A 116,625-nucleotide genomic window follows, 5' to 3' on the forward strand; every position below is an offset into this window, starting at 1 on the left:
TCCCCTTTCCATTTCTATAACCTTTGTCAGAGGCTGAGGTTTGGCCAGGAGCTGGCATCTCAGGTATAGTTGAGCTCTGATCCTCTTTGAGGGATCCAGCAAAGAGAGATGCTTGGGGAGAAACTAAGAAGCTACTAGAGGCATTGCTCTGAAGCACACGCTGTGAAACTCTAATAAACAGGGACACAAACAGGGAAACTCTGTGACCAGACACTTAGCAAGGTCACTGATGGACAACTGTCCTTTAAAACTAGGCCAATCCCATTATACCTCCTCATTCATTATCTTCTCATGCTTCCTGAGTGTTCAGGTCAGCCTGACTTACAAAAATAAATGCATTCAACTGTGCCTTTGATACCACATATTCAGGAAGGAGAGAAGAAGTGTCATAAAAATCCTCATGCTAATTAATGACAACAGTCTGAATGACTGAACCTCAACAGCCAGTCCAGATCAGGAGCTCGGGTAAGGGATGAATCTGACAGAAAACTGTGAATAATCTACATATTTGAACTGGAACTGACTTCAGTGGGAGTCTGGCCCAAGGAAGAGCTGGATTTGGCCCAAGCAATTTAAATAATTCAAGACAGCTTGGTCAGTTTCTCAACTTTTAGCTAGACAATCTCTTTAGATTCATCAAAAAGCCTCTCTCAGCCTACTGAAAGGCCTGGTATTGGGAAACAGAATGGCAAAAAAACATTTTTGGGATGTCCTCTTATCAAAATGATCAGTGATTGTGATTCGGATCAGCAAATCTCTAGATTTGCAAATCTCTAGACACTAGAAGGAGTGTCCATCCTTGTTTAGACAACACCCTGAGCCACTTGCTCTTGTAGCTGGCACTGCTTTGAGCCAGCTGAACTAGGTGATCTCCAAGGATCTCCAACCTTAATTTTTCTGCAATTCTATGAATCTAGTGTTACAAGAAAGCTCTAGCACACTATTAGTAATTTTTTTAATGTTATTCATGAATTTTAAAAGATGATGACTACACCATTTCAGAGCCTGTTCCAGGCTTCAGTACTTGTGCGACTGTGTGACTTCAGGAATTTCTGGAGAACCACTGAGTTAGATGATGCAGGGTACATGATGTACCTGCTCAAACAGGTTGGACAGGACCATCCTTTACGGTTGGACTAGATGATCTTCAAGGTCCTTTCCAACCTAGATGATTCTGTGATTCTGTGAAACTTCAGTGGCATGAAAGAACAGGCCAAGTGTACAGGATAATAAATACTAGTTTTGCATAACCATTTTTAATTTAACTAACATGGCCATATATAAAGCATGTGGTTTAAAGAATATGGTCACATTTAAAGGCCTTTCTCAGGCTTGCCTGGCTTCATCTCTTCTGTGTACTTTTTTAGTGGTAAGAAGCAGATGATGATGATGATGATGATGATGAAGATAATAAGAATAAGAATAAGAAGAATAATAATTTCCCTGCTGCTTATTGACTTGACTCACTGTCCTTTCACAAAAATAAGACAAGCAGTGATAAAAATTATTTTGTTCATACAGAGATGACATTATACCTTCTGACCCAAAGACACCACCCCTAAACAATTGTCCTGATTTTATAAATGTTCCTTAATGTTTTCACATGTGTAATTCCCCAATTTCCGTTGCAGTGCCAATGTGCTGGATATTCAGTCTGTGAGATCAAAGACTTGAGACCGTCAGGAGTTGTGTGACAAATGAGAGAGTGTTAAAACTGTTTACATGACTTCAAACTGAACTTGATAAGTTATTTAAATATGTAAACATGAAAAGGAAGACCAAAGATAATTTTTGAAAGTCCCTCTATTGGTTGGGAACAAGAACACAATTTTTTAAAGGTCCAAGTCTGCAAAAGGATGTTCACATGTAAAGTGTAATTTAAGTACCTAAGTCCAAAACTTATGGCCTCATCATCTGCTACTTGTTTGAAGAAACTCCGACAGAGTTTCCTGACAAGGAGGTGTTAAGGTACATACTGTACAGTAGATTTAGTCAGTTCTTTCGGAATAACTGAACTATCCCAGGACTAGAGAAAGACAGCAAACATTATTCCTCACAGAGTTAACAGGGGCAAAGTGATTCCATTGAGGAAAAAAATGGATTTCCTGCCTAAAGAGTGAATGCTGAATCCTTTTGGTTACTTTATAAAGGAATAACTACCTCATCAAATTTGCCTAAGGACCAGTGTGAAAGTATAAGCACTCGGCTAGAAGAGATGAGACACCATTTCCTAACCCCAGGATTATTTTAACAGCTGCTTCTTTTAACATTAAAATCATGATGCCCACCCCTTGGCTTTTGGCTGGGTGAGCCAAGGCAAGGCTCATCTGCCTGTGTGAGGGGAAGGGCACATGCCATCAATCTTCCTGTATCACTGGACTGCTGTTGTGCCTGGGGCACGATGGGACTTTGCACCCAGGCCCAGAATAAGTGCCCAGCTCATACACAGTAGACCCGACTCTTCCCAGAAGCATCGTTCTTTGACATGCATGGAATAAATCAGCAGTCCTTGTTTTGAGGGCTTATTTATGACAATGTTAACACACATATTTTTATTGGCTTTCCAGTTAATTATTTATTGGTTTTCTATTTAGTTCCTGAGAGGGTGAAGTTGTTTATTTTCTCATGGCTTAGTGTCACTGAGAAGCTGCTATTGTTGAAAACCTTATTAAAAATATTTTCATATCTTTCTGTCTTTGTTTATAACAATACTAATTGTAGAAGTTAATAAGACAATACCTACTCAATGTTAAGGGCTGCTTTTTATTGTTGCTTTTTAAGCAACCACATTTAATCAATCCACATTTAATATCCAGTCTCTATGGTCCTGATCTCAGTAGGCAGAGAGAGTGAGAAACACCTGCCTTGGAGAACTCAGGTCTTTCACATTATTTACAGACTTACACAGACTTGGTAATGAGCAGTTGTAACAGTGGGGAAGCTGGGGGTTTTTTTGGTAATTGTTGGTGAGGTTGTATAAAGAAAGGAGTAAGGGCTTATTATCAGTGAGCATTCACAAGGCAGGCTGCTGAGAAATGTGTGTGGGTTGGGGATTTTTTGTTTGTTTTTAAGAAGAAGCGGATATAAAGTTCAAATATTAATTTCCAGCCTAATCCATGCCTGGCAGAGAGGTTTCAGGCTCCTGTCTTGGCTTATTGCCCTGCTAGATGAAAATTCACAATTGCTCCTGTTCCCAGGAGAAGCAGGGAAAGCCACCCTACGCAATCCCCTGGTATGGTGGTGCTGCTGTCCTGCACGGCACCAAGTGTGGCAGCTTCGGAACGAGGAGCTCTTGGGAGAGGGGTCCTTGGAGGTGGCACATTAAATCCTGTTAACTCTGCTTCTTGAGGAGCAGAGCGAGCTAAGCTCTCCCGTCCTGCTACATTTTAGACCAGTAATTGTATGCTGCAGGTGGGAGGGATGCTTTTGTAATCATGTGAGAACCCAACAGTAGGAAGGGAGAATGTGATAAAGAATAATCCTCTGCTAAGGAGCTTGCAATGTAAATACAAGCACATTGTTTCAGGATTTAAAAAGATTAGTGCAATGTAACATGGACACTGGGCTGGCTAACTCTGGCTTTCCCAGCTCACCCTTCCTAGCCATCACCTCACTTAAATGACCATGCATGGAGGAGAGGCACCACAATTTTCTTTAATTCTCTGACAGGTCTGTGCACTGCAGTCCTTGTATTATTGGCTGCAGTTATCTCAGCAGGTCCAGCACAGACTGAGAAATGCATGTCTTTTCCCTCCAACAGCACTGAGAGAGATTTTCAGTAGGCAAATGGCTTCCCCAAACCAAAATGTTCAGAATGAATTCCTGAAAACTAGTCAGTCTCTATGCTTAGCTGATACCCAATGACTTGGAGTTTCCTGCTTTTTGGAGAACTCAGCTTCTTCAGACTCCCTCTGGGTCACAACAGACCACTGCAGATCCTGTGCCCTCCTCATTCTCAATGAGACTCCTCAGCTTCATGGCCTCCTTGATGACTAATTTCAGTACTGGCAGAGCAGATGTCTCACTGTGGTTTGGTACCTGAAAATAGACTATCATTCTGCAATTATACACACACACTCCCTCTGCCAAGTTGCTGAGAGAGAATTTTTCCATAACATCACATTTTTCCAGCTTATGCCTTTCTCATCATCCATTAAGGCAGAACAGCATATTCACACAAAAGTCTTTCAGTCTTTTATTACTTTATCAACCAAAACTGATGAACAGTATTAAAAATTGTTACACTCAGGTTACTCCATAGTGACTCCATGTCTATCACAGTAAAAGTACATATACCTGCTTTTATAAATAGATCACATCAGTCTGTTGACTACAGAAACTGTCCTGTTTATGGAGTGGCTCTGCTTAGGTAAGAGCTTCTGTCCCTCGCACTATCCAAGAAACTATTCTTATGTGAAGCATCAAGTACCATTTCTATGTGAAGCATAAAAGTTTTCTTTTCAGGTTGTGAAAATGAGAATATTTATTTGTTCAGTTACATTTACAACTCTGCGGAAAAAATAAAATCTTGCAAGTCACTCTGCCATCTCTCATCTCAATGTACAAGTACATGCTATTATTTTGTATCTTTTTATATGAAGCAGTTATAGGTTATGTTTTCTGGATTGATAGGTTCATCTTGTTAAGTTCTTGTTCAAGTCTTTCCAACATTTTTTTTCCCAGATACTGGGCTTTCAGAGTTTGTTTGCTCTGTAACAGGTGGAGTCAGTGCTCTGTAGTTAGCTCCTCATTAGTTATAGTTGGAGTGACTACCCAGGAAAATACAGCAATTTTTAATAATAGTGCTTCAGTCAAAAGAATGGCTAGATTCACTACTTTATGAGGTTTTGTAACTTAATTACCAGCATGTGTATCAGCAGCGCTTGAATGTCAGTTCACATCCTCAAGCAGGTGAGCAAGTCCTAGGAAAAAGCCTCTCTGAGATCACGTCCCCACTTGAGGTTCAGTGCAAATTAGTATTGCAGTCAAGACATATTCTCCATGAGAACAGCAGTGCAATGAAGCTTGTCCAGCCCATTAATTTCAGTGTATTTGTCTGTGTCAGACAACAAGGCAGTAATTATGACCTAATAAATAATTACTAAATGACTAAGTACTTTCATACACAGCAATGCATGCATATCTAGCAATATAGCAATTTATGCAAAAATTAATACAGTGGATTACTTAGATATATATAAAATAAATTACTAAGTACTAAAAGGTAACAACAGAGATTAGGGTCCATTCTTCCATGAACATAATGGAGATGTTATATTTAGTTTCATGTAAAAGGCTCATGTTGGACTTCCTGGTGTAAAAGTCAAAAGGTAATTGCAGAGTAGCACTGTGTGCATGTTTGTATAATTACTTGAAATCAAGGACCTGTAAAGAACACAGTTACTTCCAGCTTTGTACTGCCTTAATTTTCAGTGCTGTTTGAAGAGGACAGGTACAACATGTAAACATTTTAATAGCCACTTCAATATCACAAGAAGGGGTGCCCAATATTATTATTGCAATGGGGCTTACAGTTGCTTGACAGCACATAGCAGATATATCTTCTTTCATTTCATTGTTTCATTTACTGAAACAAGAGTTTTATGAGAATTTGATATTGTTGTCATTGACCTTTCCTCATGAAAATATTTACTACAACAGTCACTATCACTATTCCTGTCAGTGGCACCTCTGTATAAGGAAAAATAGATCTTTTATTTATGTTCTTTATATACTGATCTTTTTTTCCTGTTATATTTTGAATTAATAAAAGGCTTTTAAAAATCATCAGTAAACCATGTCTGTGAAATGTACCATCTGGGAGCAGAAACAGACCTGGAATGCAGATGAGTTTTAAAAGAGGGAAAAAAGGAAAGCATTTTACAAAACAAACCAAACAAACAAAAAAGATGTTTTTTCATTCTACCACATCAAATATGAAAACAGCAGGCCTGGGGCAAGGGTAACTACTTTCCATTAAATGACAGAAAGGAGGGAGAACTAGAGAAGACGCTACACTAGTGAAAGACAAATAGCCACCTCCCTGTCACAGAAACGTCATTTTCAGATTACTTGCCATACTGCATCTGTGTTTTGTTCTAAATTTGTTGTGGAGTTTGTGTCAGCAAAATTTTTCCACTAAGATACTTCTTTAAGGCAACATTATCTAGGGACTTGAATCACTTCAAAAGCAGTAAGACGTTTTTCAACAAATGGTTTACAGGCTACAATAAGAGTGGGTTTGAAATTACACTTATGGCTTAAGGTGATCTAATGGTTTCCTACCACTGAGATGGGAAGCTCTCCTTTCCCTTCCCTGCCTCCCAAGCTGCATCTCTCAGTCTGCACCCCCCAGTCTCAGCTGCATACTCCCAACCCCAGGCCACACCAGGGTGGGGTTCCATGCCTGCTGGCCACACAGAGGACCAGAGATCTCATTTGGCTCAGCAGAGGGTCCAGTGAGCACCAGAAGTGGCAGGAGAAGGGGAACAAGCAGTGCTCACTTGGAAGCAGTGGCAGTGGGAGTCGGTCCTCCTCCCATTTCAGCCTGGAGTGAACTGTTGGACTGACACAGCTATTCATACTGTGTAACTTAGACTCAGCGTTATGATGCAGGAAATACTTAACCCTGTTGTGATTCAAGGCTCAGATGAAAACAAGCAAGCCATCTGATTTAGAAAGAAATAAATCACTTTAATTTCAGGCTATGAACTGTGGCGCTGATGGGAACATTCTCTGTTTCTGCATTTATGATGATTCTTTTGCATCACTATAAAAGAAATGTTGGGCAATCAACATGACAATATATGGCAGGCAACAAAAATAATCTTGGAACACAGAAGGACTATAGGGAAAAATGGCCTCACATGAAACTGGCTATTACATCCTGGATTTCTGTCCAATTCTACAGCATCCAAGACACCCCTTAAGAGAGTCCACACTTAATGCTTTATCATAACCTAGTCCTATTACACTCTGAGAGCTCTGAAAATGCTCTTCACCCCTGTGTGTTCAGCAATTACTGCTATCACTAAAAGGCAGTCATCCCTGACATGAAACACTGAGGCCATTTTGTGCCATAAAAACAAGCATCTGCTGAGTGGCTGGAAGGGATAGTAAAGGTTTGCTGTCACGGAATAGTTCAACACAGTGCAGTTAGCCTAGGAATGATTGTAATGAAAAGCAACTGATTTACCTGGTGGAAAATTATTAAAAACTTTTGTGCTTACCATCAGCCTTACAAATGCTGTCAGGTACTGTCATGAGGAGAGTGCCTTTAAATAGCTCATGAGATTTCCTGTGTTGGTGGCTATTTCCCATGTTTCAGAAGGATCTTTCTCAGAAGCATCATGTGAATCATTAGCTATTCAAGGTGTATCTTGATAAAAGGGTCATTTCCCATGCAGTAAGTATTTATCTAGGAAATGTAGTCATTTGTTCTTCTTTGTGCTCATGCAATTCCTCTATAATACAAAAGTGTGTACAATCAAAAGATTTACCAACTACATCAACAGCTAAAAAGTCAGAAAAATTGATGCATAACCTGACAGTTTAGACATTTGTTTTGCTGATTAAGGATACCAATTAAACTCGGACACCAGAGTGAAAAGAGTAGGCGTATTTTACTAGTGATAACCAAATAATGTAACAGAGTAATACAGAAAACATGCAGTAAGAAGAAGCAGAGCAGTGCACTTAAAGCAACAAACAGGAAAATACATGCTAATGCATCAAATCATTACTACACGAGAGAGAGAGAATAGCAATTAAGAGAAATACATCACCACTTGCATATATTATCATCATCACCCAGATCCACAGTCGCTGGGCAGCCCCGGTTACAGCGAGGATTTGGAGAGCCTGTCCCAGCAAGTGGGAAATCCTACGCAGTGCATCCACCCATAGGTGAGGCATCCAAAGTCGCTGTGAGCGGGTCCAGCCTTATATACCAGAGATTGACAAGCCAGAATAGCTGGCACCTTCGTTTTGAGCGGAAAATTTCTGGTTTCATTCTCCTGTTGGATTCCACCCAAAGCTTGGCCAGGGCTCGGGGGGGGAACCAAGGGAGTTTCTAACAAGGTCAAATACTTGGGTTCTCAGCCTTGGACAAGACTGCGAAAGGAAAGTTGAATACATTCTCTCCTCACTACTATATTTTTTCTTTCACTAGCGAGTTTACATATTTTATTAATGACTACATGCTAAGTTAGCAGCTTCAGCTTGGGGCCTGTTGTTCAGACTGCAGTATTTCAATGCTTTAGCACTTTTTACACCAGCATAAATGGGTTGCTATAACTTAGTACAATACCTACTAGCACAATGGTTATCAGTTATAAAATATACAGGCTTCATCTATAGGTCAATTCTGGCTTGGGCCTGTTGTCCAAGCCTTAGCACTTCAACATTCTAAAGTTGGGTCTCTTCACACCCCTCACTTAAAAAAATTAGGTTGTAGAATCATAGAAAAATTCAGGCTGGAAGGGACCATGGGAGATCATCTAGTCCAATCTCTTGCTCAAAACAGGTATACCTCCAAAGTTAACTCCAGAGACTTCTCTAGTTGTTTTAAATTTCACCACAGATGGAGATTCCCCAGCTTTTCTGGGCACCTCTTCCAGTAGTGTACAATCCTGGGGAAAAACCTTTTTCCTTGTTTCCTAACAGAATTTCCCTTACTGCAATATGTGTCCATGGCTGCTTCATGGTCTCCCACTGAGCATCTCCAAGAGGTTGGCCCCGTCTTCCCCATAGCCTCCCTCTAGGTAGGGAAAAAAGCATTTCGGTTTCTCTAGATCCCCATTTAGGTTTCTCTTCTTCAGGCTGAACAAGCCCAGTTTCCTCAGCCTTTCTTCATATCTCATGTCCTTGAGCCCCTTGGCCCTCCTCTGGATTCTCTCCAGTTTACTGCTTTCTTTTGTGCTGGTGTGCTCTGAAATTGGACACAGATTAGATGTGGCCCCACTGGTACTGAGAAGGAAATAACTACTTCCCCCTACTTGCTAGCTACTCTTCTGCTAATGCAGACCAGTAAATAGTTCAGTGTGTATCTTATTTCTTTCAAATCATCTGAATTGGAGATTTCCTGTTTGTGTTGAAGGCTGGTATTTCAGGCTTCTTTATACTGCCATGAAGACTGCAGAAATGGTGTGAATTGGTTTTGTTTTATGTTGACATTAAGGGAAGCTGGATTCTCAGGAGAACATCAGACCCTGCAGTTTGTGCATTAAACATCTCAGATATAACTATTGGAGCTGACACCAAGAAACATCTGCTGCTGTAGACCTTGTAAAAGGGAAAAACAAAAAACACCTTGGAAGGAAAGTGAAGTTCTATATGTGGTTTGAAAGTTGTCGTTCAGCTACTGGGCATACCATTTGATCCAAAACTATATTCTCCCCTAGGATGCTGGCCAGTCAAGCTGTTCCATGCAGTGTGTGTCTGGATCCTGACACAAACCCCCTTTCTGGGAAACCAAAGAGCATAATGAGTCCCTAACTGTTAAAATTTCTCTTCACTCATTCTTTGGCCCATAAGTGATGTTTTCTTTACTGGGAACTGCATCAAAATGCCAGTACTCACCAGTAAGAATGGATTAACAAATGGAAAGCGTAACATGAGGCTTGGTCTTCAGCCCATCATAACAAAAGCTCTTCTCATCAATACAATGTCCCTTTTTCCTACATCAGAAGTGAACCATCTCATTTTTTACACAGGCAGGTTTAGTACCTCTTACAAAGATTTTGGAGCCTCAAAGGCAGTAATAATGTAGTTTCACAGTGACTCATGATGTAGATCAATACTGGAGCATCTGTTCAACTGAGGCACAACAGGATTAATCCTTGTCCTCCTCTTACCTACCAGTACACCACCTTTTCCATGCTCTAGCATACCTGCAAATTTTCATGATGAGGTGGCTTTCCATAGTAGTCATAGCTCTACCCTGGGGCTGTATTCATCCTGTCTTGCTGAAGAGTCCCAGGATAATGATGTATTAAAGGCAGGGAAACATGTCTGAAGTCATGTCTATGGTCCCAGTCCAGAACCTTGATCACCACAAAATAACTATTCCCCCAACTTGACAGGTAACCTCAGTACAGTTTATCTGTGTTAAATGTACACTTTCTTCATTCAGGATAGATTGCTACTAAGTTTCCTTAGCAAATTTTTTTACTTTCAGTTTAACATTTTTCTTCTTATTTATTACAAAACATGAACTAAAGTACCACAGAAGTCCTAGTACACCAGAAATGCACAGTAAATTATCTCTCTGCTTAAATGGTGTTAGTAATTACAATGCAATACGTAAAAAGAAAATGCAGGGGTTTTATGTGTATGCTACCCAATTATAAGAGCAGTTAATCAACTTGAGAGATTAAACATAAGGCATTTACAAATTAAACAGTGTATGTGGAAGGGAAAAATCACCAAGTGCAGTACTTGCTGTTATTTCTGTACTGAACCATTTCTAAGTTTAACTTGTCTGTGTTTGGGTCAGTAATCAAAGCAAACATTAAAACACTCGACAGCTAAATTATCCAATAAACCAACATGAATTCAGCCTTTTGCTCACCTACAGGAGTTTGTGATTAAGACAGACCCCTTAACAGTTTCTTCCTGGAATAGCCCTGGAAGTCTTCATTTAGACATCAGTTTTCTAGGAAACTTTAGCAATCTTAGGTTAAAGATAACGGGCAAAAGTGAGAATGCTCTTGTAAAAAAGTATGTGATTGTTTATAATTTTATTCTTTCCTGGATGGCTTCAGATTAAAGCACTGCAGTCTTGATAATGAAACATAGCTTTATGAGGTGAATTAATCTCAGCTGCACCATCTGAAAGTACAGTAGCTGTAGTTAAGGCCTGGTTTGCTTTGCATAGCCATAAAAACAGTACAAAGCTGATGTAAGATATTATTCATAGGCAGTGGCAGAGTCAAAGGCACAGAGTGAACTCTGAACATGTGAACTCATCAGGTTTTGTGGTATTGAGTTCATCTTTTCACTACTACTACTGTGAAGGGTACCTTACCTATGCCCATTTGTTCATATGACTGTGCTCTGCGTCTTGGTGTCCTCTTTAGCCTTTCATTTCAACTTAACACCCATAGGGCTATGTAAGTTCCATTTAAGCAGTGATTTTCTTCATTTTCAGAAAGATTGAAAGCTTTTTCATGGTGACACCTATTTGGCATGTATGAGATTAGATATGGTCAAAGATATTCTGGTAGATGATATCTTCCTGTTGCCTTTCGCTTTGCCTCATTTTGGCAAGAACTTCTGGTTACCTGGAGGATGTACAAGGTGGCTGTAACAATGAAGACAGTGAATTTTGGAACAAATTTAGAAGAGACTTGGCAAATTCACCATAATTTTGCATAATTTTACCAAGACAGGACAGCTTCCCAAAGGTGTAAGTCAACCATATCTTTTCTCAATGGAACAAACATGGAAAGATTGAATCCAAATTTGTGACTGGTGCTTTGCTATAGCATCTGCACTCCTGTTACCTCTCCTAGCCTCTGCCTTTTAGTAGGAGGCTCTTTTTCAGAAACTTTCCATTTCCGTGCCCACCTTCGTGCTTTGGCGGTGCCTTCCGTTCTGGGTTTTTTTAAGCTATAACATCAATAACTTGATACTACTTTTTTTTCAATGGAGAGAAATTATCGTAACAAAGGCGTTGAACCCTACAAATGTATTGTTTCCAAATTATCAGTCTCACTTCAGTGCCAGGTAACATTATGGAGGTCATTCTGGGAGTTATTGAAAAACATTTGAGAGACAGTGCCGTCATTGGTTGTAGCCAACCCGGTTCACAAGGGGAAAGCCCTGTTTAACCAAGAACAAACTCTGTGGACTTCCCGCAGGCTCACCTGCAACATCTCCCACCAATAAGCAGTTGTTTGGTTGATGGTCAAGGATTACGTGGGCCCTTCTTTCCCATCCCCCACCACCGTCCCTCGTGAAGAGGTGCCATCTCTTCTGTACTGAGCCCCGAGGGAGAGGGGAGAAGAGGGCCTGGCTTCCATCGAGCTCCTGCCTTCCCCCAATGCGAAGGGACATCCCCAGCAGCTGTCCTGCCTTCCCCAGATGGGAAGGGACACTCACCACTTCAGTTCAAGGCAACTGAATTCTCCAAAGAATAAATTGGTAGTTTGCAAGAGATGATGACTTCTTACAACAAACAATTATCTTTTAAAAGTGTATCTCTGATCAAGCTCAAAATACATTGGTATCATATGTCTTTCAGCACATTTTTTGCCTGTGTATCTGCCTGATAATTCCTTCATGTCCTCTACCCTCCCACCCCCAAAATATTAATCAACTATATTGGACATGTGCCTCCTGAGCTACTTTGAATATTGGGGAAGGCAGGACAGCTTATGTTCAAAGACCCACAGAAGCACAAAGGTTGGGAGAGACACTTGGAGGTCTCCAGTCCAAGCTCCTGCTCAGAGCAGCCCCACTTGCATCCCGTTGCTCGGGTCTTTGTTCAGCCGTGTTTGGATGCTCTCAAGCACGGAGCCTCCACAGCCCCTCGGGGCCTCTGTGCCATGTCTGAGCAGCTTTATGGTGACAGTCTTCCCTTTATCTATCTGGGATTTCTCCCAGGCCTAGTGCCACTCGCTCAGCTGTAGTCACCAGTCAGGTCCACCCCTGAGCCTTCCTTCTCTTCTTGATGCAGACCAGAGGACACTCCCTTTGCCTGCCCTTGTACGTCCCTCACCATCTCAAGGGCTTTGGCCTGGGCCCACAACAAATCTTTCCTGGACTGTGGAGACCAAGAGGGGACAGAGGAGCCCAGATGATGTTGCCAAAGTGTCAAATAAGAGAGGAGGCATTTTTATTGGGTTTTTTGGTGGTTGTTTCACTGTTTGGGGTTTTTTTAATGGTGTATTGCCCAGTCTTGAAAAGAACACCTAATAAAGTAGCTAGAAGGGACCTTAAGGGTGAAGTCCAGCAATTCCTCCTGGCAGAACTGCAGTCTTCTGCTTTTCCAAAGCAACAGCTGTCTTTCTCTAATGTCTTTGCACGATCTGTTGCTACTCTTTGTGCACTGCCATGGAGTGCCTGGCTTCATCTTCAAGAAGCTCTCAGTCTTCTAAGACTTCAGACACCCAGAGGAGAGAGAGAGATGCAAGGAACGCCTTTGCTCAGGGTGGAGCTTCTCAGCCTGGAAGCGTAATTCAGCCTTCCTAGGCTTCTCCTGGGACAGGGAGGTAAAGGGAAATGCAAGGGCTGGCATGTTGCTGGTTTGGTCTTTCACAGAATCATCTAGGTTGGAAAAGACCTTGAAGATCATCTAGTCCAACCATTAACGTAACACCGACCGTTCTCAACTCCACCATATCCCTCAGCGCTACGTCAACCCGACTCTTAAACACCTCCAGGGATGGGGTCTCCACCACTACCCCGGGCAGCCCATTCCAATGCCTAACAACCCTTTCTGTAAAGAAATACTTCCTAATATCCAGTCTAAACCTTCCCTGGAGCAACTTGAGGCCGTTCCCTCTTGTCCTATCACTTATTACTTGGTTAAAGAGACTCATCCCCAGCTCTCTGCAACCTCCCGCCAGGTAGTTGTAGAGGGTGATGAGGTCTCCCCTCAGCCTCCTCCTCTCCAGACTAAACAACCCCAGTTCCCTCAGCTGCTCCTCATACGACATGTGCTCCAGACCCTGCACCAGCTTCGTTGCCCTTCTCTGGACACGCTTGAGTAATTCAATGTCCTTTTTGTAGTGAGTGGCGCAAAACTGAACACAGTAACCGAGGTATGGCCTCACCAGTGCCGAGTACAGGGGTAAGATCCCTTCCCTGTCCCTGCTGACCACGCTATTGCTGATACAAGCCAGGATACCATTGGCCTTCTTGGCCACCTGGGCACACTGCTGTCTTATGTTCAGCCGGCTGTCAATCCACACCCCCAGGTCCCTCTCTGACTGGCAGCTCTCCAGCCACTCCTCCCCAAGCCTGTAGTGCTGCTGGGGGTTGTTGTGGCCAAAGTGCAGAACCTGGCATTTGGCCTTATTGAAATTCATACGGTTGGCCTTAGCCCAGCGATCCAGCCTGTCCAGATCTCTCCTCTCTGTAGACCCTCCCTACCCTCGAGCAGATCAACACTCCCATCCAACTTGGTATCATCTGCAAATTTACCCCTTGTCTAGATCACCAACAAACATGTTAAACAGGACTGGCCCCAAAACCTGGCATTTGGCCTTATTGAAGCTCATGCAGTTGGCCTTAGCCCATCGCTCCAGCCTGTCCAGATCTCTCTGCAGAGCCTCCCTACCCTCGAGCAGATCAACACTCCCACCCAACTTAGTGTCATCTGCAAATTTGCCCCTCGTCTAGATCATCAATAAAGCTGTTAAACAGGACTGGCCCCAAAACCGAGCCCTGGGGGACACCACTCGTGACCGGCCGCCAACCGGATTTAACTCCGTTCACCACAACTCTTTGGGCCCGGCCATCCAGACAGTTTTTAACCAGCAAAGCATGTGCCCATCCAAGCCATGAGCAGCCAGTTTCGCCAGGAGAATGCTGTAGGAAACGGTGTCAAAGGCCTTACTAAAGTCAAGGTAGAAAACATCCACAGCCTTTCCCTCATCCAATAAGCAGGTCACCCTGTCATAGAAGGAGATCAGGTTGGTCAAGCAGGACCTGCCTTTCATAAACCCGTGCTGACTGGGCCTGATCATCTGGTTGTCCCGCATGTGTTGTGTGATGGTACTCAGGATGAGCTGCTCCATCAGCTTCCTGGGCACCAAAGTCAAGCTGACAGGCCTGCAATTTCCCTGATCATCCTTCTGACCTTTCTTACATATGGGCGTCACGTTGGCCAGTTTCCAATCTGTCGGGACCTCCCCGGTCGGCCAGGACTGCTGGTAAATGGTGGAAAGCGGCTTGGCGAGCACCCCAGCCAGCTCCTTCAGCACCCTCGGGTGTATCCCATCTGGTCCCATAGACTTGTGTGTGTCTATGTGATGCAGTAGGTCACTGACTATCTCCTCCTGGATTGTGGGGGGGTTGTTCACCCAGTCTCTGTCTTCTGGCTGAGGAGGCTGGATTCCATCAGTACAACTAGTCTTGTTATTAAAGAGTGAGGCAAAGAAGGCATTAAGCACCTCAGCCTTTTCCTCATCACTTGTTACCATGTTTCCTCCTGCATCTAGCAGGGGATGGAGGCTCTCCCTGGTCTTTCTTTTGCTACTGACATACTTATAGAAACATTTCTTGTTGTCCTTGATTGCTGAAGCCAGAGTAATTTCCAGCTGGGCTTTAGACCTCCTGATTTCCACCCTGCATAGCCTCACAGCATCTTTGTAATCACTGTGAGTGGCTAGCCCCTTCTTCGAAAAGCGGTAAACTCTCCTTTTCTCCCTGAGTTGCAGCCAAAGCTCCCTGTTTAGCCAGGATGGGCTTCTCTGTTGCCAGTTTCTCTTACAGCACCTGGGGACTGCCTGCTCCTGAGCCATTAAGACTTCCTTCTTGAAGATTCTGCCATGAATCAGCTGGAAATGCAATGATAGTCAATTAAGAACGGAAACACTTGAGTATTATTTAAAGTTCAGATTTTTTAAGCTATTTTTTAGATCTTGTTTATTGTTTCCTTTTTTTTTTAGAACACATTAAAACTTCAAACGCCTTAACAAATCTCATCTGTAGTGAAATCCACTTTTTTTTTTTCTGTTTTCATCCAACCACAAGGAATGTAGGGTAATTTCTTGTCTCCTTTAAGTGTTTATAAAAGAAATCATATGACTCTGAAAATTTAGCGGAACAGAATTTTTTTGTCGTCCAAATGTCCAGCATATGCATCATGTTTCATGACAGAGAAAGTATTTCATATTAAGTCATTTCACATTTTAATTAAGGTATTTTTTAGAAATACTTTTTAAAAAGCTTTTTCGTCTTTTCAGAAAGCGTGTTTATGGTGGTGTCCAAAATAATAATTCAAATAGCTTTTCTTCTTTTCTCTTTTATAACTCATGGCTTCAAACTGATGTCTTAAAGCTTACTCAAACTTTGAAATAGGAGAAACACAACTGGTTCCTTCTATTTCAAGAAAAAGCTAGAAGAAGTCTTGGTAAAAAAACGGAAACAAACTTTAAGGAAGTCTTAAAGTCTGGCACTATCAGAAGATGGGAAATGCAGCAGTGAAATGAAATGTGAACTTGTGCTTAAATTCAAAATCCAACCTCTTAAATTTCATCAGGCTTTGAAAATTTCAGAAAAAAAGAACAAAATGTTCATGATTTTTTCTCTCCATTTTGGGGCAATTGGAAAGCAGATCTCTTTCTGGCAGAGCAGAGACTTCATTGACCAGACCCAGCTGTGCTGTGTTTCATGGCCCTCAGCCCTGCTGTGCATTGGTGGAGGCAGGAATGCTCACAGCCCCACGGCCACTGGGCAGCCCCCAGGGCCAGCTGGGAGATCTGCCCACCTGTGGGAAAGGTCCAGTACCGTGCCCCATATCATTCGTTTGATACAGGCAGCACAAGCCCTAGGAGAGAGAGGAAAAGGTTGCTAAGTCTGTGGGTTCCTGTGTGAGGTTTCCTCCTCCTCTAGTGTTGCAAGATTCAGGTCTCTACTGACCCAGGTCAGATCTAAAATCTTAGAAGCAGCTAATGAAAGTGGTACTCAGGTAGCAACACCAGCATTTCACCCTTTTTTGATAACAGCCATCTGTCCCAGTGAGGCATTTGGGAAATATATTCCCAGTGCAGTGCCTGCTCACTTGAGTTACACTATTTTCTTTCTACCACACAATTTGAGATTTGCTTTTACAAATTTTTCACAGTGTACATTAAATTTCTTATTTCTTAACCTTTTCCAGTGCTTCTCCAAATATTGATCTGTACTGAGCAAATATTTTCTTTCTCCTAACAGATACTGTTAGAAGGACTTTTACCCTGTTGGCAGAATTTTAGTCTTGCAATCAGTCATACATTGAAATTTTTCTTTCAGAAAACAGGAATATTTTGCCTAAAATTGTGGGGCAAGGCATTTTATGTACAAAAATAACTCCAGTCCCAGGCTAATGGTTATAAGGCTCTAAAGAATATGACATTAATTTTCTCAAGACAATTTAAACCAAATGCAATTCATATCAAACAGCAACATACCTTCTCAGCTAACACAGACACCAGACATCAGTGGTGTCATTTTCTTACCACAAACTGCTAATTAAAAAAAAATAAAATCTATGTAATGCTCCCTTGTTAAGAACAAACAGTTCATTTAAATATGATTCATAGCTTTCATGACAAGTTTGAGAATATGAAAATTTAATTTCTGTGTGGGAGGAAGAAGTGTGCTTTTTTTCCTTGCCTAATTACAACTTTCCTCATTTTAGAAAAGGGGCCTCTGAACCACGGTGGAACTTCTTCCTGTGGCCTCCCAGATGACCAACTGTGGTGACAGTGGGAACACGTGTTCACTTCCCAGGTGTTACTGTGGCTGCAGAGCACCTGAGCACAGTAGCTTCTTCAGAGAGCCTCTACTTCTCCAGTACAGACTGTTTCTGCCACTGAAGTGTTATACTGCTCCTTCCACCATTGTATACCCCAGCTGCACCAGCTGAGGTGGGCCATGGTGTACAAGGACACAGCAAATGCTGGTCGGTTTGCTTTGACTCCTGGGTGTGCAATTCTGTGTTAGCCTACTATGGGTGTCAGCGCTCCTCAGCAGCGTCCATGGTCCTAACTCCATGTCTCTTATAGGGGGTAGTCTAGAGTGCTTTCCCAGCTGATTGCAAGAAAACTATTCTGCCCTTTGTGGGGATGGGAGTGGAAAGTGAGCTGTTAGGAAAAGGCTCGAGGGGCTGCAGATGTCCTTCTGCATTCATATATGTTGTTCTCTCCCCACAGAGCAAGGAGAGGGGAAGCCAGCCCAGGCCCAAGCAGATCCCAGGGTATGACCACCAGGCACAAAAATCTGCTAATTCAGGTCAGAGGCTGCTCCATATAGGAACCCACTTTAACTGTGCAGAGAAGATTCAGGCTAAGACACAGCCACAAGCTAAATAAAACATATTTTCCCTTTCCCTGTCACAATGGTGAAAACTAATTTTAAAATTATGTGCTCATTATGAGCCTGACAAAGAGCTCATTGGGCATCTTGCTAATTATTCCAATAGCCTTGGGTGGGGTCTTGGACATTTTGGTTAACTTTTTCTGCCAATGGGGTCAGCTGCTTCCTCTGTGATGATGTGTGTGCACATGGGACAGAGACAGCATTGGGAAAGCATTGGCACTTATGGCTTCTCTGCCTCTCCTGGAATTCAGTAATGCCTCAGAAGACTATTTTCAAGCCACAGGGAACCACAGAGGGTAAGCCCTTGTGGATATTATAATTAGGAGTAAACTAATGAGAGCATTTGGACAAAGAGGGAGGCAGAGTAAACAACCACAGGTAAACTGCTCAAATCCACAAACTTGGCATACAGCACTTGGCTCCCAATTCTCCTCTGCTCCTGCCATTCCCCTAGCCCAGGGGCTGATACCATGAGGAAGCAAGACACTGGGTCACTATAAGAGGAGGCTGTGAGACAAGGACGTAGAGAGGTAAGAACAACAGGCAGAGCAACCATAGCTGCTGGAGAGAATGTAAATCCTCCCCGCTTTGTGGCTGCTAGCGGGTCAACACACTGGGGGAAGCAGTCTCTACTTCAGCGTCTGAATATCCCAATTCCTTTCCAACAGTTAAACACCAAACATAAAGTTCCTCCCCATTCAACTATCCATAAAGGCCTAGCAGCTCTGTTGCAAATATTATTCTGTGATTAAAATGGGACTCCTGGAATATGTAAGGGCCCCTTGCCCAAAAGGGTGTTTCAGGACCAAGCCCTAGTTTACTAGGAGAAAATTAGAATAACGTCAGAGCTATTATCTCCCTGGGACACATGCTTGAACCCATTTATCTGCTAAGTTTCTTTCTGCTTTCCAACTAAAGACAGCAGGACATGCACATCCCCAGAGGGAGGGGGCGGAGGGAATAAAAGAGGTTATTGTCACAGAGGCAGTAACCTGTAAAATCTGCAAAGCTGCTTTCATCTTTTCCCTTTTCTGTCCAATGTTTCAGAAACTTAGCTCTGCTGTTGGTGTTTTCCATTAGGCTTACTGTCAAAATAAAAATAAAAAAGGAAGATAGTGGCTAAAAGAGAGAGAGAGAGGGAGAAGGGATCAACCATCTTTATTTTATAATTTCAAAAAGGATTATGTTAAATTCCTTTTTTTTGCTTCCCCAGTTTGCTAACGCTTACATTTAATCTCACTTTGATACTTACCAGCATCTGCTTCAGTATAATCTGTCTCCTTCTCTTATTCTCCCATTTTGACTAAAATGTGGCATAACCATTAGATCCAGCTCTTAAAGGTACAGAGTCATATTTTGCTTTTCCCTCAGTTATGCTGGCAATGGTGAGCGTTATGAGAGGAAACAGAGGGACCTTTTAGAATGAAAATGAAAATTTTGGAACACTCCAGTTGTCTGGTTGTGTTGTGTTAATATAATGATCAAAAAGTTATACGGGTCACAAAAGGAGGTTACTTAGTATGTAACCTAAATTACCTTAATAGTGATAGACTCTACATTCAGAGATTATTGGGGCATAGAAGTGGTCTCAAGAGGACTGTGTCTGGACATTTTGTCCCGCTCTTTTTTCAGGTGCTGTTTGGTTCCTAAACAACCTGCTAGCACACACTAGGCACGTTTGTTGCTATCACTATAGTTGTACCTACCTGTTTTCAGATAAAATTTGCCAAGCATGCTTTTCGTATCCAACCACCCTGCACCCCTTTGTTAAGCACAAGGCATGAGATCTGTCCTGGAGGGGAACAAGCTCCAGGCCAGTGAGGTCAAGCAGTTCCCAGCTGCACCAGCCTGACCAGTGAAATGTCCAGGAAGACAGACCAGTTAGGAGCCCAGAGTTGTAATGAAGCTACAGGATTGAATGAAGCCATGCTGGATGGAGCAGCAAAGCCTGTCCTCATCCCCCAACATGGAGGACAGGCTTCCCCTGGTGTCTAGGAGGGATGGGGATGTTCATGGCCCTGTAAAGCCCCTTGGTAAATCAGCTCCTGTAATAATCAGTGGAAACATCAGGCTGGGAATGCCCAGTATCCTGAGGCTATAAAGCTCCTGAGTCATGTTGTGACTAAATCCTCAGAACATTGTGCTAAAATGGATTTTCAGGGGTTTTTTTCTCATCTCCAGCCATGCTCTGCAGTTTGGCTCAAACCTTTGCTTCCATGCCACAACTGCATATGCATTTGTCAGGATGTTACCTCTTCTCCCTTTTACTGTCTGCCCTGCAGCACTGCACCAAGGGGTTATTCCTCATCTCGCAATACACCTCTGTGTGCTCTCCTGACCACCTTATTTCTGCATGAGAGCATCGTAAGAGCTTTCCAGCTTCTGCTGCATCAGTTAATCCCATCATAACAGTAGCATTGCATAGCTGTCCTACTGTGGGCTCCTACAAGTGGGGACCTAGTACAAACAGTGGGATGGATCTGGTGTGGTTTTGCCTAGCTCCCATCATACCTTCCTCTGACTCTGCTGATGACACCTAGCCTCTGCAGCTGTAGGCCAGATACATTTCTCTTTTCTGCACTCTGGATAGCGGTACCAATGCACTTTCTTGATGCTGAGTTCTTCCCAGCAGATCCACATTATTAGAGAGATAAATTCTGCTTGATGGAACCTAGTATCTGAAGCCTGGTTTAAAGACAAGATCTCACAGCCATGTGAACACAGATGTATGAAAGAGAGTCAGATAGATAAGCATCTTGTTTTGCATTAGTCATCTGCATGTTTCTCCAAAGAGGATATTCATAAAACCTGTATCTGTAGATAAAAACCTACCACTGCTTTCTGTGGAGCCTGACATAATGATGTGGCTCCAAGAGAAGCCAAACTGGTAGCATTTCTTCAACTGTCTTCATAATCCTTTTCGGCTTTGTGAGCTCAACTAAAAGAAGTACTAAATCCAAGTAATTCTTGGTTTGGATTTTAGTACCCAAACTTCACTTAGAGGTTTATTGAGTCTAGTTCTGCTTATCATATCTTCTGTAACAGAGACACAAGTAATGGTGAGTGGAAGCAAGACTTCCTGTCCTGCAAAAGTTTTTCTATTGTCAACAAAGTTCTGTCTCTGTTAAGACAAATACAACACCTTTCAGAGAAGGTTCAGCTTCACTCCTTTTGTTAAAGTGGTTTCACTTTGTGTAAGCAATTACTTTTTAAAAAGAGTGAGGAAGGCATTAACTAGGGTTATAACATTCTCGTGGGATATGGAAGAGCCAAGTTGGGATACCTGCTTCAGTTAATATTGGTTTACTTGAAGGAAATGAAGTTCTTACAATGGAGGAGCCTGAAGGACTCTCTCCTCATGTAGTCAATAGACTCTTGTCTATAGGCTATACTCATGTAGTCAATAGGCTCTTGTCTCAGATGTGGAAGTTACAAGGACTTGAATCCAAGTTTTCCATACCTTGTAGCAATGTGCAGTAAGATTTCATTCATCCACTGATGACTGGATGCTCTCTAAAGTTTGACCAACTGATCCATCTGGGGTTTAGAAACCTCCTAGAATTTGCACACACATTTTCCCGTACCTTGGAAAATTTCAATTTCATTTAACTGATATTTTCCAAGAAGAAACAGACTCATCATACAGTTACTTACCACCTCTAGATTACCTGAACCTCATTGATTTTACAGTTTAGAAAAGGGAGACAGTATTTTTTCCCTCTCTTCTGCAGTATGGCTATCACTATGTGTAAACCCTTCTCTTGTTTTAGCCACAGGTGATGTACAAGAAATGGGGTCGGTGTGGCCTCCATTACAGTTTTTGCTTCTGTGTACAAAAACAGTTGGGAACAACTGTAATGGTTCAAGTCCAGCTGAACTAAAGCAATTTAGCAATGGGGATTTGTTAAGCTTACAGATAGGAGATAGGTTTCTCAGTGTGTCAAGTACTATTAGTTCACTGGAGGTTTGGTGCAAGTCTGGAGCTAATTAGACTGTTCTCTGGGTCTCCTGGCACATGACAGCACGGCTCAGGATGCAAGGAGCAGCTGATACAGTTTCTGATGAGTAACAAGTGCAAACATCAGAGTGATAAGGTCTCTGCAGTGCAAGTGATTCCATACTACCATGCTTCGCAGGTATGAAAGACAGCTTTCCCTCTCACTAGGGAGCGGCTCTAAGCAGTATGCTCTCTCCCTCTGTTATGACCCGGACTGGGAGCCCAGGGAGTCGTAAAGGTCCTGTGATCCCCTCCAGTCAAATTAAGGTGAAACGACACCAAATGACTGGTTAAAATATTTTACTTGCAGTAGAAACAACTTAAACTTGGAAAAGGATAATAAGCAATGTGGTCTCTTATAAATCGATAAGAAAGAAAAGAAAGGAAAGAAAAGAAAAACAAAAGAGAGAGATTCAACGAAATCCAGACACTACCCCTGGATCCAGTGTTGTCTCAGGTCTGGTAATCTTGGGTGGTGGGTGCACGCCCAGCAAAATTTTCTGTCATCTTTTAAACTCATCTTATCAGCTGATTAGCATACTAGATGAGGAGAGGCAGGTACTCCATGAATTCATTTCCATGAGAGATGAGGAAAAAGGTGAAGCATGGGTTCTGCGCATGCGTTGAGGGGGAATGGGGTGCACCAAGCCCTTTGTCCAATTCAGTCGATAGTGGTGCTCACCCCGCTGCCTTTACTTCTGCCCCAGTTCCCACAGATTTTTGCTGACTTTCTGCTTCTTGAACAACCATCAGGCTTCTGGGGCAGAAATGCTCACCTGGTATCAGTCCTTATCACCTCTTCAATGGCAGTGCAAGGCCTGCATGGTGTCAGGCTTACACAATAGAGCCACAAAGTATCCGGCTTACACAGTGGAGCCAGTGATTAGCGGTCCTTGTGCTTGATGAGAAACATTTGGTTCCACTCAGTCCACATTTCCCCACTTTGAGGTTTATCCAAGGAGTTTGTCAATACAACTGCAAGGGAGTGGGGACATGCATCCTTCGATACACTCTGCGCTTCCTTGGGTGGCATTCCTTAGACTAATCACAAAGGCCACAGCTTGTCCTGAGGTTTTCTGTGTCAAAGCATGTTTGAGGTATTACTTCCTTCAGTTCCTTACACTATCCATATACATATACACACACACACGCATATACGTATAGTTCTTCAAGGGAAAAAAAGAGGTGAGAATTTGCTGGTTTTTCCATTACATGTGCTTTCAAGCTTTTGTGCCAAGCTGAGGAAGGAAGAAAGTAAGAGTCCTTCACTGAGAAACCAGCCCACACCCTTCTTAGCAATGAGAAAGGTAATTTGGTTGTGTTGTCACCTGTGCACTGTGCCGTACACAATCAAGAAATCTTGGCAGATAATAAGAATGCTATGCTATTAATTTTGGTGGTTTGTGGGTGCTAGGCACAAGAGAGGCAGCCTGTTCTGGAAGGGATCAGAGAAATGTAGCAGGCAGCAGCACCACAAGCTAGATTTTCCCTCGAGGCAACGTGTCTGACACAATTGGCAGCTCATTTCTCCTGCCCTTGGATGTGAGCTGCTTCTGAATGACTCCCTTGTGCTAGGACTGGTACTGAGCTAAATGTGGGCCTGGTGCCAATGATTACAATTCCCATTAGCTGGAATATACATTAACTTCAGAGGTTGTGGACCTCTCCAGCAAGGGAACAGCCTGCTGTATGCATCTGTTATTTTTCTGGAGGAGAAGGAACTCTGTTGTGCACCTATTATTCACTCACACAATCTGTTTGTTTGGTTTTCTTTTGTTTTTCAGGAAACTGGCACTACTGAAAATAGTTTTATAAAGGCCCTGGGCCAGTTTCATCACTACACTGTAGAGTTTTAAGTTGTCAAGCAACATGAGATTGGGCGGCTGCAGCCTGCTGGGGATGAGGACATGCCCCAGCAACAGGCAGCTCCTCGAGCCCAGCAGGATGGCTGAGAAGTTTGCAGCTACCTCTGCCCCATCATGTATGTACACACAAAGCGAGAGGACACCCTGAGAGCCTGAGCAGAGAGAGAGGGATCGCAGCTGGGAAGAAAGTCTCTTGAAAGCTGCAATGGTTTAAAACAGCTGTGAGAGCTGTTTTGAATCCAGGGCGTTACCTGTGGTTTACACTCACCTTTGCTCCTTTATCCTTGAATGAATCTGCCATCCTGGACAGATTTTAGCTATAAACATGAGTTGTTAAATCAATGAGCTGTCTCTCCTCCTGAAGCCTAAGATACAGTCTAGGGCTTTAAGATGCTATTTACTTTATAGTTGTTTATCAAGAAAAATCTTGGTTCACAAGGGGGGAAAGTGTGTCTTGAACAATCATCCAACACTTCATGTGTTTAGGGTATTGATTGCTACTCTAGTCTGTGCAGCTGAGGAGATTTAATTGGTTCTGACCTCCTTTTCCTCTCCAACCTCTGTGTTATTTTCTGTGCTGTCAGTAAAACTGTGTCTCAGCTCTTATCATTATGATCAAGTTGCTGTTTCACAAAAAGCTGAGAAAAGGCCTAGAGAAGTGAGGAGCCGGTATCTGCTGCTGTTTTTGTGTGTGCTCACACCCTTCCATCACTGAAATAGGTGTCTTGATTTTTAAGTTGGAGGAGCTGGTCATTTTTTTGCCCCCTAAGACTGCTGAACAAATATGTGTGCTAAATATCTCTGTTGGTTAGGTCATTCAGGAATGAATCAGGATGTGACCTGTTTGAATAAAATAAAGTGAAAATTCCTTTCTCTCTTCCTTTGTCTTTGTGGCTCACTACAATCAGAGGCACAGTGTGGTGGATTGATAGAACACCTAAAGCACCCCAGGGCCTCAGCAGAGGTGAAGGCTCATGTGCGCTTAGTATGGCACAGACAGTCTCTGGCCAAAAGATTTTAGTCTAAAGAGATAAACAGATGAGGAATAAGGGCAGCATTGTCTTCCCTTTTCTGTACACAGGGAACCAAGGCAGAGAAAAGTCAATGTGGTTTACTCAAAGTTTGCCTTTTGCCTGAAGCCTGCATCACACAGAGAAAGAAACAGAAGGGTCCCTGAATTCCCCTTGAAGACCTTTGCCACAAAGTTGTTCTCATATTTGAAAACTTTGCTGCTTCAGAAAATGATTAATTGCTTCTCTGGAGATCTGACAGCCAAGCATACTGGTAGCATGGAAAAGTAACTCTTGCATCTGTGAAGATCTGCACGTTCTCAGTGGATCTAAGGTGTCAGGCACACGTCAGACCTCCCATTTTTTGAGAATGTTTTGACTCCCTGCATTCTCCCTATCTGCAAACTGGTTTAAGGGGCTTATTTAGACAACTAGAAGCTAGCAAGATTTTATTTTGCAACAGAAATACATTTGCTTTGTGAGTTCTTAATGTAAAAAAGCTTGATGGGGTGGGGAATACTCATTTGCAGAGGGGAATGTTCAGTCTACAGACTAGGATATCTTAAGGTTCAGACTTTGCTTTGCAGGTCACCGGTTGCATCTCTCATTCCTTTGCCCACACAGCTGCTCAAGGAGAAAGGAAAACCTGGACTGCTCTACTGCTTCCATCTGGAGGTAATGGGTTGAGTTTTCCTCTTATCTCACTTGTGTTTTAAATCACCCACATGCCCCAGAGGAACCCCACCACTGCTACACTGGAGTAAACAAGTGGGAATGTCAGTCTGTTAACTGGTAGAAGCAGTAGGTGGAAGAAGTTTTCAGAGCAGGAACAACTGGGATCTAACGTTCATGTTGTACCTCCCATTGACTCAAGTTTTATCTCAGGCCTTTTAAAAAAGAGCCCAGGTCTGTTCAGTTCCTGTGCCTGTATGCTAATGCCATAACCTCACCTGCATCTGGCTCTCATTCTTAATCCCACCCCTCTTCTGTCATCCTCTTTGTATGATCCAGCCTCATCCCACTCCCGTTTGATTCTTTATGTAATGCCACTGCATTACACCCCACCTCTAATACTATCACCACATAATCCATCTTTACTGTGTCTCTAATCTCTTAGTTTTATAATTATTAGCCAGAGCCTTTGCCTCTCTCTTTACCCCAGGACAATTTCCTTCCACAATTACAACAAACTGATGAATCTAGGGTTATACTCTAAACTAAAACATAAAATCTGTAGAAACGTCTGGTCTGGCTGGTTTTGGTAATGACTTGTGGTAATGAGCTTATGTTTATCATTTGGTGTTTCTCTCTGCTCCAGAGATGGCATCAGTTATTTTTAGATTTGTATTGTCAAGCTCTTATATTTTTTGTGTTTGGATTTAACTTTTCATGGCTACGTTTACTAAAGAGACCTTTTTTTCTCCTGTTCTGAGGATTTAGTCATAAAACTCCCCCTTTGAATGTTCACTGCTGTCATTATTGACTTTCTAGTCTGAAAGGCAGGAAATTCTCTGCATAGTTGACCTTCCTTTATGATATTAGCAGTGATTTGTGACAGAAAAATCTTGTCTACTTCATTTCAGACCTTGTCCTACAGTAGCACTGCTAACAGCATTTTCTGCTGCTTAACTGCAAGTCATGGCCTTGGTGTTTGCATTGGCTTTGTGCCACTGTAGCTTACAGTGGCAGCCAACAGGTTGCAAAAAAGCAGAACTGATGGAATCTTTGAAAAGTTTAATTTTCCAAAAGGGTTATGCTGCATTACCCAGCAAGAACTACATGCTTATTAGCTGGTATAAATCAGCACAGATTCTCTAAGGTAGGTGTAGTTCTGGTGATTTACATCAGCAACTGCCCCAGCAGCCTCAAGGGAAAACATCAGTCTGTATTTTATAAGGTGCAACAAGAGAAAGAAGTCAGACTCCCATCCATGACTTTCCATGCTAGCTTCTGCTGACTCCTCTGTGGGTTGGTGTGAGTAGCACCACCTTGACTGATGCTTGAGGAACTGAAAAAAAAACAACCTTGCATATTGTCTTGAAAATTTTGGAAAAAAAATTGGCATCCTTAATTTTTGTGTGGTGCAATACACTTTTGATCAAAGCAACCTTACTAGCACATCAGTTTTATGAAGTCTTGATTTAGGAGAGACCCTGGCTCAGCATTGCTAGACTTAACTGTAAGCATGCTTAACTTCACTCTGAGCTGTATTCACAGCCCCAGTTTCAGTATCTGGGCTATCTGTACAGTGCCCAGGGACCTGATGTCTGAGAATGATTCACATAATCCAGGCTGAAACACAGAGACTATCTAAGCTAGTCAAGAGGAAATACCAAGAAGAAAGGGGCATATTAAATTTTGTGTCTCTTTGGAGCTTAAAGCTAGTGGGAGTTATTTGTCTCTGCTCAGGTTTTCACTGTAAATATGAATCCTCTCCTGATTTTTTATATCTAAAACAGGAAAGGGATCTCTTCTTAGTTAATTAGTTGGTGTACTCAACTAGGATCCAAGAACCTGGATTCAAATACATCTTCTTCCTGAGGCAACTTGAACTTTCATCTATTATATGAACCTGGTAAATAATGAAATATTAATGGAATGTATCCTGCTTCCAAATAAAAAAGATGGGTAGGTAGTAAGACCTGCATCTCATGTGTGAGTGCTGCGATCATGGTGAAAGAGTCATCCTCACATTCTTTCTCTGGGCTACAACCAATATTTAATTACCTCCAGCAGATAGTAACAGAATCAGCAGTAGAGCTGAAAATCTCCATCCCAGAAGATACTGTAGTTCAGGTCTTAGAGTCATCTCTTGTGATATGTATTCACATCTCAGACAGAGAAAGGATCTAAGCCAGGACACCTTATAAAGCAGGCAACTTCCCAAAAAATCAAGTTACAGAGTAAAATGTGTGCTCCATCTGCTTCCTGATTATGTGGAAAAAACCTGAAATGTGCAACATGGGACTTGAGAAGGGGCATTTGCAGTCATATATTTTTGTAAATATTAAGACAAGTCTCAATATTTTGTTTGAAATATGAAATAGGATGTGAGCGGCTCAATGTTTTCAAGGTAGATACAGTGATACAAGCTTAAGGAGCCTCACAAGGGAAGCTTAAGCACACAAGGAATTCCGATATCTGCAATGCTTCATGGGCAGAATTTAAATTTTGGTTATTTAAATGTAGATCTGTAAAGTGTCAGCTCAGCATCTAAGTGCTTTTGTGAATGTGAGCTCAGGCAGCTAGATCAAGGTAGCAAGGGAGCTCTGGGGCAGAAGCACAACTGAAAGGTGCCTGAAAGTCCCTTCCAGCTTACAACTCCATTGCACTGTATGGCTAGGTAAGGTCCATCCTGGCTGCTGTTGCTCTGAGTGTCTGAGATTCTGCCATCTAAACTGTTGCTGCAGGAAGCTGCAATCTCAGTTGAGGTCAACTCAAGCAAGAGTCATCATGGATAATGAGGTTCAAATGCCAGTAGTCCGGTTTTGATAGACTACTTCTTCTGGGAGCTTGTGTACAGCTATTTTTTTTTTCTCTTTTTTATCTTTGTGCTCCTAGTTATAAGGGTACTTCTTGCCTCTTGTGGAAGTTACTTGATCTTATTGGTTGATGACACTGGTGCTCTATGAGCTGCTGCAGTGCCAGATCAGGGCCTTATATTTGGGGCAGAGGAATGGATCAGCTTTTGGTTTCTAGTCCCAGCTCTACCATCAATTCATTCAGTGAGTGAGTCACTTTGTGAGTATGTCTCCATTTATCCATCCCTCTGGTGGGAAGGGGACCAATGTCTGTGTCATGCATCAATATTGTTCCACTGCACTGGCACAATAGCAGGCAGATGCTGCATGGCCTATGGAGCAGGGCAGGGCTCTGACCGCAGAGCAGAGATTCTGGTTCAGAGGAACTTCCTCCCCACACACACTCTGTGTTCAAATTGAACAAGGGCAAATCTAAAAAATACATCTGTTTGATAGAAGATTTGCAAGGGACACTCACAGTGACTGAGGCGTCAGGGCAGACTGGAACCCTACCTTGTGTTTGGCAGAAGCTCATCAAAGCCAAAGCTGGACTGACATCATGAGCTGGTATTCTCCAGTGAAAAAGAGATTATTTTTCTTGGAAGATTGACAGGTTGTTGATCTTGAATCACTTGTTGCCTTGTTTCCCCTTCTCTTTTTAGACCAGTTACTTCACACAGTGAGCTACTAAAGAGGACATAGAGGCACCTCACCTGAAGCACTGGTCACTCCAGAGCATCCCCTGGGAAATACAGGGTTTCTACACTCCCAGCCTGTTGAAGTTGTCCTTTCACCATGACAGCATATGTGATGGGAAGGAAGGACAGCTTTGGAGTACCACTACCAGCTCTCTGCTCTCACTGTCCATGGGCTGCAAAAAGGCAGCTGGCAGCCTCCCTGTTCAGTCTTCACCCACTCCTTTCCTCCTTGCCCTATTTCCATATGTCTTAAAAAGACTGTGTGGGAGAAGCAAGGTGTACAGACACTCACTGACAGCAACAGGATGGAGGAATCAAATGGAAAAGCTGCTCCCTTGGTAACTCATCATATCGCTGAGAGTTGCGTAAATGTCCATTTTGACCTCAAACAGCCTGCAGTCAGTCACAACTTTCCTGTGCCTGTTTCACAGATACCAGGGGCACTGGAGGACTTGCAGATTGAACACCTAAATTTATGAGAATTTGCAAAACATAAATATTCACCTCAACATAACTGTGACAGTGTCTAGCACTACACTGATTTAAGACATGAATACTGACCAGCTGGCAGACCAGCTCTCAGCCTCCTGGCTTCAGCACCATGGTACCGACTCCTACCAGATGCATCTTCAGGATGAATTCTTCACCATAAAGCTCCTCTGCCTGATACTTCCAAAGCAATCTAGGAGCATTTAATATTTATAAATAGTGAGGATTTCTACCCTGCTTCAGCATTCATTATAGTTGCAGTGATTCAAACCTCTAGCAAAGGCAGAAACTGCCTTGAGCTGAAACAGAGCAACTATCTAATAAAATATAGTCATGAGATGAATAGAAGCTGTATAGTTGAAGTGCCCTGAGCATGCTTGAAAGATTTATTTCCTGGCTTCATCTGGAGGGCTTTTTAATAGGGAGGATATGACTCTCTGTATATATACATCCATACAGGACAGAAAAAGATCTCCAGTTTTAAGGGAGAAAAGGGGCATTTACAGTTCTTGATGAGATGCCACAGGGAAAGCATTCTTTATTTTACATGGACCTGTTATATTTACAGCTGCATTTCCTGTAATAAAACACATGTGAGTGCATCATTCACAGTCTTAAATTCAAATTTGCCCTACAGTTGTGGTACATGAAGGCAGTCAAAGCTGGAATGTCTGAAGACTGCACTCTGGGGCCTTGAAGCACAGATAGGGAGAGTTTGTACTTGAGCTCAGATAAGGAAAAGGCTGCTAAGAGAGGATTCTGTAACCAGACTCAGATCAAGAAGAAATAAATAATAATTTAAAAATCACATTTAATGTAGCTTCAGAGCAACATCAGGGTCTGAAACAGGAGAGATCAGTAATCATTTCATGCCCTCTTATCCCTTTGATCTGTATGCCAGTCTTATCACACATCTCTTCTGTCTCAGCTGCTGCTCTTCTGTTGCCCCTAGGGTGCTTGCTCCAGAGGCTGGAGGTGGAGGGGAAGATTAGGGAATGAAATTCCTGGGATTCTTCTCCTCTCCCTTTCTAGGCTGGATATATAAAGCAGTGAGAATGAGCAGAGGAAGTGTCCTGTTGCTGGCAGCCTGGAGGCAGAGCCATCCTGTAGCAAACTTTCTGCAAAATAGTTCCCATTCTGGTTTAGAGGAAGACAGACCCTGTCTGGCCTTCTTCATCCTCTCTTATCAGCTGCTATTTCTCTAGATGCAAACAATGAAATGATACAGCACCGCAGAAGAGCTTCCATCACTGAAAATGTGTTCCTCTGTTACCCCACAGGATTTAAAGTTTTCTCATAATTTTCTTTTATTTTTCAAGCCTGTAAACACACATCCTAAGTGCTGCTTCTCCCTTGCCTACCTCACTTTGAAACATCTTGTTCACAGACCCTGCTGACATTAAGATTGTCATGCCAGGGTAGCTAGGCTGATGAAGTTAAGTTAATGAAACCATCTATACCCACTGTGTTCGCTTGCTAGAGGGCTTTCACTAAGGTGGTTTACTAAATTAAAGTGTACTTCCTCAAGCCCTCCCTACTGGTTGAAGTCTTTCCAGTAGGAGTTATACCACAATGTTTTTTCCTCAGCAGTTGACAGATCATTACTCCCTTCCTATGGTGCAACTTGCACCTTCTTGATGTAAATCATCTTGATGCACATCCTCTCAGAATTGACCATGCTGATGTCTGGATACACCTCCTCCAGAGAGCAACTCATCCTGTCCTAAGTGACTTATCTGAGCTAAGTAGGAATAATCATCCTCTTGTGGCATCTCTCCTTCTCTCTTCTCCTCTCTAGGGAATGTAAAACTAGTTTACTCCAGCTCCATAATTTCCAGACAGATATATGTGAGTGACCTCACTCCTAGCTTTAACCTTTCTTTCAGACCCATCTCTAATGTTACAGTAACAAGAAGAGTATATAGCAAGAGAGTTAGTTAGCCACCCTCTGCTTGAATTATACATTTTTTCATCTCCTTGGAATGTAAAATACTGTCTTACATTCATGTGCTGTTCATGTGGGAGTAACCTGAGGCAGTCTGAGCAAAGGAAAATCTGTACATGTAGGAAAAGGAGTAGAGTTGCCTTAAGCAAGACAACCTTATTTGACCCTCCGCCTTCCTTTACAGCTGGTGTTACTTGAAGCTGGGACAGAAAAGAATGAGGGGACTGAGGCTAAGGCCAGACTTTGGCATGAGGCAGACAGGACCTGAAGAGGTTTTCTCCATGCCTTCCTGCCAGTGCCCATTAATCCTGAGCCACAGTGTCCTCTGTCATTCCAACTCTTGGTCCTTCCCCTTAATTCTTCTATTTATACCTTCTGAGCTGGAGTCTCCTTTCTTATGTGCCAGTTTTACACCAGTGTAAATTCATGGATGTCTTTGGATTTGTTCCTGGCTTACAGTCACCTTTAAAAGAAGAAAATGAGACAGATTACTTCTAGGCACCAAACAGAGTGTGCCCTCTCCTTTGATTCTGCTAAATACTGCTTGTGTTCCTATTTTTCTTCGGTCTGTTCCAACACACAGCAACCTGCTGTTATTCCAGTGCTGTATTCCCACAAAGAATCCCCTGATGCTGCTGCTGATGCTGTGCCAGAGACAGTACATACCTGCAGCTTCCTCTGCGCTGGATCACTCTGCATGGGATAATCATTTACAGTGTTGTCTTCTCTGGGGATAAACATTTCCAGTTGGGGATAAACATTTCAAGCGTTGTCTTCTCTGGGGCTGGTATCAATGAGAAGATGTCTTATCAGTAACCTTTTTTTTCAGCATCACCTCTCCACATCCAGCCTGGCTATTGTAGATTGTCCTTAGAATTGCTCTGTACCCTTGAAGAGAGCCAGTTAAGTATTTGGGCCTTCCTGTTCTCTGCACTGGCCAAATGGAGGAAAAAGCCAGGTCTTGAGTTGCAGAACTGAAGTCTAAGCACAGCATTATATGTTCTTAATAAAGGAGTGATTATATGAATCACAGTAGCAAAATGTTCTTGCAGAGCACATGCCCCACTCCCTAACGTAAGCGTCCAAGGGCAGCTGTACATCATTCCAGAGGAGCCTTTCGCCTTAGACATGGGTTAGTGTATAGCCCACTAAGTTACAGAGGAGTAGCTACAGAGCTAGGATTCCAGAGTGTGCTTTAATGAAGTTACTTGTGGCTGTTTATTGGACAAAAATAAATTCCAACTGGCCCATATAACAAACGAAACTCAACTACAAAAATGTAATGATATTTATTCTCACAGCTGCCAGCAAACTCACATGCACCATGAGTCATTCCAGATGTGGATAAAAACAAAGTCTGTCTGTGAAAGTAAGTTTCCTGATCCCGAGGAGACTTGGTTTGGGAGAGGAGCTGCACACTGACTTCAGCTGTACTCAGGAGAACAGACAGGTTCTCCTTCAAAGGGGGAGGGGGAGAGGAAAAGCTATTTATTTATTCCTAAAAAGAAAGGAGGTAGGAAATTTAAAAGCTACTATAGAGCTAGACGTACATATTTTAAAGAGAAGGATGCTTTGGAAGACGCTGCTGCTGCTGCTGTTCTATTACAGTGCTCATGCCACTATGACCCACAGATGGAGCAGAGGTAAGATTTAAACATGAAAATCTATTTAAGAGAAAATTTTGAGTTTGTAGATTTGCTCTGAAATTACATTCCTTTATACATATCTATACATATATATAAAATGCATCCCTCCCAACTCTGGAATTCTTTTTCTCCATTAAACAGGTCAACTAAATAATCACATAGACAAATAGAAATATACACATGCATAAGCTCATAAAGGTAAAATGATATATGTATTCTATTATAATACAAATATATAAAAAATATCACAAGAACCAAACCTACATTTTTCTCACTTTTTCCTTTCTCTCTCCTTCTCCTTTTTCTCCTGCATTAACAAAAATTGTTCAGTCATGAAACCTTAAAGCAAAAGCCTTTGCAGGCACAGGTGGTGTAATCTTCTGCTCCACCAGGCAGATACCCAGTAATAGTAAACAAAAATCTGCATGTGCAAGGTGCCTGGCAATGCCTACAACCCCACCCTGACAGACTAGCACATACAACATAGAGAAAGCTACCTGTGGGTTATCAGGTTTCAGCTGCCATTATGAGAATATATAGTTGTGACATATTTTATTTAAGTGTGTGATAGTAACATATGAAGTGTTTTGGGACTATTGGATTGCGTAGAAGATGCTTGCTTAAAAGCTAGTGATGATGTCCTTTCCTTTTTTTGTTTTATTCTCTCCTCTGGTATTTGGCACGGGTTTGGTAGATGCTGGAAGTAGAGAAAGGAAACACCTCCCAAAAAATTTCTGGTTCTGACACTGAAATTCACAGATATTTAAAGGAACCAGAGTCTGCTAAAAAAACCAAGCATTCAGATGCCCCCCTCCCCATCCCAATGTCCCACGTCTCCCTCATTATATCTGGTTCCTTTCTAGTCTGCTATTTGGGTTTGGTGTTGATTTTGTAAGGGAGGGCAATGGCTGAATGAAGCAATGAAGAGCTATGCAATTCTGCTAAGGCTGTATGAATGCTTAATTGTTCCTTACCATTACTGGGAACTCACTGACAAGGCATTGATCTGGGGCTCAGAATAGCGGGTTCTTGACGAGTTTTTCCATCAGTCTCTTGGATGATACTGGATGAGTCATTATACCTGCATGTACCTTACTTTTCTCTTACTGTATAATAGAGGTGACTTGTGTCTCTTACTGTATAATATAATGACACCAACTGTCACCATAAAATCTCTTAATTCTGTAGACAAGAGTTTGTCTTTCCAAGGATGACACATAAATAGGTGAGGAAATCAGAACTAGATCTGCATATGTGAAAAAAACATCCCTACCTTTTGGAAGAATGACATCACCTTATCTATGAAATGGAAAAAAAGCAAAAAGGGGTTAATTTCCACAAAATAATCACTATGCAATTTAAGGATGTTCTTCGCTTTTGCTAACACACTTATTTTAATTAAACAACAACAACCCTAAAAGGAATCCATGCAACTATTAAAGTCCAATTTTAATCAACATAAATATTTAAAATAAAATATCAGAACTCTATTGTGCCTTTTGGGAAAGCAGATTGTTTTCAAGCTGTAAGCTCTAGAGCTTGTTTTTGGAGACTTCAGAGGGAAGAGAAGATTCATTCCCTGTTGTGATAAGGAGTTCAGTTCTCACAAATACTGTATACAGACCTCTACTGAGGAAGAAAACAGATTTCTTCTCCACAGCTGCTGGGACTATTCAGCTCCAAATATGTTTTAGAGGCATGGCTCCTTCGACAACAGCTACTCCAGAGAACCTCCTTCACTAAAATATCTCTGTGTCAACCTAACCAATCCCATCCTAATCTGCAGCATCTAGAGGGCCAAACCACTGTCCTAATTTTTTAATTCCTTAGAAACCTAAGAGGAAATTTGAGTACCAAAGCATGACACACCCTTCTGCAGACTCAGAGCTCTTCCTTCCCTCCATAAATGGCAACTGACTCTTGTCTGGGTTAAACCTCAGTCATTTATGTCTTATCCAACTCCTGATCTGAGTTTTGCAATGGAAAAGCAAAGACAGATCAGCATCTGGTCTGATGGAAATGAAGGACAGATCTGCATATCATCTCCATGTTGACTAGTAGTCCAGACTGTTTACAAAACAGTAGGACAAAGGGTCCTGCTTTAATTGCCAACAGTTGTTGTTTGCAATAGAAATGAACAGTCAGTATTGGATAAAGCAAGATCTACTTTCACCGTTTTTTCACTAGGGGGCACTGGGGCAGCCCTGGGTGCCCAGCCTTTATAACCAAGTAATCTTTGGCTCAAGAAAAAAGTTAGATGTGAGGAAAGATGAACATACTTGTGTTGACTGGTGAGTGGGAACTCCAGACTGTCACCTTCCTTTTCCCTCTGCTTTTATGAGCATCAATGAATGGGAAAAAAAAAAAAGCATTTCTGGCCAGAAAACTGAACGTGGGTTTTTTTCACTCCCTTAGCCATTTGTGTTAGAAGTCTCACACATTCCTCAACCTGCCTAGATTGAGCTGTGGACATTGGTCTAGAAGTCACAGGCAAAGCTTGGTCCCTAGGGTGGACATGCTCAGAATGATAAAGAAATGATCCTGAGTGGCGACAAAATAATTTGCTTGTCATCACCTCAGGTTTCTTTGAGCCTCTTGTAGGCTTAGCTGTATGGTATTACCCTCTCAGATTTTGTGAAGCACCTAACCAAGGAGACAAGGTAATATTAGATCTCTAGTGAGACCTATGTGATGGTAGAAGTGGTATCATAGTAATTTCTGAAGGTACCAAATAAGAATTCCAGATCTTAAAAAATATTTTTTCTGGAGAAACCAAGGAACAAATCCTGTTATTTGACAACAAAAATAAACAAAAAAACCCATGCAGCTGTGGTAACCAGAGATAGTGGCACTGCTTGCCACCCAGTTGCTTTCATCAAACTGCTCTGATGAGTACCGATACATTGAAGAGCAGAAGTAAGCTTCAGATCTGTATTATAAGAATTGCCTGTTTCCTGAGGAGAAACCCTAAGGCAATCCTTATTAGGACATTTCACCTCAGCTGGCTGTAGTTTATTTTCTGTAAGGGCTTCCCAATTCAAATAAATGGCACACAAACAGTAGCATGGTTGCTCAGGGAGTGAAGATGCACTATGATTTCTTGTGGTTGTGGTTTCTTGGACAGCGGGGAAGCAGCTGCACTGGTAAGTTTATCCCTTACTGGAGGTTGGAAAAGGAGATGTTGAAAGACACAAAATAAGAAGGTAAAACTGTTTTCACCCATCAGTCAGAAAAGGATGTATTAGCTATATTAACACCACTGAAATTTCATGTTTTTGGGGAATGGCTGTGCTCTGCCTTCCAGACCTCAAAAAGCAGTATTAGAGTAGCATCCAGATCTGTCTGGCCCACATGCATTATTTTGTACCTAGACTCTAGGGTTCGGTGAAAGTCAGATGGTTGTTCCATAACACCAGGGGAACAGTTTGTTCTCCTGAGAGGGTTTCTGCATAAGGAGAACAGAAGGCCCATCCATCTTGATTTCCCCACAACAGTGCAAACTTTTAGTATTTGCTCTAGTGTTGTGGCAACTGAGTTTGTGAGTTTGATGGAGCAGCTGCTACATGAGTAACTTTCGCAGGCTGCTTCTGCTTGTGGGCTTAGCTACAGCAGGCTGGCAGCTCTTCAGTGCCAGGAGAGGGAGGACTATGTAGAAGGGAAAGAGAGACTGGCTGTTGCTAGAAAGCCAGCCAGACCTTTTATAAGGAAGCAGTGCTTAATGTATTCTATACTCTGTGATCATTTGCTACATACCAGGTTGCTGGTGATCTTGCCATTCTTGCCGTGTGGGCGAAGGATGAGTGCCTTGGAGATTAGGGCATGCACTGCAGTCTCAAACCTTTTGACCTTATTTGCCTTTCTACCCTTGCCTTCTCATATTGTATCCTTGGAGTCAGGCAATCCCTTCTCAAGCAACTTCTGTGATTCCACCTCTGACAGTAACACTCATTTGACATTTTTGGCTTGGACAGCATGAACAAAGGGAATGTGGCCTGAACACAGCATGTAATTACAACACAAATGGTCAAACAGATATATGGACATTTATATGTCCAGCAGGCATTGAGTATAATCTTGGTTTATTTAGGACATGCTGAGGTTTCCAAAGGTCTGGTCCAAGGGTAAAACCAATTACACCAGCTGGACCAGCTACAAGAACTTTTTAAAATGCAACATCTATTTAACTTCCTTTAATTTCCATAAAAATACTGTTATCCAATTCTTAAAATACGTAATGCACATAAAACAATGAAAGATATGAAATGTTACAAAACAGAGCCAACTCCGTCCAAACCCGGCTGTGTAGAGAATGTTTCTTCTTATGGAGAAAATGCAGTATTTCCCTTTTCTCTTGCTCCCACATGATCACTTGGAAAATTGCCTCAACTGCCCCAACTTCTCTGCGTGTTGGACCCATTCCAGTGACCTCACTGGAGCTGCAAAAGGCTTGATCAATCTGCTGCAGAGGTTTCCCCCACCTACCCCAAGTCTGTTCCATAGGTCTGTACCAGTTCCTGGGAATGCATGTTTGTAGGTTGGAGTATCCTCGTCTTGGTCTTTATTTGTCTGAGGCAAATTATTACTGCAGCAAGTATTGCAACTGTACCTGTAAAGAGAAGAAGGCACTGCCTGGAGGGCAGTCTGGGATTAAAATTCAGACAAATTAGCTTTGCAGCTGAATGACCTGAAGAAGACAATTTATATACCTAAGCTTTTACTTCCTGAATTCCTTTGCAAAGAGCTGTATAAGAGATGAGCATAAAAGTATGTCATAGACGTAAAAATAGATCCTTAAAAACCCAAATTGTCCTACACTGTAAGTACTAGGAAGGAGGCATTAGAAGAATATTTTTGCCCTTTAAGAAATTAGAAGAAAGCAAAGGCAAAAATACATTTTCAAGCAGGTCTGGAAAATATTTTAGTATTAATGAACTAAAGAGGCAACTAGATTATCTGTGTGATACAATGGTGTGTGGAGCAGAGACCACAGACCCAGGACTGAGGCAAGCTACCCACTTTGCATGTCACAGGACAGTGCAGGGACTTTAGCTGGTGTCCCAGCAGGGTGATAGTCATGTGCAAAGCGTGTGCCCAAGGGAAAGAGCTCTGCCTTTCAACAGAAATCACCTGGTTGAACACAGTGCCACACTGATGTGGCCACAATGCTTCTGGCTCTGATATCTCTGCCCTGTGTTTTGCTGTGTGGTGCAGACGTGGCCCTCCTCTTCCTTATGGCAGATCCCTTGGGCATCAGCTGTGGTGGCAGTCTGAAACTATTGCTATTGCTGGAAGAGCGGGGAAGAGAACTGAAGAGGAGGCTGGAAAGGGATTAGTAATTGGTACTGGGAAAGCTGCTTGGTGTTGTGAAAGGTACCTAGAATATAATAGCCTCTGAATGGATTTAACCTGCATAGGATAAATATCCAATAGGGTAGGGCTGCAACTAATCAAAATCCTTTCTAACATGTCCTGATTCCCCAAATGCTCCTTTAGGGGCAGACTTAATTAATTCAACCTGCATGGAGGGTGATCCCTGAATCAGAATTCACAGTGGATACCTGAAACTGGAAGACATACAAAGGATGTCTAAGAAAAATCAAAGTTTATAATCTCTTCTAGGGCAATGATGCTAAACTGTGATGAGATCAGAGGGAGGATAGATTATAGAAGCTTCCATATTTTAGTTTAGATCACAGATGGATATTGTACTCTATAAAAGCAGTCATGCTGTTAGCAAGGAGGGATCTAAATGATTCTGAGGCTCTTTTCACCACAGGAAGCAGCCAAAAGATGGCTAAAGCTTACAGCTCATACAGTTGTAAACTGGTTGACAGAATCAAAAGTTAAAAAGAGAAAGGAGCTAGACAACTTTGAGGAAATCTGGGTAAACAACAAGAGGAAGATACATGAGGTAAAGTTGTTTTCTCTTTGACATGTGTTAGCCTAAGTGAGAACTATGAGCTGAAAGTGGCACCAGTAGACTGTTTTCAGTGATTCCAATTCCATCCCAGCACTGAGGACTGACAAGTCAGTAAGACATTTGCTGCCACTTTGGTTGTTTTTTTAGGATTCCTGCATGCCAAAATGTCCCATCTATTTGCCTCAGTCCCAGTTATAGAACTATCATGGGATCTGGATGAGTTTGCACAAGGGTCCTCATGTCCCAACCAAAGTCTAGCTCAGAAGCACCTCCTGCCATTCAAATCCCTCCTTACACTTTCATATGGAAATAGCTCCCCTCACCTTAGCTTTAACAAACATATTACTGCTCTTAATGCATGCTGTTAAGCCAATGTTCCCTTCAATAAGCAAAGCAGCTCGGTTACAAATTAAATAACTCAGGTACACATGCAAAGACTGTAGAGCACTCTGTGAGTCCCTTCCTGATTATCTTATACTCAACTTCTGGGCCCAGAGACTTCACTGGTACCTGGAATTATGCAAACACAGAGTGAAAAAAATCTTTCATTCTCCAAAGAACTTTCAGTGTAATTAAGGAGAGGAAACGTTAGCATCCCCTTTCATTGTGAAGCACAGAATAATTAAATCACTTGCCCCAGATCTCTTCAGGATGACTGTGTGCGTGTCGTCCTGTATGTTGTTAATAGTGGTGATTTCTTTTATTCTGTTTCTGAAGCATAAAGTGCTTTTCTTGTTTTCTTGGGGTAGATCATGCCAGATTCAGCAGGAGCGTAATGATGTCTTGGGCAGAAAGAAATCCTGTCAGAAGCACTGAATAGTACAATGTCATTGAAAGGAAAGTCAGCAGGTCTTAATGAACATCATCAGGCTGCAGATGCTCTGATTACTCAAATAGTGACAGGCAAGATGTAAATTGCTGAGGTAAAGCACTGAGTGGTGGAGCAATTAAATTTGCACACAGTGCCTATGCTTGGGTTCAAGGCAGGGCAGGCCTAGGGTGCTGGAGATGAGCACTGGTGCTTGCCTGCATGAACAGCCCGCACCCATCTTGAACTGGGGCTCTGCAAAACCACGCACTCTCCCTCTGCACCCTGGAGGGTCTGCTGAAGGGAGCTGAGTCCATCCAAGATGCAGAGAAGCTAGCAAAACTGGGAGCTGTGCGAGTGTCCTGGTTTGAAGTGGGCAAACTAGTCTGCTCCTTGCTCTAACTTTAAAAGCGCTGAAATGTGCAAACCAGCACCACTGAGTTTTGCCACTCTCAGGAGTGAGGCCACAATCTCAGTCATTATCTGGAATTTGGTTTCCTGTAGTAACCATGATTGTTAAAAGCTTCCACCCCAAATGCTGGAAAGCATATTTCTTGGTTAAAGTGTTTTTCAGCAAAATGGCACTGGCATGGATGAAGCTCATGCAGGTCAGCTACATGGATAACTGATGGTGGGAAGCAGAGGAGGGAACATATCAAAACATCACAAAAAGAAAAAAAAAAAAGGAACTTGAGCATAAGCTGCAAATAAAACTTGTGGGAAGACACATATACAAAAGTCCCCAAGGGGACAGCCATCTATGGCGTTTGCTCTCCCACTGAAAGGAAAGAAAGCAGAGGACGGGATCCTGTATGCCTCTATTGTCCCTGTGTCTCTCATTACCCTGAAATCCTGCTTTATTTTGCTACTGCTATGGCAGCTTTATGATATATTCTCCACAGCATGCTTGCTAATACAGAGATGTTAAACTAGCCCAAGCCTCCACCACAAGTCATGGGGCTCCCTTGCCTAGTCAGTGGCTAAGACTTGGGTAGTAACTCTTTTTATCCCCTCTCAGGTGCTCCAGGCTGCAGCAATAACCTGGGTCCTCTTGTCTCACTATCACAGTGCTTGTGGCAGGGCAAGCTCAGTGCTGGATTTGAGACTAAGAAGAATGTGAGAAGGAGAAAAGTGGAGTGAAATAAGCTCCACTATTCCCAGTTTCCACAAACATTCCTTTCTCCTGGTGAATGTGGGGCCTTTCCTGGCCCAGTTTGCCAGTTAGGTTTGGCAGCTCCCCAGTTCCCCTGAGATCAGCATGCATACCACTCGTCTTCTGGAAATTCCTCCCTGGCCACACGGAAACAGGTCACCAGCCAGGAGCCAGGCTCCAAACTCGCTGAGTCTCAATCCGCTCAGGAGGAGCCAGGTGGGTAGCTGGAAAAAAGTCACTGAGAAAGGGAAAAATAAGTTGTTAAAAGCTCAGAGGTTATTTGAGAGGAAATGGGGCAGTAGAAGGGGGATGCTGCACTGCAGTCTCATGTTGGAGACCCAAATGCGCAAGGTCGTCTGCGATGCCTGCATGACCCACCCCACCCCCTCGCATGGTGCTGGGGAAGCAGACCACTTTAGTTAGGTTTTGCTTAATTGTGAAGAGAGTAAACTGTGCTGGACTGGATGTGGGTATCTGTTGTGAGCCAGAACATTAGGATTTAATTGTCTCCATCTATTTGGCAGGTGGTGGCATGCCCCAAACAGAGCCAATGCTTCTAATCTCTTCTCTATCTTGGAAAGAGTTTCCAATCTGGTAGGGCTTATTTGAGCCACAGAGAGTGAGACAAGAGAGGCAAAGGCAAAAGGTAGAGATGCTGAGAAACAACAGAGGAAAAAGTTAGAGGTAAAAATGGCAAATAGAAGAAAGTAGTATGAATGAGAAGAAAAGAGAAAGAGAAAGGAGAAGTGTGGAGAGAGAGAAGATGTGATAAATGTGGATCAGAAAGATTAAAGCACACATACATTTAAGATTAGGGTAGCATTCACCCCCTTGCCAGCATGGTATGCAACCCCATTTGAACCCACTCTTCAGAAGATGTCCATCTGTCACAGCTGGTCTTCACCTTATCCATCTGCTTCTCAGGCTCATGGGATGGTTGCATTTCTCTGGAGCTGACACTGCCTTTTTCTCACGTAAGCTGGACTCATGTTTGCTTCTGGTCCCCACCAGCCTCTCAGCACACCAGGATAATGAGATACACTTGTCTGGACAATTCACCACTGGTCACAGTATAAAAATTAAAGTTATTTCTACTGAATCAGCAATATGTGGAGGTCTCTGCGTATCTCTTTTTCCTTTTGTTTCCCTTTGCGCTTTCTAAACTATGTAGGTATGAAAAAAAGACTCTTCCCACTGCCCAAGAAACAGCCTTTTTTATTCCATTAATACTAGTCATAGTAACAGTGTCACAACTGCACAAATCCCTGTTTCCCTCCATCAGTCCCTGGAGGAATGGATCAAGTTCTGCAAGCTCTCAGTTTCCTCCTTGGTTTTCATAATGCTCACAGCCATGACATTACATTTTTGTTTGTGCCTGGCCTTGAAGAAGCACAAAGTAACTGTTTATTGAATTTATTTATTAAATGCAGATTTTTTGTCAGAGGGAACTGTTTGTGTCTTAAGACCTCTCCTAAAATAAAAGACTTCTAGGGCATGCCTCATTTTTATTTACTGTAATTGTTTATGGCTTGGCACTGAGCAAACTCCATTTTCAGTTAAACACTATTTGTAGCCATCCTAATATAGTACAGTATGTGTTAAGTGAAGCCATTGATTTGTCATAATCTTAGTGACTTCTGGTTTTCTGGATTGCCATGCCAATTTGGCAGAAAGCTTTGGAAGGTAATAAATCTAATGATAAAAATGTATATTCTGCTTGTTTTGTTGCTTTCCACCATCAGGTTTTTTAATAAACAGAGCTCAAAGAGTCTGACCTACCTCGACTTGTACTAAGCAAATCTAAAGCTTAGTTGGGTCCTCACAAAGATACAAGGCTAGAAAAGTACCCAAAGAATTTTCCACACTGGGGTGTCCCATAACAGGAATCAGATACAATCAATAAAAATAAGATACAATCAGGCTTAATTAGGCTCAAGTAACAAAGAGCAGTGTGTGACTGCTGTGTTGCGTTCTCCAGCAGAAGAAGGATGATGACATGGCCCTGTTTCCACACAGGATGTCTGGGAGAAGCCAGGGTGAAATGAACAGGGAGCACAGTGCCTGAGCTCAGCTCAGAGGATCCCAGTTTTGGTGAATGGACTACAGATAACAGGTGTCCTCTGTCAACCATTAAGAACAGCCAAAACCTGCTTTCTGACCCAGGCTTGGGGTTTTTAGCTATGTTACCTAATCCTCCTGCCTTCCTGTACCAGGTACCTGTCTCTCACTGTGCCCCATCTCTCCCTAAAACCAGCCCTGCTGCACAGAGGGAAGTCAGCAGCCACTTGGCTGAGGTCTAGACAATGCTGCATGCTGTGGATGGAGGAAAAACTCCAGGAATGCAGAGAGCTGAGAGGGGGATTGAGATGTTTAGCGATAGGATTGAGAAAGATGAGGCAGTCACAAGCTGACAATTGTGCAGATTTGGGGCTTGTCTTGCCACAGTGCTGTGTTTCTCATGTTCACAGCAGGGAAATGCTGTGGGCTCCAGCTGATGAAGCCTGTTTTTAAAGAGTCTGTCTGGTAAATAGCTAAATGTTAGGGATACAATGAGAAATTGTATTTCCCTAGAAAGACACTCCTTTTCTAGCCAGAAATTGTGTTTCGGGAGCAGGCTGTTGGACATTTGCTGGGAATTTCTGGATGCCCTTCAAACTCTGAATGACTAACTGCATGTGCCACAGACCATCAATCCAGCATGCATCTGGTTATGTCAGCCCCAATCTCTGGGCATGCTGCTCCCAGCTAGCGTGGTCCAGCTGAGGTGAACTCCAAAGCTGAACAACATGTGCACATACATCCTCCAAAGGAACATCTGGGGACTCTTAAGCAAAATATCACCATCAAGGCAAAGAGCTCAGTTTCTATTTGCACAGATTTGTCAGTGAGGTAAATGTAACCAATGTGTCACATTTCTTAAATACTCTATACCCCTCCCACCTTTCTGTTTACGTGATCAAAGATGGAAGCGTGTATCACGTCCAGTTGGCTTTTCAGACCTGTCTATGATGTCCCCCAGGAACTTTTCACTCCTGGTCTAATTCATGTTGCCAGACAAGACATAAACTGTCAAAGAAGCAAATATATCTCCTCTGACACCTCTGTATATGAATGCTGCTGGACCCAAGGCTGGACCTCAGCACCCCCTGAATATCTGCCTGCTGAGGTGGAAAAGAGTGCTAGTCCTCACTGCAATTCATCTGGGAGCAGCTACGTGAACATACTGTGGTTTACTTACCTGTTTTCAAAACCCAGTGCATTTCCTTATGGGTGCTTTTGTTGACAAAGTAGTGCATGCATTATTTAAACAAAGTTGTAAACCACCTTCTGAGTGTCCCTTTCACAACAAACCGGAGCGCTCATGCCATCCTCTCTGTAACCCAATGCAATGGGTAACAGCTACTAATTCAGTGTGTCTGAGAAGCTCAGCCATGACAAGCTGGTATGCATTCTGCTTCCTCAATATCTGCACACTCATCAGAGGTCAAAACATACCTTAAAGGTTACTGGGGCTAGCCTTTAGAAGTATAAATAGGGGAACAAGTAGTCCCTGCCTTATTTTGTGGCCATGCTAAATGTCAATCTGCCTCTATAAATGATTAGTTTGTTGTATTAGTGTGCTCCAGTATCTCAGACAATGTTTACCTCTTACCTATAGGCCAAAGATAGTAATAAAATTCCCCTAATATAACAAAAGGAAGTCATATGAAGATGGCATAAGATGAATATCAATCACGTGTTCATAACCAGATGATCTCTAAGCTTACCTGGAAGATCATCATCACTACCAAGCTGAGGAAGAACTGTCATGCAGAATTATCACATGATGAAGTCTAGTTTTTGCAAGTAGTGCTTCTCTAGGCGCCAGAAAGCAGATGTCAGATTGACCAAAAGATTTCTCATTAGCAGCCTATAATGACAACCCACAAAGCGTGTACACGCTGGCAGAAAAATTTTTAAGTAAGCACATTTCATTATGCAAGCTTCAGAGTGTTTGAATTAGTAAGAAGAAAGCTCAAATCCAGGAAAAGACAGGTTGAAACTTACAATGTGAGTGTTACAGCAGCTTATTTAAAGTGCTTCTCTACAGTAATAATGTCTTCTTTACCAGTCTCCACACACAGAGGAGTTAAAGATAAGAACAAACTCCCAGCTGGTTTCAGTCATCAACATGCTAGAGGTTTTCACTGGAGATAAAGTCTTCCTCCCTTTCTCCAAATTTATTCTTCCTAAGTTTAGAGCATGAGGTCATTAACCTTTTTTTCCTTAAACATTTACTATTTTTCTGTAAGCCAAAATTTATTTTAGAAGTTCAGCTCAGAAGACTCCAAGAGAAGAGAAAGTATGGTAAGGAAGAATAGCATTGAATCAAATACACAGGACAAATTGGCAGGGTCCTCTTGGGCTGGGAGCCATTGAGATGTGGCATCCGTAGGGGCAGGAACTGCAGCAGTGAAAGATGTTGAGTTTTGAATTTCCATCGATTTCAGGAGCAACTATCAGCAGCAACCTGCCTTTCAGGTTCCAGTCCTCAGAAAACAAGATATTTGGATTATCTTGTTGGCTGTAAGATTCCTGAAAGCCTGAATCTAACCACCTTCTCTCCCCTGCAATCCCAAGCATGCCTTTCACAGCCCAGGGCTCTCTGTGACCTGGCTGCCTGCAGAGCAGCATCACGGGGCTGGTGGTGCCAGCTCAGGTCATATGAGGACCTTGTCCACAGTGTCCAGCTGCCGTTAGCAATTTGCAATACTCAAGGTTCTGGCAGGGCTTTCTGTATTTAATGGTGAATCCAGTTGTACGTCAGTCTCAGCTTTATTTCAGCAGATTGTGAAACCTGAAAGATCTAGGAATAGTCAGATTTTAGAAGAGCATGAAATAACAAAGAACAGTGGAAAAATGACAGCTTTGTAAAATGGAAATCCCGTATGTGTGTTTGTGGAGTGGGGAAGGCAGCTATAAAAATAATCCATTTTGCATTCATCCTTCAGATTTCTTTATGTTTCCAGCAACATCACAAAGATTGTCTTGGCCCACCATTGCATCTGTGCACATTGAAATCCACTGATCAGATTTTGTGGATGATTATATGTGAGTTCCATTAATTTTTTAATATTATTTTCATGCAGATGTAGAAATTAACATAATGAGGCTCAGACATTCATGCAGGAGTGAACTTTCAGAATAAATGCCCTCTCATGGTGACCCTCACTCACTGCTCCAGGAGACACTGCTCCCCTGCCTCTTACCCAGGCATGCAGCACAGTTTTTCACCCTTCATGTTCTGCTCAGGTGGCAAAACAGCTATACTTGTCAAGACCAGAAACATACCTGAATCTACCTTCATCTCTGACTTTCTCAGACTTCTTGTCTTCATCACTACTAGAAAACATACAATGTTTTGAAAAGGCATTGTTTCCAGAAATAGCTCATTTTCTCACAAAACAGACCCAGCATCCCCCTGCTTTTTGTTTATTGGGCAAGGCTGATTTATACACTTTCTCCATCCAGCACATATTCATATCATTATGAAAACCAGCAGCAGGTGCACTGACATTTGGAGCTGAGTGAACAGCTGGAAAGGCAGCTGGGGTTTCCCTGGTTTTGAAGAACAAGTGAAATCCCAGAGCAGGGGAAGCAGAAAACTGGGATTTATGTATTCTCCTAACAATTTATTTCAACTCACATGGGGATTTGAAGGAAAGGGGAAGACAATTCTGTTTCTTTCTAACCTGAGGGAGAAGAAATGGTCAATATAATGCTTACTCCTACTTTTGAGCTGCAATATTGACACTCACTGAGTTTGAGTAGCAGCTTGTTGTTTCACACGTGTGCTACTATATGTGGGTGAGCAGTTCATACACAGATAAAATAATAAGTAGTTTTTATCAGTTCAATAACAGTTCCTAGAACAACCGCAAACACTTGAATTTATTTGCTAGTTGAAACTATTCACAGATGGCTTAATTGAATAATTCAAGGATCCCCATAATTTCTTCTGGTTTTCTTCACCTCAACTAACAGCTCCATGATCTCAGTGGGACAGTTCCCATAGGATAATCCAGCACAGGACAATTCAGTCAGCAATAACAAGAAACCCTCATTATTTTTCTTAATCTGCAGATCATATGGCCATAGATTTTAAAGTCAGAACACCCATGTATTTTTTCAATTTGGCCACCTGCACAGAATTTCATGTAGTCTCCCTTTCAACAGATCCAATGCATTGTGTTTCATTAATGCATATCTTCTGAAAGGCAGACAGTTTGAACTGGAAGACATCGTGAGACAGAAATCTGCTCATTCTTTTTTTAACATGTAGTAGGGCACTGTCATTCTCCCAGATAAAAAGGCAAGGTAATTTCAAAGAGAGCGCCTAAATCTACATAGTATTGTAGATACTTAGATAAAACACATGATATTGTTCTTACTCTCTGAATAGACATTTTATAGAACTAGTCAATGAGGACAGTTAATACGTGGACTGAAGAATCTGAGATGTCATTCATGATAATGAAACAAAATTCATACTGCTCCTTGCTAGGTCTGTGGTTCAAACTGGACCTTTGATTCCTTTCTCACCATCCAGTCATCAAATAAATTTTAGATATTCTTTTTGAAAGTTGAATTTACCCTGTTAAAAGTTATGGGGGATGTAAGTATAGAAGGGAAAGAAGAGTTTGACAGCTAGCTGTCCTGCAGCTGATCCTCAGCTCTATCAGGAGCAATGACTACACCACTTGAGGTGGCCATCTACAGGAAGGAGCCCATGAGCTTGGCGGTAGACCAAGGGTGTATAGGCATGAGAAGTGGCTTCTGTCTTTTCTAACCAGGGCTAGTGTCCAACCTTATGTCATCTGAGAACTGGAATCATCATCAAATGTCCTAAGAGCTGTTGGACCACACTTGTACTGGGAGTTTCTCACATGCACGAGTGCTGCTGGTGTAGCAGCTGTGATGAGGAATGAGACAGCTAAAATCTACCATTCTTTTTTTGGTTTGCTTTTCCCCTTCATTCATGACCAGACAGATCTCTGGCTTAGCTCACTGTGTGGCCACACAAAGTGGTGTCAGCACAAAGGGAAGGTGGGAGAGCCTGGCTGAAGGCAGGCGTGCTGGACTGCCCCTTGCAGCTGCAGCTGTGATTAGGTCAGCTTCAGCAAAACCCTAGCTACTCAGTCGCCTTTGCCTGCCAGGAAACCAAGGAAGCCTGACAAAAAGAAATTACAACAAAATGTGAAAAGGCCAGTCTTAACTACTGGATGCCTCTCCTCTGTGCTCAGTGTCTCAGCTCTGTTAAATATGTACCTGGAAGGTGGTGCAGGGCTCAAGCCCACCCCTTTGGGCTCTGTGACAATAATGTAAAAAGGGCAGGGAACTGGAGAGAGAGATTTGGTTTTGAAGGGTTTTCCTTTCAGAGCAGCAATAGCATAATGCACAGAACTCTTGGAGCTGCTGCAGCTCTGTCTGTTCCTGTGAAGCAGAGCTCTGATTTCCATTGTTCTGGCTCCATCATTCAACAGGAGAGTGATCTACTTTGCTCTGCTCCTAAGGTCCTTCCCCATGACTCAGCCCCAAAATACTTCACTCTGCTTCACCCTTCTCCGCTCCTTCCTGGGAGAAATGGAAGTAGATTGGATCATCATTATATCCCTTCACTTGTCCATTGTGAGAAAAATTTTCAAATGTGTTTAATTAAGATTGCTTTGTGTCTTCCCCTTGCATAAGGGCTGTTGTGAGCAACATGGATAAGGAAAGAGAGGTGACCCTGAAATGAAGACAGGGATATAAAGCACTGTTTCATTTCACAACTCTGCCTGAAATTTTGAGTTGCTTATTGTCTCTATGTTAAACCTGTGGAACAGGGTTGATATTTCCTTTGTTTATTGCTGCCTTTCACTCATATAGTGTTCACCATAGCCTATCTCCAGTTCCTGGTAATATGGCAGCAAACTGAAGGATAATATATTTCACTTACTTCTTCATTCCTTCAGTTTCTCTGTGTGCATTTTTTCTCTCCACACCTTCTGCAGCAACTTTACTCCAGCATGTTAAAGGCCTCTGTTGACTGACTGCATCTTTTTTTGTGAGCATAAATAATTCCAGGTAGGGACCCCCTCCTTATGACCATGGGAAGAATAAATACGACAGCATATATTGCTCCAGGCTGGGAACAGGTGAAAATGCTGCATAATGGAAATTCCATCTGAGGGAATAAATTCTCAGACTATTTTCGTTGGTTGATGCTAGTCATATCTTTGAAACCATTTTACTTAAATCATTAAAGAAAAAATTATCCTCTGCTGCTCACAAGCACAGGCTCAGATGCACCATTTCCTTCTCTAGCAATATCCATTTCTGTAAACATAAGGTTTTTTTGGTCTTTCTAATATACCTTTACATTTCTTACTCATGCTAAGTAACTAGAAAGGCTATTACCACTCTAGTTTTTATATAGAAACTCTGTTGCATGTTAATCCAATCTAACACATCTCAAGATATTTATGAAGCACAGAAGTGTAGGCTGGAGTGGGTTCTGTTTTCTGGAACTGAGACACCCTTTCAGAATACGTGTGTTTCTTAAAAAGGAGATAAATTAGCAAGAGGTAACTTTGAAAAACCTGATTATGTCATGAACTAAGGAACTGAATACAATCTGTTATTAATTATAAGTGCTTTAAACTGATTGTTTGTTTGTTTGTTTTTCTAAGAACAGTGTTGTCTGTTGCCAACTTTTGTAGGGACATCTACTTCCTACATCCTTATTGACAAAACTTAGACTTTCAAGATGGAGTTTTTTTTCTTTTAACCATCCTTTTTATAATTAAAGAAGAAACAAATGTCTATTCTCACTTTTAGCCAAGAGGCAGGAATAAAGAGAGACCATTGTTGCTATTAATTTTAGACATAGGAGCTAGGATAGCAAGGATATGGAGCTGAAAGTAAAAAGAGGCAAATTCTCTTGGTAGCTGTTTTTAAAAATGTGCTAGTTCATGTTAGTAATTAAAATGTCTTCTCTATCTTGCTGCTGTGTTCTCCTAAGGGGCACTGGGATTTAATCTCCCAATAATGGAGATTTAAATGTATTGAAGTTGGAATGCATCAGCCTTTGCATTGCACTTGTTGTCATGGGAGCTACTTATGTGAGTAACTGCAATTCCAGATACAAGTTTCAGAAGCTAGCCTATAGTGCTGCAGTGTTTTTTCCTTGTCTTTCTAGGTTTTTGTGTGTGTTTCCCTTATTTTATTCCTCTTATTCTTCCTCCAGCTTCCTGCTCTTTCCATTTCTCCTGTACTAGGGCAAAGTGCTCAATCATTTCTAATATAGCAGTTTTGATACAGAAAAGCAAAAAGTCAGGAAGCACAGAGGAGCTATGCCTAAGCATGCTCCATTGCAGGGCTGTCCAGCCAAAGTTCAGGTTCTGCCCTGGCAATGACTGCAGATGGTGAACACGCATCCTGGGGATGAAGCTAATGCAGGGCAAGAGTAAAAAAAGATGGGATTACTATGTATAAAACCTGTTCATCACTTATTAACACTGCACTTTTTGTGCTTTACATTACTACTTTCACTGCCCACCACGCTACTTTCACTGCCCACCACACACCTCTCATAGGTCAACACCACTTGTCCCTGGAGGAAGCAGTGCTTCTGGTACCAAGATCTGCTGTAGGCACAAACGAGGTAGTTGCTCAGGGCACCAAAATCCTTAGTGACTTTGACTGCAGGATGGTAAGGACAGGTATTTCACAGTTAGCCTGAGGTAGTAAATTGGAGATAATGAATTGTTACTCTAACAATGGAGCAACTCAGCATAAAGACCCACCAAAGAGTCATCTGACAGAAATAAAACTGTATGTATAAAATATACTTCTGGTCTGATTGTAAACCCTCATAAGCAAGGTGATCAAAGAAGAACATGCAACAAAAAGGCTTTATCAAGACTATGCAAACTTTGACACTCATGTCCTCTTCTGTAGTGCATGGTCAAGGAGAAATGTAGAGAGTGAATTCAAAACAATGCTTCACCTACACTGTTAAAGAAAATCCTCTTGTGAGCATTTCAGGCATTTGCCCTAAGATCCAAAGCAACAATGACTTCTAGGAACTGCCTGGCAGTCTCTGCAACAAAATAGGTTCAGCCAGCCTAGACCACTCATAATTTTTGCACGGCATTATAATGGCTGCTGTGTCTGCCATATTTGTGGACAGTGATGAGTTCGTTTGCTTTGGCAAACACTTGAATTCATCTTGAAGAATCATCTTCATCTTTCAATCAGTGCTAGTGAGAAAATCTGTTATCAACAAATGTCTTCTCTTGACAGGAGCCTCTGCATGTGCTAAGATCCATTTTGTGCAAATTCCAGGCAGGTTAGAGAAAAATGTCGTGACACAAGAAAAATTTCCAGCTCACTAGAAGAACTAGCTTGTGCTCCAGGCTGGCTAACAACAAGCTTAAAATGGTTATGCATCTGGCTCAGGAGATGGCTTTTTTGACTCTTGCAGAAGCTGGCATAAAAAGTATGGCCACAGATTTTTTTAATTTGTTTTTCTAGCCATGTGATGTTTAGGCTAGGGAAAAAGACCACTGGAGTATAATTCAAATGTTTTTTTCTCTGGGCTTGTTATAGGACAAAATAGAACAACACAAGCTAACTAATTTATAAAAAAAAATTTACATACTTTACCATGTCTTCATGAACAATAACCTATAAAGTTTTACATTTTCCTATCCTTTCCTTTACAGGTCAGTATGTATATTTGTTTCAATGCACAAATGCACTAACAGCACTGAACAATGATTTTATAGTAAACACTTTTATCCCCTGTTTTACCAATAAGACAAAGCCAAATAGGGAGAAATTGCTGTAATTATAATTTGGGATGTATTAACTTCTTTCTATTGAGGTCTAGGAGTCCTGACTTCAAAAGCTTTGAGCAGGAAAGGGAAACTTTTGCTGTGAGGGACCAAGCTGGATGTACTGCTGAGCTTGTAGCAGTTCCTCACTACTAAGGGGTGGTGGTGAGCTTGCAGTAAAAAGATGGTTGTGGTGGTCTGAGATGATATGGTTTTGCAGAGCCCTGTTAATCCCCATTACAACTGCTGGCAAACACATAAAGGAGTTTCAGAGATCAATTTTCTTTTTAAATCCATTGCTGAACAGGAACTGCTGCTGCCTGTACAACCGCTCCCTGCCTTGCACTCCCAGAAATAGGGGGCTGGTCCCAGGAAACCAGGGATGCCCAAAGAAATTGTTTTCATGAGTTTCTTTAGAGTCAGGCCCTAGTAATCTAAGACAGGGTACACAACTGGCATCCTACTGACTGAATTTGGCTTATAGGGCAACTCCAGCTGGGCCACTGCCTTTCCCTATGCCAAGGCGACTCTCCTTCGCTTTGTGTGCAGGGAGTCAGGAGTTTTGGCTCACAAGTCCTTGTTCCTCTGCTCCTACCATCCTTCATGAAAGTGGACGTACTGAAGCAATGAGATAGTCCTTTTCCATGCCCCTGAAGTTAATCAAAATAATTCTTACTGAGTCATGACCCCAGTTAAACTGTGTTCATGTTCTAGAGCCCCAGGGAGCTGTACGTGTTTTGGAGCAATGGCCTGCACAGGGCATGATTCATGCTCTTGGCTTCATACCTTTTTGTAGGAGAAGAAAAGGGCATTGATGATGCACAAATAATTGAGCACTCCTGCAGCTACGCTCTCTACTTATTGAGCAAACACATCACAGGCAGCAGTTGGGAAATCATAAGCAGGAATGTGAACTGGAAAGCAAAACTAAACTTCTGTACCCTCACCAGTGAAACTGCATGGAAAACTTGTGAGAGGATCACAAATGTTTGTCACGTGGTTAATGAGGTCCAGAAAATTCTGTCACAGTTCTTAAGAAAGATGAAAGCATCTTTAAAATAAAGCTATTGTCAGCCTCAGATGTGTTATATTTAAACCTTCTAAGCTGTCATGAGCTAAAGAGTTAGAAGCAGGCCAACAAGTTGGAAAACACGGCTGCAGCTTTTGTTTAAAAACCTAGGTAGTCCTTAAAGAGAAGTGGAGTTGAGTCAACAGAGCCATAGGAGACTGAACAGACTCCTGCAGTGAGCAGTGCAGAAAAGAAGGACTCCTGCATCACATTCTAATGGGCACTTTTAGCAACCCTTAGGACTAGTCTTGTTGGCTGCACACCACCTTCAGGCACAAGCAGTGGTGCACTCCAGGGTACAGGATGAGGCCATTCAGGGTCAGGCAGGTGGGCTGGGAGCAGGTGGCTGTGGCACACTGCTCCCATCCACCTCCAGCCCTGAGGCCTCAGTGGGCAGCGAGGGAGGGCAGATCAGGGAGCACTCCCAAGGCCCCTCTGAAGAAGAGATTTGGTAGAGGATGAGCCTGGTAGTACACAGATATGAAATAGAAAATGTTTTCAGTAAGGATAATCAAAACAGTACTTTTCCTACCTCATCTCTGTGAATCATAAGATTTTTGTTATGTGACTATTTAAGCCCCTAGGACAGAAGAACCCACATGTCCATTGGAGATGACTTGACAAATTTGTAAAAGAATTAAAAATAGCAATTCAATAGGACTCTCTCCACTGACTTCAGAGATCACTGGGTTGGGCTTTCTCTGTCAATACTGAATAGGGATCTTTGCTCCTCAGACATTCATGGCTACCGCCATTGAAATTAATTGGCCACAATATCAACATAAAATGATGCACATTGTTCTGCATCTTCCTTTGAAATAACTGCTTGATAGCTTTACAAGGAAATGCCTTGGGAAAGAAAATAGTAAAGAGATGGTAAGTCATAGTAATACTCCTCTGCTGTTCATTTTTACTGCCCAGCTAACTCATGTCAAAAATGTAAGGAAATGCAGGAAGAAGTAAAGTCAGCAGAAAAGTTTCAAGTGTAATTTGCAAACACTAAATGCAGAAACTGTCTGCAAATCTTTTTATGTCTCATCTTTTATGCTTAAATTACGTGTGTGTTAAGTCAGTGTAATGAAAATCAGAGAGTACTTGCTCTAAATGCTCACACAGTCTCAGAGGAACTTGTGAATTCATGGAAAGGACTGTGAAGGGAGTGATGGTAGAAGGATTTGACTACTGTGCAGGAAGAGAAAGAAAGGGAAGGATTGAAATAAAATGTGAATCAGGAAAATCAGATCACCATGACAAATACAAATGAGCTCTGAAAGAGTTTCTGAGTAGAGTCTCTAAGAACTGTAACGAAGTTTGATATGTTTTAGGAACAAGATAATGAGATGAGGGAGTCAGTGCTAGCCTGGTCCCTACAGAGGATGGCAAGTTTCTGATATGCATACAAAGTCCTTTCTCACAATATAGCAGCTCAGGCTATCCCTTTGAATCTCCTAACCTAATCCATGTTATCCTGGGAACAGCTGGAAAACCCAGCTGCTTTCTGAGGTGTTACCTGTGATTCAGCAAGTGGGTCAGTACTAACTCGATAATATGGCATTCATTTTTGTGCAAGTCCTTCACTGAGGCTTTTCTGGGTGAGTAGTGATGCGCAGAATCTGATGACTCCTAGCTCAGGTCTATGGTGGGAATCTGCACTTGGCCTGCAAGATAAAAGCAAATGGTGTGATGACAATAAGCATGACAGCACTGAAGTAAGATGCCACAGACACCTTTTCCATGGCTCAGGAAATATCTGAGATGTAAACCATCTGCATATGCAGAGGTACTCTGTACTCTGAGGCTGTTTCCACTGAAAGGGCATCTGAAAGAGATAAAAATGAATCGTCATCATTATGGACTGGATTTCTGCCAGCTGCTTAGTAATTAGAGTTTTAATTGCCCAGTAATAAAAGTTTTAATTATTCAGCAATTAGTGCTTGAAGTTTCAAGTGCTGCACATGCACTCAGTTGCATTCTCAAATTGCCAAGAGCAAAAGATGGAATAGCTCCAGTTGTGTCTCAACAAAGCTCTGAGTAAGATGGGTGAACATCAGTGATGGAGCAGCAGCAGAAAATGGGTATAGCCCCAGTTGCCAGTCATCAGCCAGCCAAACACTCTCACCTGGTGCATTCATTCCTTCAGGGTTTCAGTCACATAACCTGCAAGTACTATTCAGTTATTTAAACAAGTTTTAATCTAAACTCACATGGATCCAATAGGAAGCTCATAGCCCTGTAGGTGTCTTACCAAAATGCCCAAAAAACATCCCTGAAGGATGCATTTACAGTTAGGAGTATCCAGCTGCTGTATGTTTATTGCAATTCAACAAACTATTTTACCTATGCTATATTCCCCAGTTAATTCAAGGCCAAATTACCCTTTGCTGGATCAAGCATGAATTACTTCACACCTAGTATTATCCCAATTAATTTTCCTTAGGCTAGATAGTAAAAGTCCTAATTAGCACAATGTCTGAGGGCCTGGTTTCTTTTTCCTTGCATTACTAGAACTGACATATCATTAACAAGTCAAACTTCAACAAAGTCAACAGTTGGCAATGGCCCAGGAAGCAGGACTGCATTTAGGCTACAGAGTCTAAAAGGAACGGCACATTTGTGATCTGCTTGGGTAATCAAAGAAGCAAATTGTCTGAGGAACCATGTAGTTGGGGAGCAGGGACAACTTTTCCATAAAACAATTGCAGTTGCTTCAGCTTTTTTTTACAGGCCTAGAAGAGAGAGCTTTAAATTATGTTCATGTTTTCTACAGGCAGCATGCAAAATCCATCACAAGAACTTTGGCAAAACAAGGCAAAATTGATCTAGTAAAAATATTTCATGGAAAAAAATCTGTTAGAGAGAGGGTGGGATGAAACTTTTCAGAAATTCAAAGTTGCATGTACTACTAAATGTTACTCATAATTGTAGAACTCTAAGTTTTGAGGGGAGGATCATAATGCCTTTCAAAAGTGTTTTTTCGGGTTTTTTTAAACTGGTTTACAAATTCATCTATTGGTACACCACAGTTAAAGTTGAGAAATGAAGTTTATGAGGAAATGTACCAATAGTCACATGAGAACAGCTTTAAATAAACTTCCTGTTCCTATTAGAAAAAATCCAACAAATCCAAACTATAGCTACCTAAACATAAACATCCAAATCACATATACAGCATTAAACAAAACACAATATTTTCCCTCTGCTCTGAAGGGAACTTACACCTTTTAATAGTACCTAGTTACCTGGTTAGTAATCTAGTTAGTAACTCAAAGCATTTAGGTGGTCTGTAATGTAACATCAGATGTTTTCTGTACTCCAGACTGTACAGGTCATTAATTCCACAAATGCTCTACCTCACTGGGGTGCTGAGTTCAGGGGCTATAAATACTTTTTCTGTCTCATCTCCCTAAGACAATATCTGTGTTACACTTCACAATGGTGAATAAATACCTGCTCATATCAGACTTTGTTGTTTCTAGCTATAATACTGTGAAGTATTAAAGTCATAATAAATTGAGATTTACCTCATTGAATGTAGCTGTCTTGTCTAAGCTGGTAACAGGCTCAATGAATAGACATAGGCATCTCCAAAGGGTGAGTCCCTTCTTCCAGACATATATATGCCCAGGAGAGATGAGGTGATCTACTCTCTGGAGGAGCTGTCTCTATCACCTAAGGAGAGATCAACCTTTAGACAGCTGAAACCAGGAGAAATGTAGGGTCTGAGAAGTGTGACAGTATTAGAATAGCTTGAAGAAAGTAGGCTTTGTTGAGGGTCAATATTGCAGAGCCAGGAGAAGAACATGTATTTCAGGCATTGTTGGTGTTGCAGTTACCATTATTAATACTTACCCCATGGCTACACCTCAGACTCCCAGGCTTGGATTATAAACCACTCTGTGTTAGACACCATATAGATACAGGACAAACAGCTAACCCCCATCCCTAGTAGATTATAGTCAAAGAAATCCATGCAGTCCATTTTATTTACAGTGGGAAGTCATACTGTACCATAAGTCTTAGCAAAAGGTAGTTCTTTGATTGAATCTACTATTGAAAAGTGCTTCCTTTCTTCAGTGTTTGCCACCCCATGGAATCTCTTTTCCCATTATTATTTTCCAGCTATGCTTTTCCCAGCTGCTCAGCGAGTCAAGAGGACCTCAGCTGCCTTCCTTAGCCCAGTGCTACAAAACTCGCTGGAAGATGTGGTCCTGCTTTATGAGGTTCAGTATATGGGAGCAGATGGTACCTTAAGCCCTAACCAAGACTGGGGCTACTGTCCATACTGGGGCTATCCATTATCTGTCTTTATGTCACTTTTACTCATCCCAGCAGTAAACCCATTGCTGACTATGTAATAGCTCACCAGAAGGGAGGGAACAGACATATATATGACAAAATTGGCTCTTTCAGCACTTACGCAGGCAGCAGTTGCCCACAGTACCTTAAATGTGGGTTCTAGCTCACTGACAGGCAAAGTGAAAACCAAAGCAAATGCCTTTCCACTGAAAGCAGCTGTCTTCCAGAACAGTTATGTATTAACAACACAATGCATTTAAACTCTTTGGTCTAAGTCTCAGTCCCAAATTATTTGCTCAAATCATTAAAGCCATGAGTATCAGTCATTGCAAAGTAATCCCAAGGGCATGACTGTTTCACTTCAAAATGATTCTGGTTCCCTCTTTCACAACAGTGGAGACTGCAAATGTAACGCACAGTCTGGAACAGTGTCATATGGTTAGCTAAGGGAAAGTGGCCCACCTGAAGAAGGTACATGGGTCAAATCTATATATCCCACAACTTGAGAAACTGAGATTGGATGTCAAACAGTGGAGATGGGCTGGAAAGCCACTGCTATCCCTGGTAAGACAAATGGCCTTTCCCAACTGTGCTGCTGCCTTCATCTCTCTAATCCCCATGTGGCACCAGCAGCAATCCGTGCCTGTTTTGGACAACAGAAGACTACCTACTTTCCCTAATTTTCCCAGGTAGGTAACACAGGAGTCCAATGTTCATATAGAGACCTTCTGGTCTGCCCCATCTCCAGCCAGTGCAATGAGAGATTTTTCTCCATTTGACCTGAAGTAATGACCTAGGGACAGGTTTTTAATTCACATTTACTCTACCTAGAGTCTCTTGGAGAAGATAAATAGCTTTCTGTGTTCTGATTTTGTACCAGTTTCTTTTAGCTGAGCTTGACATTGATAAAGGCCAGAGGATCTCCATCAAAGATGAGGAGCTCGCTTCACTCAGGAAGGCTGCTGAGTTTGACATCATCTGCAATGAGGTTATTCCCAAGAGCATCACAGAGATCCACAGGCTCAGTAACAGGCTGTCTTCCTACCCAAGGGTGCTCAAGAAAGAAGACTTTGAAAGGACAGTGCTGACCATGGTCTACACGGCCTACAGGGCTGCTCAGTCCCAGGGGCACCAGAAAGACGTTTGGGCTAAATCCTTTGTCAATCTTTACAAAGCCCTGAAGCACGACTTGATGTTCCCATACAACAAAGAGCCATCACAGTGGGAGACTTGATGCAACGGCAACTCAGCCTCCTCTTCTGGTTGATACGGGACACATGTAGCACGTCCACCACTTTATTCTGTAAAGAGTTTAATAGCCTGCTTCATGAAAGATTATTTGTTTTCTAGCTCCCTCTTGTGGAATCCGCTTTATAGTTCCATGTAAAATGCGGAAAAATGTTCAGTCCTGGGGATCTGATTTCTGTGCTGCCTTGGAGGCACATTCTGTGACAGGCAAAGAAGGGAGTCTGGTGTACACCCCAGACAGACATGTTTTTGTTTCATCCTGTGGGTTTTCTGTATAAGCAATACATAAGTATACTATGCTTATGCTCACATGCTTATTGTGTATGTGCTGGAGAATGCTGCTTTCCTAGCTGGGGAAACAAGTTCGTATTTTGGCTGGCCAGTAAAAGGATATTATAAAAAGATGCAAAGGCCCTCTGTAAAAGAAAGAGGTTTCATAACTGCCAACCTTCAGAAATTATGCCACATATTATTCATTCCAAATAGTTTTGTAAATAAGCACTGTCTGATTCACTTCATTTGACTGAACCAGTTTTTAATTGAAATAACATTTGCAGAAGTTGAAGGGGATTGTGAACACCAGCAGCAAACAATGCCTGTGCACATATTCCCTGCTTCCTAGAGCCACCCTCCCAAACAGTCTGCAATGATTCTTTCATTATTTGCACATGACTTTGCTTTTGCTCCTTGTTTTTTGAAGGCAACATGGATTTGTCCTCAACAGAGTCAAAGGCAAAACAAAGGCCTTGTTTAGTTTAACAATGACACATTTTTCCTGATTCTATCACTTGAACGTAGGTCATCTAAACCCCTGCTTCAGAATCCCCCTGAGGCAAGGGAGGAAGGTGCATTAAAACATACCTGGTGCTGAATTTAGAAGTGTCGCTCATTTTTAATGGTAAATTATATATTCACTGTATATATGTGTGTGTATGTTCATGCATGTGTGTGCACATAAGTGCTGAGTACCTGGTAGAATCCTAAACTGTTCAGTCAGGGAACGGTTGTATTTGACCACTTAGCAGAAAAGACCATTCACCAATCCAGTGGTGGGAATTATGAATTTTGGAGCAGTGGAAAAGCAGTACTTGTTTACAGCAAAAATTTTTTGTAGAAATAGTGCAACTTGTTATTATAAGCTGCAAAAGAGTCTCAGATAGAAAATGAACAGAAAAAGGAGGTATATCTTGTCAGACAGATGACTAGCAATGACAAATCCAAACTCTTCTAAAGCAAATTCCCTAATTTCTGTAAACAAGTTATACGAACTCTGTTTCTCTATTGATATTAGAGGTGCTTCTACCCAGAGCATAGGAAAACAGCTGAGCATTTATTTCATCCTTTCACACCAGCACTCTCTATTTGCATAAAATCTTAAGGAAACAGGCCCAAATCACAAATCCCTGAGGCTGTAAAAGAGAATTGAGGACTCCAGCTCCAGTTCTGAATCACGTTTAACTGCTTTTGCATCACTTGAGCAAAAGGAATGAACTCATCTGTGTCCCTTAACAGGGATACTCCAGGGAATGGAGCTGAAAAAATCCATCCAGCACCACCTTGATGCAGCAAACAGCAAATAGTGCAAGCAGTCAGAGCACACGGGGTTTGGTAGTCACCCGTGGGAATGTGGAACCACAGCAGACTTAGGGGCAGGCTGGCAATGGCATAAGCAGCTGGACAAAGGGCTTATAATAGACAGAGTCAGTCCTGTTTCTCCCAGCAGTTTCTTTATGTGTATGCATGAGTGTGCATGTTTGCATTTAGATACACGTATGTGTGGGTACACTTTTATACCTGAAGGTCTTTGTTGTCAGTCTTCAAAGCCTGGCTGGCATATGGCAAAGGAAACTGAAAACCTCAGCCACAAAGCTATGAGTCACAAGTATCTCTGTCTCCACTACTTGCGCGCACAGCTCAGTGCCCACAAAGCAGCCTTGCCACATGCTCTTTAAGCCTTCAGCATTAACAGTGATGATCTGTTTGTGTTTTCTTCCCACACCATGATTTATAAACACATGGAGGGGAAATGCCATGAGTGCACTCCTGCCTTTCCAGCTCTGCTTCTTGGCTCCCTGAAGCACCGCTTGCCGGAAGAGCCTGGAACTAGGGCAATTCATAAATCCCTTACAGCCAGTGACTCCAAGTCTGCAAAGATAAACAAGAAAGAGCACTACAGCAAGATTAATTGCTAGCAGTCATCATCCAGAGAAATACCTCTCAGTCACTATCCTCATCCCACAACAGGACTGTCCAGCAGTCAGAGTTTATGCATCAGTAAGCATGCCATAGAAAAGAATCACAGATAATTTTGCATATCCGATCATTCCCTATGGCATACATACCTATATTGTACCTTACAAATTGGTAATTGAAATTTCCTCAACAGAAAATAAAGGTTTTCTGAGTTTGTTTCCCTCCTCCTATTACTGTGTGTAGTGTAGGAAAAAGTTTTATTCCTTGGGAATGTGCTTGGACTGCCCAGGTTAATTTAACAGAGACTATCAATGTAATAATAAAAATATGCTACATAAAATAATTGGGTTTGCATTGTATTGATTTCAGCACCAGATTTACTATTTAGCAACTTGCAGCTTGAGTAACTGGTTATCTCAGACTGCAAAAGTCTTAATGGGAGAAACCATAGAGAGAAGAGGGAACAGCTCTTCCCTCTGACGGGCAGCAGTAGGTAATGAATAGAAACAACAGTTCAAGTGGGAAGGAGCACTGCTTCAGGGCAGCTCTTTCGGCTTAGGACAGCTTCCCTCCCTCAGTATTGCTTAAGATGCAGGTTTAGGTTGTCTGCTCCCTAACTCAGTTTGCATCTGATCACTTCAGACTGAGTCATGTTTACAAGCAGCCCTTCTCTCACTGGGTAAAGAGCCATTGCTTCTAAATGGCAATATTTATCCACTCTTTGACCTTACAGATTATAAAAAAGTGAAATAAGAATAGATTTATTATAGAATATTTTTTTATTATTATTATTATTTTAAACATTCTTTTAGTTTCTCTGAAACAACTGACAAAACAGGTATAAATTCCTGGGCTGTATTGGCCAACCCAAAATCTTCACATTAACTATATTTTTGCATCTAGAACCAATTGTCAAATTTGCCTGAAGGGTCTCAAGGTTCTGTTGCTCGATGGAAGTTGCAAGGTATAGAAATGTTACACAGTCTTAGATACAATTACTAATTTCAGGAAGAATTCACCCTGCACATCAAACTCTGCAGGTTTGCCTTTGCCAGTTCTCCAGGACTGTGTCACAGAGGCATCGCAGTTCAGGCTGGGGAGCTCAGTTTGTATCTGACTAGCAGAGGGTGGGGAAACAATATACAAGCAAGGTTTGGGAACACAGAAAATCCTAGGTGTGTGGGTTCCTATGAGATACAGGGCAAACTGATGTCCATCTACAGGTCATGCATGCATCCAGACAATAGATTCAGTCCTAAACCTCCAGTACTTTATGCCCCACAAAAAGCATTAATAATGGCAGAGTCGCAGAAAAGTTTATCCACTAGAAGACTAGAGTAGAAAGCCTAAAAATTCTCAACTTGAGTCTGAATCCTACAGTTACTGAGGGCACATGAATCAGTACAGAGATCAGCCCATGCCTTATAAATAAGTAACGTTGATGGATCACGATGGAAGAAACATGAAAGGCAAAAGATACTGTTTAGAAAACAATGATTATTTATTTATCATCAGTATTGGGACCTTGAAACAATAACAAACTGTTCAGCAACTTACAAAAAGGTCTTTTGTACATTTGTGTGCATGTCAGAAAGAGGAGGCTGCTGATTTTCTCAAATGTTCAAATGGCTTTTGGATAATGGGTGGAGCAGCTACTACCTTCTGCAGTCCTTATTGGAGAATTAGAGTTGCACGAAGCTTTTTAACAAGTTTTTATCTTGAGACCAAGTATAATCTGTGTTGGAATTGCTGCCCTGTGAATTCCAAGCTCAGGGCAAAAGTAGGGTAAAGGTAGATACAAAGTAGAAGCCAAAACTCTAGCAAAGAGACAAAATCTGGAGGAGCTGCAGATGGTTTTATTTTTATTTTTTTAAAGAAGGAATACCTGCAAATTTTCCTCTGTGCAGCAAACAATAAATTGTTAAGTTTAATAATTTTGCATTAGAAAAGAAACCTGTATTTGAGACATTCAGACTATCAAACAGGAAGAAAAGAATCCTGAAACATATCTCTCCTAGTTTATGAAAATTATATTGCTAGATGATGAAAGAAAAAAACTTTCCAAAACATGGGGATGAGGATGCAACACAGCTACACCTGTGCTTCTGAATTTAAAAGAAAAATTATCAAAAGATCACTATGCTCCAATTTACAAATCTCTACATGTTATGGTGTGATAATAATTTGGATGTGCTGGTGAGCCCTACATAAACTGAATGTCTTTTTAATTGAAAAACTTTTCAAAACAACAGATTGAAGAATAACTAAATTAAGAAAGCTATTTCAGGTAACCGGTTGGGGATAGAAATGAGGCAGTGAGAGACGTTTTGTGGAAATCCGGACACAGGTGAAGGAAAACGTGAAGTGGAAGTTGGAGTATCTGAGGAACCGGAGAAGAAACCCAAGGAGAAGAAAGCCACCAGAAAGTAAAAGAGCATGGCAATGATGAAGGAGATTCTCCGATCCAGAAATCTCTTGCTCGTTGTTCTCATTCCACTGCTGTTGCTTCCTCTGCCACTCTTATACCCCAGCAGTGTAAGTACATTTTCATTTTCTTTTTAACAAATCTTCTGAGTGCAGTAGGTAGTCATGTTGGATAAGTCTGCAGTGTGCAAAAAGAAAGGCAAAGATCTAAATAAGCATAGTTCTTAGAAAAATCAAGGACTCAAATTTGAAGGACTGAGAAGCCATCACAGTAAGAACCAGAGCTACCTTGAGTCATGTCACAAGCAGAGCTGAAGAACCAGGTGAATCTAATAAAGCACTACTTTAAAGCAGGAATGTTGTATCTCTTCTTTTTCTACAATAACGTGTTTGTGGAGGGGGGAACAGAACAAACATATCCATAGAATTCTGAGATGTCCTTAAAAGGAATACTTTTAGTGTAATTAGCTTTTAGTGATAAGTATGCATGGAGGGACTGTCAATTTAGTGTGGGTTTATAGGGTAGCAATTCAAGTGAGGCAGGAACTAGGACTCAGTGACAGACATGTAGCATCATACATGGCATAGACTACTCTGAAGCAGCTGTAGGTACCTCTACTGAAACATTGCAGCTCTGGCAGTGGCTGGTAAATGATGGCTCAGAGACATACACAACAGTACAAAGAAGGGAATAGTCTGCGCTTAACACACAGACCAGGGAATGGTAGTGAATGCAGCTGCACTCCTAACGCTGTTTTGGAGCTACTGAATATTCTTGCCCATGAGATTAGCTTTTCTTTACGCACACCTCTGCAGTTGTAAACTATAAAATAACAATGTTTTCCTACCTTACAGAGATGATGTTTAACTTATCAAAATTTGCAATGCATTAAAAATTCTACAGCTGGTGCTTCCATAATTCTATAGAGAACTCTGGCCAAATCATGCAGCAGTTTCCATTCCTTCCTCTATCCTGCTAAAGATTAATTCTTCCTTCTAGTACCAGAGGATTTATGAATACTACTACTTTATCAAATAGAAATGCAAAGGATTAGAAATTGTATAGCTGTTTTCAAAAATAAAACTGTAGTATTTGGTTTGGAGAGAAAAACAGGACTCATAGAAAGGAAATGTTCCTACACCACTGAACTGTATGTTGCACTTTGAATGAATTTTTCTGCTCTGAATTTCAATGTGTGTCATCTCGACTGTCCTCTTATAGCAGTTTTCCATCTCTTTGAGAGAGAGGAAATAAATGATAGACAATCATGCATTTCTTCAGAGAACAGCAGGGCTCACCGTTTCACAGAGGCTTGTTTTAAAAGAGGGTTTAATCTCCCCCAATGTCACTGGAAGGGTGACATAAGAACAAATACTCCCGGGCATGTCCATATGGCACTGTAACAGCATCATGCTCCATGTCCCTTGAGAATCTCTCCTAGGAAACGTTAGATTCATTGCACTAAAATTTGTCATTCATGTTTGCTTCCTAGTGGATTCAGAGGCACAGGATGCAATAAGGAAACTCTTTAGTAACAAGGGAATTGTAATAGTGTCCTATGGGTGCTGAAACAGAAGTTCACTGACAGTATTGTTGCAAGAATTGCTATTATACAGTACAAGCTCCTCTGCGCTATTACTCTGCACCTCATGCATTTCTTTACTGCTAAGTGATATGAAAAACCATCAGATGTTTTACACCCATCATATATACATGAATGACCACAGATGCTAAAATATAGCTGTGAATCTGATCCAGAGTTGGACAAATGTTTGTAATGATATTAAGAAAACATCTACACCAAATAAACTCAGTTGACAACACACTATTGAAGTGGTTTAGTGTAGTATTTATTTTGTTACAACCCATTGACTGTGATTATTTCTTAAACCTGAAGATTAAATTTGTAGCCTGCTGACTTACTTATATTTTCATTTATCAGAAAATTGTATTAGTTTTCTGTCTTTCTTATAGAGATCAGTATTACCAGGTGGTTTACATTTGCATTTCTACAAGGAATCAGCTTGCAGCTTCTTTGATGATATCAGCACAACTCTGGAAATGTCAAAGGAACATTACATGTGTAGTGGCAAGAGCGATCAAAGGGAGCATGGGGACTCAGAACTGTTTGTAGATACGGCTGATGGGAATAATGTCCACAGCTTATTTTCTATTATTTTGTGTCAAGATATGGTTGGATAAAAAATAAACCTGAGAAAATTTGCTTGAATTCTTCTTCCCTTTCCAAAGTTTATATCTGACCTATGACTTGTACAGCAGGTCTGGGACATGGATGAGTGCCTTCCAGGTCATGACACATACAGAAAGAAACATTGTGTGCTTTACAAACTGTGGTTCTTTTTCATTCTGTCCTTATTTCCCTCATTGTTAACAGTGACATGGGATCATTTTTGCATCTTTTTTTTCATCTTTATCCACCTTTTTTCATAAAGCCACCAGTGATACCATAAAGCATGCCACATGAATTCAGTCAGTTGTGGGCAGGGTCTCCTATAACTGCTGATCCTGTGGCCACACCGAACCCAGTCAAGCACATATGGATGACTCCTCAAAAGTCAGCAAGAGTTCCTGAACATTGTGAGACCTGCAGCATCAAGTGATGTTGTCACCTTGACATACCAAATCAGCAGAATGGACCCTAAAGCACAGAACACACTCTGAACAGCCACGGGTAGCATAATTTCATTCACCTTTGTATTTATTTACACAAGCTGAAGGGAGGGAATTATAGTCTGATCCCATCACCTCAAAGATGGTAGTACAGAGGATAGACTACCTCTTCCTTGCACAGATTACCCACATGCCTGCATGCAAAATACGCAGTGCACATCCTTAAGTGGGCAAGTCTCCAACACAGAATTTTTCCTTCTTTGTAATCATTCTGAGATCCTCAGATGTTTTAGTTACAAAAATTTTATGCATGACCCTTATTGTGGAATTTTTAGCCATGGCTTCCTTTCAGTTTTTCTTTTCTTTTCCCCTAAGGGACTGACTGAAGTCAGGTGGTAGTCCCTCCAACCATCACATGTTTTCCTATTCCCTGCTTCAAGCCCTGAAGTGGGTTTGACAGTAATTTTTGTCTGTACAACAAGAAGTGAGAAGGGTGAAATAGTTAAAATTATACAGCCACTACTTCAGTCCAGTACTTAGTAGCTCTGGTGACCATTAAACGTATAAATTCAATTTGATTAAATAGAAGAGATTAATATGATTTCTCTTGGAAATGAGCTGGTTTAAAGCACTGAGAAAAGAAAGAAAGAAAGTTGCTAGACAAGGTGATTAAGTTTTTAGTGGACATTATCAAACTTGGCTTTCCTAGTACTTGCTACCCAGTTTTATACCATTTAAAAATGTGCTCTATTTTAGTTTTGTTTGTAAACTGATTACAGCCTAGTGCATAGGAAACACAAAGACTCAGTGCCTATCCCAGATGGGTTTTGATAGAGATGCAACTTCCCTTTGTCCTATTGCATTTCCGTTGTCTACTTTATTGCTACACACAGAGAGCAATAGAATATAACAATCTATGCTCAAAGAAATTAAAGTATATTTTTGGAGTAAGAAAATAGTTTGGAATAAGATTAGGATGAGATTAGTTTTATTATTTTGTCAAAACATATCTCTTGGATCTTATATCTGCACTGCTTTAAAATAAAAATCAATACTTTTTCATTAAAAAGCATTATTCTCCTCACACAACTGCTGGGTGTCATACAGACCCCATGCAAACATAGTAGTTTTTTAGCAGAAACTAATGAGTTAAAAAATAAAAAATGTGTCAGTCACTAGGTCACAAAAATGACCCTACGCTCTGCTCTGTGGAATACTAACCATGAAGTATAATGTAGTTAAAGGCAACTGAGCAGCAATTTGGCTAATGATTATGAGCCAATCCATCAGCTCCGTGACTCTCATCCTAAAACATTTTGTCTTCCTAGTAGAGAGTGCTGAAAATCTCTGATGCATATCGTCTCACTTTTTAAATTATTTCCATTTTTAAGTCAAAATAATTTGTTTGTTTTTTTACTGAGTGATCACTTGAAGTTGTCACAAAGTGAACACCAGTCTTTGGAGTTTCAAACAGCAGAGCAAATCCATTTTCTGAAATGCATACTTATAATCCATTAATATTAAAAAAAACCCCTCTGATCTCATCCATTCTAAGCCAACCTTCTCTAGCTTCTCTTACAATTTCTTCTTGGTAGCAATGAAGCTACAACTCCAATACAATCTTTTATTGTAATATTTTATTGAAGGACCTGATCATAGAGGACTAGTGAAACCTGTACTGAAGAGCTTAAAACCTAAACCACTCTTCTATAATATTTAAGGGAGAGAAACAAATAAGCATATTTCTGTGTGGTTCAGAGTACTTGTTGATCCATACAGGAACAATCCAGAGCTAAATTTCTCCAATAGCTTTTTTTTTATAGTCTCTAAAGTAATTTGAGTTCATCTGATTCAAGGAAATTCTTTTTCCTGATAGCTTTATTTCAGTTATTTTGGTGGACCTGCTTATCTGAATCAGAACTGTTTAATGTTACACTTTTCTGAAATAGGAGTCAGAGCAAGGTCTGGCAGCTAATTTAAACCCAAGCTTCTTAGTAAGCTGGGCTGCAATTTTTAAGCAAGTAAAGGAAATTGCACATAGCAATCTATCTTAAGTTTTTCTCTGGGCTGTGTTCTGTCTGTTATTACTATAAGCTATACTAAAAAAGAGGAACAGCTGATTGTGGCTTTTTGTTAGAGGTAATGTAGAAAGGACATGTATAAATGTGAATTTAAATACAACCTATTGATTCATTCCATTGAACCCACATCCCTGTATAGTCTTACTTTAGACCTTATTCACAAAACTGATTGTAAAAATAATGAAGTGTAACACACACTCATTGATTTACATAAGGATCTGTGGGAATTGCTTGTGTGGCTTCTTGAATGCCACTTAATTTGGGAGTCATCCAGTCAAGAAACAAAAGTAATGAATTTTTATTTTAACACACTCAAATAGCATTTGTGAACAGTGAATTTTCTAAACAATAACCATTGTGAGCTATGAATCCATATGGCTCAATAAATTCATATGGAACATCCAGTGAATAATGAACAGGTAGATTTATAGAGGCTCTAAATCAGTGCAGACTGACTAGCTTCCACAGAATTTCCAGTTAAACCCATTACAGGAGCTAGCTTTAAATTTGGGAAAGGGAAGGAAAAACAATTTCCTGAGGGTAATTTCTGTAATTATTAGCAGGAAATACCCCCAGGTTTCTAAGCACAGCAAATTGACCCCAAGGAGAACTCCACTGAATGCCATAAATAAAGACATATCTATCTAAAAAATGGACCAGAAGACTTTGGTGGACTAACTGTATTTTCTTGTAAAAATATTCAGCGGGTAGTACTTTTCTTCATCATATACCAGCTCTCTGTGAATGCTCAGCACGGTGTTGTCGTGACTTTCTCTCCCTGAACCTTGGACAGCAGCAAACGTGTTTGATTAACTCTTTTAACCCATTGCCTCTAAGCCTTTCAGGTCTGTGGTCTTCTTCCAAGGGTCTGTGGAAATTACCTGAGAAAATAAAATCAACTGACAGAAAACGTAGGTTTGCCCACTGTTTAAAAAGGCAATCTTCCAGAGTATTTCCCAAAAGAGCCACACTGTTTTATCCACAATATGGCAAATGTGAACATTCTCATCTGATTCTGAAAACTATGGGTTCCTGTTCTTGTCCAATATTGGAGAGAAAGGCATGTAGATATATTAGCTCCACAGGACCAATCTGAGGAGTCATGCTTGAACACTTGGTAAATATTAGATTATGGAAATCAAACAAAATTGTAAATACACTTGGAACTGTTATTTTGCTGATAAATATGTTTATCCCAATGTTTTGCCCTAGCCTATGTGCAAAACCTTTCATTTGCATCATCTGCTGGAACTGGCCTTTCAAGTGGTAACCTAGATTTCACACCCAAACAGCTGCATCTTAGTGGTCCTTAGGCAGTCCTTGTTGAGTTTTATAAGTGCAGGCACCTGCAGTCTGATGAGTCCTATGAATGTGTTCATAAGGTTTCCAAAGCAGGGGCTGGGGCAGTAACACGTCACCTCTGTGCTTTCTCCCTACAGGAAGCCTCATGTGCCTACGTGCTGATCGTGACAGCTGTATACTGGGTTTCTGAAGCGGTACCTCTTGGTGCAGCAGCCTTAGTCCCTGCTTTCCTATACCCACTTTTTGGAGTCATGAAGTCCAGTGAGGTCAGAGCAGTGTGCACTTTTTTATCATTTAATATTCGTTATCTCTGTGAATTATTTGAATAAAACTAATCTTAGTGGACTAGCAAGACTGAGAGGTATGGGAGGAAGAAGTGTACATCTTGTAATGTGTAACTTGGGCCAACCAACTCTTTCTTCTACTGAAGATAGATATAGGAAAGGCTATATTCGCCAAGAGGGCTGTTCATCCTGTCAGCTACTGCACCACTGATAATTCCCCAAACCCATTGCAGCAAACAATCCCATCTTTTCCCTCCTCCAAAACCATGTAAAAAGCAGTTATGGGATAAACTGTAAAGTTTCCTTCGAATTATATTTATTATAGATGATGTATAAGGGAAGAGGCTACATATTCTAAAACCAGTTACCATTTACTGTGTAAGACTAGATAATTTTGTTACCCAGGTGAATGTCTAGTCCTTTTTTCAAACTGTAACCTTAGTGCTGCTTTGTAGCCATGAGTTCTAAGGCAAAGGAGTAGCTGTACAAAAAAGTTTCTATGATCAGTTCTGAATTTGCTTACTTGGGGTTTTTTCTGAATGTTACTTTCTTTCATGTTATGCCAAGGATTTATTTTATTTCACCTACAGCTTTTTTTCCCCTGGTTTTTTCCTCTCATTTTTGAGGGTGAGGGGGCATCACACTTGATTTACAAGGACTAGAAATACAGATAAGAACACAGAAGAATATATAGCAACCATAAAATTGTTGAATTTCTAGCACAATCTAGCACTGGGCATACCCATAAATGGATGGAGCCAAGCATGAACCAAGAGTTTTATGACCTGTCTTAGTCCTCCCAGTGGTGTAACAACTATGTAATATAATCACATACATTTCCATAATGATACAGTTAAATATTTTTCAGGATTTTGTTTTCCTAACATAAAGGTAAAGTAGTTACACATTTTCATTATGAAATTCTGCAGCATATTGGAGAAGGAAAATCTAAGGGCAGCCTGACGGAAATTCAATGTAACATCAGATTAAGTGACAGTGAGATTACTGCAGAGAATATATTATTTGCTTTAAGAACAGTAACAAAACCCTGTATTTTAAAATAAACAATTCTGATGATGCTGCAGTATTTCCAGTCTGCTGTTCTGGAGTGCCAAAGAAACCCAGGGCTCTTGCCTAGCGGTTTAAGCTACAAATAAGTCACAGGGGCTTAAGAACATGAGCCAGTGTGTTGTATATGTGTACATGTGTATTAATAAGAACATTAGTATTCACTTGGTTCTTCAAAATGACTGTGAAAAGAATAAAGGAAAACAACAGATTCTTTGTGCTGCTGGATTGATGGATTCCTTTCATTCAGTCCAAGATCTTTTTTTAACAAAGTAGCAGGAAAATAAAGTAAGTTAATGAGAAAGAAACCAGTGGAAGAAAGCCAAAAAAGTTCTGGCACACAGCTGTGATGGCCAAGTCTATTTAGGTCACCGCTGGGATTTGTTAAATACATATAATTAAATACTTAACTTGCTGCAGCTTTCACAAAACAACATTAGTGTCATTCTTGCACTTTTATGGAGGAGTGTTAGTATAACTGAGGACAATGGAAAAAACACTGCTTCTACTGATTTTAATTGTTTAATTGTTTTAAAATGCTGGCACCTACATTTGGTTAGAGGAATAGTTTTAAAATGAAGAAACAATGTTTTTTTAAAAAATATTCCAGCAACAGCTTGGGAAAAATTTCAGCAGAACTAAATGAAAAATTTATCTGAACTCTAAGCATCTGTTTGTAACTTTTATTTTCTCCCATTTTGTTTGCTTCACACAGGAGAGAGAGTATGTGTGAATGTTTTGGTTTGCTTCATTTGTTATTTGTTGCAGTCGCTTCACAGAACATTTTCTTGTATCTTAGCAAGCCCCACATTCAAAAATGCTGCTTTGGAGGACCATACGTGGAATTTTTTCCTGAGCCAACTGATGATTTTTGTTCATGTCCTTTCATTTAAAGTTCTCTTTCTTGAAACTCTGCCCTATTTTCCTGATACAATGGAGATGGATTTCCATTGTGAAAAGTTCTGGTACAGGGTTTGTGGATCATCACAACAATATCCCAACCTTTCTTTGTTGCATTCAGAGAGCATGTCCCAAAGGACTTTTTTCTGAAACTGTAGGTTCTAGGGATGCCACATTTTGCCCAACAGTTGTACAAGACGTAAGAAATACAAACAAGATAGACGACAACATCTCCAGAATGAAAAAGCAGACGAAGCACATGAATTAGCTGCCTTCAGTACAGAGGTTTGTCTGTGGATGTTTCAGTCTGGGCCTAGAGGAGTATGATTAACTGCAGGCAGTGAACAGTGAACTCAAAGAAGTAACATTTCTCTTGATCTCTTCAAAGCTGAGAAACCTACTTATGAGTGGGCATAGAGCCTTGTTATTTGTAAACACAACATGAAAGAGATTAAAAAGAACATTTTAACTTATGAATTCCTCATTTTCTCCAGCTTCCTGTCAGTCTTTCTCTAGGCAAAAAAATCCACAATACTATTTTTCTTCTCATTCAGTGTACTCTCTTTGTAGGGTATTTACTGCTTTTTTAACTGACTGTTTCCCCCATGCCCTTAATACAGGTGGCTGCTGAATATTTCAAGAACACCACTTTGCTCCTCATGGGCGTGATTTGTGTGGCAGCTTCTGTAGAAAAGTGGAATCTCCACAAACGAATCGCCCTGCGCATGGTCATGATGGCTGGAGCAAAGCCAGGCATGTGAGTGAACCTTTGACTTCAGGGTAATCTGAGGTTGACAGCAGCAGCTTGAAAGAGCAAATAACAACTTTGACTTTCCCATCCCTGGGCAAAAGCTACCTTGGTTTGGTGCTCTTCTTCCTACTCACCTTTCCTTTCAGAGTTTGAAAGCTTAAAAATTTTCTCATCCTCTTTCTGCCACCTCCTACTCCTTGGCTTGTTGTCCCTCTGCTTTCCATTTTTCACTCATACTGATTTTAGTCTCTCTGTTCCTTCTTGGCCTGTTGTTTAGTAAACACAAAAGGATGCTTAAATCCTGTATATGCTGAAAATCGCTGTTTGTCACATCACATGCTGATTTTCACCTGGGGCAGCAAACGGCTTCCAATGATATATTGTCTTATGACAGTTCTCAGCACAAGGCAGTGTTTTATCTGTGCACAGCATGATATTTTGGAACCCACAAAAAGAAAAAGACCTCATGTTATTATCAGCTTATTAATGAAAATGTTTGGCAAGGAGACCTTTAATATTTCTGAAAGTGCCTCAAGGAGATTTCCCTGTGTTGTACTCCAGGTTGCTTCTTTGCTTTATGTGTTGCACCACGGTGCTCTCCATGTGGCTTTCCAACACATCCACCACAGCCATGGTGATGCCAATCGTGGAGGCAGTGCTCCAGGAGCTAGTGAATGCTGAGGAGGAGCATGAGGTCATCAGTACTGCAGGCAGCACCATTACTGAAGAAAACGAACCAATAGGTATTTGTCAATATTGGTCATTCTTTTCTCACTTGTTTAACAGTGACCAGACTCATTGATACACATTATTCAAATTCTATCAAGGTCAGAGCTGTCTGACTTGTACTGCCAAAGATGCTTGTCCAGACTCTTTCTTTTTGTACTCTGATATTTCTTTCAAAAAATGAAAGAAAGTTTCAAGATGTAATTGGAAAATCGGAGCTGGGAGACTATTTATGTTGAATTAGGCCATGTGTGTCATAAACTCTTAGGTCACAGGATTTCACGAGGTTGGAAGGAAACCTCTGAGAAGAAAGTCAAAGAAATGTAGAAGAGGCCTGAAAGTGTACTCTGTGACAATCCTACGCTTGCCCATTCTACCCCTGACGTTCCAGGCTGCCCAGGTCAGAGCAGGTGCCACAAAAAAACATTGATAAGAGCTCTACGGTTCATTTTGTTCATTCCTTCCCAGAAAGAAAGGATTTGGGAAGAAAAAAATCTTCTTTCAATTCACAGATTCCAGGCTGAAAATTATATCATCTAACCTTGCCCATACTTAGGCATGATAGTCTTTTAAATGCCAGAGGCACATGACCAGGACAATACGACACAATAAAATGCTTCATAAAGGTCACAAACCTGGGAGGGTTTGGACAAACTTTTGTTTGCATAGCTTCTCCATGTCCAGTGGTGTGGCCCAGGGGCTCAACTCAGTTCTTACCCCAAGGCCTGCTTTCTCTTCCTTTGTTGCAGGTCTCAGCGAAAAGCATGGCCAACCTTCACTGGAGCTTATCTTCATCAATGAGGAGTAAGAATGAACCCTGTACATCACGACCGGAGATTTGAGCCCTACACAGGTTGCAATGAGATGAACCCAGGAATAGAGTCAGGAAGGGCAAGCAGAAGCTTACAAGTGAATATTTCAGATGTGACTGACAAGGAAGGCTTATATGAGAAATTGGATTAATGTAATGGTCTGGATATCACTCAAGCTTCCCAGTATTCATTTATTTTTTAACACCATGTCCATTTTAGAAAGAAGGAAATTGTTTCTCAGGGTTTGAAAGATCTTTTGAAGTCTGTATAAGAGAGTGCTGTCCATAGAGTTTTATTTCTGTTCCCCTGAAGGAACAGTAATGGAGAGGACTCAAGCACAGTATGGAGTGCCCACAGGACATATCCGGAAGGAAGACACTTACAGAGGATTCCTGAGGAAAATGTGAATTGTCAAGAGCATTTAAGGTGGGGGGAGAGGGGTGGGGGTAGAGGGAACCAAGAACAAACATCCCTCCTCCCCCCAAAACCCCTGTAAAATATTTCTTTTAATATAGACAAATTTCTTCAGAAGTTTGAAACACTAACAGTTTCAACCTGGTCTCTATTTGGAGTAAAATCTAGTAAAGTGAAAAGGGCAAATTAAGGAAAGGACTAATTTATTTGTCAAATTATCAAATTAACCAGCAGCTCAAGATACACAGGAGAATATACAAAGTTATTGTCCTAAAACTATGAGGAACATCTTCTTACAGGTGTGAGAATGAATTACGGAGTGTGTTCTTGAGCTCCTTCTATATTGTTCATAAGTGTTCAAAATAAAAGAGAAACAGGTTCTTGTTACACCTTTAAAAATTTACTTTGAAACAAGCATTATCTTTCAAAGAGCACATGCTGACGACTTGCAAGATCTAAATAGTTTTCTTATTAGTCTCGAGATTAAGGGGTTCTCCAATATTCCCTCTTTTATCTCTTTTTATCCCAGATATATTTTCTGTGCAGTATAGAATCATTTTTTCAGTTTGGCATTGTGCCATTAATCCCTTTAATCCCTATGGAAGAACATGTGTGGGATATTGCATAACAGAGCTATTATAAAAATTACTGTAAAAAGAGCTTGAAATTTGTTCAGAAAAGTAGCTCATCTTCTGGAATTAAACCTGTTTTCAATGTCAAAGTAAAAGTTCAGTAGACTGTTTGCATGGTCCACATGTTGCACAGGACAGATTTTAGTGAAGGCTTTAACGTAGTACAGGTAGGTGCTCAGAAACAGCATTGGAGAGGTCGGCAGAAGAACTTGAGTAGAACAAGGCAGTGGTAGAGCTGGATTGCCTGGTGATTCGTTCCAATGTGAATGGAGTCCATTACTATAATGGGGTATATACTACCTAGAATACATATTTTTTCTTGCATGGAAGGTGGAACCCCATTGCTACGCAGTTGGAGATAGAGCTGTGAAACGTAATGACTCTTACGTGTCTGGCTGAGACACCACATAAGAGGCACTAATAAATGGTATTCTTCACCATTTCAGTAGGCACTAGCTCTCCCACAGATGTTGCCTCTCCTACCCATGATGTGTGCCTTTTGAGAGAGCTGGGTGAACACGCATTTTTAAAGTATATTTTCCTTTCTTTGTTTTTAGTGCTACTACTACTACTGACTTCAGCTCCCTGATGCACTCAAAGGTATTGTCATAGGTGTATCTTCTGAGCTACATTGTCTTCTAATGCAGGAACCATCAGAGCAGAGTCCACACAGCTGTGCAACAAACTGTTGTTTCCTTTATTTCAAGCAAGCAGTGGTTGTTGGCAGAGTGTCCTGCTTTGTATTTAAACTATCAGCCTGCTTGCACAAATAAAGTTGGGGAACATTAGATCTGTAGTGTTTGCTGTATTTATTGCTGGAGATCTTGAGATCCAGTCAGTAAACTAACAATTCCATATGGTTTCTAGCAAGTTCAGATATAATATTTTATTGTCCAGTTATTGCCAGCTTCTGCAGCTGAGACATCTCAGTTACTAGAACCTACACATATAACAAAGTCATAGTCTCTAGCAAAGGTCCTGTTAGATTCCCCTACATGGCAGAGGGAGAAGACCTAAGCTTATTATAAACTCACTTTTAAGATCACTTTAAAATAAAACCAAATCTCTTTTTTTTTCAGTGTAAAGTTTACAGCTGAAATTTTAGTTGGTTTTTTTTTTTTTTTTTTTCAAAAGCCCACTACCCATGACCTTTAGAAAGCATCATAAATTCTAACCTAAGTGCCCCTAGGAATGGAAGAAATACTAATCCAAAGGCATTTTACTCCCTACAGAGTATGAATGGTGTGCACATGATAGCCAACCCTATTGGAACGATGAATTCAAAGAGCAATGGGCAGCACCTACCTCAGGTAAGAAGATCTTAGACCTGAGGGGTGAGGGAAAAGACAGACATGAACATCATCTGCTCCCCACTGTTTCGTATTTGTTCCTTGTAAGCTGTGTTACATGGAATCGTTCTCCATCATCTTACAGCAGTCATGGCTTGGCCCTTTGCTAGTTCTTGCTCCCATTTAGATGCCCCCAGCAAAGGTATGTTCAGAAGCCTCTCCCCCAGTGGCTAATACAATTCATTTAGCTTTACATTCAGTAATGTGATCACAAGCTTCCCTTCTTATTTGGCTGTTCTACCCACTTTATTTCTGCAAAGTCTCCTTGGAAAGCAGCCCAACTCAAAAATAAGTCCCTGTCACACAAAATCCTATTCAGAACTAAACCAGCAGCAGGCATGGACCATCGAACTGTTCAGCCAGTTCGTTAGGTAGTCTTAGTATCCACCTCCTTTTTGTCTTGACAAATATCCACCCTCAAAATCCTCCATCACATCAGTCCATTCCAGTATTTCTACTTCTTCTGAGTGGATCCAAAAAGTGATTTCTGTTTAGACTACAATTATTTAGTATCTTAATTGAAGTCCAGGAAGATTAGGCTAAAATCAACACACGAATCTGCACTCACAGTTCAAAAGAATCTGAGTGTATGTTTCCAAAATAGGCTAACGCACAGTTCCTGATATTTAATTTCCTCTTATACCCATTTCCCATACACATTCAGTGGTTATTTTGTAACTAGTATACTCACTTCACTTTTAACCTACACAGATTGTAGCCAGGGTACCCACACAATGATGATGAACCTATAGCATGACTGATTTTACTACATAAACCCAAATCAATAAATTAACAAATCCATCTGAACCACTTGCTGCCTTTTTCCTGATCCTAAATGACAGCCTTGGATTGCATGTGAAGTGCTTTGAAGTACTGTACCTTTTTTTCCAGTACAAGAACTTTATTAACCAACATGGAGACTTTCCTGGTACTGCTATGAAAGTTTCTTTTGGAGCAGTATTTTCCTGCATCTTTTTTCTTCTATATTCTCATTGTCCAGCGTTTTTCATGCCGTTTCTGAGACCTCTAGCACTCCATTCCTAATTAGAGGCTCTGAGTCCACCATGGCTGCTCATAAGCCTCAAGGATTATGGATTTCTACTGCTGCAGTGCTGGCATCCCTCCCCTGAAGCCCACAAAGGCTTCGGTATCCTGCTGAGATTCCAGTCAGAACTGGAGCTGGCCCAAACCATAGCCAGAAGTCTGATTACTGTTTGTCCTACATTTCTGCCACAGACCAGGCAATTTCAGGCCCCTGGACAGGTTTCTAGTTCTGATCCCAGTTAATCCCTGTAAAGAAAAAAACTGTCCCCTCTTACACAAATCTGTTGTTTCTCTGGGACCAGTATCACCATGGCACTAGAGCAAGTTGGACTGCTGTTCTGATCATTTGCTTTCTCTGGTGAATGTATCCCCTTACAGGCTCAGATACTGGTCCTGCCACCTAAGCCCTCAGAACTGGGCCTGAACACTAAGTACCGGTATCAAACCAGACATGACCACATGGTCTGTAAATGCCTCTCACTGAGTATCTCCTACGCAGCAACCATTGGAGGACTGACAACCATCATAGGGACCTCCACTAGCCTCATATTCTTAGAGCACTTCAACAAGTAAGTGATATTGAGGTTGTGTGAGAATGGTGTTTGGGTCGTTACCACCTCTGTGGCTTTCCCCATGGGTTATTTACTACCTCAAGGAAACTTTGTAAGACAGTCTCTCTGAGGGCAATTTTGTTTCCTCCTCTAATGTTATTATTAGTGGTTAATGGTTGAAAGGGGGAGCTTAAATTAATACATATCTATGTCTTTCTCCATGCAAAATAAAAATTTCTCAATATGTGGTAGCATTTAATTTTCTTCAGCAACTTCTTTTGATTTTACAAACTAATTATCATGAAGGGAGCAGGAACTCTGGAAAAGTAAACACTAAAGCCATGAAGATAGAGTAAAGAAGATAAATACTCACAAAAGAAGAAATGTCATAAAATCAGCTTCAAGTTGTTCTATGGGTTCTTAGAAAGCAAGTTCTTATGGTGAACCTAAAGGCATCACTAGTGTTACTTGGGCTGCTCAACATGTAGTGCAAAAATAAATAAACTTAGAAGTGTGGCCTTACACCTTTGCTTCAGAGGAGATGGGAAGCAGCTCTCTGGTCAGCTATTTCCTTTATCATATATGCCCAGGGCTCTCAAAGACATGAATGTTACCTCTGTCAGAAGAGTGGTGGTACTTTTCATCATGAACAGATATGTGTCCGAACTCAAACCTGATTCTGATCATTTACCTCTGCCACTGCTGCCATGGTATCCTTCGTTTCTCCCTCTAAAATGATGGTAGCAAAGAAAACTAATTTCAGAAGCCATCTTTAACCCAAGGGTTTGGATTTTACAGAATTTCTAAAGATCTTGCTATTATGACAATTCCATCAAATGTACGTATCAGACATCTTTGTCAGAGGCCAGCAGACTATAGTTATTTGTGTGGTCCACAATAAGACATACAAAGAGACTCTGTGTGAAATCATTCTTAAGTCTGCTGACACTAAAAAGAGCTTTAACAAAAACCACAGGTAGGGTCAGAATTTCACTCCTGCTAACTCTAAGGGTTTTTGAAGCTCACTAGACAATCCAGACCATCTGGTCTTAAAGGTGTGAAATGCTATATTGCTCAACTCTTGGTGGGGCACGGTCAATGATTGACATTATTTGGCAATTGGTTTCACTATGCACATGTAACACAGCTGTTGCAAATACATACTGATGGAATTTTTCTATCATGCCATGACAAATATATATACATATATATGTGTATGCATCTATGCATATTGGAGGTGCCTGTCCTTTCACCGTTCTAACTTCTTGTGCATCCTTTTTTTAACTTTACAGCCACTACCCAAATGCTGAAGTTGTGAATTTTGGAACCTGGTTTTTGTTCAGTTTCCCCATCTCCCTCATCATGTTGGTCCTGACTTGGTTCTGGATGCATTGGCTGTTCTTGGGTTGCAAGTGAGTGCAGGTTGTTCAAGATGTGTGGCTTACAAAGGCAGGGCATCTGTGGCTCATCTAGAACACGTCTCATCCTTCCTGTTGCAAATAACAAAAACTAAGGCACAACTTCCTTCTTGCCAGAACAATTACCAGAGGAAATCTTATTGCTTAGCTGTGCTGCATAGACAGCAGTGTACAGCATAGTTGCTTGAGAGTGAAGTGCCTTAGTATTGCTGATGGAAATCCTCACTATGCATTCAACTGAGTTTTTGACTCTCATGACCATGAGGATCTTGCTGTGGACAAAAATCTTGTTAAAAGTCCTATTGAAAAAGTACAGTTTACAAGATGAATAGAAAAATAACTGCAAGGGAACAAGTTACTTTTCAGATCTGCCCCCTGTTCAGTAAAATTAATGTAAGGCCAGTTAAAATTAAAGGTAAATAGACTCCATATATATTTCTCTTTAAAGTGGAAAGGACTCACAGCCTAAGAGACAAATACCTTTTGATACCAGTAAGTCCCTTAGCTTAAGAAAATAAGAACAAGGTTCAGTCTCCTAGTTAATTTGTACCACGTATTCTCTTTGCAGAGGTACTCAGCAAAGTTAATGAAAATTGACTAAATGTGTGCATTTAGAGTGGATTAGTTAATCTGCATTAAATTGTGGTGCAGACATATTTACTCAGAATTAAAGTGACCTTAATTTGATTTAGTTTACTCTTAAAAGTAAGCTGAACTGACATCACTAATTTATTTCACCTAAGACAATGAATAAAATGATAATGACTTCTGCTTGCTGCTGACCTTGACTAGATTTGAAGACGTAATTTAGAGGTGAATAGCTCCATGTCCTTTTCTCAGTCAGTCTCTTGAACCTTGTAGTTCCAAATTAAAAGGCTAAAATAAGTCCTTTTTTTTTTTTTTAATCTTGAAACAGGCCCTAACATGACCCTCAATTACTTTATTTTTTTAAAAAAAATAAATATAATTGAAATTCCACATTGCATCCAAGACCTAATGCTGATTAATATTGTTCTAAATAATACCAGAGACCAAAGCATTATCGACTTTTTGAGAAGTAGTGGTTGATTCCAAGCCTCCTTAATCTCTGACTCCTGTTCACTGCAGTTCATTAAAGAACATATTATGTTAGGAGCTTGGTTACAATACTCTGTCTTCACATCCTCCTAAGCCTAGAAACACTTATAAAATGTTGAAAGAGCTGCCTAATGCCTGTGAATAAATGCTTACTGAATTCCCGTAATGTTCATGCTTTTTTCTAGGAAGCCCAGTGTCACCAGTCTATTCTATTTGGCCCAGCTGGAACATATCAGACTTGGGTTTTAGGCTATAGACTAGGTCAAAGAGAAAGGATAATGAAATCACAAAATGATTTTTGCAAGCAAAGCAGAGCTGAGGGTAGAATTGTTACTATAGAACTGGACATTATAAACCATATAGCTCCTCTCTTCCAGCAGCTGCATTACTGCTGGTGGATTTTATTGGAGTCTAACAGAAATGTTTGCAAGGAAATTTATATACTCTTAAGTGCAGGTCAGTGCTCAGTGTGCTAAAACCAACTGTCACATAGATGGCTATTTACAAGTGAAATGGAAAGCCTGTTTAAGACATTTTGTTAACCAGACAGGCCTGCCTGCATCCTGACCTACACAAATTCCTTTGAGAATCTGGCCTTAACCAGATACATGGAGAGAGATCGTAGCCCATGGTTTGGCCAGTGCTATGGCATGGATCTTTAGTGGGGTACCAAATGAGATATTAAGATGGCAGGAACTGTAAAGGCAGGCCATTTTGCTCCCATGGTACTTCAGTCACTGAAGTCTCTGCTGCTGCAGCCTATTTTAGACTGGCTTAGCTCAACCCACTACACACCTCTGTGTGACAGAGGGTACAGCTGGAGCAGAGGTTTGTGGCTCAAAGCACAGCAAAGCAGTGCTGCTCAAAAGGATAAAACGAAAAGGATAAAGTGAGCTTGCAAGTATCTTAATTTCAATTAGGAATGTGCAGGCTTTGTTATAGTATGAAGGCAATCTGAATAAACTAAGGGCTTCACCTAATCTTCACACAAAGGTATAACAGGTTTCAATACATTCAGCTATGAAATGTGCTTGTGCTTGTATATTCCTGGCAGAAGTACTGGCATTTTTCACCATGACAAAACACTAGGCTGATTGCCTTGGCCTCTGTGACAGAGGCAATTTGGTGCTACACTGATTGTGCCTGGTTTATAAACAATATTAGTAGAAGCAGGCAGGTCATGAAAGCTATTTGGACCTTCAGCACAGGTTTCCCCCATTACTTACTGTGAATTCTGAATATTCATGTCAAATCTGGGCTCAAAAGCCAGACCAGGCCCCATATGGTTGGACACCCCTGATCCAACTGGAAAGCATTACAGTTCCCCCATTAAAAGATCTATTGATAGCTGTCCTCTGTCACGGTCTTTCTATGTGATGACAGAAATTAGCCACAACCTTTAGAGGTTTCTGGCACCAGAAAAATCTGGCCACCACCAGCTGTTTGAGGAAGCCTGCACAAAGGGAGACCAGTCACAGCTCAAGATGGCTCAGTGATACCAGTCAGTATTAGTCAGAGCACCCTGAGGACCTTCCTACTATGTTTAGGATTGATTCTCAGAAGATCTGGAAACTACACTATACAAAGAACACATGCAGTAATTTCCCTTTCCATTACCATCAGGCCTTGCCCCAGCCACACCTTCTCCCAAGAGCCCCTGGCAACTGGAATTCTCAGTTTGCCTCATTGCTGTTACTTTTTATTACTTTTTTTTTTCACTTGATGCCCTTGTCTGATTTTACTGTTCTATCTACCTCAGCTTTAAAGAGACCTGTTCTGTGAGCAAGAAGAAGAAGACCAAACGGGAAGAAATGTCAGAGAGAAGAATTCAAGAAGAATATAAGAAACTGGGAAATGTTAGGTAAAACAGACCTGCCTTCCTCAGAAATTTACCTCTCTAGGCAGGACCATCCTCTCATATTACCCTCCGCGTTGCCTTTGGCTCACATAGATTATTCTTAAACTGTCAGCTCTTTCTTCTCCTTTCCAGGATAGAACTAAATGCAAAAATGAACTAAAATTGAAGACTTTGTTACAAGCATACATTTATTTACTCATTTATTTATTTCTAAAGAAAAAGGAAATAAAAGGAAATATTCAGGTTTATACCAGGGTCCAAAGATTATCTGAGTCAAGGTTTGTCTCTATCTTTGAACTAACTAAATCATTAAAGCAACCCTCTTCCCAATTCAGGCACTTTGCAGCAATCTCCCACACCATGAGATGTTCAGCCCTCCTAGTTGCCCATAATCTTTATTCAGGGTGCCAAGAAACGTGTCTTGAAAAGATTATTTTGCAAGATTTTCATTTTTGAAAAGGGATGATAGCTCATAAAATCCATTCTTCCCAAAACATTTGTGTTGTTCTACTGAAATGTTGACAGATCAACTTGTTGAATACGATCAACTCTGAATCCAGACTGTTGTTCAGACTGTGCCTAAATATGAAACCATACATAATTTAAATCTATCCTAAATTAAAATTCAGTATCCTCAAGTCACCTTATATTTATACCATGTGTTTAAAATATCTGTGCTAATTTACATTCTCATTTGCTCTTACGCTTTCTAAACTTTAAAATATACAACAGAAAGTGTTTACAGTGGAATATTAACATGAGCTTTACCTTGTTAACACATTTAATCAGATAATAATGCAAATACAAAACAAGCATTTACAAATATTTTCCTTCAGGTCTTACTCATGAATTATTGAACTGCAAATACAGACGGATATTTTTAGTCTATTTTTAACTGGGTTTAGATAGTTCCCAGCTGAGAGCCAAATGTAGAATTCTTTAATTCAAACTAATCTTCCTTTCTATTTTCCATATGTTTTTTATTTCTTTTTTGGAACCAATTTCTGCTTTCTTACTTCTTCTGGAACTTACTCTCCAGTTTTCAAACAGACCTTGGATTTAATTCCCAGCTTTTATTTTTGCTTTTATTTCTAGCTATCCTGAGATGGTGACTGGATTTTTCTTCATTCTAATGACCTTGCTTTGGTTTACTCGTGAACCTGGCTTTGTACCCGGATGGTCATCTTTTTTTGAGAAGTAAGTGAAATTCCCTAAACAACTTCACAAGAATATGGCCTTGCTTCTTCTGGTTTTCTGCAATAATTTTTAGCCTTAAAAACACCATCAGTCACTTTTACAAGGTGGTAAAAAATGAAATCTTTATTAAAAAATAAGGATTTTTGATTTTTAACCTACATCTGTTTAATTTGTATTCTTTCTCAGTAAGCAGAGTGACTTGAGAAAGTAAAATAAACATTTCAAATGTTAAAAAATAGGAGGGTCAGATTCTGAAGTTAAAACATTTTAGTGCGTTCACAGAGAAGCTGTCACTGGAATAGATTGCAACTGTAACTCAAACCGGTTTTGTTCATTATTTTTTAAAAATAATAATTTTTGACAAAACCTGTATTTTTTTGAAGATAAATTTTATCAAGAAAATGTGCAACTAAATATTACACAAAATGGTGACTGAGGCAAATAATTTTTCTTTTAAATGTTGAAAGAAATTATATTAAAAGTAACTATAACACACAATGTATACCAAAGAATAAGTGATTTGAACTTAAATTTTGTTTACATTTCTACTGAATAAAATTATTTTAATTTTTCATCCTAATTTTGGCAGAAAAACAATTTCTAATATTGGGATTTCCTGAGGAACTCTGGAGTTTAGCACTCCTCAAAATACTTTTTCAGAATGAGTTTTAAACATTTAATTTAAAATCAATCTACAGTCCATTTTCAAAGGATCACTTGGGTTTGGCTTTTTCCCCAGAATGTGTTTACTGTTTCTTGCTTCTAGCAAACACACTACTTTTCTGTACCTCAGAATTAATACATTTGTAAATCAAAAGGGATTTCTTCTTTTCACTGGAATGTTAAAAACTGTTGAGCAGTGATTGAAGTTGGCTACAGGAGTCAGTCTAACAAATGGGAATAAAATCCAATTTGTATCCTTAGCATGCAGACATATTTTTCCAGTGGGCTGTTAGTAAGATGTGGAAATACAACTTCACCTGCAACAATTTGCTTGGAGCCATGTACCTTGTTTGGAAATGTTTCTGTTAGTGTGTTTTTATGTTAACCCCATTGTTTCTTTCCTAGGAAAGGTTATCGGACTGATGCCACTGTCTCCGTATTTCTTGGTTTTCTCCTTTTCCTGATTCCAGCAAAAAAGCCATGTTTTGGAAAACGGGAAAAAGGTGAGGGAGATGCAGCAAGAAAGACATCTGGCATGTTTTTCAGTGCCTCTTTCTGTTCTCTGTAAAATGTTCCAAGAAGAGATTTTTATTGTGGAAGGTCAGGGTTCAGTTTCTCCTCTGATACCAGCCCTTCCTACAACAAACTCCCTTTTTTGTTGCTTTAATTCATACTGTCTCAACCAGCAGATGACAAATAGATCTTGTACTGAGGCCACCATCTCTTCTCTGTCAACAGAGTTATCAAAATTTAGGACTGAGGTTTAGGAAAGGTTCAGATGGAGTTCCTTATAGAGAACTATAATGCAGATGTTTGCAAAATTGGCTGAAGATAGGCTCTAGTAAATAATTTGGTCATCACTTATACAACAGAAATCATTGATAATGTCATAAACATAAAAGAGGTCAGTAAATGTCAGACAAAGTTCCAATTTTGTGCAATGCTTCTCTCACGGTCATTCTTGATAATAACAATGATTGTTATTTCACATTCATGTTTGGGTAGCACTCAGTGGTATTGATCAGCTTGTTGTGCCAGACTTTCAGCAGTCCTGTATGAAAACAGAATTGCCTACATAGTCTTATGTAGAGATTACAAATGTATATAGCTACGGCTTTTTTTAATACTGACATATATTATGCAGAATTTAGAAAAAATGACACGCTGTAACTCCTACTTGAAGAAAATACTCAGGAGTCTAAAAAAATAATGTCCTCAGATAAAACTTAGGGACATAAATGCACTTTATCAAGCTTCATGGCCTACTGGAGAGAGAAAATGCCCTTCATGGAGAAAATAATCCCACTGTAACTCCGTTTTTGTAGTCTACAGATAATTTGCACATGTGTATGCACAACACAGTGTACACAACAGAGCACACAGTCCCTCAAAAAGCAATAGAATGAAACACAGAGTTTTATAACTATTCACATCAACAGAGCAGCCAAGGGGAAGTAAGGACATTTGGAATTAATATGCTGCATTTTCTGAGGCTGACCTAACCAGAGAAATATGCTTCGCACTTCTTCACCTCTCTCACAGATAGTTCTCAAGATAACTCCCATCGATATTACATTATTCCTACCTGTGTGAAAAATGTGAAGATCTTTGCAAAAAGGTCAATGTAATACCAGTCACACACTTGCTTTATTTTGATATAGGAGATGGTGAAAAGTCAACAGACAATAACACACTGGATCCCATCATTACCTGGAAGGACTTTCAGAAGACCATGCCCTGGGAGATTGTAGTGTTGGTTGGAGGAGGTTACGCCTTAGCAGCTGGATGCAAGGTACTGATTTAGATTTTTATCCTCCTTCCTAAAAAAATTATAAACCTGTACTTTTATCCCTTTGTATGCTCTCCAGTTTGGATTTACAATGTGGATACTTTCAAGTTTGTATATAACCTAGTCCCTACTCTCTTCACTCAGTAGACAGCTATCTAGCTAACAAAAAGATGGTTAGAGCTCAAGACAATTGTGTAATTTCAGATGCTTTAGAATATCTACATATTCCTGTAAAACTGGCAGACATGGCACGGGATCTGAGGGATACCTCACACTTTCTCAACTAGCAGCTACCCAGACAGAGGGGGAACATCTCAGCTGCCACTGGATGCTCCTCTTTGGGCGACTGAGTCAAGCTCCTAGCCCTGACTGGACAAATCACACTCCAGGCTCTACTGACTATATCTAAACTCAGTGTAATTTGTGAATACACATCTAGGTCTCCTATAGACTCCTACATGAATTCTACCCAGCCTGTGCAACCCTTCATCACCAATTTGCAATACCCCACATGCTGAAGAAAGTGGGAAGATCGGCCTTGGTGCCTTTTTAATGTTACCAACTGCCAAATGTATCTCTTTGTTACTATGGACAACTATTTATTAGGCACTGCAGTGAAATCCAGTTTACTGAACAAAAGGAAATGCAAGAAAGCATTGATCTAAACTTTGTTTATTTCCTGGTGGGATCCTCTGATGCAAACTGCCCCAAAGAGAAGAATCTGTTTTACGAACACCCTAAGAATTTACTAATTCTTGTGCTTCTGTCCTTTCCCCAGACCTCTGGCCTCTCTACATGGATTGGACGCCAAATGCTCTCCCTGAGCAGCCTTCCCTACTGGGCTGTAACTCTGCTGGCCTGCATTTTGGTGTCTCTGGTAACAGAGTTTGTTAGTAATCCAGCAACCATAACCATCTTTCTGCCTATTTTATGCAGCATGGTGAGTAAAAACAACAATGACATTTTTAGTCTGTTGTTTCCTGACACGCTTATGGGAATGTTGCAGGATGTCAGGGTATTGGCACTCTGTTTGCATGAAAGTCAGCCTCAGTTTCCAAGTTACTGTTCTGCAGTCTTGGGCTTTGGAAAAATAATAAACTTGGGCAACCAAAAGCATATTTTAGCACCAAGAAATTTATTCACTACCTCTCAGACAAATCCCTCCAGATTTAAATGTGTTCAAGGGGGTGATCTGGTAAGTGTACTATCATCCAGCATGGAAAGCAGAGATGTCTGTAAGGGACAGAAAAGAATCTGGAGACCCGTGACAAAGGCAGAGGAAAGAGATACAAATTTCATCCTATATTGGAATAGCAGTTACAGAAAACTGTCATTTCTTTTCTTTTCCTTTATGTAATGTGAAACTTTTCTTACCAAGAATGCAGGTCATTAATTGTGTTTCCCTATTGCAACAATTTTATGGGATTGTCCCAAAGTACATTATGTGAACAGCTCTGAGGTAATGTGAAGATATGGTCAAATGAAAATAAGTAATTATGTTTGTATGGCTTATGAGTTCAGATTTATCTCTCCTCCATGCAGAAAGAGACTCTCCTAAAGAGAAATTTAGAGCAGTAATCTACCTTTAGTAGTCTGAACTGCCATTTGAAGACAGTGTATCTTTTTTGACTGTAAAAGTAACCTGGAGACACCTCCCTCTACAAAATGAAGTTAGCCTTGTGAACACCCTCACCTTTCCCTCTGACGTAAAACTAGGCCATAGCAATATAAACAAAAATGCAGAATTTCACCACCAGTGAAAGGTGCAGTGAAGGCTGCAGTGGAAGGACTATTCTTTAGTCCACTGTAACAAACATTCCATCACCACTGCCTTCTCACCATGTGAGTTTGGACTATGAACAACTAGTTTTCTTAACCACCATTCAGGATGACTTTACATAATGGTCTCAGTATCTTCAGCAACAGAACGAAGTTATTCATGTCAATCAGTTGTGACTTCTCTTGATGAAGACTGAAGTGGCAGTCAGTGTTAAGATCCAGAAGACACAACACAGAATGACATGGAGAACAAGTAGAAGAAAGAGCCAAGGCAGCCTAATAGTAGCAATCTCCACCCTCCCTCGGTGTGAAATGTCTCGAGAAATCCCTAGAGCAGCTCCAAATTATAGCAATACTCTAAAAAAAAACCCAACAAAAAAACCTTCCACACAAGTTTAGAAACTAGGGCAGTGAGGTTCACAGAATCTGATCTTCACACAAAGCAGAGAGGGTCCTTTCATCCTAATTGTGAGCAGTGGCTTTTATTGGTTAAGTGAAACACCTCTCTCCCTCTCTCCTTCCAGTCAGAAACCCTGCTTATCAACCCTTTATACACTCTGATTCCTGTCACCATGTGTATCTCATTTGCGGTGATGCTGCCAGTGGGTAATCCTCCAAATGCCATTGTCTTCAGTTATGGGCACTGCCAGATTAAAGATATGGTAAGTCTTAAGATCGGGTGTATCTTCCCATGCTTCCCAACCTCAACACCTTGTCCCCACATACAGCAGGCAATAATAATAATGATGATATTGGTGCTAATATAAAGTCATATTGATCTGCACTGCTGTTATGCAACCAAGCTGTCAGGTTAAGAACATCCACACACCTGCTGTAGAATATGCACATTTCTCATCTTTATTTTTTACGAATGTAATGGTCTAAAGAGGTATCAGAGAACAGGAGTACACAGTCCTTTGCACTGACCTGTTAAGACAAGCGCCGGAGAGCATGAGAAATTAGATTTATCACATTGTTCCACAGTAAGTCATGTAGTTATCACCCTGCTATGTGTAGTATAACTCCCCATTCTGATTATCTGACTGAGTTCAAGTGACAAACTGAGCAGTTTTCCAATGAGCTGCACCAACTTCTGACTATCACTCCTGACTACTCCCACAACGTACACTCTGATACATAACACTCACTGTGATTTTTTTGACTCTAGAAATCACACTATATGTAAATCAATATACATACATATATACACCCTACTGCCTTCTATGTTAACTAGTTTTGATCAAGTTGTCATTGATCATGTTCTGATGCTTTTGTAGGTGAAAGCTGGCCTGGGTGTAAATCTGATTGGCCTGGCAGTTGTCATGGTGGCAATCAACACTTGGGGCATTAGACTCTTCCAGCTGAATACTTTTCCAGTATGGGCAGCGGTCAGCAACGTCACTAGCCAAACATAATCTGCAATGAAAAGAAAAAAAAAAAAGAAAAAAGTGCAAGACCAAAGCAAGATGGGACAAAATATTAAACGTACATTGCACATGTGAAAGAAAGAAGAAAACGCATCTATACATAGAGCCAGGATCCATAGCAAAACCATGAAGAAAATCCACAGGGAGGTGTTCTAAGTAAGCTTTTCAGTTCTCAGAATCAGTGTGAGTTAAAGGAGAGATTAGCTTTGCTCTGTTGTTGCTTTCCCTGTGACACCATAACTCTGAAAGAAACCTCTCCTCCAAATTCTTTGCCTATGGCTTTTTCATGCCCTAGAACAATTATGTAGTAGTTGTAAAACAGGGCATATAGGACTCCAGTGACAGCAGACAAGTATACATACACTGCTGTACACAGTAGTAGGATATTCAGTCCTACAGCTGACTCCTACAGTGAATGAAGGATGAGTCTTATTCCTAAACCCTGAGTTTTACAAGCCTACTTCTTTCCAAGGCAAATTACTATTCGCCTTTTGAGGTGACTCATCACTGTGTTGGAAAAACACTTTCCCACCTAACCTATATGGCCTGGACAGAAATACAGCTACCAGCTACCAGCTACAGCACTTCAAAGGGATAACAGAAACCACCAAACAGATAGGAAGGAGAAGTCTCCTGGGAAGGAGAATGGGTTTTTTTCCACAGCACTAGTATGAAGTTTCCAATATTGCAGTACTTGCAATCTCTGGTTTGGAAGGTAGAGTTTCAGAAACAGATACAAAGTTTTGTTCAATACCTCCTTTCTCTATCATTGTACTGCAGTGGGAACGTTTCAGCAGGGGAAGCTGTGACCAGCAAAACTTTACCAGGCCAACAGACCTATTGCTCTCCTCTCTCTTTGGCTGCTGTTTAGATAGTTACACAGTTATGATTCCCCTGACAGAGAAAGTACAATCTCATCCAAGATAGCACTCAGTGCTACTCCATGAGTAAGAAGGGAGAGGGCTGAAGTGGAGTGGTGCTGGTGTATCTCCTCATCGTGCACATTGACTTGAACATCACACCCACCTGCTCTCTAGCAGCCCAGAGAACAGGAACTTCAAATGCAGGAAGCTGTGACATAGAGCGAATAACTACGAAACCAAAAGGCCAATCTCTTCGCCACCTGCAAAATGAATGCCCTGCTTTTCTGACTGGATCCCTGTGATATTCAGTAAATATTCTCTTGTATTATGTCCTGGCTTTCATAATTTCTTTAATGTCAATGCATTTAAGCTGTATATTAGGATGACGGGATCTCATGTAATCACACTCCTTATATATATACTTTAATGAATTTTTATGCTTTCCACTTGTAATCTAGGCTCTCTAGATGTTAGTGTGAATGTCTATTCTGCAAAAATAAAATGTCAATAAAATAAATTATTCACTACTGCACATTCTGGTGCTCTATGAGAATATAAATAGGATATATTTCACCTCATAACTCACCAAGCCCTCAGTGAAGTAGTGTTGAGAGGTGTTGGTTTACTACTTATGTCAAAACAGAGGGATCCCACAGACTTGTCTTAGAAATAAACAGATACAGTAAGAAGTCATAGGTTGGCAGAGGAGGAGTAAAATGGGAAAATCACAAAAGCATGTCTTAGCCCTTGTACCAAAAGCAGAAGGCAGCATCCTTTAGGAAAACAATTGCTGTTCATAGTCATTCCTGTAAATCTGGTTTTGAAAAACAGTGTTTCTGTGAATCAGTGGCTCAGTGCATCCCTATGCCCTCCTAATTCATGAAACAAGACCTCAGCCTCACTTCTTCAACTCTTCTCACCTCCCCAATTCCTGTGTTCCCCCTATTCTGAGCCTGCTGCTCTGCTGCACCCCAGCATACAAAACTCATGCCTGCCTCTGGGATTCAGATCCTCCATGCCACTTTGTCTCCCCTCCCTGGGTGTCTTCCTGCTCCCCAGCAAGCAGCTGCTGCTGGACACACACCTTGACATGGTGCTTAAAGCAGAGGTGCCCCGGCCTTCCTCCCAGCACAAGCTGCAGTCCCCCAGCAAGCTGCGCCCAGCGCTAAAGCTGCTGAAACAGGAGAGGCTGCAATGCCTGTCCACCAACATGGGCAACCTTCTCCAGGACCAAGCACTTCAGTGGGTGGGGCTGTCTGCAGTACCAAGGGTCCTGTCCCCACACACAAGCAGGATATCTCTGTTCACAGTCCCCAAAATTACTTTCAAGCATTCACCCCCTGCCAAGAAGCTCTTTCTGGCTTGCTCTTTTCCCAAGGCTTTAGCCAGTCTGTGCCTTTTACTGTGCACTCATCTTCTAATCCTTTTCACTTCATGCTTCTTCCACCACCATCTTCAAATTGCTTAGCTGCTCAGCAACAAATCACTCTCCACCCTTCTCATACTTATTTCTGGGCTCAGCTCAGATCCCATCAGGCCATGCTATCCCTCACCTCTCCCAAGGGATATGAACACGCAATATTCTCATTTGCAAGAGAGACGAGCAGCTGTCATGCCAATCAGCTTTAGGGAGATCTAGGATTACTCACAAATCAAACAGGGTGGCCACAAACACTCTTCGGTAATAACACCAATAGCACTAGGTAAATGGAAATTGCTTGGTGCTGTGTTGCACATCTCAAACAGTATTTCTTCAGAAACATTTCCATGAGTCTCTGGCATAGTTTGTTTCTCACGAGACTGGTGCAGAGATATTTGGAGTGGACTTGGGCAAGGAGTTTTGCCTGCAGCTTCCCTCCTGTTTCAGTGCTCTCAGCACGCTTCCATGTCCACAGCTGCTGGCACTTCTCACTGCCATGTCTCACCGGGCACTTGCAGGAAGTCAGTGCACTGTACTGGCCCTTTTTCCTTATCAGATCCGTCTGTGCATGCATCACAGCCAGATTCTCCCCCCAGATGTAGAGGTATAATTCCCTTCATTTCACTGAAGACATAAGAAAGTACATGAGAAAGCATTTAGTGGCAGAATCTGAATACCACAAATAGCAGCAGATGAACAAACTTAGGGTTGGGCAAGCTGCATGGTTCATAGTGTGACAGCAATGGGTGCTGACTGATGCTTTTTTAAAAATTAAATAAGTGGCAAGTGGACAAAGAAGTGGGAAATTTTCACTGGCAATTTATAGCATACTGCCACTCAACTTCAGATTTGTCTCTACCAATAACCAAAGCTGAAGTATTTTCTTCAGAGGGGACATAAACCTGATGTCAAATTAAGTGACTTCCAGATGCTTTCAACATTCAGCACACACATCAGGTCCTAAAAACAAAAGTTCTGCTTTCAGACCAGAATTTAAGATTCCTATTCAAAAAGTATAATCATATTACCTAGTAGCAGTATACTATTTCATCTTACAGTTTTATATTACCTTTTACTAGAATCCTATTAAGGCTACATATATACTTTTTTCACAGTGATATAAACCTCGAACAATTTAACAGAAGTAAACTGAGGTGATTTATACTGAGCAGTTCTTCATTCTGTAGCTGATAATGTTTTATTTCTTGGGAAAAAAAAAGAAGAGCATGATAGCTGTACTTACTACTTGTACACAGGTTGTTCAATTTCTCTGGTTTGCAGAAAACGTGAATAATAGAATTTAAAACAGGCCTTTATACTTTTTGTTTCATACATTGATTATTATCTTACTACTTGGGTTTCATCTTTGAACCCAAAGGTGCAGTTGTCAGGGAAGGGCTCTAACCAGTGTGATGAAAGGTTGCAGAATCCCTGTTTTCACACAGAAAACCAACAGTACGTTCCACTCCAGCATCTGGGCTCACAGGGTAGGAAAGTTACTAGTTACTAGTGTAGTTATGGTTTGAGTCAGTGATTTACAGGAATGGGGCATTTAGGTATTTTCCATATTAAAGACTAAAGTCAGAATCAACTTTGGTGGAAGCATCTATTCTGAAGGCAACTTATGAAATTTGTTTTATCTTTTAAGAAAGTCAATTTGACCCTCTGTGATTAATGTATGTTTCAGGTGAAAAAGCAAATAACCTCTGCAGCTACTTTATCTCAGTACAAATTCAATAAAAATTACCTTGGCTTGGGACTTTGTAAGGTAAATGTTAGCATATACCACCAAGAAGTGTAACAAATAGAACTAAGTATCTCTTTCTTGTCCCTCTGAGGCAAAAATAAAAAGAGCTGTACAGGAAATTTCTCAATGGACTTTACCAGTAACATATGCACTCTGATATCCACCATCACTTCATAACATTCAGAATAATTCTGCATCACATACAGCAGATATTGATTTTTACATAGGAATACCAATTCCCAATTATGTTTCTGCAAACACAGGTATAATCAAGGCTTATGAAATCAACTCCTTATTAATTCTGAAAACTCCAGTTTCTTCCTTTGCAACATTTCAATTTCACCAGTAACCTAAGGGCCACCTATAATCTGGGCTGACAGTAGTCTGGGCCCTTCAAAGCACATTTCCAGATGTTCAGCATGTGTGACAAATCTCTCCAAGAAAGCATGCATAGAGGAGTCATAACAGCTGTTGGTGCACACAGCTGCCAGCATCACGATACAAAGGAGAACCACTAAGGAGAACCAGAGTGGAAAAATTCTGCCTTCGCAAAGGCAATAAATTTTTTGAGTGGTACCACAACTCCCCACAGCATCACCACTGAGAAATGCCCTGTCTGCTACATCAGCACTATGTTACTTTACTCATCAGAAATCACTGTGAAGAGTGATACACTGCATTAACAGGAATCATGTATCTTTACCTGAATTAATAATAAAAGTTTCTGATGTAGATGACGCCACCTAATGTAAAAACATAAAGAGTTGGCTTCATTAAACTTTTGCCTGTCTTTCAGTAATTACAGGAGGTGGCTGGGTAAGGTACTAGTGGTCTGACTGAGCCGAATGGGATTAGGAAAGCCAATGCCAGGGCCCTGAGTGCCTCAATGGCCCTGGCCAGCCTCACCTGGGACTCCCACCCATACCTTCCCTTGGGCCCATGAGCCCCACTTAAGCACAGATCTGGAGCTCCAGGCTCCTGTCTGCCTTTGGCCTTGTCTCTTGGATGGATGCTGAGCCCATGCTGTAGCCTCATCTCCAGTCAACATTCTGGCTTCATCTCCTTTTTCTCAGCAGACTTCTTGGGATGGACCTTAGGCCTGGTTGACCCCCTTGCTGTGCCTGGGGCTGACAATGGACCCTACTACCAGTCACTGGTGCTGCCTGCTGTGTACACACCTGTGGGGCTGTGCCCCTCTGGTGAGGACACTGACTGCACTGGGATCACCCTTGGTTCCAGATTTTGTAACAAGAAGGGCCTCTATAGGCACACCAGCTGAAAACAGAAATCTAAAGAAATGCTGAGAGAGTTGGCCTATGTCATTGTGAGGCCACTCTCTATTGTCTTTGAAGGGTTATGGTGATCCAGGGAGGCCCCTGAGGACTGGAAGAAAGCAAATGTCACTCCTATCTTCAAGGAGGAAGATTTGGGGAACTACAGGGTGGTCAGTCACACTTCAATCCTTGGGAAGGTAAAGGAGCAAATCCTTCTGGAAGTTGTTTCCAAACATACGAAGGACAAGAAAGTGATTGGGAGTAATCAGCAGGAAATTATGAAGGGGAAATGATGCCTGACCAGCCTGGCACTTGTACAACAAAGTACTAGCTTGGTGGATGAGGGGAGAGCAACTGATGTTGTTTGGCAAGGTTTTTGACATGGTCTTCCCCAACAACCTCACAGACAAATTGAGGATGGTAAGGTGGATCGAAAACTGGCTGAAGCGCTGGGCTTAAAGGGTTGTGGTCAGCACCACAAAGTCCAGCTGGAGGACAGTGTCTAGTGGTGGACCTTCATAGACCAGAGAAATGGACCAACATGAATCTCATGCAGTTCAACAAACAGAAATGCAAAGTCCTGTATTTGGGAAGGAAGAATCCCACACACCAGTACAAGCTGGAGCTGACTAGCTGGAAAGCAGCTTTGCAGAAAAGGATCTGAGGGTCCTGGCAGGCAAATTGAACATGAGACAGCAATGTGTCCTTGAGGCAAAGAAACCCAGCAGCACCCTGAGCTGCATTAGGCAGAGCATCCTTCACAGGTTGAGGGAGGAGGTGATCCATCCCCTCTTCTTAGCCCTGGTGAAATACATCTGGACTGCTATGTCCAGTTCTGGGCTCCCCAGTACAAGAGGCACATGGGCATACTGGAGTGAGTCCTGCCCAAGGGTCAAGAAGATCAAGGGATGGAGCACACACCATGAGACAAGGGGCTGTGGTTCTGTGACATAAAATGGCACCACTGAACATTCATGTGAGTGAAGTTCTGTGAGGTAAATCCACTGTCTTTATTTGAGCTCTGGTGCCCAGTAAGCTAATAATTACCTTTGCTATCTGGCATTTTGTATATTTTCAGTATTAACCCCTTACTCGATACAATGGAAGATGGTCTCCAAGAGCCTTAGGGCAGCATTTTCCATCACAAAACAACAGTCTCAATCCACAGTAAATATTTTAGAAGTCTGTTAGTAGCTCATATATTCCTTTCCTCCCCTTTTGCCTCAAACCTTCAGCTCCTAGGTCATGTCTCAAAAGAATCCATACATGAAAATGAATACAACTGCTTGAATACAACTAGCAAAGGAAGAAAGACTGCATATTTTAGCTAGCAATTCCAGCTATCCACATAGGCATTTTGAATGTGTAGAAATTCACAGTACCCCTGTTAAGTGGGAAACTTGCTCCTAGGTATTTTGAAGGTGCATTCATCCTGTGTGACCTGCTATGACACCACCTGCTATGACACCAAAGTTCTCTGAGCCCTCAGATGCAAGACCTGCATCAAGCTGTCATTATCTGTGTGTACTGTCTGCCCTCTGAAATAGAAGGTTAACCTTTAGTATCATCTAGGATAGCCTCAGGCTGAATCAGTTAAGTAAAATGTGTTACACAGTAGTTGCAAAGTTGACAAGAACTGTGTTAAAACGTTATCCAGCTCTCCAGCTTACTATGTAGGACAAAAAAGACAGCTTGAGCTAAAATGGAAAGTGTGGCAAACAGTGCGAAACACTTAAGTCCTGTCTTTAATATTAATGAACATAAATTGTCTCTTCAGCACTACAGCTGTAGCTGGTTCACTTCCTAATCTGATATGAAAAAAAAAAATATCCTAACATCTGCTTGGAACGCTCAGCTGAAAGTTTCAGCTCCAAATTACACTTTTAGAGTAACACAGGCCTGTTTGGCAACAAATAAAAGAGATTTTGACTATTACTTCCTTTCTCATCTCCATGTAAAGAAAGTGAAGAACATAAAGCATGTTTGAGAAAAGAAATCCAATTTTAAACACTAACATAATTTTACATGACAAGCAAAGAAATATGAATGGGTTAGAGTCAGTATTTTTCAAAACTCTGCTCAAGAATAGGAAAGAAAGAGCAGGAGGAGGGGGGAGAAGGAAGCTGGGGGAACCTAAGTTCATCACAATCATGAAAGCATTAAGACAGCTGTGCAGTGCTGTCTCACTCTATGAAAAAGTTTTTGCATGTGGAAGACAGTTCCTTCAGTCTGGTCTGAAGTCTATGAAAGCTAATGCAAAACCCCTTCAAAGACCAGAGCATACACCACTACTTCAATAATAGCTAAACATGGCTGTTATTTGTGAATTCCCCTCACCAAGCACATTACTGGTATCAACACATATGGCTACCACAAGGTTTCTAATAACTAATGTTAGGTGGTAAAAATAATTTCTCCCTGTGTGAGTTTTTTGAGTGTTTACTTTAGGGTGTTTGTAGCATAGCTACTAAGATTGTCTGACTTAAGGTAGCTTTTAAACTTGACAAATATTAGCAAAAACTGAAAGCTTTTTTGTCAGATACACATTTCAGGACAGATGGTAAAAGGAAGGATGTGGAACTACAGGTGAAATATTTCTCATATATTTTTATATATATAAATATATATATAAATATATATATAAATATATATATATTTATATTCTTGGAGGAGAATCTTTAGATGAGAAATCCTTTCCTCAACTGCAGGACTGCATTGTGGAAGAACTCTGTCATCACCAAACTTTGGAAAAGGAAGCAAAAGTTTGGCATAAGGTATTCTGTAAATATATCTTTGCTGATTCACTGAAAACTCCTGAGCTTGGAATCCACCCAGATATATCTGACATAACGGCTTTGTGGTAGACACTGAAAATGACAATGGCTACATGGGGAGTCCGGTACATAAAAGCTTTCATGCTACGTTTACCTCAACAGCACAGTCCGCAGGATCTACAGAGCAAAATAGTTAGTGCCCAACGCTTGGGATATTTTCCCTCTGAATGTCTCTAGGTCTGTCTAATGGACTAAACACCCATTAGAAATCAAAGCACATCTTCTGGTTTAGTTTCTTCTGAAAGGAATCCAGCCCATGTGCTCTAGTTTTCCCATGATGAGAATGAAAACATGGTATAAGGACAATTCGCTTTGAAGGCACAATCCTTACCCTAACTAAAATACAATAGAGAAACACTCTAGGTATGTGTATTGGGTTTGTGTGGCAAGGTTTTGGTAAGAGGAGCATTACAGGGGTGGCTTCTGTGAGAAGCTGCTAGAAGGTTCCTCTGTCCAACAGAGCCAATGCCAGCCAGCTTCAGGATGGACCCACCGCTGGCCAATGCTGAGCCCATCAGCAATGGTGATAGTACCTCTGGGATAACATATTTAAGAAGGGGGAAGAAAACCCGTGCAACTGCAGCCAAAGAGAGGAGTGAGAGTGTGTGAGAGCAACAACTCTGCAGACACCCAGGTCAGTGAAGGAGGGGGAGGAGGTGCTCCAGGCCCTGAAGCAGAGACCCCCTGCAGCCCGTGGGGCAGCCCCTGGTGAGGCAGGCTGTGCCCTGCACCCATGGAGGTTAACAGTGGAGCAGATCTCCATCTGCAGCCCATGGACGACCCCACACCAGAGCAGGTGGGTGCCTGAAGGAGGATGTGACCCTGTGAAAAGCCTGTGCTGGAACTGGCTCCTGGCAGGACCTGTGAACCCGTGGAGAGAGGAGCCCATGCTGGAGCAGCTTTGCTGGCAGGACTTGTGACCCTGCAGGGAACCCACGCTGAAGCAGTCCGTTCCTGAAGCACTGCAGCCTGTGGAAAGGACCCACGCTGGAGCAATTCATGAAGAACTGTAGCCCATGGTAAGGACTCATGTTGGAGAAGTTTGTGGAGAACTGTCTCCTGTGGGAGGGACCCCACACTGGAGCAGGTGAAGAGTGTGAGGAGTCCTCCCCCAGAGGAGAAAGAAGCAGCAGAAACAATGTGTGATGAATTGACCACAACCCCCATTCCCCATTCCCCTGTGCCACTGGGAGGGGAGGAGGTAGAGAAAATTGGGAGGCAAGCTAAGCTAGTGAACAAGGGAGGGGTGGGTGGGAAGGTGTTTTTAGGATTTGGTTTTTTTCCTCATTATCCTACTCTGATTTAATTGGTAATAAATAAACCACCAATTTTTCCCCAAGTCAAGTCTGTTTTGCCTGACAGTAACTGGTGAATGATCTCTCCCTGTCCTTATCTTGACCCATGAGCCTTTTGTTATATTTTCTCTCCCCTGCCCAGCTGAGGGGGGCAGCAATAGAGCAGCTCTGGTGGGCACCTACCATCCAGCCAGGGTCAGCCCACCACAGTATGCTTTAATCAAGGGCCTGAAGGAGTGGAGGAGGTCATTCTCTGTGCTTGTTCCTCCTACTTGTCCACAGCAGTCCATCAGCAGGCAATGCTAATAAAAGCAAGGAGAGTATCTTTTTGGTACTTTTCTTTGTCCCTTACGTCCTGAAAAAGACTGTCAAGAAGACTCAGTGATTTAAGCCACATTAGAGAGTTGATAGGTCTCTTGTATTTTACAGAAAAAAGAATTAAATTAATTTTATTTGATTGTTGAATTAATAAAAGTTACATCTATTCAAATTACGGTGATATTTTTTTCAGAATTTACAAAAGAATTTACAACAGACTGGTTTCCAAATGCAGACTTTGCTTTCCATTCAAACAGAGAAGGACAGTGATACAATACAATGTGTATTTTCTTACACACCAGGGTTTTTAGGGGCAGCAATGGGTGAAGAAGAGCATAACAAACAAACAATAAGGGGGACAGCAGATAAATGGTTCTAATCCTAAGAAAATACATGGTAGACAACTAAACCAAATGTAAAGGCAGGGGGCTGAAGACCATGAAGAGGAACGAGGAAGTAACAGGAATACCAGACATATTTGATAGAAATACTGAGCTCTAGTCCTTGTTGCACACCAAGAGGCAGTAAAAAAAGCATACTTAGAACAACTACACAAACTGGACCGTTAAGTACATAAAATGAATGGTTTGGATTCACAATGTAACTGCTGACCTCCATGTGCCCCGACTACCACTTATGAAGATAACTCTTCTCTCTCCCATCCTCCTCATTGCTCCAGAGACATCCTCAAGCAATCAAGCAGAAGAGAAAGAAGAGGAAGAGACAATAATAGAAGAAACAATGAATTTGAAACATAGGTTAAGGCTGACAGCCTTTTACACTTTTTGGTATCAGCCATGTTTGTGCAAAGTCTACACTGTTGGAGGTGATCATTTAATGTAATGGAAAAAGCAAGAGCTCTCCTCTCCCCCTCAGGTTCATAGTTTGATAAATGGCCTTTCCCATCTCCAATAATGGAATGAGAATCTTAAGGACAATGAAGTACCGCTGCTCACAACAAATGACAAGAAATCCTGAAAGTTACTTCTTGATGCATTTAATTTCTTTTGCGATGTTCTAAGAACTAGGGTGTTGTAAAGTATGAGGTACGCATAGTAACAGGACTAACAGGATCGGGTAAAAATGGGTTACAAAATATTAGGAAAAGCATAACGAAAAATACAAATGATCTTATCCAGTCACATATCAGCTGCAAATCCAAATTCTGAAACCCTTGAAAATCAGGCCCAGGAAAAGTTCACAGCTGCTCTTTCAAAAGAAGGACATTCCAGTTCTAGGAGACTGAAAGTAGAGAAACCTGCCACACCAACTCTCTACTTGATCTTTGTTGCCTGAAAGGTAAATTGCATCCTCGATGCATGCACAGAGGTGATCTGGGTAACATCGCTCTCTTAGGACTTGTCGCTGGGAGGTTTCTTCTTAGCTTCCACGTCCTTCTTAAAATCTTCAAGCTTCTTCGCAATGTTAGGAATCTTTAAAGACAAAACCAAAAAACAAACAAAACCCACATAAATTTACAAAAAATCCTGAACTACATGAGCCTCAGCAGGAAAGACAATGCTATAAACACAGCAAGAAATTCTATGAAGTTTAAACTGGTTTCTAAAAGATACTTGCTTCCAGGATCTGTTACCTTGCACAGAGGTTAAAAACAAAGCAAAATCAAGCAAACGGCAGCTGAAAGCACCTCACGTGAAGCTTCGGGAAGTATTTTAGATTGTTAAGACTGAAAAGTTAACCACTGGTGATGGGAACAGGAGGGAGGAAAAAAGATCACTTCACAGGAAATTTAGTAAGACCAGTCTGGCTTCCTCACTGAAAGAGGACAGACTACCAAGAATAAGCCGATTTAAGCACTGATGGACAGAGTTTAACAATGACTTTCAGAGGTGAAATTCGATTGCATTATATTGGTCACAAACCAAGACAAAAGAGATGTTCAAGAGCAGCAAATATGTTCTCAAGAAATTTACAAAGAAATAGTTCTGGTCCATTTTGTGGGAATGAAAATTCCCCATTAGGGGATTCTACTGCATTGCAAATTGGTAACCTGTTGCAGTGTCACACTTGAATGAAAATTCAATTTACCACTTATGAACTTCAAAACTTCAGCTTTCTCTTACAAATAAAAGCATTTTGATAAAGCAATCCAACAGTAAATTTTGACAACTTAAAAAAAAAAAAAAGCAGCAACTTTTAATGGCAGGGAATAGATTATCTCATGACTAGATAAAACTGGGAATTGACAACACAGGATTTTACAAGCTAACTGATTAAAATGAAAGTAAAGCAAAGTTCCCACTGGTAGTTGTGAAAAAAATAATGGGCTTTTACTTACGTAACCTGACCACAGAGCAGAAGGGAAGTTAATCCAGACACACTGCAGTTCTCTCATTGGATGGTTTGAGGCTGATAGTACAGGTAGTAACATAAATTTTGCTCTTACCTTCCCTTTCAAAGTTAAGCTGTTTGAGCAAATGAAATTAAGAGCCCAGCCTGTAAAACGCCTGATATTTAAAGTAAACCAAGAGAACTCCACTGTTGTCAGCAGAATCCTCCATGTGCTTATAACTAAGCACATGAGTGTACAGCTGCAAAATTAGGACCACATTATAACAAGTTTATCTCAGATGTCATCTAAAACAAATCATCTTTGATACCAGCGATAAAATTACCACGTTCATCCTGCAAGTCAGTGTTATGTTCCCAGGGAACCATTTCCTGCAAATCAAAAGCCTAAGTCCCCCTCTTGTGGCAGTACTTTATTAGTGCTGCCAGAAAAGCACTATACCATGCTTACAATACATACACCCAAATATGGTTTTATGACTACATTTTCATAACACTGTAAAACATATATTGGAAAGAAAAAACATCCTTTTATTAGTATTCTTATTGGAGTGACTAGGCAGGAATCATCACAAAAGTTTGTGCATGAACAAGGAGCAAAAAAATAATTCTGCAAGCAAGATGACTTCAATACTAAAGATGAGAGGAAAGCAAAATGTAAGTATCATCAGAGATTTGAACCTCGACAGCTTATCTTTTAAAACTAGGCTAATATAGATTGCATAAGAAAAGAAAGTCATGTCAAATTTCATTAACTCCTCTAGCCTGTAAACAGCTAAGTGGCTGACTCTGCAGAAATTAAAAGCTTGTATTGAATCACAGAATACCAGGTTGGAAGGGATCTCAAGGATCGTCTGGTCCAACCTTTCTGGCAAAAGCACAGCCTAGACAAGATGGCCCAGCACCCTGTCCAGTCAAGCCTTAAAAGTGCCCAGCAGTGTTGGGGAACCCACTTCCACGGGGAGATTATTCCAGTGGCCGATTGTTCTCATTGTGAAAAATTTTCCACTTGTGTCCAATCAGAATCTCCTCAGGAGTAACTTGTACCCATTACCCTTCGTCTTTTCGAAGTGACTCCTTGTAAAAAGGGAATCTCCATCTTCTTTGTAGCCACCCTTTAAATACTTGAACATGGACAAGGCCTCCCCTAAGCCTTCTCTTCTCAAGGCTGAACAGACCCAATTATCTTAGCCTTTCCTCATACGGCAGGCTTCCCAGTCCCCTAATCAACTTTGCAGCCCTTCTCTGGACCCTCTCCAGCCTGGCCACATCTTTTTGCATAGTGGGGACCAAAACTGAACACGCTATTCCAGGTGTGGTCTGACAAGTGCTGAGTAGAATGGGATAATGTCTTCCTTATCTCTGCTGGTGATGCCCTTGTTGATGCAACCCAGAATCCTGTTGGTTTTCTTTGATGCTGCAGCTCACTGTTCACTCCTACTGAGCCTGTTGTCCACGAGGACCCCCAGGTCCCTTTCCACAGAGCTGCTCCCCAGCCAGGTAGATCCCAGCCTGTGCTGCACTCCTGGATTACGTTTTCCCAGGTGCTAGACCTTACACTTGTCCTTGCTGAACTTCATAATGTTCTTTGAAGCCCACTCTCCCAGCATATCCAGGTCTTCCTGCAGGGTAGCTCTCCCTTCCGGCGTGTCCACTGCCCTGCTCAGTTTGGTATCATCAGCAAACTTCATCAGGGTACACCTGAACCCATCATTCAGATCACTTATGAAGATATTAAACAGTGTTGGGCCCACTATCAATCCCTGCGGGACCCCACTTGTGACAGGTTGCCAGTCTGAAAAGGAGCTATTTACCATCACCCTCTGGGTGCAGCCTGGCAGCCAGTTCCCCACCCCCAGCACAGACCACTTGTCTAGACCGTAACACACCACTTTCTCTAGGAGGAGCCTGTGGGGAACCGTATCAAAAGCCTTCGAGAAATCCAGGTAGACAATGTCCACTGCTCACCCCACATCAACCAAGCAGGTTACTTGATTGGAGAAGGCGATCAGGTTTGTCAAGCATGATTTGCCCTTGGTGAATCCGTGCTGGCTTTTCCCAATCACGTGCTTCATTTGACTTGCAACAGTCCCCAGGAGGATTCGTTCCATAACTTTCCCAGGGAATGAAGTAAGACTGATGGGTCTATAATTTCCTAGATCCACCTTTAAGCCCTTCTTGTAGACAGGGGTGACATTAGCACTCTTCCAGCCTTCTGGGACGTCCCCCAACCTCCATGACTTCTCAAAGATTATGGAGAGCAGCCTTATGACAACTTCAGCCAGCTCTCTTAAGACGGTTGGGTGGATGTCAGGACCCATCAATTTGTAGGGGTCACACTACTGTAACAGTTTGCATACCAACTCTTCCTTCAGTGACAGTGGGTCCGTGTTTGCATCAAACTAGGTTTTTGTTCCCAAGGCCTGGGGCCCAACAGTGCAGGTAAAGACAGAGGTGAAAAAAATGCTGAGAACCTCTGCCTTTTCAGCATTGTTGGTGACAAATTCACCTCTCCTGTTTAACAGCGGGCCAATATTTTCCTTCTGTTTCTGCTTGTTGTTTATGTATCTGAAGAACCCTCTCTGGTAGTTTTTGACATCTCTGGCCAATTTCAGTTTGAGCTGAGCTTTTGCTTTTCTAACTGCATCTCTGTACTCCCTGGCAATGCCCCTGTAGTTCTCAACAGGTATTCATCTGCTTTTCCATCTCTGGTACACTTCTCTTCTGGTTTTGAGCACACTCAGAAGCACACAGTTAAGCCAAGGGAGTCTCTTGCTTCACCGACTTCCCTTACCTTTAAAGGGGATGAACTGATTTTGTGCTTCCAGGAGAATATTCTTGAAAAGCTCCCAGCACTTGCTAGCTCCTTTATCCTCCATGGAAGCTTCCCAGGGATTCTCTCCCAACTGAGCTCTGAGTGAGCTAAAGCCTGCTCTGCTAAAATCTAAAACCTTTGTCTTAGTTCATTAGTACTCTAAGTACTAAGTTAGGTTAGTACTCCCACTGCTGAACACTCCCACGTGTTCAGCAGGATCCCAGACTCCACAGTATTGTGATCACTGCAACCAAAGCTATCACTAACTGAGAAAGTAGGTTTTCTTGGTTTGTGAGTAGCAAGTCCAGCAGTGCCTCACTCCTGATATTGAAGTATTGAAGACTCAGCTCTAAACCTTCTTCTACTCTAACTCTCACAGGGAAAAATCTCTGTTCACTGTGAGAACTGAGGAAAGAAAGTTCATTTTCTTTCTTTTCTCACTGTTAGAAAAGAAGGAAAGAAAGACTGCAGGTCAACATACTGTTTGAAGTAGGAGCACATGCTGAATTTTCAAAAAAAGCTGGCAAAACTTATTTTCATTATTGGTACAGAAGACAGAAAGTTCAGATGCTCTGAAGGATTTTTAAGTAACAAGCAGGTGTACTAAGTGAAGAACACTGTAAGCAGACAAACTATCTGAGTCAGGAAACCAGTATTTTAGTGCCAGTACAATCCATGAGCAGCTGCTAAACCTTTTCTGTTTCTCCTGTCTCTATCTGTGTAGATGCCTGTTTACCATACCTGTGCTCTAGGACCCCAACACCAGTTAAGGCTCTAAGCATTACTCCATCACAGAGCAGATGTCAAAGACACAGATGTTTTGGTTCCATTTACATTCAAATTCATCTGTAACAAAAGTCAGTACGATCTGCATTGTGTTTAAATACAATAAACTATCAAAATAACAACTGATTTAGTTCTGACTGAGGGAAAAACAGCCTTATATTTTCAGTTCAGAATACATTTAACTCTGAGACTACAAGGATACTCACATCATAGTTCTGAGCCAGATACATCCCAACCACATTGCCAAGAGTAAAACCAAGCTGAAAAGGAAGAAGGGAGAATAGTTAACATCCTTCCATCAAAAGCATATTGGTTAAAATACAAAAAAAGGAATATTGCTAGTCATGTGAAGACTAAAGAGCTTCAATTCCACTCCTACTTAATTTCTCATCTTTCTTCCAGAGAGGTGCAATCCTACCCATCTTCCTCATCAGAAAAACCTTACCATCATTTCCAAAGTACAGCACAGTTGTGTTTTTAATACACATCTCCAAGACTATTTGGATCACGCCATGACCATCTTTGTAAAATTCTTTGCACACCCACAAAGGCAGTAACTCCTATAAAAATGGGTGAGATAGCAGCAGGGACCTACATACCACAGAGCTCTTGGTCCATGCCTGGAAAGCCTAAAGCAACACCCCACTAAAACGATGCTCAATGCTGGAGAGGGACACACATATACAAAGACATAACACAGCAGTATACCATAAAAAAAGGGTTCACAAGCTTGGAAGTCATAACAGAGGCTCTGACTGCAAAAAGATCCCAGTCTCACCTGAAAAGGTTTAAGAGTAGAGCTCATCCATCAACTTAAACTGATGTAAACCTGTTATTTTTCTTCTGCAACAACTAACTGTGCACCTTCCAGACCCCTTTGACCCCAAGAGATCAGTTCTCAGCCAAATCCACTCTGATCTAGGGGCTCCTCTAAGGCAGAAAAGCACTGTTTGTTGGAAGCAGGGCACAACCTCTTGACAACTGTGCAAGCTCATGGTTGCTGAAGGGTGTCTGCGAAAATGCACCCTCAAAGGAGAGCGAGAGCGAAACAGAAGCACAGTTCCTGGCCTGGACCCTGTCTGCCAGCTGAGGAAAATCCTCAAGTGTAACCATACTCTTGGAGTGACAGAAATTCCTCTCATCAAAGACAGGTGATGAGCTTTTCATTCAGCAACTCCCCAGGATCCTAGATTTTATTTTTACTGTTACATTTCATATCACAAGTAAGTCCTATACTATGAAAACTCATTTGACTATTTTGGAAGGGGACATTACTAATATGGTGCCTTTGTTCATTGTCAGTAAGCAAATCACCCTGTATGACAGCTGAGGCCAGTCCTATTTAAGAAAACTGCTACTGCTTATGGTCACTGTTGTCAAAATAAGAATATTTTAGGAAAAATAAAACCACTGTCCACAGTAACAACTGTGCCATCACATACTGACTAGACATCTTTTCCATGCCCAAAGCAGGATACGGTACAGCTCATCTTTTCGGTAATTCAGGCTCCATGAGCATCACTGGTGAAAAGCCAGCTGTAGAAAACTAAAATTGGTTGAAAACTGCCAAATGAATCATGATTACAAGCTACTTCCGTATTTTCTTAAACAGATTTTTGGTTTTATTCTTTATTATTACTTTTTAAGGAGCTTAGTTTTAACAATTTAAGAAAAAGTAGAGTTTTTTTGTGTGTATTGCACTGGTTATCACTTGCTGCTGTGGTTTTAAATATCAGTTAAAGAAGTACTCTAGGAGATACTAACAAATATTGCACTGATGTAAACCAGACTTTTGATTCCTCTTAATGCAGAGCATCATTCCAGCAGAGAATTTCCTGTCTTTTTAGCATTGTCTGACAACTCCCTTGAAAACACAAACCTGGTCCTTGTTTATTAGCAGTTTTCTAGGCTTTCACCCTAGAATATTTCCAGGGATGGGACAACTATCATATTCTGCTGTGTGATAAGACTTACCCAGTACAGTTAGTACTGACATCAGTACTCCCTTTAAGGGTACTCCTTTATTGGGAAGTCTAGCACTGCATTCAAGAGCAATCCACCCAATTACATTCACTTTTACAGTTGGCCATTCAAGCAGAGGGAAACATTTCACTATTTAGACTTAAATTATGTGGATAGCAGAACACATAGCCACTTAAAATGTGCATGTTAACCAAGGACAACAGGGCTGATGAGAGTGAAGGGTCTTCCAACTTCTACCCAGCATTTCAAAACAAATTTTAAACAAATGTTTATTTTATGCCTAACTCGGGCTAGCAAAAATACGTGGTTTGCAAGATTATCCCTTTATCTCCCTGTTACAGCCCTGACAAGGCAGAGCAAGAGTCAAATACCCAATCTACACCCAAAGCAGGAAGAAACCCATAATTAGTGTATTTTTTTCCAACTTTGGGGTGCTAAGCAAGAAGCCGTAATTAATAAGAGGTTTTAATCTACCAACTGCAACAAAAAAACATTAGCAGCATGCAGCAGAGTTGATAAACACAGAAACTTTGAGAGTAGCTAGGCATATTTACTCTTACTGTTTTCAGTGGAGCAGAGACAGACTGTAAAAGACAGCTACAGAAATGGCTGAGGTTGTCATACTTGTTATTATATTTTATTTTGAAGTTGTGATAAGAAACAGGCCTTATTTATTAATTCCATAAAAAACATGCGAGACTCCCAACTTAGAATAGGCCATCTCTTCTTGCTCTGTATCAACACTTAGTATGAAACTTTAGCCAGCTAAATTACTCTTCACCCAATAAAAGATGAAAGAATATCACTTATTGTTTGTATTTACTGGGACATATATCTGAACACAACTAAAACCCTACAGTATCCATCACATCACTAGAATGAAAAATGGAGGACTGTTTCCATGCTTTGCTACAGCAGAAACCAGCATCTTTTTTGTCAGGTAATTTATTTCCCTACTTGGCAGTAAAAATACCAGCATCGATTATTTAATGAAGAGTAGCCAGGGATGTAACTTCAGACACCCAGAAGCGTTTAGGGGAACATTAGACAGAAAGGAATATTAAAATGAGAAAAGTACAAAAACATTTAGTCTATTAATTCTGCTGTTGTTAAGGGGAGTTAATGAGAGGCAGTAATGAAACATGACCCCTTGCCTTAGCTTCTATGCATAAAAATCCCCATCTCCAGTGATAAATTTTTAAAGGCGAGCAATATGACAAGGACTGAAAACTCCAGCTCTCACAAAACGAGGGAGGCACATATGACAATACAAAGAAATTTGAGCAGCAGGAGGGCATTATCGTGAGCAAGCAAAGTCTGCTGAACCTCTAAGGCAAATTAAGGGCACGACCTGGATTAAAAACAAGGCAGGCACTTCTCATTTTCCGATCAGTTTTAAGGCACCGCTCTGAGGGGAGCAGGGCCGACCCCGGCGGGCACCGCAAAGCGGAGCGAGGCGGCTCAGAGGGCCAGGGCGGGTCTGAAGGACCGGAGAAGGGAAGCGGCCTGCAGCCGCCCGCACACGGATGCTGTGCTGCCCGACAACCCAAACTGGGCGCAGCCGCCCCGCTGAAGGAGCCTCACGGCCACGGGGGCGAGTCACGCCACGGAGCACAGGCAGAAGCAGGCAAGGCGCGCAGCGGCGAGAGCGGAGCTGAGGGGACAGGCGACCGCCACCGCCCGCCCTCCCCGGAGCCGCCCACGGGGCGCGGGTGCGGGCGGTGACCGCACACATAGACTTTTCTCCCTTCGCTGAGGAGCGGCCCCGCCGCCGCCGTCCGCCTCGCTCCGCCCCGCCGCGAAATGGCGGCGCCGCCGCCCCACGGAGCCTTACCAAGAACTGCAGCATGGCGCCCGCCTGCTTCCCTGCTTCCCTGCCTGCTGGGGAAGTCAGGCGGGAGGCGGTGGCTTCTCTTCCGGGTGCCGGCCCGCCCTCACCGCCGCCGTGGGGAGGGGTGCGCCCGGCGCCGCCCGCCCGCGCCCCTTGGGCGGCCCCGGGCCTGGGACCCCCCCGAGGGCGACGCTTGGGGCCGCCGCTCCCCGCCGCTGTCTGGGATTAGGAACCGCGCCAAGAGGGCGGCGGGCCATCTCTTAAGGCCTCCCTCCTGCTGCACGGGGAGGCGGCTGGTACCGGCCGTCGAGCCTGCCGCTCCCGAGGGGCTGTATGGGGGGTGCTGAGGAGTTAAATGCGGCTCGGGTTTTTACAGAATGCGTAATTTCAAGCTGGGGCCTTCAAGGAGAGATCAGGGGAACTAGGCTTCTAGATGTGGGCAAAATCCTGTATGATTTTGGGCGTACCCTGACTCAGTGCTTGGGGAAATCTCAGGCTCCCATGCTGGAGAAGGCTGAAAAAAAAGTTTGGGGTTTTTTTTGTCCTTCCCTACTCAGCACTTGCTAAAGCAGTCCAGGGTACCCATGGCCAGGTGGGATGGGGTCACCCCACAAAGGGGGTCCTGGGATGTGGCTGAGGGGGACAGTGGGATGAGGGCACCCAGGGGTGCAGGTGAAGGAGGAGCATTGGCATTGACGTTGCTGAGGAGAGGGGTTCTGAAGCAGAGTATGCGGTGGGGGAGCCTTCCGAAAGCGTCAAAAAACCCTCAGCTAGACCACAAGCCGAGAAGGCAGGAGCCCAGGGAAGGGGGAGTGCCTCAAGCCGCCTCCCCCCGAGCGGGAAGAGTGAGCCCTAACGAGGGCAGCGGGGACTTGGGGTGGGTGCAGACTGGAGTGACGATGCCCAACGCCCCTCACGGAGAAGAGCAGACCCCAGGGAGCACGAACGACAAGGACTGCAGCACAGCAGTTTGCGCAGCATTTTGTGCAGGCAGTTTGCGCGGGTAAGGCGTGCGGACAGGGCATACTCCCTCTCCTGGCTCTAGAGCTTATCTTAGCTAGTTGTCATCTCATCGTCCTCCACGAGTAGACTGAACGATGGTCTCCACTCAGGTCAAAAGCACCACCAGAAAGAATGTGGTGACCCAGACAGAGCTGCCACACATAACAGGCAGCGGTCCAGGTCTTGGGCTGCAGGGAGTGCCTGAGCCTGTCAGTCCTGCTGGAGGGCAGCAGTGACAACACCTGTGTGCGCTGCGATCAGCTGGATGACCTGCTCAGCCTGGTGACTGAGCTCAAAGAAGAGGTTGAAAGATTAAGAAGTATTAGGGAGTGCTGTCACAGATAAAAGTATTGACACGGTAATGATTTAGTAAGAAATCTAGATTTATTAATTGTTATAAGTAAATTCTCAAATTGATGTGAGACAGGGCCAATAAAAATCCCAATTGTTTATTTAGCAAGCGGCAACAAGCAAAACAGCGCTGGGCGGCCGGCGAGTTCAACTCCGCAAACGGCGCGCGCACACCTCCCAAAAGTCTCTTTTTATATCCTCCGTCTCCCGGTATCTGTGTTTCGTCAAAGGGTGTATTCTGCGTCTGCACGCCTTGTTGCTAGGGGGTCGTTTTCTGCCTCCTGGTGGTCGTGGGGATGAAGGCTCCACGTCTTCCTCGCGTCACGAATTTCTTGGATTTCTTGCTTTCCTGAGGGTAGTCTCACAAAGCTTTTGTTTATACCTCACAGAGTACAGACACTTCCCCTTTGCCTTTCTCAACCCCCCCCTACCTTTTCCCTCCTTTTAGTCTCTTACACAGTGTAAGTCCTTGCTTCAGCATTTTAACTTAGATAAGTACTTATAGTCTGTTAGTATAGTCTGTTAGTCGTTACACAATGTAATAGTTAAGATTAATCCTAGGCTAGGTTTACATAGTTTATAGAATAACATAACACAAGCTTCCAGTATCTTTGACGGGATTTGATGAATAAACAGTTTACTGTCTATCACAAGGATTTCAACTAATATATTGGCTTATGTGGAGTTTGGATTTATTCTGACTCTTGGAGATTCATTTGCTTTTCATATAGAAAGGCAGATTTAGTTCATAAGTCTATCTTTCTATTAAAAACCTGGGGCAATAATAAGGTCGTGGTATGAAAGTTGTCTTGGCAATATAGAATACGACAATCCTATCCTTAGCCCAAGATGTGAAAGGCTGTTGGTCAAGCCTGTGACCTGCTAAAGTCAGGCCTCTGATACTTTTTAATTTTTATCAAATTTTCCATTGAAAACAACTTGTGAAAATATACTTTCAAATTTATTAGTTTACTCTGTCTAAACAAAATAAGAATAATGTAAAACATTAATGTAAATTCACACATTAATATTAATCTGTGAGCAGTCACTTTTCTGGTTACTGTTTCTTTTTTTCCTGATGTTTCCATCAGGTGAGAAGAAATCTTTGTTCACAAAATAGTTTGTGTTAATCATTGTTTACCTTGCTGTCCCAAGAAATGCAGCCTAAAGAACTGGAAGATTGACTCTAGAAAGACAGTAATGTTTAGGGCATGTATTTGAGATATCTTAGTTTCATTAGAAATTGCATTTATGTATCTACATTTGGATACTGTTCAATAAGAAAGGAGTAGGATCGATGCAGGCTCTAGATGAATACAGGTTACTCATGATTTCTATCAAGCAGTGATGCCTGGGCATTACAGCCTTGGGTCAGAGCTCACTAAAGTTAATGGCAAATCTCTCCACTGCCATTAGCGGGCTATCAGGCAGTCGTCATGCAAATACAGTAGACTGATTGATGCAGCTAATAGCTTAGTAATCATGAAAATCAGTAGAATATACTACGGGTTTTAGAACTTTGATTAGAATTTTGATTTTTTAATTTTTTTTAAAGGGGAATAGTGGGGGTTTTTTATCATAGTTTGACAACACGGTATGTGTTCATTATCTTAGGAAGTGCTTTTGCTTTGCAAAATGTAATGCGGGTAAGTCCCGGGCGATAACTGTATTTAGGGAAAACAAGATACTATGAAATGTTAGAATGAGTATAACAAAACAACCTTTGTAAGTGTTTATGTTGACCCTAAGTTGTTAGTCATAAAAGGTGGGCTTGCTTTAAGAGGAGAAAAGAAAGGTAGATGTGATTAAAGAAAAAAAAAATATAAAAATATCTCTCTCTCAGACATCTGAAGCAGTTTAGGACCATTTGATCTGTGGTTTTAGAAAACGTGTACTTTGAAACCCAGTAAATTCTCTTGCAAAGAGGGAACAATATAAATGCAATAACTGAGGGTTAGATTCTGATACCCTTGTGTAAAAAAAATTAAAAAATAGTGCTTCATTCTTTAAATGGTGCTACTTGAATTGGTGGAGCTGCTTAAGGCGCAATTCAGTGTGAATCACAGAGTTTAGTACCAACTGTTTAAGGGAAGGTCAGAGGCATTTGCTGAGGCTTATCTAGAGGGCCACAGCCTCATCAACGGTGTGTGCTGGTGTTTGGCAACATGAATGTTTCCCTTGGCAGGAGAAGAATGTTTGTTTGTCCTGGGAATGATTTGAGTAAATTTCTCTCATGCTTGGTCTCCTTGGTGCATTCATTGAGGGAACACCTACTGTAACCATCTGTCTCTCTTCCTTTATGCCTCAAAGGAGATATTTTTAAACTTGAGAATTTGGAACATTGATAATATTTGCAGTCAGTGGAAGAGAAGGCAGAATAGCTGGATAGCTGAGTAGAAAACCCCAGTCAAGTGTGAACTTCCCAAGCACTGAACACCTGTGTGATGTGTGGAACAGAGTGGCCGTTCCTAAGCAGGACGTGGCATGGTTGGGATCCACATGCCCACAGAGAGCTTCATATCCCAGCACCTTCTGGGAAGGGGCTGGTCTGGCCCAACAGATGGATCAAATTCTTGTTCATGGGATGTGTGCTTTTCTCCTTTAAGCAATATGCAGGTAATATATACTGACAACCAGATTTGCTCTCGCGTGCTGGGCTGTTCATAGCCTATAAAATCTGATATGATCCATAGTGGCCAGTGCATAAATCTCCTAAGAAAGGCTGAACATCTGCCCAGCCCACCAAGAGCGATGCCATGAGAGTAAAATGGTATCTCCGTGACCTCTGAGGACACGGGTTTGAAGCTCAAAGTATGAGATGTGTTGGGTCTTATTTTAGAACGTGTAAATGTTGCTGTTGTTTGATGGTTCCTCTCCAAGCTTTATTAAAAGTAGGAACACATCATGCCTGTCTGTGCCCTGCAGCTGTACCACAGGCTGAACATACTGCTGACCTGCACGGTCACTGCAGTTCCCTGGGACTTCCATTCAGGGTAGGAGTGTCTTTTCAAAAACAAGCAGTTTTTAACTGTTTCAGTTTGAATCTCTCTTCTCCAACAAACTGCTGAATTTGAAGGAAAATTCATGTCCTCGTAGCTGACCTCAGAATATACATTTTTCTTTTAAAAAGCTTTTGAGAATAAATAAATAATAAGTGCTTTCCTCAAGAATTTGAGGTGATAATAAAAGAAAAAATAAATGCTGCTTTGCAGGCTGTTCCTGCCGAAGCAGTGTGCAGGAGGTATGCATTCATCTTTTTTTTCACCTTGCATTTTTCAGTCCTTGGATGGGTACTGTGGCACAGGGTTAGGAATATCAGCACGCTGTATCAGAATAAGTGAGGAAGCAGACAGTGTTTAAAATGAAGTGTGTGAAGTAGAGAACTTCAGTGATGCTACAGTGTAGACTTTGACTGTATAAACCAATAAGGACTAGGCAGTCTAACCAGAGACATGGGAAACCTTGACACTCGGGTGAAGGTCTGAAATAGGACTGGGTATGTTTTGAAAATGGTTTTTGGTGTTGAAAAATCTAGTTACCTGCTTACCTCTCCCAGTGTAAATTTTTATGCTCTGTATTTCTGATAATGTAGGCTCATATTGCCATTTTTTCTGAATATTTCTAAGCAAATTTTTTCCTTGCATTTTGTCTTTTTTTGAGACTGTGGTAAGAACTTCTTGGTGTTGTCTGGGGGTTGTGCCATGTATCCTTGGGTCAGAGGGTGAGCTTGTGGTGGTGCAATTCTCACCCCTCCCAGTCCCTCCTTTTTGGGCTGCGTGGTGCCAGGTATGATTCCACCCACCTCCCCCGAGCTGTACACTCATCTGTGGGGATAAGGACTGATAACGTTAACGAGCCTGGCTCCTGCCCTCCAGATTGCTGGGAAACGGTTATAACAGCCCTTCATCTCCTAAAGGCCTGGCACACCTGTGCCTGGGATGGGGTCACATGGGAACAATAACAGAGAGACAGAAAATAATTAGAAGCTAATACCAATTTTTGGCTGCAACTTTTCCATTCTTGACAGTTCACCTCTGTCCCTTCTCACAGCCTTTAAAGTTTTTTTATAAATAATGAAAAAATAGGATGGAGAGAGGGAAGAATGGGGGAAAAGGAACAGAAAATGCAGAAAAGGTGGAAAAAGGAGAGAAAAATAACAGAAGATTGTAAGGGGAGAAGGGAGTAGCAGTAGAACAAAGGATATAGAGAAGAGAATTAAAACAAAAAAGTGAAGAGTTAAACTCTGCTTTAGCAGGTGTAAAATGTTGTTACTTTAGTTCTAAGAAACTGATGAAAGCTAGAAATATTGAACCCTTAAGAAGGACTTCTGGAAGCTTTTAATTAATTTCTATTCAATTAAAATGGATAGATAAAAGTAGCTGCTAATAAGCATTTGAAAATGCTTGTGATGATTTAAGAAAAATTGAAATGAAGTTCAACTATTTCTGAAAAGCTTCTGTGAACAGTTACATAATTTTGAAACTGTTGTATTTCATGTGTTCAGAGACACATTATAGGTGTCTGCCCTACGTATAGCTGTATTAAGTTATGCAGTAATTAAACACAACAGTCTGTTTTTCAGAGATGCTCCCAGTTTTATGCTAAACAGAAACTGAGCTCTTCCTTGTAGTAATATTTACAGTCCTCTGGAATACTGTGGTTAGCCAGTTAATAGTTTATTTATGCTTTTTATTTTAAAAGGTAGTACTGTAACATTGAACAGATTGAATTTTTAGGTAGGGAGTTTCCTTCTTTCTTTACATAGTAGAGCCTTCACACTTTGGATTGGAGTGTACTAGTGTCACAAGGTGTGAACTTGGAATCTGATTGATGGTTTTCTCTCACTGCTGTATTGGTAGATATTTTGCTCTGTTCATTGTTATCACTGTTATTCTTATTGTTATTGTTGTTGTTGGTTGTGTTGCTATTGCACTGTTGTATTAAACCCCTCCTTATTTCAGTCTTGGGGCTTTGTATTTCACTCCCTTTGTGGGGGAGGGGCAGCGGCCGCGTGGTCTCAGACCCCGGCAGGGGCTAAAAGAGTGGCTAAGGAAGGTAAAGTAGAAGTGCAGTCTTTGGTTCCAGACGGTAAAATACAAATTGATTGTAAGCCTCAATATTCTAGGGAGGATCAAAAACTTACTGAAGATCTAGGGGGAAGCAGAGAAGAGGACAGGTGGGCAAAGACTCCTCAAGGTAAAATAACAGTACCATCTGCATTATTATGGGCTATAGCGATGGCAGAACATTAAAAAAATAATTCCCATTGGGGGGTAGAGGCCTTACATAAGTATCTAAATCAATGTATAGTTGCCCGAAATCTATATACCACCATCAAGCAGGTGACCCAGCAGTGTGAAATCTGTTTACAAAATAATCCTAAAACAGGACTGAAGACCCAACCCGGGCAGATAGGGAAAGGAAATTACCCAGGACAACAATAGCAGATTGATTTTTCTGAACTCCCAAGAAAAGGTGGGTTTTGGTACCTTTTGGTCCTGACAGATACCTTTTCCAGGTGGTCAGAGCCATTCCCTTGCCAAACTAATAAAGCCAGAGAAGTAACTAAGGTATTGTTAGGAGAAATAATACCAAGGTTTGGAGTTCCAGCAACAATATCATCAGATCAGGGATCACATTTTGTGGCAAAAATTGTCCAGCAGTAAACTTTTAGAAATAGATTGGTAATTACATACCCCATACAATCCACAAGCAAGTGGTCAAGTAGAAAAAATGAATCATTTAATTAAATTACAAATAGTAAAACTAGGCCAGGAAGCTGGCTTATCCTGGCCCCAAGCATTGCCCTTAGCCCTTCTAAGGATCAGAACTAAACCCAGAACTAAGGAGGGATTAAGTCCTTTTGAAATAGTATATGGGAGACCATATATGATAAAGGCAGGAACATCAACCTAGGTTGGAGGCTAAATACTAACAGATCATAAGTCTACAAAGGCAGCTGTGAGAAATAGAGAAATTGGTCCTAAGGACCAGGGCTCGAGGTCTGGACAGGCCTGTACACAACATTAAACCTGGTGATTATGATATATCAGATCTTTTTGAGGTTCACCTCTGCAACCAAAATGGGAAGGTCCATTTCAGGTGCTACTAACTTCACATACAGCCATCAAGATTAAAGAACAATCATCGTGGATACATCACACTCAAGTTAAAGGAGCCCTGAAACAGCAATGGGAATCAAAATCGACTGGACCCCTGAGGCTCTGAATGCAACAAAAGGATGGACATTAATTATCAACATGATTGAACTATGGGGAGGGATTGTAAGCACATGGGACTCTAACACACATTATACATTAACACAGAGGACCTCCCTAATTCTAGGTAAGATCAATTGTTAGATATGTACTCAAATACCTGCTTTGATCTAGCAAAAGAATTTGCTTAGGAAAAAAAAAAGGGGGGAGTTGATACAAGGAAATGATCACCCGCCTTGCAGCTTACTTACTTATAGCAACTCATAATGATTTCTGAATATTGCTTAATAATCCTGCTTGCCCTGACTGGAAGCTTACCAAGGGCTAATGTGTTCGTCAAAACAAAGCAGTTTTCTGTGGAAACTTACCAAGAATTACTGTGTTCGGCAAAAATAAGAGACATGTCCTTGGAAAGCAGATGGGTTCTAACTAGTTTAGTCTTTGTACTGACCAGATAGCCACATATGGATGGTAGAAACCAATAGACTGGTGCTTTTAGATAAGATAGAGGTGGTAAACCAGCTGGAACCACTCTTGTTATTCAAGGAATTGGCAAAGAGAATCTGCACACGCTCAAGGAAAGGTACATGGTGAGGAAGACTGTGAGCCTTCCTCCCAAAGACCCCCGGAGACGCCCCCCAGGAGTCAATGCG

General features: G+C 41.5%; 3 protein-coding genes and 1 long non-coding RNA gene across 4 annotated transcripts; 2 read left to right on the forward strand and 2 right to left on the reverse strand.

The window, feature by feature from the left end:
- The first annotated feature begins 32,971 nt into the window (after nt 1–32,971).
- Nucleotides 32,972–58,540, forward strand: FAM180A (family with sequence similarity 180 member A). Its single transcript, XM_074825345.1, has 3 exons — nt 32,972–33,198; nt 57,130–57,230; nt 58,187–58,540. Exons 1-3 carry the CDS (start codon nt 33,123–33,125, stop codon nt 58,538–58,540), a joined length of 531 nt encoding a protein of 176 aa, XP_074681446.1. The 5' UTR covers nt 32,972–33,122.
- Nucleotides 58,541–62,395: 3,855 nt separating this feature from the next.
- On the forward strand, nt 62,396–88,913 carry SLC13A4 (solute carrier family 13 member 4). The gene is made up of 16 exons (XM_074826035.1): nt 62,396–63,282; nt 69,324–69,452; nt 72,059–72,195; nt 72,751–72,932; nt 73,665–73,719; nt 75,331–75,373; nt 76,006–76,083; nt 77,545–77,735; nt 79,010–79,129; nt 81,972–82,073; nt 83,166–83,267; nt 84,336–84,433; nt 85,592–85,722; nt 86,498–86,659; nt 88,023–88,160; nt 88,776–88,913. Exons 1-16 carry the CDS (start codon nt 63,184–63,186, stop codon nt 88,911–88,913), a joined length of 1,905 nt encoding a protein of 634 aa, XP_074682136.1. The 5' UTR covers nt 62,396–63,183.
- LOC141924130 (uncharacterized) lies at nt 88,334–91,805 on the reverse strand. The gene is made up of 2 exons (XR_012623461.1): nt 91,438–91,805; nt 88,334–88,914 (listed from the first exon to the last, which is right to left on the reverse strand). It is a non-coding gene; the product is annotated as an uncharacterized LOC141924130 (long non-coding RNA).
- A 6,986-nt stretch (nt 91,806–98,791) lies between these two features.
- STMP1 (short transmembrane mitochondrial protein 1) lies at nt 98,792–108,603 on the reverse strand. Its single transcript, XM_074826036.1, has 3 exons — nt 108,405–108,603; nt 104,794–104,847; nt 98,792–100,109 (listed from the first exon to the last, which is right to left on the reverse strand). Exons 1-3 carry the CDS (start codon nt 108,417–108,419, stop codon nt 100,029–100,031), a joined length of 150 nt encoding a protein of 49 aa, XP_074682137.1. The 5' UTR covers nt 108,420–108,603; the 3' UTR covers nt 98,792–100,028.
- Nucleotides 108,604–116,625: the final 8,022 nt, after the last annotated feature.

The sequence above is a fragment of the Strix aluco genome, chromosome 5, assembly GCF_031877795.1.
Source record: "Strix aluco isolate bStrAlu1 chromosome 5, bStrAlu1.hap1, whole genome shotgun sequence".
NCBI lineage: Eukaryota > Metazoa > Chordata > Aves > Strigiformes > Strigidae > Strix > Strix aluco.

Coding starts and splice junctions, on each gene's coding strand:
- FAM180A (XM_074825345.1), top strand. CDS start 33,123: ATGCTTTGGAAGACGCTGCTGCTGCTGCTGTTCTATTACAGTGCTCAT. Junction 33,199..57,129: donor GACCCACAGATGGAGCAGAG/GTAAGATTTAAA, acceptor ATTATTTTCCAG/CTATGCTTTTCCCAGCTGCT. Junction 57,231..58,186: donor ATGTGGTCCTGCTTTATGAG/GTTCAGTATATG, acceptor ATTTTGTACCAG/TTTCTTTTAGCTGAGCTTGA.
- SLC13A4 (XM_074826035.1), top strand. CDS start 63,184: ATGGCAATGATGAAGGAGATTCTCCGATCCAGAAATCTCTTGCTCGTT. Junction 72,933..73,664: donor TGAAGAAAACGAACCAATAG/GTATTTGTCAAT, acceptor CCTTTGTTGCAG/GTCTCAGCGAAAAGCATGGC. Junction 84,434..85,591: donor TTTTGGAAAACGGGAAAAAG/GTGAGGGAGATG, acceptor ATTTTGATATAG/GAGATGGTGAAAAGTCAACA.
- STMP1 (XM_074826036.1), bottom strand. Junction 100,110..104,793: donor ATCTGGCTCAGAACTATGAT/GTGAGTATCCTT, acceptor TTGTCTTTAAAG/ATTCCTAACATTGCGAAGAA.